Source organism: Takifugu flavidus, chromosome 18 (assembly GCF_003711565.1).
Source record: "Takifugu flavidus isolate HTHZ2018 chromosome 18, ASM371156v2, whole genome shotgun sequence".
NCBI lineage: Eukaryota > Metazoa > Chordata > Actinopteri > Tetraodontiformes > Tetraodontidae > Takifugu > Takifugu flavidus.
This window is the reverse complement of record NC_079537.1, coordinates 6,965,787-7,094,189: the sequence shown is the minus strand read 5'-3', so window position 1 is coordinate 7,094,189 and position 128,403 is coordinate 6,965,787. Positions and strand designations below refer to the sequence as shown.

The 128,403-nt window shown below is 43.5% G+C and overlaps 17 protein-coding genes, 2 long non-coding RNA genes and 1 other non-coding gene across 39 annotated transcripts; 8 read left to right on the top strand and 12 right to left on the bottom strand.

Moving 5' to 3' along the window:
* Positions 1-10,577: 10,577 nt before the first annotated feature.
* On the bottom strand, positions 10,578-13,392 carry dhps (deoxyhypusine synthase). The gene is made up of 9 exons (XM_057015939.1): positions 13,198-13,392; positions 12,951-13,109; positions 12,747-12,868; positions 12,415-12,511; positions 12,210-12,296; positions 11,985-12,090; positions 11,796-11,899; positions 11,583-11,708; positions 10,578-11,074 (listed from the first exon to the last, which is right to left on the bottom strand). Exons 1-9 carry the CDS (start codon positions 13,390-13,392, stop codon positions 10,979-10,981), a joined length of 1,092 nt encoding a protein of 363 aa, XP_056871919.1. The 3' UTR covers positions 10,578-10,978.
* A 906-nt stretch (positions 13,393-14,298) lies between these two features.
* On the top strand, positions 14,299-15,642 carry LOC130515592 (guanine nucleotide-binding protein G(I)/G(S)/G(O) subunit gamma-12-like). Its single transcript, XM_057015942.1, has 3 exons — positions 14,299-14,661; positions 14,738-14,845; positions 14,946-15,642. The coding sequence occupies exons 2-3, from the start codon at positions 14,753-14,755 to the stop codon at positions 15,069-15,071; spliced, it is 219 nt and encodes a 72-aa protein (XP_056871922.1). The 5' UTR covers positions 14,299-14,661; positions 14,738-14,752; the 3' UTR covers positions 15,072-15,642.
* fbxw9 (F-box and WD repeat domain containing 9) lies at positions 15,541-19,182 on the bottom strand. Of its 2 annotated transcripts, none has more exons than XM_057015937.1 (8): positions 19,024-19,182; positions 18,529-18,693; positions 18,310-18,442; positions 17,082-18,087; positions 16,829-16,977; positions 16,537-16,737; positions 16,380-16,445; positions 15,541-16,158 (listed from the first exon to the last, which is right to left on the bottom strand). In XM_057015937.1, the coding sequence occupies exons 2-8, from the start codon at positions 18,645-18,647 to the stop codon at positions 16,084-16,086; spliced, it is 1,749 nt and encodes a 582-aa protein (XP_056871917.1). In that variant the 5' UTR covers positions 18,648-18,693; positions 19,024-19,182; the 3' UTR covers positions 15,541-16,083. The 2 variants fall into 2 exon arrangements, with proteins under 2 accessions (XP_056871917.1, XP_056871918.1); XM_057015938.1 differs by having other exon boundaries at positions 18,983-19,121.
* Positions 19,183-19,444: 262 nt separating this feature from the next.
* On the bottom strand, positions 19,445-23,869 carry LOC130515591 (deoxyhypusine synthase-like). Its single transcript, XM_057015940.1, has 10 exons — positions 23,715-23,869; positions 22,977-23,169; positions 22,724-22,891; positions 22,138-22,259; positions 21,965-22,061; positions 21,697-21,783; positions 21,481-21,586; positions 21,315-21,418; positions 20,097-20,222; positions 19,445-19,680 (listed from the first exon to the last, which is right to left on the bottom strand). The coding sequence occupies exons 2-10, from the start codon at positions 23,163-23,165 to the stop codon at positions 19,606-19,608; spliced, it is 1,074 nt and encodes a 357-aa protein (XP_056871920.1). The 5' UTR covers positions 23,166-23,169; positions 23,715-23,869; the 3' UTR covers positions 19,445-19,605.
* A 597-nt stretch (positions 23,870-24,466) lies between these two features.
* On the bottom strand, positions 24,467-35,120 carry LOC130515588 (transportin-2-like). 2 transcript variants are annotated; one of them, XM_057015935.1, is made up of 25 exons: positions 35,009-35,120; positions 33,767-33,866; positions 33,446-33,521; positions 33,010-33,159; positions 32,708-32,814; positions 32,150-32,283; positions 31,568-31,649; positions 31,374-31,496; positions 31,090-31,208; positions 30,921-30,981; positions 30,663-30,834; positions 30,222-30,374; positions 29,849-30,074; positions 29,486-29,657; positions 29,313-29,399; positions 28,901-29,008; positions 28,658-28,816; positions 28,484-28,571; positions 28,207-28,305; positions 27,945-28,040; positions 27,781-27,856; positions 27,610-27,709; positions 27,456-27,530; positions 26,953-27,102; positions 24,467-26,540 (listed from the first exon to the last, which is right to left on the bottom strand). In XM_057015935.1, the coding sequence occupies exons 2-24, from the start codon at positions 33,863-33,865 to the stop codon at positions 26,995-26,997; spliced, it is 2,670 nt and encodes an 889-aa protein (XP_056871915.1). In that variant the 5' UTR covers position 33,866; positions 35,009-35,120; the 3' UTR covers positions 24,467-26,540; positions 26,953-26,994. The 2 variants fall into 2 exon arrangements, with proteins under 2 accessions (XP_056871915.1, XP_056871916.1); XM_057015936.1 differs by having other exon boundaries at positions 35,018-35,120.
* On the bottom strand, positions 33,956-34,026 carry LOC130515610 (small nucleolar RNA SNORD41). Its single transcript, XR_008947225.1, has one exon. It is a non-coding gene; the product is annotated as a small nucleolar RNA SNORD41 (small nucleolar RNA).
* A 228-nt stretch (positions 35,121-35,348) lies between the features above and the next one.
* On the bottom strand, positions 35,349-41,536 carry il12rb2l (interleukin 12 receptor, beta 2a, like). 2 transcript variants are annotated; one of them, XM_057014344.1, is made up of 15 exons: positions 41,392-41,536; positions 40,963-41,064; positions 40,085-40,232; positions 39,823-39,974; positions 39,546-39,691; positions 39,302-39,440; positions 38,465-38,541; positions 38,128-38,371; positions 37,808-38,002; positions 37,617-37,721; positions 37,377-37,514; positions 37,065-37,229; positions 36,907-36,967; positions 36,590-36,695; positions 35,349-36,469 (listed from the first exon to the last, which is right to left on the bottom strand). In XM_057014344.1, the coding sequence occupies exons 2-15, from the start codon at positions 41,033-41,035 to the stop codon at positions 36,134-36,136; spliced, it is 2,085 nt and encodes a 694-aa protein (XP_056870324.1). In that variant the 5' UTR covers positions 41,036-41,064; positions 41,392-41,536; the 3' UTR covers positions 35,349-36,133. The 2 variants fall into 2 exon arrangements, with proteins under 2 accessions (XP_056870324.1, XP_056870325.1); XM_057014345.1 differs by having other exon boundaries at positions 40,966-41,064; positions 41,392-41,535.
* Positions 41,537-43,240: 1,704 nt separating this feature from the next.
* rln3a (relaxin 3a) lies at positions 43,241-47,291 on the bottom strand. Of its 3 annotated transcripts, XM_057014348.1 has the most exons (4): positions 47,151-47,291; positions 45,228-45,305; positions 44,118-44,268; positions 43,241-43,772 (listed from the first exon to the last, which is right to left on the bottom strand). In XM_057014348.1, the coding sequence occupies exons 3-4, from the start codon at positions 44,221-44,223 to the stop codon at positions 43,492-43,494; spliced, it is 387 nt and encodes a 128-aa protein (XP_056870328.1). In that variant the 5' UTR covers positions 44,224-44,268; positions 45,228-45,305; positions 47,151-47,291; the 3' UTR covers positions 43,241-43,491. The 3 variants fall into 3 exon arrangements, with proteins under 3 accessions (XP_056870328.1, XP_056870327.1, XP_056870326.1); XM_057014347.1 differs by lacking the exon at positions 45,228-45,305 and having other exon boundaries at positions 47,151-47,288; XM_057014346.1 differs by lacking the exons at positions 45,228-45,305; positions 47,151-47,291 and having other exon boundaries at positions 44,118-45,221.
* On the top strand, positions 45,664-57,076 carry rfx1a (regulatory factor X, 1a (influences HLA class II expression)). Of its 5 annotated transcripts, XM_057014338.1 has the most exons (18): positions 45,664-45,906; positions 47,191-47,560; positions 47,719-47,828; positions 48,683-48,778; positions 49,367-49,464; positions 49,552-49,978; positions 50,568-50,749; positions 51,337-51,456; positions 52,218-52,351; positions 52,466-52,584; positions 52,734-52,840; positions 52,971-53,122; positions 53,456-53,553; positions 53,745-53,894; positions 54,145-54,353; positions 54,603-54,756; positions 54,835-54,880; positions 54,973-57,076. In XM_057014338.1, the coding sequence occupies exons 2-18, from the start codon at positions 47,200-47,202 to the stop codon at positions 55,131-55,133; spliced, it is 2,724 nt and encodes a 907-aa protein (XP_056870318.1). In that variant the 5' UTR covers positions 45,664-45,906; positions 47,191-47,199; the 3' UTR covers positions 55,134-57,076. The 5 variants fall into 5 exon arrangements, with proteins under 5 accessions (XP_056870318.1, XP_056870319.1, XP_056870322.1 ...); XM_057014339.1 differs by lacking the exon at positions 45,664-45,906 and having other exon boundaries at positions 47,169-47,560; positions 47,722-47,828; XM_057014342.1 differs by lacking the exon at positions 45,664-45,906 and having other exon boundaries at positions 47,169-47,560; positions 49,552-49,927; positions 50,574-50,749.
* A 991-nt stretch (positions 57,077-58,067) lies between these two features.
* atad5a (ATPase family AAA domain containing 5a) lies at positions 58,068-67,619 on the top strand. Of its 3 annotated transcripts, none has more exons than XM_057014158.1 (22): positions 58,068-58,418; positions 58,791-58,853; positions 58,937-60,576; positions 60,689-60,767; positions 60,852-61,010; positions 61,154-61,289; positions 61,374-61,634; positions 61,779-61,927; positions 62,257-62,407; positions 62,573-62,854; positions 63,072-63,168; positions 63,255-63,337; positions 63,409-63,545; positions 63,618-63,786; positions 63,872-64,039; positions 64,126-64,368; positions 64,464-64,528; positions 64,626-64,815; positions 65,130-65,272; positions 65,344-66,137; positions 66,835-66,993; positions 67,203-67,619. In XM_057014158.1, exons 2-22 carry the CDS (start codon positions 58,803-58,805, stop codon positions 67,279-67,281), a joined length of 5,235 nt encoding a protein of 1,744 aa, XP_056870138.1. In that variant the 5' UTR covers positions 58,068-58,418; positions 58,791-58,802; the 3' UTR covers positions 67,282-67,619. The 3 variants fall into 3 exon arrangements, with proteins under 3 accessions (XP_056870138.1, XP_056870137.1, XP_056870136.1); XM_057014157.1 differs by having other exon boundaries at positions 62,570-62,854; positions 65,133-65,272; XM_057014156.1 differs by having other exon boundaries at positions 62,570-62,854.
* On the bottom strand, positions 61,130-62,849 carry LOC130514530 (uncharacterized). Its single transcript, XR_008947014.1, has 2 exons — positions 62,762-62,849; positions 61,130-62,422 (listed from the first exon to the last, which is right to left on the bottom strand). It is a non-coding gene; the product is annotated as an uncharacterized LOC130514530 (long non-coding RNA).
* Positions 67,620-68,060: 441 nt separating the features above from the next.
* On the top strand, positions 68,061-71,469 carry adap2 (ArfGAP with dual PH domains 2). 2 transcript variants are annotated; one of them, XM_057014165.1, is made up of 11 exons: positions 68,061-68,310; positions 68,753-68,877; positions 68,955-69,046; positions 69,281-69,369; positions 69,477-69,589; positions 69,675-69,824; positions 69,905-69,988; positions 70,207-70,269; positions 70,469-70,546; positions 70,642-70,870; positions 71,146-71,469. In XM_057014165.1, the coding sequence occupies exons 1-11, from the start codon at positions 68,223-68,225 to the stop codon at positions 71,172-71,174; spliced, it is 1,140 nt and encodes a 379-aa protein (XP_056870145.1). In that variant the 5' UTR covers positions 68,061-68,222; the 3' UTR covers positions 71,175-71,469. The 2 variants fall into 2 exon arrangements, with proteins under 2 accessions (XP_056870145.1, XP_056870146.1); XM_057014166.1 differs by lacking the exon at positions 68,061-68,310 and having other exon boundaries at positions 68,928-69,046.
* A 290-nt stretch (positions 71,470-71,759) lies between these two features.
* Positions 71,760-79,891, top strand: rhot1a (ras homolog family member T1a). Its single transcript, XM_057014159.1, has 19 exons — positions 71,760-72,158; positions 72,839-72,897; positions 72,980-73,061; positions 73,152-73,195; positions 73,274-73,327; positions 73,484-73,536; positions 73,804-73,912; positions 74,254-74,355; positions 74,451-74,549; positions 74,639-74,747; positions 74,886-75,006; positions 75,097-75,181; positions 75,260-75,405; positions 75,481-75,581; positions 75,669-75,799; positions 75,917-76,000; positions 76,115-76,237; positions 76,329-76,531; positions 78,952-79,891. Exons 1-19 carry the CDS (start codon positions 72,122-72,124, stop codon positions 79,067-79,069), a joined length of 1,860 nt encoding a protein of 619 aa, XP_056870139.1. The 5' UTR covers positions 71,760-72,121; the 3' UTR covers positions 79,070-79,891.
* LOC130514529 (uncharacterized) lies at positions 79,829-82,477 on the top strand. Of its 2 annotated transcripts, none has more exons than XM_057014169.1 (10): positions 79,829-80,100; positions 80,188-80,265; positions 80,352-80,384; positions 80,575-80,661; positions 81,104-81,201; positions 81,292-81,455; positions 81,541-81,591; positions 81,671-81,745; positions 81,815-81,880; positions 81,958-82,477. In XM_057014169.1, exons 1-10 carry the CDS (start codon positions 80,038-80,040, stop codon positions 82,047-82,049), a joined length of 807 nt encoding a protein of 268 aa, XP_056870149.1. In that variant the 5' UTR covers positions 79,829-80,037; the 3' UTR covers positions 82,050-82,477. The 2 variants fall into 2 exon arrangements, with proteins under 2 accessions (XP_056870149.1, XP_056870148.1); XM_057014168.1 differs by having other exon boundaries at positions 81,292-81,467.
* Positions 82,118-85,966, bottom strand: c18h17orf75 (chromosome 18 C17orf75 homolog). Of its 5 annotated transcripts, none has more exons than XM_057014163.1 (10): positions 85,651-85,966; positions 85,372-85,446; positions 84,780-84,905; positions 84,575-84,703; positions 84,385-84,445; positions 84,188-84,301; positions 84,052-84,098; positions 83,836-83,975; positions 83,652-83,755; positions 82,118-83,207 (listed from the first exon to the last, which is right to left on the bottom strand). In XM_057014163.1, exons 1-10 carry the CDS (start codon positions 85,791-85,793, stop codon positions 82,992-82,994), a joined length of 1,155 nt encoding a protein of 384 aa, XP_056870143.1. In that variant the 5' UTR covers positions 85,794-85,966; the 3' UTR covers positions 82,118-82,991. The 5 variants fall into 5 exon arrangements, with proteins under 5 accessions (XP_056870143.1, XP_056870140.1, XP_056870142.1 ...); XM_057014160.1 differs by having other exon boundaries at positions 84,052-84,116; positions 84,188-84,307; positions 85,651-85,965; XM_057014162.1 differs by having other exon boundaries at positions 84,188-84,307; positions 85,651-85,965.
* A 1,378-nt stretch (positions 85,967-87,344) lies between these two features.
* Positions 87,345-89,369, bottom strand: LOC130514515 (zona pellucida sperm-binding protein 3-like). 2 transcript variants are annotated; one of them, XM_057014137.1, is made up of 8 exons: positions 88,654-89,369; positions 88,457-88,572; positions 88,302-88,390; positions 88,056-88,233; positions 87,871-87,988; positions 87,709-87,794; positions 87,551-87,636; positions 87,345-87,476 (listed from the first exon to the last, which is right to left on the bottom strand). In XM_057014137.1, the coding sequence occupies exons 1-8, from the start codon at positions 89,011-89,013 to the stop codon at positions 87,418-87,420; spliced, it is 1,092 nt and encodes a 363-aa protein (XP_056870117.1). In that variant the 5' UTR covers positions 89,014-89,369; the 3' UTR covers positions 87,345-87,417. The 2 variants fall into 2 exon arrangements, with proteins under 2 accessions (XP_056870117.1, XP_056870118.1); XM_057014138.1 differs by having other exon boundaries at positions 87,569-87,636; positions 88,654-89,366.
* Positions 89,370-89,801: 432 nt separating this feature from the next.
* Positions 89,802-92,025, bottom strand: LOC130514514 (zona pellucida sperm-binding protein 3-like). Its single transcript, XM_057014136.1, has 10 exons — positions 91,596-92,025; positions 91,416-91,531; positions 91,245-91,348; positions 91,007-91,181; positions 90,779-90,896; positions 90,627-90,709; positions 90,400-90,563; positions 90,191-90,334; positions 90,024-90,116; positions 89,802-89,967 (listed from the first exon to the last, which is right to left on the bottom strand). Exons 1-10 carry the CDS (start codon positions 91,929-91,931, stop codon positions 89,819-89,821), a joined length of 1,482 nt encoding a protein of 493 aa, XP_056870116.1. The 5' UTR covers positions 91,932-92,025; the 3' UTR covers positions 89,802-89,818.
* Positions 92,026-92,154: 129 nt separating this feature from the next.
* On the top strand, positions 92,155-94,419 carry LOC130514516 (uncharacterized). 2 transcript variants are annotated; one of them, XM_057014141.1, is made up of 5 exons: positions 92,155-92,281; positions 92,408-92,564; positions 92,636-92,983; positions 93,077-93,183; positions 93,416-94,419. In XM_057014141.1, exons 2-5 carry the CDS (start codon positions 92,516-92,518, stop codon positions 93,638-93,640), a joined length of 729 nt encoding a protein of 242 aa, XP_056870121.1. In that variant the 5' UTR covers positions 92,155-92,281; positions 92,408-92,515; the 3' UTR covers positions 93,641-94,419. The 2 variants fall into 2 exon arrangements, with proteins under 2 accessions (XP_056870121.1, XP_056870119.1); XM_057014139.1 differs by having other exon boundaries at positions 93,410-94,419.
* Positions 93,663-125,267, bottom strand: LOC130514513 (trinucleotide repeat-containing gene 6C protein-like). The gene is given in 21 exon segments (XM_057014135.1): positions 93,663-100,131; positions 100,134-100,306; positions 100,388-100,527; positions 100,623-100,693; positions 100,807-101,025; positions 101,845-101,994; positions 102,081-102,257; positions 102,452-102,616; positions 102,716-102,956; positions 103,142-103,225; positions 103,354-103,473; positions 103,624-103,761; positions 103,938-104,156; positions 104,266-104,343; positions 104,424-104,590; positions 104,817-104,978; positions 106,211-108,700; positions 120,281-120,302; positions 121,161-121,260; positions 122,798-122,883; positions 125,173-125,267. Coding segments are annotated over 20 exon segments (5,121 nt in total). The 5' UTR covers positions 122,803-122,883; positions 125,173-125,267; the 3' UTR covers positions 93,663-99,931.
* LOC130514517 (uncharacterized) lies at positions 124,405-126,199 on the top strand. Its single transcript, XR_008947013.1, has 2 exons — positions 124,405-124,552; positions 125,843-126,199. It is a non-coding gene; the product is annotated as an uncharacterized LOC130514517 (long non-coding RNA).
* The last annotated feature ends 2,204 nt before the right edge of the window (positions 126,200-128,403 follow it).

Sequence of the window (128,403 nt, the reverse complement as noted above, 5' to 3'; positions counted from 1 at the left end):
CTCCGTGACAAGATCATCTTGCAGCCTTGCAGCGAGGTATATTCTGCATTTGGTGCACAGGACGCGTGCAGCCTCTCCTGGCCTGCACAACCTCCACCGTTGTTGTGTGCTTTAACACGGCGCCTCACTTTCAAATGTAAACCGTCAACCTGGCTGCTGGTGAATGTGGGCGTGAGGGTCAGCGCTCCCAGGAGAAACTGCTGATCTGGACTGGGGAGCATTCCTCCTCTAACATGTTTGTTTAGCCACAGATAAATCTTTTGTTTGTTGCTTTTTCCAAAACCATTTTTTCCTCTTTGCTTTTGGTTCTGACTCATGGTGAAACCCAAACAGGACCCCCGCAGCCCCGATCGGAGTCGACTGACTCACAGTCTGAGACGGGTCACTCGGCCGGACGTGCTGCGTGACCGACTGACACGCACAAATCCAGTCACGTAAACACGCCCGCGCCCCCAGCTCACGCCTTTCACATGGAGAGGGCTCGGTGAACAAACACCGGTCGCTTGCTGCCTGTCTTTGATGCAGCAGTCGCAACCATTATACACAAATACAGGAATATTTACAATCGTGCCTCCGTGTCATCGCGATTTACACAGAGCTAATAATGAACCGCAAATAGTAAAGTATGTCCCGAGGAAGCAGGGGCCACAGAACGCTCTTTCAGAACCCTTTTCTTCTCCAGCAAACCGCCACCCAGCACTGATTGTAGGATTTCTCAGTATGTATCAGTTGGAAGGTGGTTAGATTATGGTCTTTTTTACAGCTCCTTGTCAGGTTTATTTGAATTAAAGTTCAGCCAGGGTGAAAAAAAGCCGTGAGAGGATTCTGTGGCTGGCACTACGGTGTGACTTCATGCATTTTTTTTCCATGTAGTTGTTTAATTTTTGTCTTTGTTTAACTCTGTCGTCAACTGTTTTAGTCTTCTTCATTAGCGTTGTTTAAACGGTTTCAGTCTGAAGGAAAAAAGGCATTTTTGTCATCTTAGTGCAGCTCGGCTAATTGTAATCGCCGTGGGGAGGTGTGCGTGACACATGCAGAGGTTTACGCCACAGATTTTTGTAGGGTGTTTCACGCAGATGACCCAGTTCATCCATCTAAGTATTCCGGGCTTTGGAGAAAGAAGGTGGAAAACCTCGTTCACCTGCAGCTGCAGTGACCTTTGCCGACTGCCACTCAATACGCTAAAGTGTCATTTAGCTTTTATTCCACACGGGCAGTTACACAAAGCTGTAAATCCCCGGCAAAAACCTAGAAACTGAGGTCTGTAAACAAAACACTGTGGGTAAATGACATGTCATGGTCATGTGTCTTCCTGTCACAGTCATTTTACAAATCTGAGTTTATGCGTTGCTAAGAGACGCACAGGCCTGTGTGTGTGTGTGTGTGCGTGTTTTGATGCGCGCGCACGTGTGTGGAATGTGTGACGACTGCTCTCACACAGGGGTGAGGCTGTCTTTGCGGGACTTTGTTGCTCACACACTCACACACCCACAGGATTAAGCGGCAGAAGGGGAAGTCATAAAGCTGCTAATAGGCCCTGAAGCTTGTGTTACTGTCTCTGTGGCGGGATGGGAGGGGGTTGGGGGGTGAGGAGGGGGACTCAGAGGGGTCGCACAACATTGGACAGGTGCAGATCAAGTTAGACTTGGACGCCAACACGTTTCCAGCCTTTCACTGACACCCGATTTGATGGAAATCAGTCGCTGAGGATGATTATCTAATCGGCGAAAATGGGTGAGGATGTCTTTTTGCTGCCATGACTACGGTTTCATGTCAATAAATAACAGTAAGCCAGAGTAACTGGAGCATAATTGGAACTTTATTGAGTTGCCTTCCTGCATGGAAACAGTGTCTGGGTTTTAAAATAAAACATTTACCACTGTCTCTGCAGTCATTTTTGGATTACAAAAGAGAGAAGTAAAATATGAATTGTCTTTCGTCGATCAAGCCTCAACAGAGATTTGAAGCAGAAATCGTTGCTTTAAATAACTACAATTACACAACGACGTATAGTTGTCCACCACAATACTACACACTTATAGTCGCCTTCCTGCCTGCAAATGGCCTCTGCTCATTTATTAGCAGCTGTGCAGTCAATTATCTCCCTGCCCCCTTTCCTGTGTTCCTGCAGCAGCCTGGGCCCTGCACAGGGAGGTGGGGGGGGCGGGGGAGGGAGGAGAGGAGACAAGTAAAAAGGGGAGGGCTCCGCTCCTCTGACATCGTCATAAAGGAATCCCCTCAGCCGGCTGGGCCCGCCCACTCTCACACTGTCGTCTGGCTCCCAGACATACTCTCGTCCACACGCACCGCTGTCTGCACCGGGGAAGGAGAAACGCACCCTTGAGAGAGATGGGGGGGTCGGAGACACAGAGGATGACACTGCCGAGGTTCCACTCTGGAGAGTTCTTGGAAACTGGCAGAGGGGGAGAAGCAGAGCCTGTTGTCTCAGGTAGGTGTGTGTCGCGTCGAAGAGCCTGACTGCTGCCTTTTTACTGTTTTATGACTTTATGGCCCAGCGCTGAACCGTTCGATTGCCTTCTAATGTCCCGAACGGCCGGATTCCTACAGGGAGGCACTTCACACTCCAGTTGCTGCAACCTGTTGATCAGGACAGGCGCTCGCGTGGGCCGAGCGAGTTCTGTCCCGCTGTTCAAATGCACTGTAACACCAGCATTTGAGTATGAGCCTGATCTCAGGTCTGCTGCCGGGGACTGCCTCTATTTCAAAGGTCAGATGTTAATGGCTCCTTTGAGTGGGACAGGCTGCTTTCTGTCCGTCCGTACGGCCGCCTGTCTGCAGCGCGTCTGTTTGAGTTAGCGATTACACCTCCACCCCGTCCGATGACTTGCTGAACAACCGCTTCGCCTCTACCTGTTTGTCTGCCTTCTGTCGAACTGTCTGCTGGTGTGTATCTTTCCATGTGAGTCATCTGTCTGCGCATCTCTCAGCCCGCGTGTCAGTGTTCCCACAGTGGAACCGGAGGTCATAAAAAGTTCCAGAAAAGCAGACGTAATGGTAGCATTGGAGCGAGGGACGGAGCCGTGCACACATTCCTCTCATTGTTCAGAGGCCCTGTAAGTCAGCAAGCGTCCAAACCTCCATGAAAGGAAGGGAATCCAGCAGCTACTGTAGATAACCCACTTTCACAACCAGCTGACTCAGGCTGCCACTTCTGCAAGTTTCGCACTGTAGCCGCTGCTTCTGATTAAGCTGTTTTATTGATGAACCCGATGACCCTGATCATAAGAATGGCTCAAGTGGTCCCAGTGATCTACTTCACACTGGGTGACTTTGCGTAAAGTTCGGAATCCCACTCTGGAAAACCCACCAGACAATGCCAAAATGGATGAAACAGAGGAGGGGAGAGTGGAAGGAGAGGCAGAGAAGATGGGGGACTTTGCTTTGGCAGGGTGGGTGCGCCTGGCAGCAATCTGTAGGAATGGGCCCGACTTCAGGAAACCGTGGCGTAGTGGAATAAAAGCGTGTGTTGAGTTTCTGTATCCAATTGTGCATGTGTGGTTCAGTGGCAGCAGGGCGGCTCTGCACTAAGTACAGGCCTTGGTGGTGGTAAGGGTGTTTGGCAAAGACTCCGGCTGAGGATAAGGTTACACACATGGAGCTACTGGAAGCAGACCATGGCTTTGGGCTGGGCTCTTCAATGCTGAGGCTAGACCTCGTCTTTCTTTTTTTTTCTGGAGCTGGAAATACGTTTTCATTCTCACACTAATGTCCCACATGTGGCAGCGGGTTCCGCTGATTCCACGCCAGCCAGCAAGCATTTGATTCACGGAAAAACCTCTAGTGCGGCAGCCCCAAGACTCTTTGAATGTCACTAAAAGTCACAGGCAATAATTACAACCTTCACACAAAACAACGTGAGGCGCTATTTCTGGCTGTGGCGGGGCTTCGTAAGGTGTGTGGGTTCAAAGTATTCCGCACTTTCAAATCATTTTTGAGCAGATTCTTGCAGATTTTGGGCTGCTTAAATAGTTGAGCCATACACAAGGTTTGGGTGTGTCCAGCTGTTGAAAATGGTCTGGTTGTTATGTACTTTCTGAAGAAGCTGGCCGCAGAGGCCTTGGCGTCCGCCATGTCACCGCCTGGATGGCGCAGTTTTCTGCAGCCCGGCACTGTGTGTCAGCAATCCTGAAAAGCAAATGTGCCGTATTTACACTGAAAGAATAGAATTCAGATGTTGCTGTAACCCTTGTATTGCGGTGTTGACTGATGTCTGCAGCCATTAAGCAGAGATGGATCGATCTCACATGAAGGAAACAAATAGCCCTCTGTGACATTCTGTGATGCAATGGAAAGATTTATTTTAAAAACGGCACATTTGTCATTTTGATAGCGCGGTCATTACAGTCGTGCAAGATGTCAGTGCGCAGTTAGCTTGTGGTTCCTGCATTGACTGCATTGATGTGCCGATGATGTCAGATACGTGTTTGCGCTACTTCCTCTGCGCGAAAAAAACTGATTGAGGTTTGTGTCGTGTTGGTCAAGCAGCTCGTTAGCGTGTATGTTTATTGACTGAGGGTATATGAGCCTGAGTAGCATGTGAGCTAACTACCACTGTGTGTGCGTGAGCACATACAAGGGCACAGGGAGACAGAAGCTATGTGTTGAAACAACAAGGTGGCGAGATCCAGCTGTCTCAACAGAGGCTTTTCCACTTAACTGTGCACCCTTGTGTAAACCACTAGGCCAATTCTGAACCCTGGCGGGAGCCGAGGCTCGTTCTGAGACAACAGCCAGTGGCCACGTCCACACTTGGACCTACCGTGTGCTGTGCCGAGGGAATATAAACGCAGTCACATGTAGTGTAAAGCGCGCCCCCCAAAAGAACATCAAAGAGGCCACACAAAAGGTCATGAGTCACCGAGGTTGCTAACAGGGATACATCTGCTAGCCGACGCCTGTCGGTGATACTGATTTTCCATCAGGATACGAGCCGCTGGCATAATTATGAGCGGCCGATGAATCGCGGCCCACATGGCAGAGCCGTATCATTAATCTTTACCATAATAAACATTCAATTTTAGGGGAGCGCAAGGACAGGCCCTGGCTCTGCCATCAAATAAAAAGGCTGAGGTCCCCACGGCGAGCATTTGAGGTGAGAGGTTGGACGGCGAGTGTCAACCAGAATGGCGTCATTGCTGGGGAAGGGAAGGAATGAGCTCATAGACATTAACGGCTGCGGCTTTGACGGGGGGAGGGCAAACGCAGGGGGAGAGGAGAAACCGATGGAAAAGATGAAAAGGCAGAGAAAATAACACACGAGATGAACTGCTGCCAGATGAAAGGATGGAGGGATAGAAGGGTTTAGCTTGATGGAGGAGTTAAATAGGAGGTAGGGCAACGCCTTTGATTGGTGCTGGGAAATTAAATTACCTCTTGTCTTGGATCAGAACTTCTTTCAGCACAGCCCACCTCAAATGAGTTACTCACCAACACAGTGAGCCATCACAGGCCCAAGAAATGAAGTCCGCAGTTCAAGTCGAGGACTAAAAATTCTTTTCTTACTGTATTACTGTAATTTGTATGAGGGGGGAAAAAAAGTTCATTCTTTCCAGAGCGGATATAATGTGATGATATTGGTTGACTGGACCACAGAGAAAGAAAACTGACCTGAAGGGAGCTAAAAAGCATCTGTGTGAGGTTCAAAGCTGGGTTTTAGCTGGAAACAAAGGCTAATTCAGTCTGTTTCAATCAAGATGTGGCACTGGGGGGGAAAAAAGTACAATTTCCAGAAGTTCTTTCTAAATTCATGGACCCATCTGCAGCTGATTTGTGACAACGCTAATGGTGTTAGCAAGTTCCCTGTGTCCCTGGGACCGCTCATGTGGTCAGACACACAGTGGCGACAGACAGCTACAACATATTTAGAGCTCTGGAGTTTCCCCAAAAGTGTCCTTGTGACTAATGCTTCATATATGGTGGAAAATAACAAGGCTAGAGGATGTAAAAGTGCTTAAACGCTTTATTTAGTAATAGGAGGAGGAGACTGAAAGAAAGAACCCTGACAAATAATAATTTAAAAAAGAGGTTTTGAATTTGGCTTAGCAGCAGAGGAAACATGCCCCACTGCTCTCTGGACTATTTTTTCCACGTGAGGGGAAAGAGATAAAGGGGTAAAAGTAGAACAGACCGAAGCCAGCGTTTTTCAAAGGGAGTGCCACTTGACAGGCCACTTCCTTCTAACCTAATTCTCCATTCTGTCATTGAAAAGCTATTTTTATAAGAGGCCACGGGAAGTCTGGGAGTTGACGAGAACCATGCACATGTAGCGCAGGGAAAAGCACGGCAAACGTGAGCCGCTGGTGGCGAGCCACTGGAATGTACAGTCCTGGAGGTCTGTTTCTGCTGGTCTTCTTCTTTTTTGGTTGTTGTTGTTGTTTGTTTGTCCACCCAGTCACCACACACGGTTGTGTCTGTTGGCCAGGGGGATTCCTGGCAGAGTGATTTTTAAGACTACAGGACTGAATCACATTGCCAGGGATTTCCAATGGCTGACATGAAGAAAGCACACCCTTTCCCACAGAGTCACGCCTCATTCACTCCCTCGGACTTGGGTGCACCCGGGCCTCTTCATTTGCATATTGTACACGCACGGTCACGTCAGCAGCAGATGGCCGCGTGTCCCGGCTGTGTGGCGGCAGGACTTAACCCACATGTGAGCAGTGAGTGTGTGCCATGTTCACAGTGGTTAAGTTCTGCCGCCACAGGGCTGCAACCTGTGGGAGGGAGGAAGGAAAGGTCAGGGAGGGACCGCCCAGCATCAGCCCGCCGCCTCCTTGTGTCAGCACTGGCCTATGTGAGACTATGAGCAACATTTTCGACAATTGTGGCACTCTTTATTGGTAATGCGAGCCCTGCTGGCGTTGTTTTCATCATTTTATCATGCAGAATTAGCAAGAGCAGCTGCCTCTGTCAGTTGATCCGCCCGCCACTCCTGCCCTTTTCCTGTCTGTAAATTTGCCTTTCCTTTTGGGCTGGATTCTCCAGAAAGATGACTCAAACTCCAACTACTAAAGCCAGTATGTTTCAACTCTCAACAACGTTTGACCTTTAAACCATTTTTCAAAGCAATGTTCCCCTTTCCAAACTGTCAAATTTAGCTCCTTTCTGAAAATTCTCATCTTCACACTCATGATACTCCCTTTCACAGTAACGGCATGCATTAACTCCGTGTAAACCCTATGTGTGACTCAGCACTTTTTTGTTTGTGCATGTGGGGAAACCGTGGTGGCAAAGTTCTGATGTCTGCTGTTTCGGGTTTAGAAAGGAATTGCTAATCTGTGGAACTAGCTGACGTCTATTAAATGTCAGTCGTCTCATTAGCACAGATGACTGTGAGCAACATGCCTTCGTGTGTCATTTCAATTGTGTGTGTCTGCGTCTATGTCTTTGTCTGTCTGTGTATCTGTGTGTATGTGTGTGTGGATTGGATGTTGGGTGTGTGTATCATTGTGCTTTATTTTTGTTTTTTCATGAACTCAATGTCTGATGTTTTTCATCTGACACCTGTGTGTGTGTGTGTGTGTGTGTGTGTGTGTGTGTGTGTGTGTGTGTGTGTGTGTGTGTGTGTGTGTGTGTGTGTGTGTGTGGTGTGTGTGTGTGTGTGTGTGTGTGTGTGTGTGTGTGTGTGTGTGTGTGTCTTTGGCCCCCACCCTTCACTCATGCTGGGTCAGTCTCCTGTGCCTGCTGTGCTGATAATCAGTGTGTGACATTGGCTGGCTCAGTTCAGCAGGAACAGGGGACTGGTCTCAATTTCACATCCACTCATATATATACACACACGCACGCACACACACTTTTTCTCCCACAAACACATAAAATTATCTAACCTCTTACACTGCCTCAATGTCTGGAAATGTCAATTTTTTAAATATTTTTTAAAATATTCCTTTTGTAATATTATAACCGAACTCATTTACACGCATTCTTGTTGTCATAAAGTCACCTTCAAATGTAACAATTTGAAACAATACAAACAAGACTAAAAGTTGCAATAAAATGCTATCAGTGTTTTTGTGCATTCTCTGTTTATTTGTGTAAGGAAAATTGTGACTGTAAGATGCTTGTAAAAGACTTGAGGTCATTGCAATAAATGAATTAATAAAAATTGATAAACGTGAAAGTGTTTTTCCATTTATCTCTTTACTTTCTTTTCTTGATTCAGGTTGAAAAAGCAGTCAAAAAAATAATTTGTGCTTAAATGTTGGTTTTGAGTTAAAATAATTTACCCATTGCATTTTACATTGGATTCAGTGAGGTCCACTGTTTAAAATATAAGGAAAGATGACACAAACAACAACACTTTTTTCTATAATAATGGGCTAAATACATGGCGTTTGGAAACCAAAACACAACTAAAGAATAGTGTCCATATTTTGTCTCCTTTACTTTTTTAATGTTTGCACAAACCATTTGTTACTTCCTCTTAACAATACATCTATAGATTATGTGACTTTACTGTAAAGAGTTTGGACCGGAGTGTTTAATCTGTAATCCACGTTGGTCCATATTTGTATAACTTCAATACATGCATGACTTAATGTTGACTAAAAAGTTTCCTTCATTTTATTAGATTATATACTAAAATGATTACACTAATTATTTGTTTTAAAAATCGCTACAACGCCCTCTTTAACTAGCCCGAAAAATGTTTTGACATGAAAATATGACAGCAGCAAACAGGATGTTTGTTCTTGATGATGACGCAGCACTCAACTGCGTCAGACGAGCCGGAAGCAGGACTGATGACTTCCTGTTCCAGCGACAGAGGGACGTGGTTAACTCCCTTGTGTCGCCGCAGCCGTGTTATAATTCTGCCTTTACTTTATCTTCGCCTTTATGGCGCTATTGTTAATCTATTGGTGTTTACCTTTACCTCCGTCCGCTGCTCTTACTTAACTACTTTTTCCACCCACTTGTCTTGCGCACTCCCTCACCTGCCGCTCACCTCCATGGCGCTTTTGAGGTCGGCGTTGCCGTGGCAACATAACATGTAAATAGAGGCGTGTTAACCCACATTCAAATGCAGAGGTTTGGTTCTTCCAGGGTTGTATCTAAATCAGCAATTGCACTCTGTGTGGTTTAGTTAAAACTTGTGATGCAATAAATAAAGATTTGTTCTAACCATTGAAACTTATATTTGAGAAAAGAACCTCAATAATAAAATATTTTTTAATCTTTTAAAAATATATATATTGTGCAGAGTCGAAACAAAGGGTTAATGTAAACAAGTAAATTATATATTACATGATGTCCATTATTACTCAAGTCAAGTCTTTTCATGGCTGACTGACTTTCAGTAAAGTGCCACAAAGTTAAACTCAAATAATAAATGGGAGTACACACAGGATGATCCGTTCACAGTAAAGATAAAAGCAGAGCTGCTCGCAAAGCTCAAAGTAGAACAAACAAATGACAGCTCTGAATGAAACTGAATCAGAGCCTCCATCTTCCTTCTGAAGAGAGCTGCCACACCCTGCAGCTGTGCGGCATGGTCGGCTCTCCCCTCCCAGTCTGGTTCTTTGGTTCCCACCATAAACCGAGCAGCCGACCCATCCCACAGAAGTCATAATTGGCATTATGACTGCTGCAGGCCTGCACTTCACACAGTGTCCTGATTGTTTTACAGAGAGGCCAAACACTGTCTGCTCTGTCCACAGACGCCATACAATATTATCATAGCGTGACTACGGCTCATCCGTTCAATCTAGGTCTTAGTCTTTAAAGCCTTTTCAGTCACGGTGTAATCATTCCAGTAAGTACAAAACAAACATAAGTTACTATGGGGCTGAAAATCCACACACTCCTGCCTTTATATAAATATCTTTTCGGAGTCAAGCCCTGGGTAAACACGTACACACATAGCCACAGCTAATAGGAAATGATATAAGGAATGAATGGAAAAGCAGTTTTCTACAAAGGCAGGAACGCCCAGGCTCTGTGTGTGTGTGTGTGTGTGTGTGTGTGTGTGTGTGTGTGTGGTGTGTGTGTGTGTGTGTGTGTGTGTGTGTGTGTGTGTGTGTGTGTGTGTGTGTGTGACACATCGCGCTGAGGTTTTTGGGTTGACCTTATCCCAGTTCCAAGTCTTGAGCCGAATTCGCCACAAAAGAAAAGGTCAGCAGTCTGTCTTCATACAGTTTCCAAAGAAAAGGAAAAAAAGACTACCACCATGTCCACTGCAGGTTTGCAGAAATCCAGCGGAACCAACAGAGGAGAAGAGCCGATGTGGGAATCTCCACTCCCATAACATTAGAGTTGGGATGGGAAAAGCTCAGTGGTGTCAGCGACAGATCTCTGAAATGACTCAGCATTCAAAGAGCTGCCACATGTAACCTGAATGAGCCATCGCGACTGTTTTTCCTCATCTTTCACCAATCGCGTTGTGTTTACAGACACAGATGACAAATCAGGGATATACATATTTATATACGGTAGACCATTTCTGCTGCCGTCCTACTCACATGCAAATACCAGAAATATCAGTGACCGCAATAATCAGACTTTCACGTGATTACCTAAAGGTCTTTGAGCAAAATAAAACCACGAGGTGCACGTAAAAGTCCTCTTAAACTCAATTTATTTAAAAGATAAATGATACATTCATCGTTTATCACAGACACAGAATGAACAGTCATCCTATTAGGATGAATGAGAAGATGAACAATGTATTTGTCTTCAGTATGAAAGATAAATATATAATAATAAGAAAAAAAATTAAAGGCTCCATAATGGTGTCTCTTGCTCTTCTTGTACCTACATTTAATGCAGACTTGTGCTGTGCTTCATCATCTACAGAGAAGGTAAAACAATACTGGTTTTCCCAAGTTTAAAACATAAAAGAGAAAAACATCTTTGAGTTTCACAAACCAGACTAAAATGAATGTTCTAAAAAGAGAGACCATAGTGTCAGCAGAATGACTAAATTGTTGTTGAGTTCATGCACAGTGTTTAAGTAAGTTATTTATTCTGTTTTAAGGCCATCAGTCATTGCGTCAGCACGACGTGCGAAGGTTTCTGCTACGATGAGAGGGAAGACTAATGATGCATCAGCATATACCTGGGAGGGAGAAGAAAACAAATAGATGTAACTTTATTTTTGTAATTTCTCCGCTGTATAATCCCGTCTTTCTTTTTTTGCACCCGCACATTAGAATTCTGTACCGACACTCCTCCCGTGTGGCCAACATGTGTACTGCAGCTCATTGTCGATGATATTGAGCAGCCCCCGATATTCAATACATACTGAGAATAACTGTAGCTATATATGCTGTGATATATTGCACTTGGTGATTGTTGTGATATTCTATGTATAATACACTACTCAGAGAACTTAACCATCACAGTGCACCTCTAATGAATTTCACTGAAAAGTACACATCTGCCTTTTTTCACAAGAACCGTAAATAAATGACATTATGTCAGAACTTAAGTCAGAAAATCGGTATGTGAAAACTACACGAAACATTTGAATAATGAGTGAAATAATTAAGGGAAGAGAAGGAAATGACTAGAAAAAAGGGTGTTTTGTCTTATCTGATTGGTCTGGTCAAGGCATATAAAAGTACCTTCACGGGTTTGGCGTCAGTTCTGATCTTTCCCCAGGACACAGCCTCATCAGGCCTTGCCCCAGAGTCAGAGCCATCAAACTCCTGGCCAGTGTTGACAAACACTGCGTAGTCGGCACCGTTCCTCTGCAGACAGAACAGAGGCAAGACATAACTGCTAACTTCACATGTAGAGGGAGCAATTCTGCATGAGACAAATGATCCTGTCCTTACCATCAGGTTTGCATTGCATATATGGTGTTTAATCAGCCCTCCTCCCAAAATAATCATTCCGGTTCTTTTGGCAAACACTGCTTGGCTGTTTAACTTGCGAATATCTGAAAAGAAATCCACATTTACGATAAGACCAACCTTGCTAAAAAGCACAACACCACCTTGTTTTTTTTAAATGTTGTGCCTCACCCTCCACTATGTCCAAAACCAAGCCTGGGTTCTTAAAAGAGTGGAAGTAAATCATGTCTCCCAGAGAGCCATCAGTCAGAGCAGGACTGAAGACTGGAATGTTATTCTGACACAAGACACAATGAAATATTAAACTGTCCCCACGATGGAAAAATAAAAACCCACAACACACTCAAAACACAGTATATGTTGTCAACTACGTGTAGGATGCTTTAAATCCCCCACCTTGTAAGCCCAGTAGTAAACAGATTCTGGATTGTTAATCTCCTTGCCAAGTCGATGTATCATTTTTGATGGGGTCCAACGAGCACCCTGGAGGAATAAAGACTGTCTTATGAGAGAACATCAGAAGACCATGGTGTTTTCATCTATGCTGGGTTAATAACATACAAATACTATATATTATATGTAAGTATATAAAGATTTCCACCTCTGTGTTCTGCTCCAACACCATCTGGTCCAGGATGGGCATCAGCCAATCCTCAAATTTACAGTAGTTGTCATTTGGCACCAACAGATTCCCAATCCTTGATTCAGCAGTGGGGTGTAGAAAATCAAAGAAAAGCCATCAACATGTTGCATTATACAGTATAGAACATTGAAATGAGACTTGAAATTTTCCTCTACTTGTGACATGCACACACAGAAGAGAGTCTTCAGTACATGTGCCACTATCACAGTTCCTGCCAACTTTTTAATTTGTCCATTCATACAAACGAACATTTTTCATGTGAACATCAGAGGTGTAGTGTATCAAAGTACCTGTTGATGCCCCTCTGGCGGAGCTCCTTGCCAGGCAGGTTGAAGTCCCCCAAGTACGTGTGAGCAAGACATTTGATAAAATCCTCCTCAATACCTCCAGCTGTAGTCACAATTACATCCACCTAACACAGATTTGGGGGAGGATTCTGGTAAACTAAGTTGTGTACATGGTATTTGGCACCAAAAGGTTAGTTAAGTGTGTACCATTTTGTGCTCTGCCAGGTAGCGGATGCTTTCTCTGACCCCAGAGCTGATGAGGTTGGAGGTGTAACCCAGGAAGATGGTGCAGCCTGGCTTGGCTCCACCAGCCTCTTGATGTGTATTTTCTTCGCCCACCTCCACTGGCTCAAGACGCTTCTCTATCTGTGAGTGTGGAGATGTTAGATGACATCACTGGATCTGTGTCAAATCTCATAAAAAAACAAAAAAAAAAAAAAAACCAGTTCATTACCATGTGGTTGATCTCCTGAATTGCCAGGCCCAAGCGGCTGGCCTGGAAGCCTGTTGTGAGATAAGACTTCAGCACCGCCTGAAAGTCAACCCCCTGGTTAAAGTCATAGCCTTTGATCTTTGGCAAATCCTCTGGGAGATCACAACTGGGTTTCAGAACAGCCTCTGTGGCGACAGAAGGGGCTTGGCCAGCCATTTCTCTGTGCAAAAATAGACAGTAAATTAATTCATAACCCGTGAGGTTTTGACCCAAAAATTGGAGTCGGATCAAGATCAAGGATTCAGCAAATGCAAATTCAACAAAGAATTTAGTTCAACCTAACAGTGAACTCACACTCAACAACCACAACAAAGAAGTAAGTTAAATCTAAACCTAACTAGATACAAAATATGACGGGGTGACGGGTGGAGTTCACTTTAGAGCCAGTAGATGGCGCTATTGCGTTTTGAACATTGTCCAAAGTTTTCTCAGGATTTTAGTGGAACTGATTCCATGGAGAATAAATATCCTTCGACCCAAGCCAGACTCGGTACTAAACCCGGACTGGCTCATGCTGGTTTTCGTCCGTTAAGACAGGGGATTGACTGTCGCAATGCACTGGCCTTAACTCTTCTTATAGCCTCTTTTCATTTCTTTTTGCCCTCTTTTCTCTCTCATTGAGCTGTAATACCCTTCTGCTTTGCAGTCTCTCTGTCTTCATGCCATCAGTTTCAAGGTAATTTCTTGTGTTTGGATCCGCATTGCGACGTTTCTGATATCTCTTCGCTCCACTCGGACTCATTGCTCTGAAACATCTTTTGCCGTAGAGCTTAGTGTCGGTGCCCGAACATGAGCTTTGGCTGAAGCTAGCGCTTATTAAACATTGTACGAAAAAATCCCTTCATGTGCGTCAGAAGCAACATGAGCTGTCAAACTGCCGCGTCTTCTTACTCTGGTTTAAACATTTTAATATAGATGTAAGCATACCTGCTGTCGCTGTCGGGTTAATACAGTTGTTTAGTAAGCAATTAACTGTAACAAGAGAAAACAAGTACTGGCAGAACCATTTTTGTCAACACGCTAGTGACACACAGGAACAGGAAGTTCGATCCCACTACGGCGAGTGTGAAGGGACAAATCTGAGCACATTTCATTTCGCGTTGTAATATTGTGTTCTGAATGGCCTGAAATGTGACACATTGTCTATTTTTTAAATAGTTTTGTTAATCAATACATTTATGTTTCATATTGTATTTTACATTACGTAAAGAGAATGCATAGAATGCATCATAATTCCCTTTTTAAATCTGTGGTGAGATGTGACGTTTATGACATTTCAAACTCTGTGATGTATGACCTTTAAAGTCACAAACCCTTTGAAATGACTCCATGGGTGAGTAAAAGAGTTGGGGGGGGTTAAAAAAGGAAAGACAGGACACTCACTGACCAGACAATCGTGCACGCCGAGGAGACACTTTGGATCAGGTAAACTATTATTTTTCTGTTTCTTCCTTTGATGCAGATACATAAGATATAAGGTCACAATGTGGTTCTTTTTCAGACTGCATGTAAGGTAATGTCAGGTAAAGCATGCAGCAGCAACAGTGTTGTTCAGGCACGGAAACTGGTGGATCAACTTCAACTGGAGGCAGGCATGGAGAGAATAAAGGCAAGTTCAACTTTGCCTGCTTGTTCCAAGTTTCTCTCATATGTTGACACTAATGTTTCTGTTTTAATAAGTATCCATTTTTAATTGCTTCAAACCTCAGATCTCGCTGACAGCTGCAGATTTGGTCCAGTACTGTCAGGAGCACAGGCGCAGCGACCCTCTGCTCATGGGCATCGCTGCATCATCCAACCCTTTTAGAGAAAAGAAGACCTGTGCACTGCTTTAAGTGTCCTCAACAGAGATGACTTGATTTGTAGAAGGTCTCAGAAGGCTACGATAAAATGTTTCGATTTTTCTGTCAGTGAAAGGGTAAACTTTTAATGTGTACTGCATTCTTACGGGCTTTAGCATTGCTCTTTAAATCAATTTAAAAAAATTCAAAGTCAATTTTTACATTTACATGACATCCAGACAGCTGTTAGTCTTTCCATTAGCTTCCATAAAACTGTTGCTTCAACGATAAATAGCTGTTTTTGCAATAGTCTGTGAAATGTTAGCAGTAGACGGCATTAGACTTTTTTGGTAGAGTCATTTTTTAAAGAACAAAAATCAATGTAAAAGAAAAAAAAAGAACTTAATACACTGTAGTTTTGTTTATTGTGTAAATCACACACAAAAGAGGGTGAAGACACACTGTATGTTTGGCTCTTTCCATGTAACAACTGTGATCTATAAAAAAAAGGGTGAAGGCATGATTGAGTTAAATATTGAGGATAACATTTAATGCGATTAAAAAGAACAAATGTCTTCGGTGTCATCTTCACTTCAGCAATAAATCACATTTCTATGTCATACAAGCTCATCTCTAATCTTTGTGGAGACCCAAGCAAAACCCAGGAATGAAATCCCATTTTTGGTGTCATAGGTAACTTTTTGATTATCTAATTCTCTGATCCGGTCGCTATGGCAACCTCTGCTGAAGCCATAATCGGCTGTTTAAGTTCTGCATTGACAGAAATATCACGAAAATGCAATCACCACAGTGCGGATTATATAAATCTAGCTGCAAAATGTGGCAGGATAATGACATTAATTCATTACAACCTGTCCAGGTTCTAATCAAGAACACAACAGTCAGCTTCTGTCTTGTGTTACATCACAAACTTTGTAGTGATACAATATGGGTCCTAATGATGAACGTTCCAGCTGCATTACTTGTGCACAGAAGGCCTGGCCTTGTTGGACCTCGTTGTGCACACACCTCCCATCTTGGCACCTTATTTGCAGGCCTTGGTCCTTCATTTTCTCGGCCTCCAGATTTCAGCATAAAATTCCCCGAATGCAACAGCGAGGACTCCAGCATTCACGCTTAGCTAAAAGGGTGTAAAAAATAAAAAGGATTATTTCACATCACAGCTGTGCATTTTAAGGAATATGATCATAATTGCAATGACATATGTGTGATAAGTTGAAAAAATAAGTGCAATGCAGTGAGGGTTCACATTTTACTTTCTTACAAAAATTAATAGTTTCATCTTCAAAGGGGATTCCTGCCTTATATTTTATCTTAAAATGTAAAGATCTGGTCCCTTACCGCATTTACTCCACCTCGGTGCTGCAATGTACACAAAGTTCTTGGAGGTGCACACGGAATATGTACCTGAAATAAAACCATAAGTCATATGTCATAATTTACATTTGTTCAGACAGCTACATTAGTAATGTCAGTCAGTAACAGTGCCCTAAGTGACCTTGACAGTGCTGTCAGAGGAACAGGTATAAAGGCTTCCAGGAGAACTGTGGATGCCAGTGATCATAGCTGTGTGTCCCACATCAAACTGCGACACGGCTTTTAAAGTCCCTGCCATGGAAAAGGAGTGGAGATATCCTCTGTTGTCTCCTGCCCACATTTCACAGCCGCTGTAGCTCACGGACATCAGGTACGAGTTCAGCTAGACGGGATGGACAGAACTCTCTTTAAATCTGAAAATATGTTTACACATTAAAAAAAAAAAACACTACAGAAGTTGTGCATGAATCTACCCTAAGTCTTTTCAAGGCTTTGCCTGCCCTGCGGTCATACATGGCCACGGTGCAGTCGGTGCTCCCAGAGACAATGTACCGGTCATCAGCAGCCAGGCAAATGATGGCATTACTGTGGAGACGAAGGCTTTTCACCAGAGGTTCAGCAACTTTGAACAAAAAAGAATAAACAAACACAAGCCCAGACACAAAACATCTACTTTATTCACTTTGCCCCTCATTTAAAATTGCTTATTTTTCAGAGCCCCCTCACCTCTGGGGTCATACATGTTGACTTTTCGGTCCACTGTCCCAGCCAACAACATATCTGGTTGATAGGAGAGGCAGTGAACAGGAGCCCCGGTCCTGATTAGCCCCATTTCTGCACCACATGCCTGCAGGTCCCACAATCTGATCGTGCTGTCGAAGGCCCCAGATGCCAAAGAATTCCCCTGGCATCCCAGGCACCAGACCCAACCCTGGTGGGTACTGAAGGTACCGCGTTCTGCAAACGTGTGCCGCAGCTTGCCGCCATCTGACTGTAAGTCCCATAGATGCACATTCCTGTCTCTGGAACCTGTGGCACAAATTGTCGCCTCTTCCCCCATAAGCAAAATTGTATCTATCCGAGCAAAGTGTTTTAAAGGTAAGGAGATGCGATCGAGTATAGGAGGCGGGCTGGGGCTTCTGGGAAACTGATGCTGCTCCATCCATTCTGCTTTTCCATTACCCAGACTCCCAGGGTCATCTGGTTGCTCTCCTTCCTGCCCAGCATCAGCGTTTACTGCCATCCTGTGGCCCTGCTCATCTTCCAGAAATGCTGCACCATCGCGTTCCAGTCTCTCTCCCAATGCCTCCCTCAGCCTTGCCAGGTGGTCTGCCCCTTCGTTGGGCTGAACTTCGCCATCTTCACCCTCCATGGCCACTTCCATCCCTTCATCAATGCCATACGCAACCTCCTGTGCAACTACCCCCACACCCTCTATCTCACCCTCTCTTTCACCCTGCTGCCCCTCTGCAGCTGGTTCCACATGCCTCCCTGGCATCGTTTGCTCTTCCACTTGTCCAATCTTTTCCTCATCCTGCTGAATCAATCTGGCCACAAAGTCTGCCTGGCCTGTCCAGCAGGTTACCAGCTGCTCCATTTCTAGGCAAGCAGAAGCCCAATCGATGTCCTCTCGTGGCCCTACGGGAAACCCGGCTCTGGATCCTACTAGCCTCCGTGCCCGGAGCTGCCAAGCAGTGTTGTCCTTACCCACATTACCTAATACATGACAGACCTAAAAATAACAATAGAGAAGATGCCTAAAAATCACACATGCATGCTCACATACAACACATTAGAAATCAGAGACATCTTTCCACCGATCAATCATGTAAGTGTATTCCTAATTGTCCTAACTGTACACTTTAATAGCAAAACTGTTTTTAATATAGACATGTGCCATAGTAGACCTAATAAATTGAATGATTTGAAGCAAGTTGAGCTGCTTATCACAAACCTTTGGAAGCACACTGATGACACACTGAGCGGGGAGGTGTGAAGCGATATGAGTTACCATCTCCCAGGGTAATGACAGCAGGCCGCTTGCTTCAGGAGAAGGTGAGTTTATGCCCGAGTGATCTGCATGAGGGCTGGAGGGAAGATGATGAACGGCAATTAACTTCTATTTATTTATTTTTTTAATAGTTCAAATGCCAAGTACATGAGAGCATCGTACCCCTGGGTGGCCGGGCTGGACGCTTCACTGCCCGGTGATGTGGTTGGATCCTCAGCTGCTCCATCCTGCTCCTCGACAGCACCTGAACCTCCTTGTTGCAGGTCTCCCGTGTCAGACATCTTCTCTTTAAAGTCTAACTGTGCTCAACACCCAACAGCTCATGCACTGTCACCAAAATAAAACCAAATGATTTCACAAAATAGCGACACCGAGGAGATTTCGTCGCAACAAATTTTAGCATTTTACTTCCCCGCTAATTCAATGTGTATTTAATTTCATTGGGCATAATTTGCAAAGGGTTTTAAATACGTACAAGCAAATACGTAAAGCTAAATAGTGGCAGCTGATAAGCAGCAGGCTAGCTTTTAGCAATGCTAACTAAAGCTAACCTATTCAGTAAACAGCCGTTTATAACTGATGGCATAGAAGCATAGCACTCCCCGTCTTGTCTCACATTAATGTTGAAAACGTCGCTGTCGGAGTAACTAAATTCACCTCCAAATTTTTTCCTATCCGATGCATTTTAGCCGCCGAGCTGCAACGTTTAAAAATGAAGCCCATATACTTTTACGTCAAGAACCAGTTTCTGGGCAACGGACCGGGGTACGTTCGTTTTGTGGTTCGCTGTCATCTCCCGTTCACATGACGTACGACCAAAGTGTCGTTAACGTGGACCAATTCATTTGGTTCCCATTCAGAAGCACAAACATATTACACAATAATATCTACAGATTGTGTTGCCCATGTTTTATGTAAGCATGTGTGTTCTTAATCAATGTGTATGACAACGCAAACCCGCCCCAACGGGAAGAACCGGAACAGAATGATTAGCACTCTTTGTTTCCTTAAAATATGCACAAACAGAAAGAAAATCCACATAGGACAATCTATAAATATACAAGATCGGCAAACATGGTCATTTTGAACAATCTTTATTAGGAAGATGTATATTTTAACATACGTGATCACACAACACTTTCCCCACAGCATTCTGGAGTTTGTTAACTATTAATAACTACTACCCAAAAAAAACAAACATGCAAAGAACCCAGAAAAGCTTAAATGTAGTGTTGTATTTTACTGCTTATCAGCATTGACTGCAAATGTTTCTGCAACCAGTAGAGGGAAAATCAAAGTAGCATCAGCAACAACCTGGAAGGACAAAAGGAAAAGTTGTGTAAAAAAGAGGAGAATGGAACACCAGGGGATCTTTTTCCATCCATTCTGCATCTGCTTTAATCCATAAAAACAAGAAGGGCTCATATCACACAGATACTTATAATGTAATTTTTTTGTTTTTGCCACAGTTTTTCTTAAAATACAGTTCTTAAGGCTATCATTTTAGAGTAATATATTTATTATGTGTTTTTAATAACTTCCATTGAAGGCATAAAAAACCATGAAGCATCTTCATACATTTAAATCTGTGTGATTGTTTTAAAAAGTATACAGGGCTGGACTGGTATCAGTCCAAGTAAACTTTAGATTGTTCATCATATTTATATATTGTAGTAACACATTGCTGATGTTGCCACTGCTACACCAAACTCAGAGATTTTCAGAAATACCTTCACAGGTTTGGCATCCATTTTGATCTTGCCCCAGGTGACGGCCTCATCAGGTTTGGCCCCTGAATCAGAGCCATCGGCCTCCTGGGCAGTGTTCACGTACACCGCAAAATCTGCCCCTTTCTTCTGCCAGGACATAAATCAGAACATTGAACTGACTAGGACTGAGTTTGATTTGATTTGATTTCATTTTCATTTTCATTTTCATTTTCATTTTCATTTTCATTTTCATTTTCATTGTCACAGCCCCAGCCCCAGCCTCAGTAATTTTCCACTCTCCCTGCCTCTGCTCCTCTCTACCTGCCAGCCACTCCCACACGTCAGCTCAACTCCACTCACCTGCAAGCACAGCTGCAGCTCATTCCCAATCAGCCCTGCTTATAAGCCTCCCCTGCACTCTCAGTCTTTGCCAGATTGTTCTTCAGCGTTTCCATGCAAGACTCTCCAGCACTTATCTGCCTGACCTCCTGTTGCCGAACCTGTTTGCCCCTGACCTGCCTGCACCGCCTTCCGTCCCTGACCACGACTTCTGCCTCAGCATTTCTGGTTCCTGTCTGCTCACCTGGTCCTGACCGCTCCGCCTGGCCTCGACTTTGCTGCTGGTCATCCCCAGTCTGCTCTGCTACATCGTCGGCCTCCTCTCCTCTAAGCCCCGTTCTGTCACTCCTGCCTGCTGTAAACGGAACTGTACGGTTCTAAGGGTTCCCGTCCACCCCCCCTCGGCTCCGCATTCTGGCTCTGCTCAAACCCACTCCCCGAGCCCGACACCCATAGACTTTGTGCGGGCCCTGAGCCTGAAGACCGGACTGTTTCCCTGTCTGCCTGTGTAATAATAAATGGTCACTACCAACGGTTCCAGCTTTCCAGAGTGCTGCTTTTGAGTCTAAATTGCACCCGTCACATTCATGGTCTTAAGCGTAGAAGGAAAGATTGTTTTTGAATTCATAACTTCTCAAAATGAAACTTTTTTTTTTTTTTTACTTTTCATGCCAATATATTCATAACAGGGAAGAAAAATAAGTAAATTGTACATTTGTAATTTAAAGCATCGATGAGCCACAGAAAATGTAAATACTCTGCAGAAAGTGCCATGTTTTCATAAAAAGGCTGAAAGTCTGCAGCTCAGCCACATCATGATTGATGCTTTTCTAGAATGTGGGTAGTGTATCAATGATTGAAGACCTTTGCAAACATCACAACTTCTCAGGAAGTACTTACCCATGTGTTAGCGTTGCATATGTGATGTTTGGCTACACCACCTCCTAAAATGATTATTCCTGAAGAATTGGCAGCCAGTGCCATGCTGTTCATCCTCGAGATATCTGAAACCAAACGCGTTTCATTGGACCAGTCAAAGGCACGCTTACAAATTTTAAAAATGTACCTTCAGTGATGTCTACTATCAAACCGGGGTTCTCAACTGAGAAGAGATACAACACGTCTCCAATAGCCCCATCTGTTAAGGCAGGACTGAACACCGGGATGTCATTCTGCAACACACAACTCCCAACTAGTCAGAATAGTCAATACAACTATTAATTTATTTCCTCTTCGTATACATTTGGGTCATTGCAATTCCAGTTGGGTGTGCAGGACTCACCTTGTAGGCCCAGTTGCAAACAGATTCAGGGTGGTTGATCTCTTTGCCAAATCGCTGGATCACCTTTGATGGAGTCCAGTGAACTCCCTAAGAGATGAAAAACAAATGTGTATTTTTCATCAGGTTTCTGTTCTAAAAATAAAACTTAAAAAAAATTGTGTCTCTTGAGCAACTGAAGAGGAAATATAACGTGACCCATACCCAGCTTTTAACACATAGAGCAGAGCAAAAGGAAAAACCAAGCAAAAACCCCAAAACCCAGCCCCACTTGAGTGTTCTGCTCCAGCAGCATCTGTTTCAAAATTGGTTCCATCCATTCCAACAGCAAACTGTAGTTTTCCTCTGGCATCAAAAGGTTGCCAATCCTGCAGCAGAAATTGAGTCACAACATGGAAATCAACAATGAGTCGTGATCAATCGCCATTGTACAGGTTTCCTCACCTGTTAATTCTTTTTACATAAAGATCCCTGCCAGACAGGTTGAATTCTCCCAAATAAACTGGGCCCAAACACTTGATAAGATCTTCCTCTATCCCTCCAGCCGTGGTAACCAGAACATCAACCTATGGAGAAAGGATCAACCCAAGAGAATACTGTTGTGGAAATGCCGCAAGTTGTGGAATTGACCAACAGGAGACTCAGATGACTAGTATGGAAATAAAGTTTACTGATCAGCCAGCACCAATTCTGGTGAGACATTCATACCGAGAGGTATGAGGAAGGTTACTGGCTTGCATCAACCATGTATGGTACCAGCCAGCCTGTCTTTCACCATCCCAAACAGAAGATGCCAACCTTGGATACAACATAATCATCTAGCTGTCCCCTCAGCATTGCTTTGTCTCTGGGAAGAATGGAAAACATGATCTGGTCGCTGAGAGCTCAGAAGCTCCTTCAGGACAATAAATGAGAGTAAAGGTCAATTCTACAGTACAAACTATTCTTTAAAGAGAAGTAATTTTTCCTACACATTGAGTTGGATTTAGCACATTCATCTAATTTAGCATTCACAAAAGGCAGGTTGTACCATTCTGTGCTGTGCGAGGTAGCGGATACTCTCCCTGACACCACTGCTGATCATGTTTGAGGTGTAGCCCAGGAAGATGGTGCAGCTGCTCAGGCAAGGGCAATGGGCTGGATGATCCTTACAGCTGCTCTCATCCATAACTTTCCACGGTTGCTTGCGTTTCTCAATCTGTGGTCAAGGGCATCGTGTATGAGGCATTTTGTTTCATTTCTAAAGAACTTTGATCCCAGTCAGCAGGTGGTTCCAACCCTACCATTCGGTTGACCTCTTGGACGGCCCGGCCAAACTGAGTAGCCTGGAAGCCCGTGTTCAGCAACGACTGCAGCAAGGCCTTATGGTCCACCCCCTGGTTGAAATCATAACCCCGGACTCTTGGTGTATCCTCAGGAAAGGGCTCACAATCTCTGTAGAAATTCCTGGGTTTGTGGAACTCGTGTGCCATTTTGCTTTAGGGTGGAGACAATATAGGTTTACTGAAACATCACAACAGTTCCCTGCTGTTGTCCCTAAATGTTAAATATAAACTGTAGTTTTCTGAGCATTGCATGGGGAAGGCATGTCGTTGTCAAATATCAGAAATATTTTGACATTTTTGTTACAACAAAAGCTTAAATGTGCACTTTGGGGTAAATTTGCATCCACCCATGTTCCCTCAACCGCACTCAATCCTTATCATGGTCACCATATCCCAGGACAGGGTAGAGTAGACCATCGTCCTGATATTTACCTTTGGGAACGCACCAAGAAACCAGTAACTGGCAGGTGCAACTAGATCAGAGTCCTAACACAGAAATGCCAATTAATTTGAACATGAAATCCAGCTGTTTTCGGGAGTTATGTCCCTGAAACAAGAAGCAAGCCCAAATCTGGAATCTGAAAATTCAAAACCCAACAGTAATAATTTAAAAAACAAAACAAAGCAAGTCAACAATTTCCCACCATCGCACAAAGACCCATTATCGTAAAACTGTTGAAAAACTCCTTAAGTTACCTGTAAAATGTGCCGATGGATGGGACTCTTCCTCAACAAAGCTTCTGGGTGTATGCAGACGTCTGAGCGGGCTTACCGTATATCTTTAACATGTCAGGATGAGGGAGAGGCTCTTAAGCCGGTGGAGCAGGCTGAGCAACAGTTTATTATAGCCTGAAGGTTAATGATACCATCAACTAAAATGGCGGGTCCATACACGTCTCTTGGTTGTCAATGAAAAGGAAATTTCTTTGTTTTCCAAAGGCAGTTTGCTTCTCTTCAGGAACAGCAATATACACAAATTATAAGGAGCAGGAAGAGTATAGTTATTAAAAATACTGCAGAAAAACTGCATAGCAAATCATAAAAAGGTGACTTACAAGGCACAAATTATGCAAAATAAGAGTTAAAGTGTCTATTTTTATGTACAAAGCAAGTCAGTCTAATGTATTAATGAACATATTGTTTGCCCTTGACTGACATTTAAAATAAAATATTTAGTAACTGTTTGATTCCAACTGGTAAAGCCTGCTCATCAGGATGAAGTACCGGTAAATGTCAAGTGTTGGGAAGGCAGTCAGACTATTGACTTACTCAGTGTGCTGTGTACTCATTCCCAAATTTGGGATTTACTCTATTGAATTTAGAGCCTAAGAACAGCGTATTTAAAATATAAGCAGAATTATAAACTGAACACAAGCCAATTTCTCATTTTCTTTAAAAAAAAAAAAAAACACAATTCAAGATTACAGAATGTTTAGATGACACAAAGCTTAATAGAAAAACTTTATTCTCCCCTCTTGACAAAAATAAAAAGGATACATCAGATAGTATCCCCACCTGCACCAGAGCCGCAAAAAATTACTACATCAAATTATTTCCTTTTACGTGAAATTGAAACGGATTTAAACTGGTTTTCAACATTTTTTCCTTTCACATGTTGCATTAAAGCACTGGCTTTCCTTCAGCTCAACCACATTAGGTGTCGTATAAATGGTCCGCTATAAAACAACGAAAACAGAATTCTTTAAATAAAAAGAATTAAAGGGGGGAAAACTTTTAAAGTCCAAAACAATTTGTGCAATGCTGCACAAAAATACTAAAAACAAATTAAATATTTTAAAAAAATAAATTAAAACAAGTGTTGTGAACCTTTAAAAATAAGTGTTTGTAATTGACACGTGTATATATCTTAGTGTAATACAACATACTGAAATTAAGAACTTTACGGAAAGCTTTTTACTGAACAGTTTTAGAGAAATGCATCCAGTTGTGGTTTGAGATGTTCAAGCAGTGGCCAATTCATCTTTTTGCCTTTGCAATGAGATCATATATATCTGAATAAATTCCTCAGAAGCTGCCAATATGATCCCATCAAACAGTATATCAAGAAAAAAACCGATTGAAAAGCATGCAAGATTGCCAAGAGGAAGCCTTCATGGCTTGGGAAGCCAGTGTTTTTTATTTAAAAAAAAAAAAAAAGCAGTGGATTGAACAATGGGCTTTGACACGGATCCAAAATACTGTTGAGCTCTCTCCTCTTAAAATCTTATTTGTCTTAAAGATAAATTGCAAAACTATGTAAAGAGACCTGGAACTATGTAGAGGCTTTACCCTTGTCATTTCATCATTAACATTGTGCTTACTTTAGTAAGCCATAAACACTTCTAAAAAACACTTAGGACAAAAAAAATCCATAAGGTCATTATAGCATTACTGTACTGTTTTACATTTGAAAGTCTAAATTTATTACAAAAAAGTGCATTTATTATCAGTAAGAATAAATTCATTCGCCACGGGCGTTTTGGAAAATATCCTAAAAACGATGCAGCAGCAAAAGGGTTCTTGTCCTTGCCTACAGTATTTTAACTGTCATCTTCAGAGGTTCTCTTGAGCCAACAGATGTGGGGATTTTGAGATTGAACTACTTACAGGCGATGTTCTGATGGCCCTCTATTGAACTATGGGTAAATTGATTAGACAGAAGGTATGAATGTTAAGACAAATGAACTGAGCACTGAAATATTCAAATTATAGCAGCCTCCCTATAATGGTAATATGTGCTAAATAATGGATGCAACAAGACAGACATTCAAACATGCGTCACTTAAAGAGGTGATCATATGCCATGCATTAGCGCACCGGGAAAAAACCTAAGGAGGAAGGACCTGCTGTGTATTTTTTCTCCGTGACAGGTGGGGAGAAAATGGAACCCAGTGTCAGAAAAGACTCTAGCAACCACGGAAAAAGGGAAATGAAATTCATGTACATTTGAAGAAGAGAAAATTCAGCCTATGCACATCGAATGACTTTTTGCAAACTCAGCTCTGAAAGTGCAAAAAAAAAGTCTGCACATTTACGGTGGTTGCACACTAAAGCATCTTTGTTTCACCTATGGCGCAGGTGTGTTTGAACACAGCCATGCGTGAGACAATGGGTTAGGTGTGATGTAGTTGGGACTGTGGTGCCCTGTGCTGGTTCAGATTATTCATTGCATGTACCTACTACACCCCACCCCTCCCCTCCCAGTCAGCACTTCACAGAACAATCAAAACATGGGGGACAGATCAGAAACAGACCCTATGTTTTGTCTGCCTACTCAAGGATCCCTGCAGTTGGTGAAAGCCACGTTTGATGAGGCGTATAATCCGAGAGGTATGCGAATATTCCCAGTCTACCCTCCCTTACCCACCACCCTCCTCCCACCCTCCCTTAGAGAGACAGCGCGCAGGGGTAAAGTGGGCCGTCTGCCGTGTGGAGTATCAAAGCTAGTCACGTCTCAGCTCTTCCTCCCTCCAACATCTGGGCAGTGCGGTGATGACCCCAGGAACCCTCCCCTACAATAACCTGGTGGGGAAAAACAGAGAAAGAGGCGCGTTCCGTTTACAATATGGACAGAGACAATCAAAATGAAGCATTTGGTGGAAGATAAGCACGATTCTGGATCAGACAACTGATTGGGAACAAAGTGTATCATTGCTTATCAATGAGCTGGGTGTGTCATCATTTCCAGAAGAGGACACAGTGTGGGTTCTGTGTTCAGATTTAAAGCCTAATTGTGTAATTTTAAAGCTGTTCTCTACTAAGCACAAGGATATAGACATATTACAAAACAATAACTTAATCCAGAAGTAATCCAAACACAAATTACACGTATCAAGACATGAAATCTCCACATCAAAAGAGTTAAAGACAGCAAAACTGTCAGCAAAACAACCTCAGCAGAATGGTTCAGTTATGTGAACATTCCTGAACATACCTAACAGGTCAGAGTCCTCCTGTGGAGCAGGAGAATGTTGAGTTACACGCCGTAACAGGCCGACAGTCGTTCCTTCAACAGAGGGGGGAATTGTTCAGAGAACTGCTGCCAGTTCTCCTCCCCCACCTGGTCCTTGAAACCATGCAAGATCTAAACCAGAAAAACAGCATTACATTTGGCGTGGGTCAAATATTTGCATCTCATCTATTTATTAGAATGCAGCCTTAGGTGATGAAATGATTTAGTTAAAGTTTGCACAACATAATGAGTGCAGAACACGTTTTACATGTTCACCCCAACGTCATATGTCCCAGACTTGTTAGGCAAACTGCTGTATAGGGGATTTCCACACTCCTCAGTCACAAATCATCCACATTATGACATCAGATTTCGAATGTCTGATAGGTGATCATCACAGTGCGGTGGCACAGCAGTAAATTCTAGGAACATCAGATTCGCCCATGAGACTGGGCACTCAGAAAGCACAAGTTCAGTTAACTAACCTTATAAAACATGTCTCTCAAGTCATCCTTGGGGTTGACCCATGACGCCACGGCATCACAGAAAAAAATAAAGTCCTGAAAAGGGGAGACAGATGGCACGTTGTGTCAGAAATCTCTAAATCCAGCAGCTCAACTCTTACAAATGTCACCTCACCTGCACCACCCCTGCAGGGTTAACACCAATCATTACACAGATTCCACGAAAGGCAGAGTCCTTCTCTTCGTTATCTCTTATGTTCCTCAGTGACGAGCACCTGAACAGAAGCATGAAAATATTGAGCGGATGAATTTGATTAGCGACACTTTAAAAGTCATCGTGACATACCAGGGTCTGATGAACTGCTGCAACTGTGGTGCAACTTCCTGCGGGCAGACGTAGCCCAGTCTGCCAATCGTGATGGCTGCACACAGGGACGAGAGAGAATTTGTATCAACTTGACTTCAAGCCAGTAAAAACACTTGTATACAGTGACATATGCGTATGTATACCTGTGTTTTCTAGCAAGGTTTTGGGCGTGCTGGGTCTATTGATGATCTCCACCAGATGTGGCAGCACTAAACCCACATATGGTTGCATTTCTGCCCCTACAACAGCAAACAATAGGGAAAAACACCAACATTAGACTGGATGCATCACCAGCTCAGTCAAGACAATAACCAAAGACAAAAGTTAAAAAGCAACCCTTTATTACCCTTCTGTGTCATGTGCCAGAATGATGACATAAACATAATGAATAAATATAACACTCACCCATCTGCATGGAAATCTCACCGATGGCCCAGGTGGCATTGTTACACACAGAAATAAACTCAGGGTTCAGGTTGAGTCCCAGGATGGGCATGAACTCAGCTGAGGGTAATGAATACACACCATTTACAATACAGTTACAAAGTGCCATATACATTCTATAACAAACCAAGATCTACATCTTCAGCTACAACAGATACAAGTCATGTTTTTCAGGCACTTCCCTATAACCTTAAGTGAATGACAGATCAGACTTTCAATAATCTACATGCACACTCACATATGCAGGGTTTAACATGAGGGAAGCACGCCTTGGTCAGATCACCCAGCAACGCAAAGGAGCTTTGCCTCACCTCAGGCATAGTGTCCTAAAACACAGACCATAAAGGTAAACATAATACACTAAAGTGGGAACAAACAAACAAAAACAAATGATAATAAAATTCCATCATACCTGCATGCACTGGAAAAGCAGGGTCATGATGTTAGAACGGGCAACTAACTGCTCCACATGTCCCCCCAAACCCTCGGCCAGACCACTCAGAAGATCCAAAGCAACGATCATGAAGTCTTTGTCGGGAGCCTCGTACTGGTCTGGATGCTGATTGTACATCTATTTCAACACAGCAGGAAAGTGTTAACCTTTCTCATCCTCTGGAAAGCAAAGCATGTGCTATTACTAGGGGGGTGTTCTCACCATCGCCTGAGCAAGCGTCTTCTGGACAAGCGTGACACAGCGCTGATAGACAGGCTCACAGTAAGGCAGGAAGCCACTCTGTAGAGCTGTAGCTACTGAAGAGAGACACTGGAGGAAACAGACAGAACACAAAAATACCCATCACTGGGAGAAAAAGTACAGACAAGTTATTTTTTTCAGGCACTGGTGTGGTTTTTAAAATTTAAGCTATATTCAGATTTAGGGATGGTCCACTAAACAATTCCAACTTCAACAGTCCGAATGGTTTTTTTATCTGGATCAGAAAAAAATAAGGGAACAAAATGTATCATTTTGTATCAATGAGCTGGGTGTTTCATCATATCCAGACATGTTTTGACATGTATAAGTATATAATGTACTTTTAAAAATACCAAAATTGTCTTCATCTCACCTCTAGCAGTGGAAAGAGATCCTTATCTTCATCCTTCAGCTCATTCCACTTCGCAATTAAAGGGGGCATTAACTTCTGAATATAGTCCTGTAAAAGAGGAAAAAAACCTTTTGATTATGATCTTTCATGAGGAAAAAAACCCAAAAGCATGCATAAATGCAATAGAGGCTTACAAGCTGATTGAGATGATGACCCACTGAGTCTGCTAGGGTTCCTATTGCATCATAAAGGATAAGGAGATTCTTGTGTTGGTATTTTCCAAAAGCAAACACGAGTGTATCGAGAATAAAACTCAGGTAGGGAACCAGCTCTGTGCATGCCTCTTCCTCCAAGGTCGCAAATGCACTAGGGAAAGGATGGTGGACATGAGATAACAGGGAAAGATCTGTGCATATGTATAGTCACATATTCTACAGATCAAGCAGAATGTGGATCAGAGAATATTATGGGAACAAAGTGTATCATTGTTAATCAATGAGCTGGGTTTTTCATCATTTCCACATACCAATAAATAAATAGAATACAAAGCTGCATACCTGCAGGCAGCTTCCTGCACCCTCTTGTTGCTATCCAGGATCCTTTTGAGAAGCTCTGTCATTAATGGTTTGAGGTAGGAGTCAGGGGGCTGGGAAACCACCCAATGTGCATAGCGACTTAGGGTCCAGCAGGCAATTGAACGGACCAGGGCTTTTTTGTCACATAGACACTGGATGAGGTGGGGAATCAGCTCTGGGAGGTAAGGAACCATTCCCTGCATGCAGCCTGACAAAAGTGACAGAGTGCATCTGTAAATCCAGGAGCAAGAAAATGTCCTGGCTATCAAGCTTTTTTTAATCAAGCTATAAGAAAAAAAATGTAGGCCTGTCCCAATACAGTCAATTTTTTCAACCTAGGCTTTTTAACTCTTACCTTCAGCTATAGCTCCCAGCACAAGAATACCAGACTCTTTAACTACCCAGTCGGGGTGGAAGAGCAGGTCCTTCAAGACTGGAAGGAGGTGGGGCAAGAGGTCATCTCGGAACACATTGGCCAAAACGTCCAGAGCTGCAGCCGAACACTTCCCTGTTAAAGGGGGAAAATAATCAAAATATCTTTAAATTGGGGGTGTTGGTAGCTCGGTCTGTAGAAGAATGGCCTAGAAGAGGAGGGTTCTTAGATCAAGTAGAGAAAATGTGAAAGGTGTTCAGGTAGCAGAAGTGTCAGGACGCCAAAAATATTTAAATTATCTTTTAGATCTTTCATGATGATCGTGCTTCAGGTGACAGTTGAACCCTGTGTCAACTAGAGTGGTTTCTAGCACATTTGCATAAATATGCACAACCTCTTCAGCTCATTTTCCAAGCCACTTACGCAGATTCCAGTCGGACAATGTGTCATCGTCGTCGTCATCGTCGTCGTCTATGTCCTCGTCCTCCTCATCCCCTCCACCTTCGTGCTGTAAGGTGACGGTGCGTGACTTGTGGAAACGAGGTTTGATGTCCTGATCGCTGTCTGGAACTGCTTCATCCTCTTCTACATCACCCTGGACACATTTTACATGAGCACTAAGTACGGTTTTACAGATTGACAATGCAGGACTTGTAAAAGTATAAAAATCAAAAGGTTCACCTTTAGTAGTATGATATCTATTTCTGAATATTTCATCCCATTTACCAAAATAGGTACAAGTCTGCAAGAAGAAAAGGAAAATATGAATGGGTTGGTGCTAATTATCAACAAAAAAACCTTAATATTTAAATATAAGTAAATACAACAAATAAAATAATAAACCACTCACTGCATCAGATGACCTGACAGCATTTCTTTACAGATGGGCTGCTCTGCCAATGTCAACCAAAACTCACAGGCCTCCAAGGCCACATTCTCATCTGGGTCCTGAGTTCTCTGCAGCATGTACTGCAGGAGAAAAAAAACATGAAATAAAAAGTGGCTCTATAGATTTAAAAAAAAAATAAATAAAATGGTTTGAAGATACAAGAGGCATGACTGAAAATTCCCTGAGCGGTGTGTCCTCAATATTTTACACATTCTTGCACAAGAGAATTGATTAAGAATGACTACCTGGATGATGCTGTGCATATGGGGAATGAGACGGTCGATGCGGACCTCCAGTAACATGACCAGAGCTCTGCACACATTCTTACGAACTTCAGAGTCTTCATCTGCCGCCAGTGCAAACAGACTCTGATGAAAAACATAAGAAAATATAACCATGACGTCATGAAAATCACATACGATTTGCTATAGAAACACACCTCTATAAAAGTGTCAATGTTGTCCATTAGAGCCTGGGCTCTGCAAATGATGAACTGGTTCACGCAGGCTATGGCATGGGACCTGAAAGGGGAAGGATTCATGTTAATAACTTGAAGTTAAACATACAGATGCATAAACAAATAAATAAGGGGGGAAACAACCAACATTAATCACGTTGCAAATTGAGATGTGAAAACAACAGGTCTCACCGAGTTAAAAATCAATGAAGAAAACAGCTGCTTTATAAAATAAATTAATAGTGCATAAAAGTAATCATAGAGTGACCTCTAGTGGGCATAATATAGAACAACCATGCTCTCATGGCAGTGGGCAGTGATGGCACAGGATAAAAATACAATAGAACAAGAAGGGTTTGAAAAATCAACTGCATAGTATTTGCAGGGAAAATTGAGAAGGAATTTAAAATGTCTTTAATAGCACTGTCAAACTTCCTTCTCTCTATATATTTTTTATTTTTGGTATAAAAAATTAAATAAACTTAGTGGGCATAATATAGAAGTGAATATATATAGCTTAAATGTCTATTAGAAGACTATAAGCAGCTTCTTTATATCCAGTACCTAATCTTTGGGCTACGGTGCTTGAAGAACTGAAGAAATTTAGGAATCATAATGTTGAGTGGTTGGTTCAGAGCATCACTGTCCAGCAGCTCCGACGAGTCCTCGCAGATCTTCTGCAGTGCTCCAAACGAGCCCTGAGACACGGACATACACAGAGAGGCTGTCAAATCAAAACGCAAACATACACAGACAAAGAGGAGAGAATAAGATGGCATCAGAAGATATGCCACAGGCAGACTGCATTCACAATGTGCCCACTTTTTGTTGAATATTTGACAAGTTGTGGGCCAAAAAATGAACAAAAAAAACCTTCTGAAGCAGACTTCTGTCATTTACTATGAGGTTGTGCAATTCTTTGTAAAGGATTAAGTAATAATACATGACTTTGACTTTTATCTAAGATATACCACTAAAACTAGAATTAATGCAATGACATGTACAACTAAGCAGACATTAACCTGTCATTAAAAATGTTTCAGACTTTTTGTTTGGGATGGGGGGGGGTCAATAGATCTACAGAAAGAAGAAAAGGGCACAGACAGCAGATGATGTGCAGACCTCACAAGTGTTGTAGTCCTCCGAGTCAAGCAAGCTACAGAGCTGGGGCAACAGCTCAGGCCATGTTTGAAGCTCCCCCTTTGAGGCAATTGTAGTGATCAATATACCTGAAGAAAGAAGAAACAGATTTCAGAGACTGGTTTCAACTCAACACAAGCAGGTTTTGTACTGGTGCTGGATCAGACAGTACGAATACAAATATCTGCATTAGTTGTCAGGTTATTTTATTTGTGCATCATTTCCAGAGAGAGAGTAAGATTCAAAGAGAGATGGTAGCAAAAAAAGGATAAATAAAAACTCACCAATGGTGGCACGAATGAGCAGCGAGGCATCCCCAATGTTATTGAGGCATTCATGTTTGATAAAATCGGAAACCCCGGATGGAAAGTTTTGGTAGTGGGCCTTGACGTTATTCTTCAATATCAGGCCACTCAAAGAGCGAGTTGGCTCATCTGCAAACATGAAAGGGAAAAAATGAACCCTTTAAGAGATAAAAGCAGCCCCAACCGCCATCATTATCACAGGTGCTAAAAATAAAGAGTCAAATCTAATAGATAAATAAATGGTTACGTTTTGTGACTGCCACGTATGCTGCTGGCACTCAACATGTTGCTTTTAAGACTACACACTTTCTTTAAGCTTTCTTCCAATGCAGCACTTCCCACACCCACACATATATATACAGATCTAGATCTAGATCTAGATATATATATATATCTCTCTACAACAGTTACTCACCTTCAGATTTAAGGCGCGTGAGGACAAAGATAAGATAATTGTTGAAGTCGGGGAACTGATTGAGTTGTTCAAGTTTCTAGTAAGACGGTTAAGGCTTTAAAAGAAACCAAGCCAGGCAATAAATGGACACTTTTTCCATTCTGGCAACGCTAAAGAAAATGTCTGACACGAGGATGTGAAGCAGCGGTGAACAACATGGTACTGGTTGAGCTTCCTTTAGACTTTGCCCCATCATTAATTGTGGAAAGTGAGAAACCTCTAAGATATAATACACTATCATTACAATGCACACCCTCCCACTCAACAGCCCAGTAAGGATACTTGTTGGACAGCTCTCTGTGTGACTGTGTTGGGCGACTGCGAGTCTTTAAGGAGCTGGAGGACCTGCATAAGTCCCTGCTCATCGGGCTGCCACTCCATCCTGGGGAAAAACAAATCCATTTAGACAAGCCTGAATCCCTAATATTTATAATATGTGCATATACACTACAGATGAGACGCACATGGGCTTCAGATCAGACAGTACGAATACAACCAACATCAGCAAAGCTCAGGTGTTGCTCATTTTGCATCATTTCTCAAGCCCATGTGCACATGAGCAGATAAACTAATTACAATACAGTTGATGTGAAACGATAAAATTACTAAATACTTTAATATACCAACAGATCTATTTGATATATGTAAAACATTAGCAAAATCTAACTAAAAGTGCAATATTGAAGGCAAAAATCTATTTGGAGGGAAGAAAATTCGGAACATTAGACAACACGTGTGGCTGAAAACGTCCATGACCCGGCTTAACCGTCCTAACTTAATCCTCTCCCCACGTCACCCGAACTGCTGCTCTAATTTACTGAAAAGGCTCGGATCTTAACATTTCCCCTCCCCCCCAAATGTACTTCGAAACCGACCCGTAGCACACTTCACCATACTGATAAATTTTATCCCTGCAACCATGTTAAGCTTAAAATGAACAAGAAGTGAGAAAAGTTCACGTTAGCCACATTAGCCAGTTCGATTCGTGTGCCATTTGTGTTTGATTTCAATCCAACAAATTTGTCTGGTGCACTTGCAAATATTAGCCATTTTACAGAGATTTAAAATAAGTAATCAAACAAAATCATTTGTTTGAAAGAGGATTGTAACAAACACCGTGTGAAAGAGTTGCGCGGCTCCCTCGGGCCTAGTCGACAGGGCAATTTCAGCCCGAGTAATCCCAATGTGACCGGTATTAAAATGTAATTCTTCGGTCTTTCTGCCAGAGATACAAATTTAGACACAATCCTCTCTTACACAAATAAAACCTCCCACCTGTACACGGGTAACAATTGCCCTGGTTGACACTATATCAGCAGCCTATATGTAGCACAAAGCTGAACACGTTTTTATAAGGCTGCGTTAGCTGCTAAAACCACACTGGTATACGTAAGATGCTAAAGCTAATGCTATATAACAGATTTTTTTTGCTATATAAGTATAGACTCAGTATAGACTGAGGCGCACTGGCCGATGTAACCCATATTTTATGGGACAGGACTGCAGATTAAAAAACATACATACAATATTGACCTAAAAGTTGACTTAGTGGTGGTAGGCCTTGTTCCCGTGCTTCTTGGTGATTCTTCTCTTTCAAATGAGCACGCCGCCTAAAATTGAACCAACGCGGCTTCCGTTGAGGACACATTTCGCAAACTGCCCGAGACAGTGATATAATCGGTATTTATGTTTCCAAAGGTATTTTCAAGTAGGTTGGATTTATTTTACAAAAGTTTAGAATGTAAATTACAAGATGTAAATCTAAATATTCAAACGGTATAAATGACTTATATTCATGTGTTGTAATAGTGTGATGCAAGTTCTCGTTATACATTATAGGAACAAAAAAGGGCAATACTGTATATGATTTTATAGATTTAATATATGGTTGAATTAAAAATTTGAATATGTTACTATATACTGTATTTACCTAACAATCTATACTTCATCAAACTATGCATCATTTTTTCCAAAAAAATATAAATACAGAAAAAACTTATAACACTGATATTTATCCAGTTCAAAGTCAAATAAATACAGAGATTTTGGCCTAGTTTGTCAAATTTACAATGACCAACTTATTTGACTGATAAAACATTCATATACAACACAAATTCCTACACTGGTTACCTTCACAGTCTTATTTTTAATTAGTTAATAAAAGTTACAATTATCTGAATTTCTCTCTTTACATTCATTTTATTATACTTAATAAACACAAACACATCTTTGTAGAAACGGGAAAAACTAAAACAGGAGTATCCCGTAAGCAGAAACGGGGAAGGTGGGGGGGGGGGCTGCACGGAGAAGCTTATACTGTAAAAAAAAAAAAAAGTCTGCTGATCCTGAAACAAGAAGTACCTTGAATTCCTTCATTTTACAGACACACATTAAATAGTCTTTTCCCTAGAATGAGGCAGACATACTGTATATGGTCAAAACACATGATGCCTAATGGATATGAGGTTTCCAATGTCATTGAATGAAAACCTTGCTCTGATACAGTTTCAAGTATTTATTGTCCTGTTGAGGTCATTATCTCTCAGAGACACATCTCGCCTGATATGATTCAGTTGCCATGGCTCATGAACACTATCCAGTGAGTGGGAATTATATCACTTAAACTCTCCATGAGTTAACCTGAAGAAATCAAGAATGTCCTAATATGTCCACTGCAGTGGGCATGAAGTGTTTCTCATACCCTGATGTGCATGGCTCTTCCTCTGATGAGCTCCAGCTCCTCTCCTCATCAGAATCAACCATTTTCTTGTACTCTGTCCTCTGATGCTTCTCTGTTACAGCATTCTCTCTGCGATCCTCCTCACACTCCATTGATGAGCTCCATTCTCCAGCTATTGGTGTATTCAGTTGCTCAGCGCTCTTGGTTTTCGCAAGGCTGGGCTGGATTAACACGACTTCCAACATGATGATTTTTGGAAGTGACTCCCTGGAAGGACTGCAGATCCATGTCATAGGGTCACGACTCTGCAGGTTGTTAAAACAAAATCCAAGGATGAAACTACATAATGGAGCATGTAGTGGAATTTACTGGAACAGCATGTTCATGGCATTGATCATGTTTATTTGCATGAGAAAGATGCTTACCTGGCACTTCGCCTCTCTAAAAATGAGGCTATTTTTAGGATCTGGAATTTTCTTACAGTAACACCCAGACAAAAGTTGCGATATTTTCTTCGTTCTGGTCAACACGCTGGCAGATACAAAAATGTCATATTCAGTATTACCGGCACTGATCATTATCTGTGCATTTTAGTGCTTCAGTACTGAAAGTAATAGTAATCTTTCTGCTTACAAGGTTGGCTTTTTGTAAATTTAATTCAATCATCAGTGATCTAATGATGTTTTAAGGATTAAATTTAGGAAAACAGATAATAGAAGCCAAGTATTAATGTATTACTTACCATATTACAACAAACAAACAAATAAAGCAAGAACAAACAATTCCCAAAACTCTCCGAAAGTCTGAAAGAGAATGAAAATGTAGCCAGTGATCAATATTCGTCACCTATTCAGTTGCAAAATAATAAAATTACACAGGAACAGAAATAAAAGGTACTACCAAAATTTTCATGGTGGTTTGTTTTGAACCTTAGGGTGGTCTTATTTCCAGGGCCAACAGCTGTCACTGCCCTGATCCACACCTCATAATCTTGTCCTGGGCGAAGATGTTGCAACTCCATCTCAGCCTTACTTTCATTCAGAGCCATTCCACTCACATTGTACACTACAAAAGAATATTCAATAGTCAGGCAAAAAAGTCAGAAAATGGCTGCCACAGATATAACAGAACTAGAGTGTCACTGGGTGATATCTGTAACTGCTGTGATATACAGTATGTAACTGTTTAGACTCTTTTTACTATATCAATTACCTTTTTCTTTTTGATTTACTCCAATTTGGTAGTAGAGGACCAATCCTTTCTGACTGGAGAGGGAAGAAGGCTCCCAACCCAGGATAACATCAGTAGTAGAAATGGACAAAACCTTAAATGATAGGACTTCCAGGGGAGCTGAAGGTGTTTGAGAAGTGACATCAGTTATTTTTCTTATAAAGCAATCAGATGTCAAATAATTATGATTAACATTCATTTTTAAAGTCACAAAAAACATACCTCCTTGTTGAGAGTATCCGATGGCTGATGAAAGGTGATGGACTACATTTCCATGTGATATAGCGAACAGTGAAATGCGGTAGGCTGTGTATTTTTTAAACTGTCCTATAGATGGAGACACTGGTCAGGATAATGCAGGTAACAACTGCCAATGCAAACAAAATTAAATGTCAATTATAGACGAAACACACCTCTAATAAATGCTGTTGTTTGGCTTTTGTTCAACTTGACCCAACTGAATCCCTGGCCCGGGAGAGATGCTGCTTGTTTGTATTGAACCACATATTTTTTCAGGCTGTCAGAGAGCACAGGGGGCACATCCCAGGACACCGTAAGGTTCTCGTCATTCATCTCGAAGTAAAAAACTTGCCGAGTTTCTCCTTTACCTGAACAAAGAGAAATATATGTTAAGACAGGAACACTGTTGGAAAATTTACAACAAAAATATATAATTATTAAGCTATAATCTTTCAATGATAAAAGTTAGTTTTAGATGCTGGGTAACTGATACCTGTTACGAGTTTGGGAAGATATGATGGTGCATTGGCACCATGAACATTGTAGGCTGATAAACTGACTGATGTGGCATTCTTTATTGAGGGCTTTATTGAGTCAAAATGGCACTGCATCTCATCACACTTCAGCTGATTGTTTGGAAAAGTTGTGGACAAGTTGAACAGCTCTTCTTTGTCACCGTGAGAAATTCTGAGTTCATATCCCAGAATGACACCACACATCTGAGAAATGGGAAGCTCCTGATTTAAGAGAAAGAGAACTGTTAATGTAGAAAGACATATAGATTTGTTTTCTTCTCCTTGTCTTCCTGTGGCTTGACTGAGTTTACATACCTTCCAGGTGAGAAAGCAGTCGGAGGCTTTCGTTGATATCCCACAGTCCATCCATATATCAAGCTTTCCTATGGGGGCTAAAAAATCAGATAAAACAGTTAAATGAAAGAAAACATGGCTGTTACCAGCAAAATCAGAACCCTTATACATAAGTGTTATTTTATTCAGCCTGATTGATGCCAGTACAGTAACTGATCTGGGATATGGAATGCTTTATTTTGGGAATCTCTAAGTCACTTTCCTCTAAAGTGAAACAAATTGGCAAGGTCACAAAGATCATACTGCAGTGTCTGCCCTAGATGTGTCCACTGCATCTGTATAATTTAACCTGCTTTTATTTTTAGTTTAAGGAATTGTTCACTCAATTGTCATAAAGTGAAACTGTACAGTTACTGTAAAGTTACAACAAAGGCGTATCACAGACAGTCACTTTGAGGTTGATTGCAACACCAGAAAACACACTGGAAGCAAACGATGACCTTACATCTTTTCATCCTTTGCAAGTAACTCAAATAAGGTGAGAGCCACAAAAACTTTACGTTTCAGACAAAACCAAGCTGGAGTTTCTAAACCTATATTTGATTAACAAACATTCACAATAAGGGACAGTTTAGATAACCCCTGTCTTTATTAGTCCACATTTGCTTCCTTTCATGGGAAAAGATTGATCATTAGATTTTATATATGTATATATTTTTTAGTCAAACACAAAAAAGTTCTATAAATAGATCAGGACTAGACTTGAGTCAATATATAGCTATTTATTTGCTTTGATATTGAAAAATCTATAAGCATGTATCAACACTTTCCAAGGTATTTTCAGTGCTGAGATCTCACCCATCTCTACGCCCGGTATCCTGCGGCTGGTGGTCCAGTTGCTGGCCAAGCTTGTTTTACAGGCACAACGAACTTGTAGTTCATAAGCTGTGCAGTTCTCAGGATTTTCAAACGTGTAAGTGCTATAAAATCCTTTTTTCTGTGTTAACAAAAAGAAAATCTAATGTTTTAAAAAGTTCCAGTACTTTCAGGACATTAGTTTACTCATCAGGACTGACTCATACTACATTAGAATTAAAGTTACCTCAATCCAGGTTTGGTCAGCATCAGTCCGATATCGGACATCGCAGAGACCCACAAATTTCTTCAGCTGATCACAGATGGAATCCCAGTGTATTTCAAATGCCTCATCATCACTAAGGTCACTGAATGTAGGTGGAGGTGGTTTGACTAGAAATAGAATGTCACTTATTTTTCCATTTAAAAAGACCATATTAAGTCTTTCTTTCATTTCAAATCTTTTGTCAAAATTGCCTGAAAGAAATGGCATTATATTACCACTATAACAGATTCTTACTTACTGATGTCTGTTGTATTAAAGATGAGCATGTTAGATTTGGCAGAACCGTATTGGTTCTTAGCTTGGACCCAAACAAAAAGCTCAGCAGGATCAGAAAAATGGTCACGGTGAATCAAACCACTAAAACTGGTTCTGGTGATTCCTTGCTCTTCACTGAAAGACAATGCAAGATGAGTTGAGAGAAAAAAGTGTTCAGACAGCTTCCCCACTTCCCTAAATTTAGTGGATAAGTACTTTCAAAACAGTATAGGCAAATTGCTTACTTGTTATGTGTTGACCGCCAATGAAGACTGTAGTTTGTGGGTATCTGGGAGTTCTGCATGTGTTCCCATGAACAGTACACGTCACCAAAACAATCGTTCACATCACATGGAATGTAACAGTGTGGAGTTGAGGGAGGAGCAGGGCGACCTGGGGGAACATCACAGGAGAAAGGCCAAACATAAAGAGGAAGAAAAAAGCCCCTGTAAAGGTTTAACCTACTGTATATTAAAAAAAACAATTTATTACATTGTTAAGAACAGCTAATTAAATCTAAACTAAATTGGGTAAAATTAACCATCAAAACCATTGAGTCATTTGTTATTTGTTTCTATAAAAGAACAAAATAAAATAAATAAATAAAATTGAGAGTTGCATCCTCTCAAACCCTCATTTTTTATTTTTATGAGAAGCGTATTCCCTCCCATTTCCTGAAGATTGTGCATAAAAAAAGCTGTTTTCAATATGATTCTGCACACACCACAGTGCTGAGAAGTCTTTTACTGGTTACATTAACAGGAAATGAAAGCACAGTGAATGATTGAGCTGAAAGTGCCCTCTTCCCTCCTACATACTAGATACCCTTTAAGACAGAGTACACAATGAACAATGGAAGAGACATACATTCAAAACAACACTGTTTAATTCTATTGAGAACATTATCTTGAATGTTCATCCTGTTTATCACAATAAATGATTCAATACAATAACATAGTAAGTATTATTTTATTTTTCAACAAACACTTTGTAGAGCTATATCATTAGATGTGTTGAATGTAACATGTGTATGCAGAACTAAAGCAGAGGGACCACGGAAGAGTATAAATATTTATACAGTACAGTATTTGACACATCAGTTTGGTTGTACTAGCAGACTTACGACCTAGAGTAAAGCACTTTGGCAGGTTCAGCAAGAGCATGGGCAGGAGCCACCTTGTCCTGAATGTGACCATGATATGTGAAGCCCCCGGGTCTCTTCGATCTATGGAGAATATAACTATCATAAATGGAAGCTCGCCATTGACAACAAAACTACATGTACCTGACATTAAAGCACGCGTAGTGTCACCTGAAGACGTCTAAAAACAGTTTACTGTACACGTGATACAAGCAACCGTAATACCAAAATTATTCGCTGGTAGCCAGGAAGAGTTAAGAGGACAGTTAAAAGTTTAATGTTACAAAATGTATCAAGCGTTATCTACCAATAACACAACGCAATTTACGCTCAGATAAATATTTTAATAACGCAGGGCAATTGATCCTTAATGAAAATGTGTTCATTATAAGGTTTTTAGTCGGACTGTACCTCATTGTGAGATGAACGACGGTCAGTGAAGCGGCGGCGGCTCAGAAGTGAGGAAGTTGCGCTGTAAAGTTGAAGCCGTCAACGCCCGTTTGGGAACTACGTCTGACGTCATCTTGCGTCATCACATCGCTTCAGACTTTCTCTTTGGTCTCTTTAAAAGTTATATCGCTGCTTCAATGCTTTACTACTGAAGAAAGTGTCTCCCCTCAATTCTGTCAAAATTGACTTAACTATTCTCACTCTAAATCTGGACCCTTTTGGTTTAAATGTGACCAATAAATAGTAACTGGATATTTAATGGGTACATGTGTGTCTGTTGTATGTCTCGCCTGCATTCCCCCGTTTGTTTTTTAATTGCCAAGGTGCCCCCGGCAGGTGTGTGGTATGCCTGTGATGATACCTGGTGCAGCTGATTTGTGGCCCCTGATAAGGGCCTTGTTGGACACCCTCTTTTTCCTCTGGCAAAGCTGCAGTGTCCCTGTCTGGTAGTTGCTCCAGTTCAGTGTGGTGTGTGTGGCCTCCTTCTGAGGGGCTGCCATCAGCTACAGTAAACTGATCCATGTAGGCTACAGTAAACTTTAGTTGTGTTTAGCCAGCTCATGATTCTGGCTACACCAAGAGTTAGTGTGATGGCTGGAATGGACTGACTGTTTCTTTTAACTATATGAAATCATTTTATCAATTGTTAAAGGTTAATGCATTGTGCATTGTGCCTGTATTTATTTATGCATTTATCTGTGCATGGGTGGTCTTCGGGACACCCTCAAGAAGGTAAAGGTTGAATCTTTAGGTAAAAGGTGGAATTGTGGCCATTATTTAGTTCTGTTCGGTCTGCCACGCGCAGTTCAATGCAAACTCTGCCGCATCAGAAAATGCTAATAATTTAAATGCCTTAAGTATTAATATAGTACTAGGATATGAGATCTGTGTTGCCAGTTTCTAATTACATGGTTTTTGCTAGGTCCTCGGGTAATACTTCTGACATCTCAGGAGATTACCATTGCCTGTACATGCATTTACAGCTGCAAACTTCTAAAGTCTACATACAGAAAGCAAGTTTGCAATTGATTTAGTAATTTAGTAGTGGGAAAAATGTGATGTCCATTTTGTGAATATAAATGCTCAGATTGAGAAACATTCCTTCAAAAGAGAGTCTTCATCCAAATGTTTAATTTGAACATCTTACAGGTGGAGTTCTATTGGTCAATCATCTTGGCCTGGAAGGAGAACTAGAACTGATTCAAATAGCAAGACTTTTTGTATATAATTTACATATTCATTTTCATATTTCAATGTAGAGGTTTCACATTTCTACCAATAATTTTAACAAATGGAGAGGGGGGGATCCCAGGCACCTGGCACAGCTTATCTCCTCAACCCCCACTATCTATACGGTACATACATGTGTGTATTGTGTCTAATTTTAACTCCTAACTCCTTTCTAAAGACCAAAACAATTTTTCAATTTATTGTTTGCTATGACACAAACTCAAAATATATATTTACTACATTGAATAATATGATTAATCTCTTAGTAAATGAACAGACAACATACACCAACCAGAGGAGACATCATTGACTAAAGTTTTGGTATTAATGCCTCCTTATGTGCCTCTATCTTTTGACATTAGCTCTACAACTAAAATAAGTTTTAAGAGATTGGATCATCTCATTGTTTTAAAAAAAAAATCTCATCTGGATATCATCATATTAGAGTCACTTATTTAACTTATTTCACACAAAAAATCATACAGTGACTTATTTATTTGATCTTATTATTTAAAAATTATAAATATATATCACACCAATTTAACAAAAAGGTTTTGTTTAAAAGCATTTTAACAAACTACACCACCAGATAAAACATTTATTAGGACAGAAAAGTAAAGCTCAAGATCAAAGAATCCAGGCTGTGCATTACAAATATCTTTCAACAGAAAACATTTAAATACTGTCACAACCCTTTCATTTCAAATAGAAAATACAAATAACATGTTACTGAAGGACACCCACTCAGAAAATTACCCCAGATCAGTTAAGGTGTGCAGGAGAAGTGAGTGTGCATGTTTCTGCATCTGTGTAGGTAAGCATGAAGGTTCCTCAACAAAGGGAGCTGATCTCACTCTTGCTACATCCCCACTTACAGCAGGCGTTGGACAAGCCCACCACAACGTCCCGGCCTTTCCGATCAGCTTTGCGCAGGGCTTCCAAGATTTCCTCTGTGATGAAGGAGCGCGCTGACCTGCTGAACACTTCCTCCTGGTTGTTTTTGGGTGGAAAACTCAGTTCTCTGCTCCTTTGCAGGATGCTCTGAATGCCGTTGTGACTGGGGCCTTCTGGGGATTCCTCCTGATGGGAGCTGAATGGATCTTCAAAGACCTCTGATGCAACAAAAGAGCAAATCTATCATTCAGAACCTTCTCGCTATTCTCATACAACCACTGTTGCTGTTTCATGGTGTCATTCATGTATGTTTGGGATGAATATATAAATAATTAATTTAATTTTGTAAGTTCCAGGAACATTCTTGGAATAATTAAATGTGGTTCCAATGAGGGCAGTATTCACAGGACAAAGATTCAGACAAAAACAACGTTATTTGTAAAGCTGTTCCACATATTCAGTTTTGCATTTGATGAACTGTTATTCATAAGATAAAACTCTACAAATCTATTTACTCTTAAGCAAGGGCAGTGATATGGAGGGTTTAAATTCAAACCCCTTACCTGCGCTCATGAGTGATCTTTTCCATCGCGAACCTCCGCAGGTAAAAATGACCGCCCTGATGAACTCACGGCCACATAGCTTCACCCCATAGATCGGGTCATCCATGGGCTGAACCCCAGCAGCCAGGAGACATACAGCCAACACCACAGCCTTCAACATAATACCCCAAGGAAGCAGAAGTGCGTTGAATAACAGATGATTTGCCCTGATGAGCACCAGGCTTTCTGTCTCCTCTGTCTTTGCAAGAGCCACGTCTCTCTGTGAGCTGGACTCTGTTTATATAGCGTTTGAAGACATGGGACAGAGGCTACGCAAAATCAGATTCCGAAGCGCGATATAGGTAGAGACCTTTACGGAGACAAAAAGCGGATCAAAGGTGGCATCATTATCCAATGAGCAATGAAAGAATTATTCTCCCTTTCATGTGATGTATCAGATGCAGCTTACTGGTTAAATATTGTACACGAGTCTAGGAGGAAAAAAACACGTTTTATTACAACATGAATCCTTGATGAGTTGAAGCCACAAAGACCACACAACTAAAAGTGTGTTAGCATGAAAAAACACAGCACCTTTTGAAAGCAGTTCCTTGAAATGCAGAATTACCTAATTGTAATCTGACACATATAATTAACCTTTCAGGCATAATTGTGCTCTTTGCCATGAATCACTAGGGATGAACTGAAGCCTTTGCAACCAGCTGTAATCAACCATATGATTTTTATTCACATATATTCCCGTTTCTCTATATCATGTGTCCTTTCTCTTGAAAGTCATTTAATCTGCCACCTCTTTGCCAAAAGGTGAACTGAGACAGGCCCGGTGACATTTTCAAAGTGTGATAACAAAAAAGAATTATGTGGCAGACAAAAATAAAATGCCTTTTCACCTGGATCACAGCCAAAGGTCATGCTTTTTGAGAATTACAATGGAGGTGGTGAATTTATAATTAACATATTAAAAACAAGCAAACAAAATGGCATTTTAGGTTGTGCGTCCACTCTGACATTAACACAGAGTCACAGAACTGAGCTTTGAAAGCCATTAGCATTTAAAAAAGAAGCTTTTTATCATTAAAAAAGTTTCCCCTCATTTATTCTGTTGCTTACTTTCTTGTTCTTACACTGCCTCAAAATGCTTCCCCTCCTCTTGTTTCATGGGGCATCACTAAAGGTAGCCTATATAATCTATTAAAGGGAAAAGAGATGAAAAAATTAACCATTGTTATTGTTACCATTGTGTGTATCGGACTTATACTTCATAACAGGCAATTGGTATTAAAGACCAACATGTGTATGTCTGTGTTTGTGTGCATGTGTGCATACTATGGCCTTATATTTTAGGTATGGATAACATGGGAACCAATTCTAAAATAGGGTAAAATGAGGATGTTGAGACAATTTTAAAAAAAATCATATTTTTATGTCAAGTTAAACACAGAAGTACAGTGTGTTATGTTACAGGATGTCGTTTTCTTTCGCTTTCAAGAAGATGATGTCTATGACAGAAAGGGATGTTGGGCGTGGATCGCTTTGTAGTCGAGATCTGATGTGCTTGGCACTTTAAGAAAATTTGGCAGAATTCAGAGCAGCGATCTCCAATCAGAGTAAGGGGAGGGGAGGGAAGCGAGCGGGTGGGTAGCAACAGTTGCCCTGGTGAGGACGAAGCGCCATAGCCACGGTAGCCCTGGCGACAAGAGCCCAGCAACGAGAATCAACAACAACAACTAATTCCACCATAAAAATTAACGAAGATATACACCGGTGAATTACACGCCTGGATTTAAAGGTGAACCATTTTAAATTCAGGAAATATGCAATGGCCAATTGGGTTTAATTGTGTGATTGCTGTTTTCCCTTGTTGTTTCAGTAGCCATAACAGGCAATTGCTTTCCCGTGTTAGCTGAGCTTAGCCTGTAAGCTAGCCTTTGAACTGATTGCCAAGTAGGTGTTTTGAATGGGAACGTTAGTGCTCGCCACTCATTGTACTGACAGTGAATTGTGCTTGCCATGACTACGCAGCCCTGGACGCATACTCAACCAGGCCGTTGTTATGGCGATGTCAAATGCATAAGGTACAAAATGGCGGTTGTTGTAGAGACCAGCTAGCTTGCTGCCTGTATTCCCTTTATAAGCAGCTAGCGTCACTGCTGTCACGACAGGCGCCTGCTGGTTCCTCCTTTAATTCACGTAAAAACGAATCATATATTTGTAACTGTCATTAGTCTCGTAATGGACATTTGCGTATGACTCGTGGCTATTTAGCACGTTTTTCCACGCACCGGGGAACACCGATTCCGGAAGATGTAGCGAGAAGTCGCCAATGGCAAATCAAATTATTGTAGCGGGATCATCTACAAATATTCCGAAAAGATCTGTTTTTTTTTTTGCCATTTAGTAGCAGTTGTAACGGAGCAGTTGTACAGCTTGAAAATAAGGTTTATTTAATTTTTGAAAGTTAAAGATCGCGAACCAGGTGGCAGACATTAACGTGTAATGGGAGTGGCGAAGCGGGGTGTTTGCAGGTGTTTTGTGGCTTTGAGTTCCACGAAACGTTTGTCTTGAGGATTCTCTTTTCCCTTCTGAAATCCTTATGCATTACTGAATGACTGTGAACGCCTCGATTAAAAACCAATAATGGTTCCTTCAACATTTGCATATTGCACACACAAAAAATAAAAGAAACCATGAAAAATGCAAAAGCTGTGTCTGGTATATTGTGCTTTACAAAATGACATATGTAAAAAGGTGGTAATGTTATGTTAATGTTTGTGACCGCAACACGCAGCATTTAGCTGGTGCTGGTGAAGGTTTTGTGCCTATGTTGTTACAGGCCAGTGCCCACAGCTCATATTACTATAGTTTGTGAATACAACATTGTTACAAATATAACAGTGAATTTTAGCACCAAAAGAAATCTATAACAATGTTTATTAACACATGACAATGTGCTGAAAGTGTGATCAGTCAATTTAAAATGGAAGTGCTGTAATGAAGTCAAATTTGCTTTATATCGCTCATGCATACACTCACCCAGATCAAGTCATAACATTGACATGTTATATTCTTTCAGGCGCTTGGAATGGCCACTTCAGGCTATGTGGGTGAGATCCAGCCAGCAGTTCAACCCCAGGGGACTGGCGTTACTATCACACCAGGGCAAACCGATGCCAGCTCCACACCCTCTAGCCCGCCCCAGTTCCTGGCAGAAATTCAAACCACTGTGGTTACCCCTACTGTTGTAACACCAACGGGCCAGGCTACTCCTCCAGACCAAGCCCCGTCTATCACTAATCCAAAACCTTCAGCTGCTAATCAGCCTCAGCCTGCAGCACAGACTCAACCAGCTCAGACGCAGTATGTGACTGCAGAGATCCAGAGCTCTCCCACCCAGTCTGGGAATCCTCAAACTGCTCCTCAGTACATTGTTGTCACAGTTACAGGTAAAAACTGAGTATCAGAAAACATACAGTAGGAAATTGTTGCTGAAGGTGAATTGCATTTATCAGAATAATTGTCAAAATCCTATTGGAAAAACACTCAGCACTACGCAATTAAAAGTCGGTGACGTTACGTAATGAACTGCCTCTTTTCTCCTCAGAAGGCTCTCTTCATTCCAGTGAAAGTGTACCAGACTCTAATCCCCCTCCAGCTGTGGTGCAGACAGGAGTCCCTACCCAGGTGGTTCAGCAGGTACAGACAGCTCAGCAGGTAATATATGAACACACAGTGGCAGGAACAGATAGCTTGAAAATCAATCAATCATTTATATAGTGCCACAATCATAACTGTCTTTAGGCGCTTTACAGAATCCCAGGTTCTGACCCCCAACAAGCAACAGTGGCAAGGAAAAAGTCCCCTTTAAGAGGAAGGAACTTGAGCAGGACCAGGCTCATGTAGGGGGACCCTCCTGCTGATGGCCGGCTGGGTAGAGAGAGAGGAGAGGGGGGAGGACAGGTAGAGCAGAGCATAGGCAAAGATCATGGAAATACATTCATTATAACAAGCTGCTCTTATAATAGTGGAGTGGTTCAGCACACTTCTGTAGATACCTGTAGATGGATACAGAGAGACGGGGAGGAGGGCAAAAGAAGCAGAAAAACTACCCAAGAAAATGTGTTCATGACATCATCACTGATCTACTAGGTTCTCACCTAGTGGATCAGTGATGATCTAGAGAGGAAGCCTTGAATGGATGACAGAGGCCAGTCAGATGATCATGTTTCTGGACCCAGCAGCCTCGGCCTATAGCAGCATAACTAAGATGTAGCCTAACGATTAGACAACCCCCAAAATCTGATAATTAGTCTGACTAGAATAATAACTGGAACTACAGAATTACTGTACTATAAGCTCTGTCAAAGAAGAAAGGAAAAATTATTGTATTAAATCATGTCAAATTCTAACAGAAATAAGTAATTTATACTTAGAAAGTAAGCTGGAAAGATTAAGTGGCTCCCTGTTGGTTATGTATTAAACACCCATTTATCTTTATCAGTGTGTAATTAGTTAGTTTTTTGTTAGCATTTAAATTTTAACTCTTAACAGTATCGTTCTCTCCATAGAGGTCTGTGGTGCAGGCCACTTCTCAGATAACCAAGACTGAGCCAGGCACCCAGCTCAGTGTTACCAGCTTACAACCTGTGCATATCACCCCTGAGGTAAGTCAAACTCTGGTATGGACATAATTAATCCTACTGGTAAAATATGGATAGAAATACATGGTTGCTGTGAAGCTGAAGGATGATTTTAGACATTCTTGGTCTGTTTGCACAGCATCAGTCAATTAATTACATGTTTGATTTAAGCTGCATTTGTTGATTTTCAGCTTCACAATGTACAAAATTGACCTCAGCAGACAAGTAATCAGAAATCTGTTGAAAGCCCTCCTACACTCTTCTGTCTTCCTTAGTTGGCACTTTGTCTACTTCCTGTGCAAATGTGGCAAGAGACAGACATGTACCTTGTGGCCACAAGTTTCTCTACTGCTAGAAAGACAATCAACAGTTAGGCTATAACATCCTCTTTGTATATTCCAAATTCGATTTGATTCGATTTTATCTTATTTTTCTCTGTGTGCTCTTGCTGTTGTTGCACTGTAAATTTCCCCGTGTGGGACAATAAAGGACCTGAATCGGAATCTGAAACTATACTGTCAGGTCGCTAAAAGATAAAATACACAGATAAGGGGTTCGCTTTTGATTCTGTCCCAAGAGTTAATTTTATTTGAATGTTTGCCTACTCCACAGGTCCAACAGCAGCTCTCCTCAGTTCCAGTTCAACATGTGTACACCAATCAAGTGCAATATGTGGAAGGAACAGACACCAACTACACCACCAGCACCATGTTAGCATAAGCCCAAATTTATTATTTTATACACATGGCTCACAGCATATTTTCCCTCTTCAAACTGCTTTAATGTTTCTCATCTAGACGTTCCAGTACCTTTCCTTACTCTGAGACACCTCTGTACACCCAGACCACAGCTACCCAGTATTATGAGGGTCAGCAGACCCCAGGCTCACAGGCCTCCACACCTGGCACACCTCTGACTGTCTCTGTGACCGCTGGAACAACAGGTGGTGTGTCCATGTTTGTGGCCCAGCCTACCAGCGCGACAGCAGGAGGGGCCACAGTGGTGACTACATGTGGCACCACCAATGGGGCAGGGGAAGGGGCAGGCACCAATGGTGGCACAGCGGGGAGCTATGTGATCCAAGGGGGTTACATGCTAAGCAGCAGCAGCAGTGGAGGGGCAGCTAGCAACACTCAGAACTACTCACACACCGCCCGCGCCTCTCCAGCCACCGTGAGTATTACAGAGGGCGAAGAGAGTAGCGTGCCGTCGGCAGACAAGAAGGTATGCAGAGGCGCCAAGCGCAGGAATCTCTTCTCATTTTTGTTTGCATCTACAGTCAACACCAATGTGGCACACGCTGATGATGTCATAGTTTTGTCCAGTGGAATGCACAATTGGAAATATTCCGATTTCTACAAAAACCCCTATTTTAAGTCAAGAGTAAATATGAAACTAATTCGCTGTTAATCTTCAAAATAAAACAAAACCATGACCACATCATTTCCATATCATTGCAGTGCATGTGACGATGGGGCGTTTTAATTTGCCTGAAATGCCTTGCACTATCATCTTAAAGTCATCATTTTAGGCTGTACATGATAATGATGATCAGCCTAACTCTGGCAAACATAGTCCATATTCCAGGCCATTTAACCATCGCATACCAAAGTTGTATGCCACGGCACGCAAAGTGTTTTCATTCCAAAAGGATCAACAAACTGTTTAAATGTGTCTGCATGTGCTGCATATTGTGCCAAAAGATCTGGAAGATGCATTTTTTAAAAAGGCCAAATGTGTTGGAAATGAGTTACATCTTCTTGTTTACAACTGATCTAGCTATTGTCTTTTTTTCCCATTGCCTGTGTGTCAGGTACAGTGGTTACTGGATAACTATGAGACAGCTGAAGGAGTGAGTCTTCCACGGTCGACACTCTACTGCCACTATTTGCTGCACTGCCAAGAACAGAAACTAGAGCCTGTTAACGCTGCCTCGTTTGGGAAACTCATTAGATCTGTGTTCATGGGCCTACGCACACGACGCTTGGGCACAAGGTAAGATAAGCCATCAAACCCACAAACCGAGAAGGTATCTGTTTCCCAGTACAGTGATGCACAGTAGCAACACACACTCACTCGCAATTAATGGAAATCTATACAAAACATCCCACGCAAGATCTATAATCTGTAAATCTCAGTGGAGTTGTGCAAAATATTTCCAAATGTAGCAAGATGTGGGTAGATAAGAAGATGGACAGAGTGCGTGTGTGGGTGAGTGAGTCTGACAAATCAGGGCATGTCGAGCAGGAGAATATGCATGTTTGAATATCAGTCTACTATGTCTTTGAGAATCTATTTTATTTATTTTTTGAGAAGATGCCATCTGTTCATTTCCTGGCTTGTTTCCTGGAACAAATTTGACGTCTCCCAGGGTCACTCAGAGACACTTTAACTCCACCCCAGATAGATCGTGGTGATTCTCACGGACAGTATTGTTTTTCTTTTAGTTACTGTTCTGCTACTACTACTACTGCTAATAATAATAATCATCACCATTATCATCATTGACATAATGATTATATTAATTTTACATTAATTAGTTAAATGTAATGTTGCCAAACATATTCTTTCTAATCCTGCAGGGGAAATTCTAAATACCACTACTATGGCCTAAGGATTAAGGCAGGCTCTTCGCTTCTTCGTCTGATGGAGGACCAGCAACATTTGGCCATGAGGCAGCAGCCCTTCTCCCAGAAACAGAGGTATGCATGTGAACAACCACACATCTCTGTCTTACCATCACCTGGCACCTCTCAAGTTAGCTTCTTGCACACTTGGTGGTTTACATTTGTGACTACATGCACTCTGACGGCCCTCTGAAATGACATACATGCGCACCAGCCTCCTTTTAGCTCTGATCATTTGTATAAACCACAAGAGAAAATCTTGTAATACCACTCTGAAGCTGGAGAGTTTACTTTTTCCCACATTCACCCAATTACCGAGCTATGTATCCGAACACTACCTCATTGTGGTGAGTTTGCTGCCCATTTGGTCTCACGATCTTGCTACTGGCTGGTGTCATTTCTTCCAATCTGCTGGTGCATGTCAGTTAAGGAAATGCTCACCACATATGTACAAAGAAAAGGCAGATGAGCTTTATTTTCACTCATTTCTCAGATGTGCAGTGTTTACAGTTTAGAATCCCAAAAGTGAGTCAAATCCGATGTAATTTCTGTGACCTGAAGTCTGTGTAATTTCTGTGAAGATAAATTAGACATAAAAGTGGTCAATGCAATAAATAAAATATGGGTCAGTTTGTCCTAACAGTGTGACTGTAGTCACAGAGTCGAGGCTGATTTGGGATTTTTCTCCACTCAAAAGCCGCTGTAATCAATTCTTCATCTTTCCATTGCAGTAACTTCACTTCCACATCAGTGTGTTGCTGTTCAGGGATGGGAAAATGTGTCAGGGTCCTGGACTGGGCGTGGATCAGAAGTTAATGACACTGCATTCTTTTCAGGTTGAAGCCAGTACACAAAGTTGAAGGGATGACCAATGGCACATCAGCAGGGGCGGGCCAGCAGCAACAACAGCAGCAAGGGTCGGGACAGGTAGACATCAGCACACAGGTTCAGCAGTACCAGCAATTCCTGGGTGAGTTCAGCAATGAAGAGGCTTCTTTTTTATTGTTGCTAATATCTTGTATGCACACATTACTTTCTGTAAAATTGTAAAGTCATATGAGTATCTTGTGTGCTCACATCCCAGATGCATCCAGAGCACTCCCAGAGTTCCCAGACATTGACCTCCAGGGAAAACCTCTGCCTGATGGTGTTGAGCTGGAGCACATAAAGAGTTTTCAAGTGCTGTACAGAGAACATTGTGAGGTAAACTACTATGAATTGTTTTTCTTTGTGGTCACTGAAGAGTTTTGTGAAGAGCCCAATATGGAGGCTTGAAAGTATTTACCTAAATGTTATTAGCCTGCACGTGCCTTGTCATTCATCAGCGCTTTGTTTCCTCTGTGCCCAATTAGGCTATACTGGACGTGATGGTCAATCTGCAGTTTACTTTGGTGGAAACTCTTTGGAAGACCTTCTGGAGGTTCAGCCAGAGTCAGGCTGGAGATGCAACATTAGCTGTGTTAGTGCTAATATTTCAGATTTCAGCTGTTTTAAAATCAAAGAAACGTCTGAGTTTGCAGACACATGACGATCTGATGTGAAATGCCCATTCTGAAATCTCTCCGTGTGTGTGTGTGTATGTGGATTAGTCACGATGAGTCAGAGAAACGTCTCCCAAAGTCCTGCCTGGTTTTGCTGTGCAAGTACGAGCCAGTGCTGCGTTGGAGCCGCGACTGCGATAACAGTCTGTACCAGGGTCTGGTAGAGATCCTCATCCCTGATGTCCTCCGACCCATTCCCAGTAAGGATGTGTAGGACATACAGGATAATATGAGACAACACAATATATTATCAACTGTTTGTGTCTGGTTGTCAGCTGTAGAAATGTTTCTTTATTACGGTAGTTCCAGAACCCTTAGGAAGGGATGGATATTTACTTTTACCCTGCTATTTGCTTTACTCTTCTTGGCCCAAGTTTTTGCAGTCCAAGTAAAGAGGAATCATATGGGGAATTTATATTTAATTGCAGAGTCTCAGGTTCTACTTCAGATCATCTTTGATTCTGAATGTTATCAAGGAGTGAATGATACACTTGTCTGCAATGGTAATGTCTCGTGACTCTTACTGCTCATAGGTGCCTTAACTCAAGCCATCCGTAACTTTGCCAAAAGCCTGGAGAGCTGGCTGACCAATGCCATGATGAACATCCCAGAGGAAATGGTCCGCATTAAGGTGCACACCCTTGTGTTGCTGTAGCATTCCGTAGACTTGATTATTCTTTACAATAACTTATCTTTTTTTTTTTTTACAAAACTGCCACATTAAATACAAGTGGACCAAAATATAATTTCTAAGCATTTAAGCATGCACTGACCTTTAATCTCAGGCTGATTTCATCTCCCTTTCTATTTGCTGTCTCTCAGGTGACATCAGCCAATGCTTTTGCCCAGACCCTGCGTCGCTACACAAGTCTGAACCACCTCGCCCAAGCAGCCCGCGCTGTCCTCCAGAACACAGCTCAGATCAACCAAATGCTCTCTGACCTTAACCGTGTGGACTTTGCTAATGTCCAGGTTCGTCACTTTAGAATGTGTCACTTCAAATGAATTTAAATTTAAAGGTCCAAATCCTTCTACCAGTGTTCCCCTTTGTTTCTGAAGATTATGGTTTTGTGAGTTTGGTGCCCAGTTGTTAATCGGTCATTTCTTTAATTTTCTATTCATGTTATGTGCAGCAAGTCACTTTTCAACTAAGGATTTTTTTGGCATCCTCCATTGGTAGTTACTGTCATCACATGACTTGTTCCTTCCTGTATATCTACAGGAACAGGCCTCGTGGGTGTGTCGATGTGAAGACCGTGTTGTCCAGAGGCTGGAGCAGGATTTCAAATTGACCCTGCAGCAGCAGAACTCTCTGGAGCAGTGGGCTGCGTGGCTGGATGGTGTGGTCTCTCAGGTCCTAAAGCCCTATCAACACAGCCCTGCCTTCCCAAAAGCCGCAAAGCTTTTCCTGCTCAAGTGGTCCTTTTACAGGTTGGATGACAAAAACAATTCATGTTTACCATTTAGTGTGTGTGTAATGGGAATGCAGATTTATGCTTTATTGTAGGACACAAAAGGAAATCACAAAAACAATTTGAGGATGTAGGAGAAGTGCATGAATAAAATGAATGTTCCTTACCTAATTTATCATAAACTCCTTCTAAATATTGGTCATGTGTTTTTGTATTGTTCAGACTAAGGATGTCTGCTGAGGTCATTTCTGTTTTCTCTACTCCACAGTTCCATGGTGATCAGAGACCTGACCCTGAGGAGCGCAGCCAGTTTTGGTTCTTTTCATCTTATCCGCCTGTTGTATGACGAGTACATGTACTATTTGATAGAGCACAGAGTGGCACAGGCGAAAGGAGAGACCCCCATTGCTGTCATGGGAGAGGTACCAATGCACTCATAAACACATAAACACCAATGTGACATATGAACTGTAATAACAGATGACTTCTTTTGGCTTCAGTTTGCAAGTTTAGGTCGAGGTCTGAGGCAGCTGGATCCTGACAAAGGTACTTACTCTGTTTTTACGGCATTTAAGTCTGAGTGAAGCCAGATCTCAAGCATTGTAGTTCACCAAGTTTTCACCTTTGTCTCATTCCAGAGGAGGAAGAGGAAGAGGAGGAGGAGAGCGACGAGGAAGGACAGGAGCTGTCCCTTCCATCAGACGGTGCGGTGCTTGGAGAGGAGTCTCTGGAGCCACCTGCTAAGCTGGCCAGAACAGACCAGGGGGTCCTCTTCACAAGCGGATCAGCTAACAACTAATCATAGTAACAGTTAAAAATGATAATACATAAATGTACAAAGAGCATTCATGACACACTGAGACATGTATATAGATCTGTTAACTGTGCAAACACACTCTGCATACTACTGTACTGTACACATACGTGGACCACTTTTGCTACACAACCACTCAGTGAGTCAGTCCATAATCATAGGCAACAGGATGTGGCTTCATAAGGTAAATGCACTCAGTGCAAAGAGAAACGGCATTTAACCCTCCATAGTGTTCATCTCTTAAAAGACTAGATAGGCTCCTGTTTGTACCACTGAAGCACAACTTGTAGCCTCGCCACGTCTGCCATGCAACGTCTCACTTTAGATCCTCCTGAACTCTCACTGCCATTATTCAAGTGGGCTTGAAAAATACTGTGATGTGTGAGTGTGTGCGCTTAAAGGTACCAGTAGAGAAGCTGTCCCTCACAAGGACGCACATAGAGTGTGAACGACAGCCAACAGTTTGGATCTTTGGGTGGGTCTGTCACATTTAGACATACAGCATATATGCATTTTCCTGTATGAACACTGAAGTCACACCACCCTGCTTTTACTCCTAAAGTCTGAATGAACATGCCTCTCCACATGTATATATGTGCTTGTCTGGTTTTGTGGTTTTGTGTTACACCAAGTGTGGACTTATTCTTATGTAGATACTTTGCAAGGCATTCGGGTGTTGATTTTGTGTAGAATTCCTGTGTGATTTTTCTTTGCCTGTATAGAAAAAAAAGACAAACCTTGTGTACTTGGAGTGCCTGCCTGTGCAGCTGCTAGACACACTTTGTAAAGTTAAAGCTTAGGCTGTGAAATTGGGGCTCCCATTAGTTGCTGCAAAAAACCCCTCTGGTTGGACATTTGGTTCGACAGAAAGAGGGACTGTAACATAATTTCTCTGTTAAAAGTGCTTCATTCCTGTCCATCTAATATGTTCCTCTGTGGCCTCGTTTTTCCTTTTACTGGGATTTTTCCATGTTTGTTTGCCTTATTTTTCCACTTTAATTTTTCCTTTGTGCCATCCTTTTTGGTCTAATCCTGAACTTCATCTCAGTCATGTTTTAAGGAGGACTGTGCCTGATTATGAACTTATAGTACTGTATATTTATACACTATTTTGAATTTTGTTGTCACCAAGTGAATCTCTTGTGCAGTGCATGGTGCTGTGTCGTCACACATTCTATACAACCTTTGTGTGCATTGATGATTTGTGATTGTAATTTGAGTTATCAGTCCTTTATCATATTTTCTGGCTTTCGCCACGATGAGGTGAAGGTCCTGCCACTTTGCACATATTTGACTATTGTCATTAAAACTCTGACAGATCTGGTTCTCGTACACCTTTGATGCTTTTTTGTGGCTGTATGCGTCAGCGTATCGTGTACTTGGGTGGGTTTTAGAAAATCTGATGAGATGTCAGAGAACTTTCTGCACAGTCCTCCACCATCACTTATTCCCTTTCCGCTGTGCCCTCATCTCGCTGCATTTCCACCTCCTGCCAATGGCTTTGTTTTGCTTAAAACATCCATGTTCTTCAACATTCTGTCACTGTTGCAGACATTTTTAGGATTTTTAAAAATGCATTGTTGGAAAACTGCAATGCACCTTTTCAAACAGGCGTTGATGGCATCAAACCAGCACATTGTTATATCAAGTCTAACGTTACCACTTATGGGTACATATCACTCACAACTGTCAGTGATCCACACGTAAACAGCATATAGGAAGGCCATTGTTTACCCAGTGACAAGTGTTTAGTCATTTTTATATTACATTGTTTCTTATGTACAAAAGAAAATGAGATGAAAATGTTCAGTGGCAGTGTTTTATGAACTTGGTCTGCTGTAAGTATGACTGTGCCTTTGGAGGTGGTAGAATGCAATTCAGATGTTTTTAATTTTAAAGATATAAATTAAAGAGTTTTTAAAAATGCACTTGTCTTTGCCCTTTCTCAACTCCATCCTCTTGGGTTTGTTTTCTCGACAGGAAGTTGACTCACGTCAGCACACCGTTCTCGCTCATCGTTGTGGTTAACACGTGTTGCAGACTGGCAAAGCAGACTTTCTGAACCTCATTTAAATTTCTTTTAACAAACACGTAACATAATCCGGGTTGTGTTCAGCACGGGACCGACTACATGGCGGTTTAGCAATAATAACGTTCAGAAGATGTGTTTTCCAAGATTTGGACTACGTCTTTGTTAGCACCAAACATTAATTTGTACTTTAACATGAGGTTATGACAAGGTTAAAGGCAAAATATGCCCATACAAATAGGTATAATAACCTCTTCCTATGATAGAAGACCACTGCCATCTAGTGGTTATTTATCAGTAGGTTTTCATAATAGTGTGATTATGCATTTTAAAGCATATTTCATGATTATTCGACTTAATCTAGCGTTTCAAGCATGGTTTTCAGCCTTTGATATAATTAAAATGTCCATCATGGTGAAGAATGCTAATACAAAATTGTGAATAATAATGGAATAGAAAACAAATCTCAGTCTGTCCATTATTTCACCCTCTGTCCCTCCCTCAGTGGACAAAGGCAACTACTTGGGCTGTAATTAATAACAGGTTTTTACATTTTGTTCAATGTATTTTAATATGTTTCTTGGGTTTGAGTTTGTGTGTTTTTAACGGCAACCTCAAATACACAAATAATTCACTAGCAAACGATTAAGTATTTCCGAAAAACTTCGCATCAACGTTTCTCATTCTTATTACTCTACTTTTCAATAACTTTGAGTAAGGAAAACGTTTTTCAAAATTGTCTGTGGATTATATACATGCAACTTGTTATGCACTTTTCAGCCCCTACCGATAGGAGGCGCTGTAGCTATTGGAGCGGCCTGAAATGCGACGCCAGACGCTGACGTCACATGTTTTCGCTCACATGATTGGTTGGAGGCCGGTTTCGCCAGAGGTCGCGTGAATTTGGCGCTCTTCGTTCATATCCAGAATGGCGCGCAATTGAAAGCGCAGTCCGTGTCAAGAAACATGAAATTGGAATTTCCTCTCGAGCCATTTTGGATATTTACGCGAAGACTTTCTGCTTTCGTTCGTGTTTCTGCGGCTGACATGAGCGAAACCCCTGTTTACGCTGGAGCTGCTCGCCTCTAACATACGTCTGCTAGCTTGTTGTTTTCCAGCAATAAAGCAACAAATAGCTGCCTGTCGCACAATGAGCTTTATGTCACTCGTTCCCTCACGAACACACGAAAGGGTGAACGGGAAACAGCACGAAGACGGTCATTAAAGTAAAAGTATTTTTGGTAAGTGAGGATTTAAGCTTCTTTGTTTTTCTAGTTGCTTCTCCACTATAGTTTGAACTGGAAGAGCAACTGGGCGCCATGTCAGACAAAGTTAACCGTTTGTAATCCCTTAATTATACCAACAAAACAGGAATTTTATCTTATCTTGCCTTCTTAATGTGTTATTAACGGCTTGACAGAAAATCTACACTTTCTAACGTTGCAGCTACTTTCTATCCTTTCTCATTCATGATCAGGCAGTCAAACTAATACCGTCATCTTTAAATATTGTTGTTATGCTGTATGATCAGGAAATACATCATCAATAGTTGCTTCCATGCTTTATTTCAAGTTGAGGACAGTTATTTCTTCATGTGTTGTCCTTTGGACCAGGTCTTTTCTAAAATGGCTGGTGTTGTTGCTATGGCATCTGTCATCGAGGACTTTGACATTCAGGTACGTCTAAGACACTGAGGTGGACAGTTTAGATCGTGCACTTGTTGCTTGTCAGCATTTTAATGCATTTCTTGGTTCTTCAGCCATGCAAGAAATCTCAAAGTGATGGAGGAAGTCCTGTTGTCAAGACAATCCCAAACAATTTCTGCCCTGTGCCCAAGCCTTTGCAAAAGCCATTTTCTCCTCCTCGTCCCAGCAATATTATGGACTATTTTACCCGGAAGGCCCCGACTAAGACCAGCTCACCAGAACCACTGGAAGGTGACTGTCAGAAATCTCGGCCCTGTGAAAAACAACATAGTTTAGAGACGCAAGTAAAAAAGCCACTTCAGAAACGAAGTAGAAAGTCTGGCAAAGCAGCGATGAAACTCAATAAAACGGATCGTTCACAGTCCACGGAGAAGGACTGTATGATTGTAGAAGAACAGTGCCATAAAGAAAGGTTGTCGGTACAAACAGATGGAAAGCTTTTTAGTGGTGGTGAAGGCATTAATCTTATTGAAGAGGCTTGCTTCACAGGGGAAAAATTAGAGATCACGGCCACTGAGATCGTCAGTGACATAAAGAAACATCATGATGAAAAATCCAATATTCAATCACAACTAGAAATTATAGAGTTGTCCCCAATTGTTCCTTCAAAGGATAAAGCAAAAAAAGTCAAAAGTAATGTACCGCTTGTTAGGAGAAAGCAGCAACAAGAGGAGACAGAAACTGAGAGCACACTGTGTGATGTTAGTATGGAGGTTAATGTAGATGAAACCTCACAGTTAAACAACAGCACAGTGACAATCTCCTTTGAGGAGTTTGTGCGCAGTCAGAGCGAGGACATCGATGAGAAGAAGATAGTGGAAAATGTCCCAACTGCTACTGAAAAAATGGACACTAACCTCGATGAAAATATACGTTCTGAGGAGGCAGTACTCCAAGGCTCACCGCAGACGGTCACCATTCATGCTGAAGTGCATGCAGTCTCACCTAAGCAGGATGCTGTGGCAACTAAAAAGGTAGCTTCTATCTTCAATAGGAGAAAGGGGACAACGAGCCCCTTAGAACTGATATCACCTGCTCAGATGGAGGACAGACACAAGCTCCCATCTTCTGGACCTCTTGTCAAATGGAAGTCAAATGTAGTTCTGGAGGAGGAAGACCTGGAGCTGGCCATTCTTGAGAGTGAATCCACACCCAAATGCACTGATGTTGAGAGAAAGCAGTTCATGGCTGCCTTCAAACAGCCCGCTGTGGATGGCTCTAAAACCAAGCCTGGTAAGAGCCAGGGCAAGACCAAGCAACCAATAGAGAAAGTTGAAGATATTACAGAGACAGAGGAGCAGCCCACAGTTCCACCAACTGCTGAAGAAACCTCTTCGATTTCTAAAAAAGCTGCTAAAAATAAGCTGGCAAGAAAAAGCCAAAAGAAAGGAGAAAATAGGACAGTCAGAACTTTACCTGCTCCTGTGAAAGAATTGGTAAACACTGATGATGGTGGTGGGACACAGGAGATTCCTGTCACCTCAACCCCCTCCACCCCAGCGGTGAGAAGGTCTACAAGGGGGACTGTCGTCAGTCAATGTTCCAACCCAGAAACTCCTGTCAGAAGACCAAGACAACCCAGTGAATCAAAGAGGGCTGCTGTACATCCACCTGCAAAGACACACAGGTCCAAACACGGAGTCTTCAGAGCAGAAATGGTGTGCCCTCCTGATGTCAAGCAGAGTCCAATCAGGTGATCTATATGGCCGGCCTTTTCTTTTTTTAATCCTTTTATTATCATCAAACTTTGTAATCCTACTCTTATTCCATATATGCTGTGACTTACTTTTGTGTTATCTTTTCAGGATTAAGTTTGTTCGAGTCCAGAAAGATGTTCCTACTTCCAAGACAGAAAGTGGCTGTGGCACTGCAGGTGCTTCCAATGTAAGTTCTTGTTATTACTGTTAATGCTGTTGTTCTTACACTGCTAATAATTTATATGTTTGCTTCAATTCATATTTTTTTCAGATTACAAATAATGCCAAAAAAAGGAAGCAGGCAAGAAAGCTGGTGGAGAAAGCCCGGGTGATTCAGCAGAGTAAAAAAGTCAGTGTGGAGGAGAAGACAAATCTCAGGCGTTCCTCACGTACCGAGGCCACTGCCAAGAGGAGCTACTGTGAACATGAGGTATTATTAACAAACTGCTTTCTGACGCGTTCACAATAGTGGTTCCCAGTGTTGCGTATTATCAACTAATGACGTTTTTAATGTTCCCTTAACTGGAATGTTGCTTTAAGAGTCATGAGAATTTTTTAAAATTTTATTGTCAGGATTCTGTTATATGCCTGGATGAAGATGTGATGACCACTCCTAAGGTGGCAGAAAAGAGTAAGAAGTCTTTACGCAGTCTAAATGATGTTCTGGGAAAGGCCTCATCTCTTTGCAAAGATGCCAAACCTTTAGCAGGTATTATGTCTCCATTAACATCACATCAGATTTCACCATTTCGTTGACATCTCCTCTAACGTTGCTGGAATTCCTTGCTGTCAGGGTCCAAAGCTTCCTCTCTTGGTCAAGAAAAAACTGCTCGGAAGGCATCGGCGGTGATTTCTATCTTTGACGACAGCAGCCATGAAAGCTCCACAAATTCTCCAGACAACGATCAGTCCAGGGCACGCAGAGAGTTCCTAAAGAGTGGTTTGCCTGAGTCCCTTAGGAAACAGATAGCCAAGACCACTGCCACAAAGGAGGCGTATTCTCTTTCCTGTTCTTCCTTTCAACCGGTGACACACACGAAACAAACATTAAAAGGTAGACCGCTCCACCAGAAATACATGTTGATTTGTTTTCCACATCCAGGCAAAAAATAAAAAACGTCTCTAAACTGACTTAATGTTCAAATTGATCGACTCTGCAAATGTATTGTGTGATCAACATTGAACTGTGTTTTGACAGATTGCCCTCTCTGGAGTTTGCCTTGGCCTCAGTCCTCTTTACTGTCTCATCTGCAAGAGTTTTGGTACCAAACGTGCAGCCCACTGCCACCTGTTTGCAGCTCCCATCTTATGAAGACAAAACCAGCGTGTAGAGTGTTACATAAGCTGGTATGTTATGACTGTAGGTCCTCCCTTCTGTCCTGTCTCTCCTTCTTTTCCTGCTTCATGCTGCGTGCAGTCAGCAGAGGACTGGTCCTGCCAAAGGTTTTCTCCTGTTATGCTAGTATTCATTTATTATGTATAGATAAATGGAATTGAATATTTTAGGTTAAATCCAGCACTGAAAGCCCTTAGTTACACTTTTTTGACATGGATTTTTTTGTGTGAGAGGCACATGAAAAGCCTATTTATGATTACTCACTGACAGCATTTGCACATCAGGCATATAACACTGACAGTTAAGGATCAAATGTTTCATGTTAATTTCTCATTCAAAGGGTTCAACACAGAGGCCCGAGATCTCTGAAAGCGTTCGTCATCGTCTCACAGAGGAGGTGGGCACATCCAATCCTTTATTCCCTGTTCAGATGTTCATGAGTCGCCTCCTGAAGAGACGCGCTGATCACAAGCAGCAGTGCACGGCAGCAGGTCAGTGGGACAGCACTGAAACATAAAGAGTTGTAGCTTATTGGTTTGATTGTTTTGGGTTTTTTTCCCTCACATTTGCATTTGATGCAGTACATTAATAGCTAATATATTAACACACAGCTACTAAACTTGTAATATGTTGCCTTTTTATTTTATTGCTAGAAGCAGACCCTATCACCAGGGTCAAAACCAGCGCACTCTCTGCTAAATCAGTGGGAGGGAAGAGGAAGAGGAAAAGTGAGGAAGAGGAAATTGCTGTAAAGGTGGCTAAAAAGCAACGTAGAGGAGAGGAGGAGATTGTTTCACAGCGAAGCGTGAAGGGAAGCCGCATGAGACGAAGTCAGCGGTCCAAACCTGAGCAGGAGAAGAATGACGACGCCAATCCTGCAGCTAAATCTGAAGATGACGCTCTCATTACGATTTTGGATGAGGACACTGAAAAAAAAGGTATAAATCAGTTTTCCCTTCAGTCATTTGTTTGTCCTGATCAATCTATTTCATGCCCAAATGTTCTTAATTATAGTCCAATAACATCAGCATAATTGTTTTTGTTTACTGGTAAGCTTGATAAATACGGACGTGTTTGCACCTCCGTGATCACTCGTTGACAGTGGTTCAGTTCTTGTGATTGAGATTCATCACTGGCTGGTTCTTTATTTTACAGATGATGTAAAGGAGGATGTGTTATGGACAGATAAATATCATCCTCAGCACTCTAGTGACATTGTAGGCAATGCCAGAGCAGTGAGGAGGCTGCACAGGTGAAGAGTCAAAAGTGCTTTACTTTACCAAGGCTTGGTTGACATGTGGCACAGGTCAATGACATGATGATCTTTCTGTTTCACAGCTGGTTAAGGGAGTGGAAACTCAGAGCAGACCGAGAAGAAAGAAGAAAACAGACAGAGAAGAAGCAAGGGGAAGACAAGACTGGTGAGTGGCAGAAATACTGCTCGTCTATTTGTTTGTCTGTTTGGTTTAATTCATCTGATCTTTATTTCCAGATTCAGACTGGGACTGTGGAGAAGAGGAGTTTCAGGATGGAGAGGACATGTTATGCAATACGTTGCTCATCACAGGACCCACTGGGGTTGGGAAGACTGCGGCAGTCTATGCGTGTGCTCAGGAACTGGGCTTCAAGGTACAAACTCTAGCAGGCACTTTTGTTGAAATTGTCACTTTAATTTTATAACCTGCCGTCTGGCTTCTCCAGGTATTTGAGGTCAACGCTTCCTCTCAGCGCAGTGGCCGTCTGATTCTGTCGCAGCTAAAAGAGGCTACGCAGTCACACCAGGTGGATGGTCAGGGCGTTAACACATGCAAGCCCTCCTACTTTAATAGTTACAGCAGCAGCAGCTCTGTAAGGCCAGGAACTTCTCCAAGTATGGAAACTGACAATTAACATACTATATCAGTATAAGACAGAACTATCTAAGATAACTGCTGACTGTTTCTTTACTTGTCCAGAAAAGGTCAATTCTTCTCGAACAGTGGTTTCCTCTCCTAGAAAACACCCTCATTCACCTAAAGGGGTTAAAAAAGGAGACCTGGCTCCAACATCACTGGCTAACTTCTTCAAAATGGGTCGGCCCCCCAACAGGGAAGCACCAAACACTAAAAATAATGAAAAACCATGTAAATAGACTTTCCTTTTTTGTATTTGTTAGTTATAAAATGATGACAGAACTTTGGGGATTCATTGAGTTTTTCCTCTCATACAGCTTCATGCAAGAACACTACAAAAGCAAATGTGTTTGGCAGTAGAGACAAAGTCCCTGCTGCAAACCCACCAGTAGCTTCCGTGTCTAAAGAGAGCATCAGTGAAGAGCAGAGCAAGAAGTTGGCCACTTCGTTGATCCTGTTTGAAGAGGTGGATGTAATTTTTGACGATGACTCCGGCTTTCTTTCTGCCATTAAGACATTTATGACTACTACCAAGAGGCCCGTCATTCTCACTACCAGTGGTGAGTAGGAGGAATTGGGGAATTCAGAGAAATAGGCCCAATTTGGCCTGTTTTTGATCATATTGAGTCTAAATCAAACCTTGTCTGCAACGTAGATCCTGCATTCAGCAGCATGTTTGACGGTAATTTTGAAGAGATCCATTTCAAAGCGCCTTCTGTGGTGAGTTGTGAACATCTCACTGATTCTAAACACAGATTTGTGGCTTCTGTTACAATGCTAAAGAAACAGGACGCATCGTTCTTATTGTTTCTTCCAGTTGGACTCGAGCAGCTTCATGCAACTCTTGTGTCTGGCAGAGGATATCAGGACGGACCAATGGGACGTCAGCGCTCTGCTGCGACACAATGGATGTGACATGAGGCAGAGTTTACTACAGCTGCAGTTCTGGGCCCGCAGTGGTGGGGGTCACTGCACAGACAGGCCTGTGACAGACACTGCTAAAAAAGGTAATGGGCGTTTCAAACTCTTTCCTGGATTCTCACAACTGAATTTTAGATTTCTCTGCAATTCAGAGTGAAGAAACTACAGTCACCCATAATTAATGCCTTTTGAACATGTTAAAAGGGTACTTGGGGAACTGGCAGTGTTCCTCTGGTCTGAAGGTTCAGGGTTCACGCCCAACAGAACTCTCCTTACAGTTACAGCGACCTTTTTCTTTGTGAACTGAACAGTATTTATTTTATCCCTGCAAGTTTTGCAGTGTGGTTTATTCATAAAACAAGCATGAGTCAATCTTTTTTTCTTTCTCTCCCTTTTTAAGCAGCCAAACTCGAGCCACTTGAGCCTGAAGCTGCATCAGATTCTGTCACATCTGCCGTCCCTCCTCGTGATGCCTGCTGCACCGAGAGCATGCTGGGTCTGCTGAATATTGCACCTGAGCGAGACATTTGGCAGATTCTCAGGGTGAGCTCTGTGTTTACTTTGATTTAAATAATAAATCATTTGAGATATTAATGGGAGGGTGTTATCAACAGACCTGTAGACCTGATGAGGCATCGTGGTGGGACCTGCTGACCAACTGCAAGCGACGAGGAGTGGACCTTCTGTATTCAAATATGGAGATACTCTTACCTCTGCCAAGCACCCAGCTGACTACCTCACCCAGTGAACCAAAACAGACACTTTCTCAATCACAAGACCATCCTGTGTTGCCACCCACAGCGGAATGGATGGAGTGCTCAGACGATGGCAGTCCAATTAAATTTTCCAGCAGGATGAGGAAGATGAAGAAGCAACACTGTGTGCCAGGTCAGGATGGACTGGACTCTGACTCTGAGGATGACTTTGTGTCTCTTCACAAACCCCAGATTGTCTCGCAGTCAAAAGAGGACGTCGGAGCGAGTGTGGTTTGCCCGCAGGTAAGGAGGAAACCGCTGACTCCTGAAGAGAAGCTCAAAAGCCTCCCGGTCTCTCAGGGTCTACAATCATTAGGTGAATTTTTTGACAACCTGTCCTGCATGGACTCGATGCTGGGTGCTCCTCCAACGGCTCTCGGAGCTGGTGCACTGGTAAAAGACGGGATGAGAGACGAGGCGAGAGTTGAGACGGACAGGGGAAGCTGGATGGGCAGAGAGCGGTCCTTAGAGATCACAGCTGCTGTTGAGGCACTGAGCTTCCAGAAGTGTTGCATCTCAGCAGCAGAGGCCTGGGATAAAGCCAAACAGTTTGAGGGGAGGCTGAGGGAGGAGGCAGAAGCAGAACTGACTCTTCCTGTGGCAGCTCATCGCGACAGTTGCAGCTACACCCAGGACGGCCCCTGCCAACCACAGTGAGTCCTGACAGGCCTTGCACAATTTTTTCATCTTTCTGCAGCAGTCGCCATGATACTGTTACTTTAGAGAAGTGTGTTCTAACCGCATTGTATGTTTCACCAGCAACCCAAGCGTCACAATGAAACCAGACGTTTTAATGATACTTTGCTGTGAGATAACTTCTGTTGAGTTGATGGTACTCAAAGAGTTTGATATACAGTGATCCCTCGTTTATCGCGGGAGTTGCGTTCCAAAAGTAACACGCGAAAAGTGAAATCCGCGAAGTAGCAACTTTATTTTTTTAAATTATTTTACAATGCAATACTGAACAGTAGAATGAAACAAAACATCAAAACCTGTTTTAAAGACCAAACTTTGTTTAAAACAATAATTTTAATATAGTAATACAAGGTTGGAAACATTGTCACTCGCGTATTTCAGTCCCAGCTGTGCCTCTGCGTCCTGACTCCGCTCCGCTGGAGCGTCTGTTTCTACTGAAGGCGCAGGAGTCTTTCTCCGAGAGAAGAACATTGTTATAGGCAGTTGTTGGCGCTCTTTCTTTTTCTGAGCAAGAAGATTTTTATAAACGGATATGCCACCTTCGATTATATTTGAGAACTGCAATGAACGACTCGCAAAAAAAATCTGCGAAGCCGCGAAAGATGAACCGCGATATAGCGAGGGATCACTGTAATGATTTTTTCCCCCCCCCAGGTTAATACAAAAGAGGACAGAATTAATGGAGAGCCTGAGGTTTAAAGGAGTGTGTGGTACGCTATGCAACAGACCAGCAGCTGCCGTGGAATACCTGCCAGCTCTGCGCACCATCTGCAGATCAGAACAGCTGAGAGAGCAGGAAAAGGCGAAACGAAGGTGAGCAAAGCAGTCATGTGCACTCATTATTAACATCCGGTTTGACCTTTGGGCAGGAAGCGGTGATCAAAATGTCTCAGAATAGACATGATCAAAGCTAACCGCTGATTGCCAAATAGCTGGCATTCATCGCAACTTTACTTTATAAGTCACAGTTAAGAGCGCGGTGTTCAAGGACAAAATGTTGATTTTGCCTTTTCCTTTTTCAGGTTCCTTCACTACCTGGACGTGATCCACCTGGGTCTTGACAAGAGCACTCTACGATATCTTGCAGGAGATTTCCCTTAAACTGTAGCGCGTGGAGATGAGTTCCATACTTGTCTGGGATCATTGCGATCAGAATTCAGATGTGCTCTAAATTTGGGGCCTGTTTGGGTGCCTTCAAGGACTGCACTAATAATAATTTACACTCTTTGTATCATTTTTAAATTGTGCTGGAACATTTCTTGTACGTCAGCCTTTCATACCTTAAAACCTCATTTAGAAATATAGTTTTTTTTGCAAAGCAAGTGTAATTAATGCTGTACAGGTGCTCAATATTTTATGTTTGCTTATTTGTAAAGGGTTTTTGTAAATCACAGAATCACATTGTTTCTCTTTATAAAAGTGAGATATTTTTGACAGAATTTTACTTTTTCCACTTCAGCTTCTTCACATTAAAACACTTATTTTTCAGCGGCAACATTCACAGTGCGATTTGAAATAAAGGTTTATCAAAACCAAATGTATGCCTTTGTAAACTAACGCTGTCATATGATCAACAGGAAGTTTTGCAACCTAAATAGCACCCAGGTCTTGAGATGTTTCCGTGACACTCAAGTGTTTTAATCTTAATTTTAGAAGCGGTTTTAAATTAAATGGGGGGGGGGGGGGGGGGGAGGGAGTCAGAGCTTGCAGAGTTAAGTCAGAACGCGCATATTGGCACAGGTGACTATCGTTTTAAAAAAGTTTAAAATAAAGAATAAAAGTTAGTGATGACTTGAGCAGTTAATGCCGACAGATTTGGGACTCATCAGGAAACTGGTCTCAGCAGACTGCGCGCTCTGCTCCTCGGCGCGCGCATCTGTGCGTAAAGTTGGGCGGACACCCGTTTCTGAAGCCGCGGAGGAAGGTTCCCCTTTTCACTCGGGCCAGTCTTGTCTCGCCCCCGGTTGAGTCGATTACAGCACCATGCCCAGTGTTGACGACGGCGTCCATCGTGTGATAGGGGACGTCGATTTTTCGTGGAAATGACAAACCACGAGCGGAACAAAAAGATCTTGCTGGAACTTGTGAAACAACCGCACAACAATCGGTGCGCTGACTGTGGTGCGGCTGGTAAGTCCAATTTAGAACAACGTGGTAACTTTGCACCCAATGCTCTTTTTAAAACAAGCATTTTTAAACAAAAGAGGCCAGGTCCTAAAGCAAGGCAGAGTCTCCTTACCTTCTTGATCGGGTTTTAGAGTTACTGAGCTGGTTGTTCCTCTTCACCCTGTCAAACAACCAAATTATTGCCTAGGCAGAATAGTATGGATGGGCTGAGTGAGTGATTGACTAAACTATAATTAGTAGGCTACATTTGTTTTTCTACTTGCCTGAGTGTTTTAGCTTTACTCTAATCTCGATTTAGGGGCAGAGACACCCGAGAGAAAGACTTTACTCTTTCTCTGGTACATTGATATTTTTGGAGAGTGGTGAACAGGATGTAGTGAAACCTAGCTACAGAGAGGCTCCCCCAGATCATGAGCTGCTTGTTTCCACTCGCCATCGTCTGCAGATCCAGAGTGGGCTTCCTACAAACTGGGGGTATTCCTGTGTCTGAACTGCTCCGGCATCCACCGCAGCCTGTCCAGCCGGGTCAAATCAATAAAACTGGACTTCTGGGAGGATGAGCTGGTTGAGGTAGGGCTCACTTTACTTTAATTTTTATCATGCCGCACAATATAATTAAGTTGTCTTAATTTGCATCACCTGAGAAGTTCATGAAAGCCAGCGGCAACGCCAGCAATCGGGCTGTTTTTGAGAAAGCTGTTCCAGTCTTCTACTATAGACCTCGAGAGAACGACTGCAGGTGAGTGCTTTTCAGCCTGGTTATGTTGTCATGGTGGAATCTTCAGTTATGACACGCACAGACTGCTGACACTGCAGAAAAACAGACAAAAACAGAAGTGCAATTTAGGGCCAGACAAATTCAATACAGATTCTTCTAAATCAAAGCAAATGAAGCCTGTTTCTGTAGCAGTGATGCAGATAGTAATGAACAGACTGTGACACTGTATTATTGACATTCGCGTCTGAATCACAGCACCTTACGTGAGCAGTGGATTCGGGCTAAATACGAGAGGATGGAATTCACAGGGGAAACCAAGTATCCGCCTCTTCCGTACAACACAGGTGAGGCTTGCAGATCACAGGTAGATAAACTAATTAAAGTGAGGCCCACAGCACAAAGGAGAATGGCCTGATCCTGTGACTGAGCTGTTGTTTTGACTTGAGTCCAGGTTTCTATGAAGGGATGCTGTGGAAGAAAGGGAAAGAGAAAATGCAGTTTTTGAAGAGGAAGTTTGTGCTGGTAGAGAGAGAATTTACTCTGTCTTACTACAACAAGGAAAATGTGAGTCGTGAATGCTTAAGTAGTTGCTTTAGTTTTTTCTAACCATTGTACTGACTCTAAAGTGCCCTAATGTCGCATCATCAAGGAATCCAAAGGCCCTAAAGCTGTAATCTCCATAAAAGACCTAAATGCCACATTCCAGCCAGAAAAGATTGATCATCCTCATGGCCTGCAAATCACCTATCAAGAAGACGATCACACTAGGAGCCTCTACGTTTATCATGAGAGCGCTCAGGTGGGACCGCGTCACCATCAATGTCGCATGCTGGGTTGCCCTGATTTTGACGAAGCTCAGTGTCTCTTCTTCTACTTTAGGAAATAGTCACATGGTATAACGCCATCCGTGCTGCGCGCTACGCCTACCTGAAGACTGCATATCCAACGGGAACTGATGAAGAAGTAGGCAATGCAGCATAATCTGGACGCAATATGTGGTTACACCTACTCTTACTTTAGTTGATGTGGCTTTATTAGATAGATAGTGGAGAACACAGGCCACTGACAAAGGAAGCATGTGATTAGATATATTCTACAAATATGATAGAATGTAAAAATGTGCAGAATGAAAAGACACAGGAGGTTCATTTAATCCTTAATCATACTTTTGTCTGTGTCAGCTGATACCAAAGATAACAACGAACTACCTCAAAGAAGGATACATGGAAAAAACAGGACCTTTGGTAAGGTTTTAAACTCATACAGGCCTGTTCTTCCTCACGTTTGTCTTATTCTCAGTGCTTATGCTCATTATTCTCAGTGTAATTCTAATTATTCAGCGTTCCTGTTCTTTTTAACATATGAAAAAGGGTAGTTAAAGTTATGAAATTGTGGAGTTTCTGTATGTGATGTTCCATTTTATATGTGTTCTCTCTTTGACAGCATAAGGAAGCATTCAAAAGACGGTGGTTTGTTTTAGACTCTGGGAACCGGAAGTTGCTATATTTCAAGCATCACTTGGTGAGGGGGGGTCAAACGCTTTGTGTGTGTGTCACTATCTCGCCTGGTCCATCTCTGGCTTTTCAATTTCATCTTTTCAATATGACTGAATGTAGGATGCAGAGGAGTTAGGGGTCATTTTCATTGGCACGGAGGAGAAAGGGTACTCGGTGAAGGAGTGTGAACCCAAGAATGCTCGAAGAAACAAGTGGAAATATGGCATCACAGTGGAGACCCCATGGCGTCAGTTTGTCTTCATGTGCGAGCAGGAGAAAGAGCAGAAAGAGTGGATTCAGGCCATTGCACAAGTCCTTCAAAGACCCATGACACCACAGGATTATACCAGTAAGCAAGGAACCACCACAGACATTAAATGTGCAATGAAAGTTCTTTGATATAATCACAAAACCACAAAAAGGACGATGAATAAAACAGTCAAAGAATATCTAAACATTCATTGACTTTTAGCATGAAATTAGCATACGTATATACACATAAGGCAAACCAAAGTTGTTAAATGCGACATATGCATGTTCTAATTTCATTCAACATCCCCAAAATGAACTTTCCAGGTTTGATGTTTGACCACACTTTATCCTTTTCCTTTGTTTCTGTTTCAGTCGAAGCTAATATCAAGTGTAAGCGTTGACAGAGACGTACCACAACTGGACCTCAATACCACAACATTTGTTGCCTTTTAACTGATTTCATCAAGGGATAATGTGGCAAATCACCTCTTAGTACCAACCATTCCCCGGTGTCACTCAGATATCACTATTATGAAGAAGAATGACAATAAGTGTGCAACACCAAGTGATTTACAGGAATGTTTCTTAAGTGGCAAAAATGTTTGTTTTTACATGACAGTATTGTTGAACATAAAAAGTGATCTTATTTAATACATGAGAGAAATGGCTTTTGTTTAAAAAAAAGTTTGAATCATACAGTTCATGTGAAGTTTTCTTTAAAAAGAGGACCTGATGATGATTTTTTTTCTGTTTTAAATCATGGAACAGCAAGACTAACTCTTTCGATTTTATTGTAAACACAATAACTCACAATATCACCACACAAATGATAACGTAATAGATATTTTCCCACATGTTTATACCTAACTAATGCTACATAGAAATTCATATAATTCAGTTGTTAATTCATGTCAATTTAAACGTGAAATTTAATAAACATAGACGGGGGGCTAAACGCGTTGGCGCTGTAATAAAGTTTGTCCTGCACGGCCACCCGTAGTTGCCGGGTGTTGGAGGTCGGGCATGCTCATGAAATATCCGCGTCGGAACACCGGGGAGCTGCAGAAACCACCAATTAACATGGGATTGTAGGCATTATGTATCACAAACTATTTTTCAAATTATATCCTTGCCGAGAGTAGAACTCCCAAGCAGGGAAAAGCGGAGTAGGAAAGCCGAGGGTCCTTCCAAAACTGTGCGTCCGTTTTGTCCTACAAAGGCGCCGAGAGTTTGACAGCGCAGGACCTGACTGCGCAGGCCTGGGGTTGGTAAGCTGCAAGAGGACGGCGTCCCCGGGACTATATGAGACAATAAAGCCTCCTTTTTGCCGTGAAAAGCACGCTCAAACATGAGGAAAGACGTGAGGATACTGCTTGTAGGGGAACGTAAGTATGATTAGCTCCTGGTTTTCTAAAAAGGCTATAAAGCTAGTGAAGAAGCTAAAAGCCAGAGCTATCGCCAGGCAAATCAAAAAGCGTGCTTGTGAAATGGGAAGGTTTGTTGCTCATTAATGGAGTTTGAGAATCGTACACCAACATTGTACAGCAGCAAGTGTAAAAATAGTACACTTACCTACCCTGTGTCTTAGGTTGCTATGGTTTTGAACGCCAACCCTCGAAAATTTCATGATGAATGATGTGTATTTCAATATTTTTATATAAGTCCTCAGGATAAACGCATCAGATTAAATCACCAGACGGACTTTAACTACGAAGGTGTCCCAGTCTTATGTTCCGAAAAAGCATGAAATTATTCCCCCTTTGGTAACACATACAGTGTCATCAGACCTTGTCCAGTTTGGAAAATTGTTATTTTATCAGTCTAGTATGATGATATTAAATTAAGACTAGTCTAGATGGATAGATAGATATGGATACAAGCTTATATTTTCCTTAATTTTGCAATAGAAGAATTCTTTTACTGTAGCTACAATTCCACTATCTTAAAGATGTGCCCACCCACATAAATAAACTCGCTTCTGCTCCCAATTTCGTCCTTTCACTGTTTTAATTATGTTTTTTGCTTGTGATGTAATGTAAGAATAACATGTTGTGTGCCCCTGCAGCTAAGGTGGGGAAGACATCCCTAATAATGTCACTGGTCAGTGAGGAGTTCCCTGATGAGGTATGTACCAACAGCCAGTCAGGGCTCAAATTGTGGTCACAGTCCATTATTTTCAGTGTGTTTGATTCTGCCCATGTTCCAGGTTCCGCTCCGCGCCGAGGAGATCACCATCCCAGCTGATGTCACCCCAGAGAGGGTCCCCACACACATTGTGGATTACTCGGGTGAACTACACATAAATATGGAATAACCGCTTCATGAACAACATGTTGTCTTTAACTTACACACAGACATGTCTTTGGTGTCCCCTTCAGAAGCCGAACAGTCAGAGGAGCAGCTCTACCAAGAGATATCCAAGGTAGGATCTTGCACATTTTTACGACCTGCACTTTTCCCACGTGCATGAAAAATTCTCATTGCTTCTTTTTTCCTGCAGGCAAATGTCATCTGTATAGTTTACTCAGTCAACAACAAGAAATCAATAGAAAAGGTGAGCATGAGTTCTCTCTGCATCCACTGCAGTTCATTGAACCCGTGGCTGCAGTAAAATGATGCTGTTGATTTTGGGGCAGCTAATAAGCTTAAATTCTGGCTTTAATGGATTTTGGCTCAGCAGGGTTTTTGATCATTATCATTACTGTCCTAGGTGACCAGCCACTGGATCCCCCTCATTAATGACAGGACAGACAAGGACAGCAGGTTTGTTGACGTATTGGCATGTTTGTTAATGGCTTACAAATCAAATTTGATCAGTAGGTTTGATCTTGAACAAGAACACAAATTATTACAATTACTTCAATATTAGAGCTTATTGAAACTATAATAGATCATTTGTAGTGTTGCAGAAAAGCTGTGTAGTATATAAAATGTCTAATTTTGTCTAATTAACTAGTCCAACATGTGTCGGAGAAATCTTTTCATCAACCCGGCACAGATATAATTTGCTAATAAAAGATTTTGTTGCAGGGTACCATTAATCCTTGTGGGGAATAAATCGGACCTGGTGGAACACAGCAGCATGGAGACCATTCTGCCCATTATGAATCAATACCAAGACATAGAGACCTGTGTAGAAGTAAGCTATCAACTCCTGTTAGCACACATTTATTCATGTTTTGGTGCTTTTGAAGCAAGGATATTTAGTTGTTCGGAATAGCAAAGCAATTGGAACAGAGTTCTGAATATAAAGGTAGCTAAACCCTTGAACTGCAGCTAATGTGTGCAGCCTGACAAACTGTGTTGAAGCTTGGAGAAAGCACATGACGGTGATAAGAGTCAGCTCGGTCATGCCCCCACTTGGCATGTGCTCTCTTGGTTACAAGGTTAAAGTGGTGGACGTGAGGACCCATGCAGATTCAGTTGGAGAGAGAGTTCTTTTTCAAAAATACATTCCAACGTGCCTCGTTTTTTCCTCAGTGCTCTGCCAAAAACCTGAAGAACATCTCGGAACTTTTCTACTATGCCCAGAAAGCAGTTCTTCACCCAACAGGACCCTTGTATTGCCCAGAGGAGAAGGAGGTGAGATTTGGGCTTTAGACACTGATTTAAGTCTATGAATATAAATCCGAATCTAGTTCTAAGCACCAGGATCATTGTGTGTTTGCTGTCCCCAGTTGAAACCATCTTGTATCAAGGCTTTAACTAGAATCTTCAAAGTATCAGACTTGGACAACGACGGCATCCTCAATGACAATGAGCTCAACTTTTTCCAGGTAAAGCCTCACGCTCTGCAACATCAGTGTCTCCTGGAGACAAAAATGTCTCAGGACATGTGTATCATGTGCGTCTTTTTATTTTGAAGAGAACATGCTTCAATACACCGCTGGCACCTCAGGCCTTAGAGGATGTAAAGAACGTTGTCAGGAGGAACATGGCAGATGGTGTTAAGGATAATGGGCTCACACTCAAAGGTTAGATTATTTCTTCTTAATATTTGATCGTAAACTCGCCATGATTTAACTTTCCTGATATCCCTTTATTCTCTCCCATCTTTTTGGAATCATGACTGAACCTTTGCGTTCTTCCATCATTGACCCTCATCATTGCAGGCTTCCTGTTCCTGCACACCCTCTTTATCCAGCGAGGTCGACATGAGACCACCTGGACTGTTCTGAGGAGGTTTGGCTATGATGACGACCTGGAACTCACGCAGGAATATCTGTTTCCCCTGTAAGTACTGTCAGCTGACCGTTTAAAAAAACAAAAACAGGAAGAATGCGTGAGAGTCTTGTAAGTTCATGTTTTTCACGTCAACTGCAGGATCAAAATTCCTCCTGACTGCACCACCGAGCTCAACCACAATGCTTACCTCTTCCTTCAGAGTATTTTTGACAAACACGACAAAGTGAGTGTTTCCCGTTGGAGCTTATGTTCAAGTGGTCCTGAGCTGCTTCTGAACGTGTGGGGTTTTGACTTGCTCTAGGATAGAGATTGTGCACTCTCTCCAGAGGAGTTGAAAGACCTGTTCAAAGTGTTTCCCTACATGCCCTGGGGTCCAGATGTCAACAACACCGTTTGCACTAATGATCAGGGATGGATCACCTACCAGGGATATCTCTCACAGTGGACGTGAGTGTTAAACTTGTGGATCTTGTCAAATTACACCAACTTTCTGCTCACTGTGGCGCGTGTTTGTTGGGGCAGACTGACCACGTATCTAGACGTACAACGCAGCTTGGAGTACCTGGGTTACCTTGGTTACTCTATCATCTATGAACATGAGTCCCAAGCAGCTGCAATCACAGGTGAGTCAATCGTTCCTTTATGCACATTTGTGTTTGCATCATTTCTATATTTTTATACGTGAGATGATGTGCGTTTCCTGTTTTTAGTAACGCGAAACAAGCGCATCGATCTGCAGAAGAAGCAGACGCAGCGCAGCGTCTTCCGCTGCAATGTCTTGGGGGCCCAGGGCAGCGGGAAGAGTGGATTCCTGCAAGCTTTTTTGGGGAAGAACCTTCAGGTAAAATAACCAGTCAGCACTCTTCAGCGAAGCCTCCGTGTGCTTATGAACTGATGCGTCACTGACACCAAATTCCCGTTTACACCTCTTTTGATCCCTGTTTTTCATCCACTCCAGAGGCAACAGCGAATTCGAGAAGACCACAAGTCTTTGTATGCCATTAACACAACTTATGTTTATGGTCAGGAGAAGTATCTGCTGGTAAGGACCGACAGCTGCTACACAGTAGAGTGACAATGCTGCTACAATGTGATGATCCACCCACCCATCTTCCCTCCCTCCATCTTCCCTCTCTCCCCCTTCTCTGTACACCAGCTCCATGAGGTGATGCCAGATTTCGACTTCCTGTCAGAGGCCGACCTCGCCTGTGACGTGGTGTGCCTGGTGTATGACGTCAACGATCCGCGCTCTTTCGAATACTGTGCCAAAACCTATAAGGTACGTTTCAGAGGCCGGGACTGGGGGGCAAACTGCCGCATCTCTTTGTAATCAAACGGGTTTAATCTGGATGACTGGATGTGTTTGGCAGCAATACTTCATGGACAGCAAAATCCCGTGTGTGGTGATTGCAGCCAAGTCGGACCTGCACGAAGTACGGCAGCACTACAGCCTTCCTCCGCTGGAATTCTGTCGCAAACACAAGCTCCATCCTCCTCAACCGTTCACGTGCAACACCAGCGACCCACTCGGCAAAGAACTCTACACCAGACTCACCACCATGGCCATGTATCCGTGAGTGTTACACCTCTCATAGGCCCATCTTTGCTCTCTGCTCTTGAGTTTTTAATTGACTAAATACATTTTTTAAAGTCTGTTGTTGAAGGACACAAATGAACTGTCTGTTGTATTCGGGCTGTAGCCTTCTCGTCTCGTGTGTTATCTCTGCGTAGTGGTGAATGCACACGTCTCTTGTCTCTCTGCAGCCATGTCCGTCGCCGCTGCTTGTGCGGCTGCAACAGGTGCACTTATTGCCTGTGTCAGAACCTCCTCAGGTTGGAGCTGCTGCGCAGTATAAAGGCCCAACTCCGCAGGGTCGTTTTCAACAGGTTGATACGTAGAAACAAACGTAGCATTTTCTTAATCTAGTAGTGACGTCTACCTCTGTGCTTCCCACCCTCGGGATAAACCTCCTGATTAGGTCACGTAGAGGCTCCTTCTCCCCTGAAGTTGTCAGGTTTACATTGCATATCCACTGCTCGAAATAGATTACAGATGAGAGTGGCAATATCTTCTTTTTCTAGACTAAATGACATAATGTTTGATACTATGTTAGATACTCTGCTAATCTTGTCATCAGAGCCTTGTAAGTTACTTCTGGGCTGTGTCTTCTGTCCTCTGTCCGTTCAGTTTGGTTTGCACTTCTTTTCTGTCCTTTGTCCTCCAGTTTATTGCGTTGTCCCACATAACAATTGCAGTAGTCTGTAATCTAAAGGGGCGGGGCTAAAACATGGATTGACTGACAGAAATGTCCGGTCTGTACAACAATAACTTACTGTTGCTGTTATTTTTAATATTCAGATTTTTATTCTCAAAAAGGTTTTGAGGGGGGGGTTGAACCATTTAAAGGGTTCAAAAAACTTCAAAATATATTCTCGGGTTGGGACAGTTATATTTCATTCAGCGCTGATCAATAATAGAAGAAACTTTGCTACGTTTTCCATCACCCTCCAATCAAAGTTGAGTTCTCCTGGTCTCTGCTGCAGCTCCAGCCAGACCCCCTCCTCTCTGATCACTGCTAACAAGCTGCTGATCAAGCTGCTAACCAGGCAGGTGACCGTGTCTGCAAACGGGAAACAGCTGCACGCTATTGGCATGCTTGGTGCAGACTTTACTAAACACATTTACACACTTATAAAATAACAAATTGGTGATTTAAAGAGTGTTTGCTACGTTCTCTCCTGCTGTGGATATGCAAGGTGTAAATCTTCACTAACAGCCACGTAATCTCTACAATTAATGAGTAAAACACAAACATTGGTTTGGTTTGTGCTTCAAACTGAAAACCTCATGGAAGTCTACGCAGAACAATTTGAAGGCTTGTTATGCAACAATGACCCATTTACTTCTTTAAGGAAATGGCATCAACTTTTCAAAAAGTATTTGAAGTTTTCAGTTTTGATTCCTTTTTTGGATTCTGGACCCAGGAAGGACATTTGAATCTGTCCTCTGTGGGTTGAGGATTCAGACATTTAGAAATTTAGAATAAATATTTATTCATGTTTAGACTTAATTCACGGCTCCGCCAGTCGTCCTGTCAGTTCACCCTCTTTTTCTTGTCTGTCTTTCTCCTCTTCCATTCCATAGGTGTTCTCATATATGTTTTTGGCTGCCCTTCCTCTTCTTGTTGCATGTCGTGACCCTCTGACACGCTGCTCCTGATTTGTTCCCTCGCTTTGCTTCCTCACTCCGTCACCAGTTTGTGTTCCTCCTTTTACGGCAACTAAAATTGGGCCGTTGTATTGGACTATGATGAGAATCTGCTGATTTGGAATCACTAATGTAGACATAATTGAGTTACATATTAAGCTGCATCCACTGAGCTGTATACTGTTAAAAGGGCATGTTTAGGAATCATTTCCACAGTAATTTGCTGTGTACGTATTTGTTGCCTGAAGTGTGCAGTGTCGTTTGAACGCACATACGTTCGTGTTTGAGTCTGATGTTTGGGCTGGTTAGAGTTGGCTGATGTGGAATTAATCCCAGCTGCAGTCTCACTTCATATGAAGTGTCTCCCAGCGCCGCCTGATGGTGTGCTGGCTGGGCTGGAGGAGGCTCAAACACAGAGGGGTCCATCTTTATGAAGACCTACTCTGATCAACTAATTATGTTAAGAAGGTAAAATCAGAACCCGCCTGTAGAGTGGCAACCTCACCAAACCTAAAGCAAAGGAATAAACATTTGGATAGTTCCTGTGGGATTGATGGACTATATGATGGTGTTTATATGGCAGGTCTTTGTCCAAATTTAAGAGGAAATCGCAGCATCTCCTTCTCCTTCCTCTCATCCCGATGTGATTAAACAAATTTAATCAATGTGTTTGACATTAGACGTGAGAACCTGATTTTGCCAGACGGCTGAAAGCTCCTCCCTTTTGCCCCTCGGTGAACGCCATCTCCCCTCACCTGTTCTCCGCCTTCTGCTGTCTTTCACAGGCACATGGCTCAGGCGGACCTGAAGAACTCCACCTTCTGGCTGCGAGCGAGCCTCGGTGCCACTGTGTGCGCCGTGCTGGGCTTCGCTATGTACAGAGCACTTCTCAAACAGCGGTGATGGGACGGCCGCGTCGGCTCCCTCTGGTGACGCTGCCCCTTCCATTCTTACCCGAAAGACTAAAAACCTGGTTGACCCCTCCTGGCCACGTCCTTTATTCCCTTACAACACAAAGAAAATGCTGAGGAAAACCATTTTATATGCATTGAAGCAACAGTGTTTTGGTTATTTTATGCGGACAGAGGTTGATTTTAATGTTTCACAGTCGTGATGTCGTCAGCTGATGAAATTCTTTTTCTCAGGTCAGTCATTATTCATTTAGATGAGTGGAGAGGACAGAGGCAGCCATGCAAAGGGACTTGAATCTGTTTTATAGTTGATGTATATGCAGTATATTACATCTGTAAACCTCCCCAGAGAGTGCAGCAACCAGAAGTAACAGACGTCAGTGTTACAGTTAACACTATAAAGGTCATGAACTTGTTTATTTATTAACCTCTTTGTTTTTTGTCTGTTGTGAGTGCACTGCATGAAACAGAGGGAATTCCATTTTCCATGCATTTTTATATTTAGTATTATGGGATGCGTCCCGGTGTATCATGACTGGTTTCATTTTTCCCTGTAGAGCTTTTTGTTCTTCGTTATATTTTTATGAAACGGGAGACACCTCACGGTAAGAAGATGTGCTATGAAACCCGCCACCATGTCTCACCATAAAAACATGTTTGTTTGTTTTCTCATTCTGGTTTTCCAGCATTTACAGTAAAGTATAGAACAAAATCATCGCGCAGTTATTAACACGTTAGTAGATGAGATGTAAAGCAATCTTAAAAATGAGGCAAATGTTTTTAAACATCTGGAATAAACAACATTTACAGCAAATACGTGGCTGTGGTTCAGTGAATTTCAATACAAGATCAACCTTTTATATGACTTCTGTGAATACAGAAGTGAGTAAATGATGTGTGTTTGCAGGAAGTCACGCACACAAACAGGTAGAGATCAAACGGTGAACACCAGGGACCAACATGGCTGTAAACGAGACCAAGATATTTCTTGAGAGCTTTTTACAAAAAAGAAAAGATACGATGGTATGTAGCTTTATTTGTTTGAAGTGATTTTCCAGTAATTCCGGGGCAGCGATGTAACGTGCTGCTCGGCTGTGTCCAACATGACAGAGGGTCAGGTGGGCGACGTATTGGTTCAGGCTTCAAAACGCAACCTTGTTCTTCTATACAAAAATGAATGGCAATGCTGTAAGTGAACCTTTGCGTGAGTATAGTCTCATTTTTAAATAGATGAAAACAAAAATCTTTGATTAATAAGTGCTGTCTCCCCACAGCTGAACCTGAGAGGAAATTATTACATTTGCACAGTAAGTCTATCTATTGAAGCATTTGTTACATGTTAGCCTTAAATGTGTCTGTCCATAGAGGGGGTGTACAGTATGTTAAACTGGTCAGGTTCATAGATCCAGGTCCATACAGTATCTAAAATACCAGCAATAGCATGTCTCTTTGGAAAATGCCACTTCCTCTGTTGCAAATGTGCGCTGCTGGTTTCAGGTGCAGTCGGTGCGAGAGGTCCACAAGGCCGGCAGTAAACGCTTCATGTTCGAGATCAACATGAAAAACGGAAAGAGAAAACTGCTCGTGAGTCACCGTCACTGTGGCCTCCTGTTTTTGAGGATTTCACCCACTCCATGCTGTCCGAGTTTCATTTAAAGTTACCGCATGGATTTAGTGATTTAGAATTTCAGTTTAAGGTGGAAACTGGTAAAGATTCAGGTTTGGCTGCACGAGTGGCAAAACCCAGTCCTCAGGGCCACAATGCAGCCGTGTTATTTGTCCCCCAGGGCAGAAAAACCAAGACAAGTGGGAACCCAGGTGAGGAGTATTTTGCCCGGGAGGACAGAAACTGTGGCTGGATTACAGCCCATAACCCACATGGGCCGTAAGACAATGAAAACGGCCCCACAAGCCGTGTGTATTCTTGTACTTGCTCTATAGCAAGGACCAAATTATTGAACAGATCGCGCTACCAGGTCAGCTTTTCATGAGTACAAGTACAATGGGTGTGTGTGTGTGTGTGTAGGCTGCAGAATCTGCAGAACTGAGACAGCGGTGGGTAGGACACCTTTGGCAGGCCATGCATCTCTCTGCATCGTGGGCCTCAACCTTCAGAAGCACACAGTCAGCGCCACTCTGATCGAGAACTTGAGCTACGCTAATCCAGGTGTGACCTGTAGAATCTGAGTCGACGTGTCTTCTCCTCCTCCTCAGTCAGGAAGTTTATCAGCAGCAAACGGAGGAGAGCAATGGGACGGAGAGCCTGCCTTCTCGGCCCCTCTCTGCCCCTGCAGACAACACTCCCTATGAGATCAGAAGCCTCCCCTCCCCCACCAGTCTGCCACAGGCCCACATTTGCAGGACCATACCGCCAGCCTGTGATTACCATGGTGATAAACATCAAATATTTAACCCATGAGCTTCTTGATCTGAGTTAAATCCCCATTGTCGTTCTTTTTTCAGCTGCTACTGTCAGTGCAGAGGATCACTATGATGTCCTGCCTATTAGGAAAGGTATGATTGTGACTGTACGTTGGCATCTGACAGGGATTATGAGATGGTGACAAACTGTTCCCACTGTTTTAATTACAAGGTCGTGAACTCAGAGCAGAGATGGAAAGCCTGTACGACGTTCCTTCCTCAAACATGAGTGCTCCAGCACACCCAGGTGACTTTAGAAATGTCATTTAAGTGTAACGAATAATATAATTATTGTGTCTGTTTTCTAAACCTGCAGGTGATACGGAGAATATCTATGACGTTCCGAGTGCCCTGTTAAGGAAGATACCTGATTACACTTCAGGTAAATAGTTAGTGTCCTAGTGAGTGTCCTTTTTCCAGCTTTGCATCGATGCATTTTTGCATGTTTGAAACTTTCAGCTCAGAGGACGGTACCGAGGAAGCCTAGTGGAGGATACGAGGCCTGGAAGGACGGAGGGTTACCTGAAGCAAAGCTCCACCCAATGCCATAAAACCCACCTGTGCTCAGTGTTGAGAGGCCGGAATGTTGGTTTCACACCTGAGAAATGCAACAAGGGGGTTCGCGCGTGGTTTTTAATCTCAGTTCCAGCACAAGACACAGACATTTGGAAGCACCTTACAATTTCAACTGAAACGACTCTTTAGCTCGTTAGTGTTCGACCCAGTCCTGTGAGACCTGCAATCCATCAGGGTTCTCAGCTCAACACCTACTCTCACCCGGGATCCCAGTTTCCTTTGGAAAAACTGGGCAGGACAGAAAACCTAGTGGCCCTTCTAGGACTGGGTTGATGACACCAACTTATGGGTTCACATTTACGACATTTAGTGTGAGCATTTTTAATCATGATCTACAGTTTATCTGCTTGCTGTTTCTGCAAGAGTTCATGTAAAAATAAACAGGATAAATAATGTTTTTGAATCGAATGGTACAGCCTTCATTTTCAGTCAAGAGGGAAAGAAAATTCTACCGGCAAGATTAATCCGATATCACCAAACAGACCAAACACTAGATTACACAGCATTGCAGAGAAAAACAACATCGAGGTAACAAGGAATGGATAAAAGTCATGTAGGTCGGTATTGGTACAAAAGAAAAAGGACAATTACGTGAAATGCAAAACTCTCAAAAACAATAAAGGAGCACAAGGCTGTGCTGCCAGGCAGTCAACAAAACAGCCACAATATTTGGTTTCTAGTGTCACTCAAAACTTGGTCTGGGCTGTGAACCAGTTTCAACATTTCATAGTATTTTTACTCCCCATAATTAATGTTGGACACGTGTGTTCCTGCTGATCCTGGAGCAACACCAGCACCAGCGAAGCAAATGATTGAAATGATAACTTATTTAAATCAGTAGTGCTGGGTTTAGTGGTTAATTACATGCTTTACGGCTGGCACAGCAGATGCAGGAAGTGGAGAATGCAGAGGGAGAATCAGGCCTGCGCCTGAGCCTGTTCCTTGAGGAACTCCTCAAGGACGCTGATGATGCTGCAGGCCTCGGGCAGGTCACAGTGTTCTGCTCGGGCGTTCTGCAGCAACACGTCGCCATTTCCGCAGCCCTGAAGGAACTGGCAGCAGCGGAACAGGGCATAATGACTCGTCTCTGCCTGACGTACGAAACGCTTCAGGCTGTTCATGTCCTGAATGGCCTGCGGAGGGAGAGCGGTGGAGGGTGAAAAACTAGATTCAAGGGGGCAATAGATCAAGAGGAAGGAAAGGGTGAGCGAGAGTGGAACTGAAAACCACTGGATTACAGATGCTTACACAGGCTAAAGGGACGTTTACGGCTCGCTTTGCAAGTTTTTAACCAAAGCAAATAAACTACAAATTAATTCTCAGGTTGCAACATTTTAAAGCCACGATCTTTTATGCATCTTGGGTGACGCATTAGCCAAAGTGCTGGCAGAATCCCCGACTAACATAAATACATACAACATTTTAAGCTAGGAGACTGTTTTGCCCTGGGAACTTTTTATACATCAAGATTTGAGAGGGCCAACATGCTGTTATCATCTTCCATCTCGGTCGCCACCTGATCAAACGCCTATTTGTGCACGTGTGATGGTAACTCATTATCTGTGTGCACGGCTCACCTTGAGTTTGAAGTTCTCCAGAATCTGCCTGAGCAGGAACGGATTACAGCGCTCTGCAGCATTTAGAAAGGCCTGAATCCAGTCATCACAGAAACGATTGCTGACTGCAGAGAAGGTGCATCTGTTACTGTGCATTGGTACCAAAGTCTCTTTCTCCATTGCGTATAAATTAAGCCTCGGTTACCAGCATTTAGTAGTGTGGGCGGACTGGTGGAGCAGTCTATAATCAGGTCAGTGTGCGTCTCCTCAGACATGGCCGTACACAGCGACGCTGCGCTCGTGTCCTGTTGCGAGAGACCCTGCAAACTTGCTGCTTTGATGAACCTGGTGGGGAACAGGCAGGTAAAAAAAACCCTACAATTTAAAAGAGGAACTTCAAATCGTACAGAATAAGGCTCACCTGGACACGTCGACCTTTGTTTTCTCATCTGAGTTCCTGACCTCCACCTGCGTGTGACTCAGAGCCTAGCATATTAAGAAATTACCTTTATAACATTCTGCATTGGGACAAACTGCAGAGGTCTGACAGGACTCACAGCATGAAGTAGGAAACTGATGTTGCTCTGAGCCAGCTGCACAACACGGTGAATGTGCATCACAGACTCCTCATACCATCTGCTCAGGTAGGGACGGACCTCTGAGTCGAGGTTCTGTAGCTGACATGCACAGAAATGTAACTAATTACGGAACGAAGACACAAAAGTACCACTGCGACGTCGTCTTGCTCTCATACTTCGTCGGTTTGCAGGCTGTTGCGCAGGCCTTGGACGTATTTATCGAGCTCTAATCTAAATGTGTTTTAGTTGAGGAATAAAGCTCTGAGCATTTCTGTGTAAAAGGTTGCACAAAAAAATATTAGATCAAAGCGGTGGCTGACATATATGAGCCTATTTACTGTAAACGACAACAAGGATGAAGGATATAAGTTCAATCCTTTCTCAGATCCACCCAAAAAGCAGATGACATGACCATTCCCATCAGCATCAGGCTGTTCCGGAGACCTTTCCTGCTCCAGCAGGCAGCAGTAACAACCAACCGCCTGCTCTGGAATACTGTAAAGAGTAAATAATGAGCATATCTGAATATCACTGGCATTCAGCTTTGTAGTACGGTTTGTAGAACTAATACCTGAGTTCTACAGTGGCAATATTACCCATGCCCCCCAGGAGGGCTCCTTTGCTCAGCCTCCTTGATATATAGGTTCGCAGCTCTGGTTCCGCCTCTGTTGGCAGGCTGCTGTCAATAAGCGTCAGGCTGTGGGAGAGGTGAAATATCAGGACAAATCAAACAGCAAGAAGGACACTTGAGGGATTTGGAAGCCAGCTGAGTGAATGGAACACAGATGGAGAAAGCAGGTGACTCCATTGCCACAGCCAATAAAACACACACCTCTGAGTCACATAGATGCAAGCATGCTGTATTGATGGGTGTCGAACACATGATGGCTGACTGAGCATTTTTTTCAACTCTGTATTCAGACAGAAGATTTACATTGTTCCCAACATGACTGGTGGAGGCCCCTTTAAAGTAACCAAAGCCAAATGGTCATCACGTCACTCAACAATGCAGCAATGACCAATCAGAAAAAAAGATGAATAAAGCACTGGTTCCATGAAGACTGGGTTTCCAGGAATAGCCTGTCGTTACACCAAAGCACAATTGGAAAGGCCAACGACCGGTGAAAGTGAAAGCGAAAGTAGATGAACGGCTCCTTTGTTACCTAAAATCATCCTGAGTGGCTGTGGAGTCTGCGCGTCTCTGGTTCCACGCCACATTTTCCCCAGAAGCCTCAGATCTAAGATAGTTGACAGTTCACTCATCACCTGGTTCTCAAAGTTTAATTCTAGTTGTACCTGCACGAGTGTCACTGTCAACAGGTTTATATGTATATATATATGCACACATACCTATCTGCTACTATTATTATTATCATCATCATCAAGTCATTCGTTTATGTTAAATGTAACAACACTGTCTTTAAAACCAAAATAAACGGTACCTTGTTCCCTGATAAAGGTAAATGGTGTAGTAGCAATTCAGCTGTGTCTTCTGGCTGTATCCAGTAATTTCCTCACTGTCATAGTCATCGCGGTCTTCCACGTCAATTGAGTCTTGGAACGACGAGGTTTGCGAGGTAAACATCTCACTGCTGCAGGCCAAATACAAACGGTATGTGCGGATTTGTTTATTTTAAGATTTACTGTTCGAAGATTTGGCTGGATCAAATTAATACACTAGATAGTCCGCTAAAACAGCTGCAGCACCCCCAGCTCCTGTTGACATGTCCTGCTCGCATACGCAATAATTGTTTGCGTACGTCGTCGATTATGTCCGACTACAAAATTATGCCGTTTGATATTAGTTCCTAGCATTTACATTACTGATCAGAAATATGACGTCAATTTTAAACGCCTCTGTGCAATTATTCTGTCCGTGTGGAATTGTAATATGCAATGTGATTTTTGAAATGTAAAAAATAAAGTTGCTGAAATCCTTTTCTAAGTTTTTATTCGCTGTAAAAATAAACAGAATTGTCTTGCTAATTATCGCAATGAACGACACTTTTAATCAAATAAAAAATTACCAAAAAAATTCTCCTTGTGGACGGAGCGCTTGACCATATTTCATGATGGCTTTTAATGACACTATTTACAATCCTTCAGCACTGTTGATCAACAGACCGCAAACTCTTCATTTAGGCCTGTGATCCGTTTTGTCTTCTTGATCTCCGTTTTGTATTTCCAACCAATCTTCAACCAATCTTAATCTTCAGCATCAACATACTACACACTGATTTAAAAAGAATTTTGTTTACAACACAGCACATTAAACAACATGTTTGATTAGGAAAGTTACGTTAGTTAATAAAGTATAAATAATAGTATACGTCACGTCTTTTCTGTACCAATGCTGCCATCCTGTGGCCAAAACATGCAACTAGTTGAAAATAAGTCCGACTCTTTACTCAGTAATCAGTTCCCCGCGTGGCAACACGAGGGCGCACAGCGTCAATTTATGAGTCAACAGTCTCAATTGTTGTAACATATTTTGATGCTTTTTCGGACACATCACCAGTGATAGCACCCGTCGTCCTATGAGTTTTTAGGTCTTTCAACTTCATACCTCACTCACCCAGGCAGCCCACCAGTGTGTCCACGGAGCGTTTGCCCACCGTTTGTCCCTCCTGATGGTAACTCGTTTCTATGTTAATGCTCCCACCCGGTGGCCAAATTGTGTAACTGCAGTTGAAAATATTTCCGACTCGAGACTCAGTTCCCCTTGTGACCACACGAGGGCGCACGGTGTCAATTTACGAGTAAGCAACGTAGTCAAACGTGTAATCGCAAGAGCAGATTAAAGATATACCAAGTTACAATAAAGTTGAGAACGTGCGCTAAACAGTAGTGCGACAAGTAATATTTTGAAAATTACACTGGAGATAGTATCCAGTTACAAACTTAAACACTTGACATATGTGGCAAGGAGAATTTTGGGCCACATATTTAAGATATTCATTATTATTGATGCTGCAAAACTACGCATGTGACGTGTCCCTGTTTAGATTCAGTGATTTTAATGCTGCCATCAGAATTAAAATAAAGTTTCATTTTGACACAGGTAATTTGTTCCTTCCACACTACACAGGACATTTGAAATTAAACATGAAATAAATGTGTTATTCATGAACACTCATGCCTCAGGGAAACATTTTATTGTCTTGGATAACACCAATAGAAATGCTTAGTTCCAGACTGTGGTTCCTTGTTTACTTGCGGGGGTAAACCGTTAAAGGGCCAACAGATACAGATCCACAGGTCAGGCTCTCTGGAATGTTAAAGCAACAGTAATTATTTGCAGATAGATTAATTATTATCAGGAGCTACACAGCACATCTTTACCAGAAAGGTGTCTCTGACCTGAGACCTGAGAACAGGTACCGTCACAGCATTGACAAACATCATCGTTCCCATCCAAGTTTTTCCACCTAATGACCAGAAAAACAGATGTTCTGTCTTAGAGACACTCAAACCATTGCAACAGCGAAACAATGACTCACCTGGAACATTCATAATTACAGGCCTTGTTGATGAGGCCGCTCCCCCACGTTTTAGAGGTCGCCTTCAGCTGGCAAGTGATGAAGATCTAGCAGAGGAATATGCCACAGAGATTTCACTCTAGAGTCTTCTCACACATTTCACTTTCATTTTTGGAAGCTCACCGAGTTCCTGGAGTCCCCGTTGAACAGGAAAACCTCAAGCTTCAGCCGGAGTGCATGATCCATCTGTCTCGGCCGGAACTGAGAGTTCAGTCCTCCCTGTTTAGTATCAACGAGGCACCTGTGAAGGGGAACAAAACACCAATAATCAGCAGGTAGGTAGCAACATGTCTAATCTTCACACTCACCCATGGTTTTCAATGAAGTAGTATCTTGGAACTGATCCTGGGTCAGGAGACAGAGTAGCAACGCAGCTGTCGATAAAGACTCGTCTTTGTCCTGAATCTGGAGCCGCGTAATAAGCCTGGAGGTGCAGGGTTTCTCCAAGATGGAAGACCTTGGAGGCTCGCTCACGAAGCCAGTCGTCTGCTCAGAGAAGTGAAGCATCAGCTTACGAACGCTCGACCATAAACGCCATCGGAGCCCCAACCTACCAGTCATCAGCTGCAGAGCGAATGTGTGGTGCTGGGTCGGAGCAGAGGAGGTCAGGCCCTGCTGGGCGTTTCTGCTCACGGGGGGTGTCCTGACCCGGAGGGTTAACACGTGAGGCACCGCAGTCAAAATGGGGAAAACAACCAGAGCTTCTCACCTTTTGTAGCGACAGGAAACGGAATTAACGCCGCGGGTGATCCTTCTAAGGCCATTTGACCCGTAGGTGGGTGAGAAGACCAACTTGTTTGAGTAGATCATGGAGTCCTTGGATGCCTAAATATGACCTAAACATTAGAATAAGACCTAAAAGCCCAGGAAATAAGCCAATATCTGCCAATAAAAACATCAGCTCACAGTTAACGTGGAGCCACAGTCCTGTAATTCAGCCACGATCACATACTCGCCATTGGTGGCGGCGGCAGCTTGGCAGCGAGGATCAAGGGCCTCGCCCAAGAAAAGCTCTCCAGGGGAGCTGAGGCGTCCGGTTTTAAACAGGTTTGCCTTCACCACAACCATCACGGACGTGTCCGTGCAGTGTACACGAACGGCCGCGGAGGTGGCAGGTTCTCCAAGTCCCTTTTCCTCAACTCTGAGCGGGGGCGACTTATATTGCCGCCCCTCGGCGTCGACCACAGGCCCTTCCTTAAGATATCGAATGGCCCGAGCGACACCGAAGGTCAGCAGCAGAGCGGTGGCCACCATAGCGAGCTTCATGACAATGCCTGAGCTCAAGATATAAACCCTGAAGCTCCCTGTGGCAGAAACACTTCCCAGTCCAGAGGCACGCACGACACAGCTGGGAACAATTACTCGTCCCAGTTAAGCCAGCCTACCAACAAGGCTCACCTGAAACTCACACCTGAGGGGAAATTGCCTTGGAGTCGTCTTCAATCCTAAATTTTCTTTGCATTCATCCATGATGGGGCAGAATAACCTGCAATCTAATAAAGTTCTGATTGGTTACAAAGCTGCCATGAGATTTAGTGTAGCCTAATTTGGCTGAATCTCCATTTTAATGTGGTTGATTTTTGAGGGTCTGAGGTGAAGAAATTTCCATCTACTGGACTCAACTCCACCTTTATGGATCATGACCTAGGTTAGAGGACCGATCTGGAGCTGTTGGTGCTCAGCCTTTAAATATTGGGATGCAAGATATCAGCCAATCATGAGGTCAACCCAGTCCTTCTGCCCCCTTCATTAAAGCAAGTGGGAACTCATGTGAAAGTCATCCACCTGGTTGCCTCAGAAACCCAACCGATTGCAGCCCACAAGACCTCAGTTACCTCCTTGTTCTAAGGTTCTGGCATCAACTAAGCCATCTCCATGGATGGCTAATGTCACTCCCAGCTAATACATCATTTATGGGCCCTGGGCATCAGCATGAAGGTTTTGCAGTCAGTTTGAACTCATTCTCCAGGAAGACGGCATCAAAGTTAGAGAGAAGCCAGGCTGAGGTGTCAGAACACCTGCAGCAGATACTACAGACAGCACAACACAACAGATGGATTCATTTGGTTCTTTATTGCGTCAGCTCATGAATGTCTGAATGTTCTGGCATCGTTTCGTTGGACGGCGTCATGGCCGATGGCATCTGAACGACGTCGCTGAGGTCTGCTGCACCACCCATAGGTGCCGACTCTGTCTCAGGAGCTCCTTTGGTTCCTCCATCTGGAAGATGGCACATTAGTAGGACATCAAGCCAATGCTTAATCATCTCACTTTACTTTTTATTCCGTCGCCACTTGACTCTTCCTCAGAGGTTTGGTCCTCGTCCTGGTCTGGTGAGGGTGGATCAGGAAGCAGGGCCTTCGGCTGATCTAGATGATGGACGCATGTTAGCATCAGCATGGACATTAGCACCAGGAGGAAGATGCCATCGAATGGTTCTTACCAACTCTGATTCCGCTCCTCCACTGGCTGCCATACGGCTTGATGATGTTACTGAGGACAGGAGGAAGGACTTCTGCAGGGAGGGGACCGCTTCTAACGGCGGGCAGGACCACCAGTGGACCCGCTTGTGCTTCCTGCTCCCACGCTGAGGGAGACAGCGTCAGTGCAGGTGTCCTCATGCAGCAGTGGCCCGGGCGTCATTGAACTTACGCATTTTTGTCTTGGCGATGCTCTTCCACCGTTTTTCTGGCTTCCCGAAGCCACGAGGGCCAAACTTGGCTGGAGTGCTGGGTTTCATGTGACCGGTGTGACCGGCGCCGCCGTGGGTCTGACAGTTGGCACACGAGTAATCGTTGCCGTCGGCCGAACGCCACCTGGAAATAGATCGTTTTACTCCGAGTCCGTTTTAAAAGTGATGTCTCCAACGCGCCACTTGCCTTCCGTTCATAAATGTGCAGGCCTTATGCGGTGCCTCTGGGTCATTGGTTGGTACAGCGGTCAGGTGACATGTGATGTAGAGCTGCGGGAGAGACGGGTCGTGCATTTATGAGGGACACAGCTGGGAGAGATTTACCAAACCGAGTCAAACCTCGCCGCTGTCCTGGTTATGGAACCTGAAGGCGTCGATGACCATGTGGAGCTTCTCATCCTGAATCCTCGGGAAGAACTGAGACTTTGAATCTGGAAGCTGAGAGTCAGTGAAGCACCTACGACAAGAGCCAGAAATGGGTCAAGAACCTCAAACCCGACAGTTCAGTCCTCACAAGCTCCTCCCCCAGATTCAGACCACAACACTGGAAGCCAAGCTGACGTTTACCCATTTTCGATGAAGACGTGTCTGGGATGGGAGAGGGCGTCCGGGGAAAGCGTGGCCGTGCAGCTGCTCACAAACACCCGGAGGCCCAGGTGGTGCCCAACTCTGACCGAGGCCTCCACGGGGATGAGGTCACCCAGGTGAAACACGTTGGAGCCTCTTTCGTAGTTCCAGTCATCTGAAACAGGAGTAGTTGGCGTGTACAGTTTGAGCAAGTGTTTAAGGCCAACCAAAAACTCACCCGACACAAGCTTCATGTCAAAGGACAGGTTTTCCACCGCAGCTTGGGTGGACATGAAGGGGATCCAGGTGGGCTTGAGGGAGCCGCTGGACAGGCTGTACTTCCTGAGGAGACATGGTACACGTGAGCGGCAGCAGAGGCGTCTTTGAATTTAATAGACAGGAGAAGCACCTTTCATACTGGCACTCGATCGGAATGACGGCTTCGTCCATTCGAATGAGCCCGTCCTGAGTCACCCGAGGTGAGAATATGAGGAGGTTTGTGTAGACCAGAGACTCTTCAGTTACCTGAGGAACAGGAGCGTTTAGATGACATCACCGTGTCCTGAGGAGCAGCTCATTCCACAGTTACCCAGTGTTTGGTGCCGCACTCCCCCAGTCCGACCAGGATGGTGTACTCGTCTCCCGGAGAGGCTTGGGCTTGACAGTTGTAATCCTGCTGATCCACTCCCAGGCGCAGCTCGTCGCTGTAAACTGGGGCGCCGACCTCGAACATGTCCGCCTTCACAGTGATCTCCAGAGAGTTGGGGTGGCAGCTCACTTCCACAGTCTTCACCCGCTCCGGCTCCACCTCCGGGGTCTTCCAGCCTTTGTGCACGTCACGGCCCCCCGCCTTCCCACCAAAAAGGTTGGGAGGGACAGCAGAACACCATCCAACAGACAACAGGAGCCAAACCAGGGGGGTCATCCTGAGACACAAAGGCGCCGTTAATGCAACACTAAGCAGCAACTTTGTCCCGAAACACCGACACACCAGTCTGTGTCAGCAGCACTACTGAGGAACCTGGGGGGGGGGGGGCAACTTTATGCAGCGGACAATCAACACAGCCGAGGCCGACGAGCTCGTCAACCGGAAACTCGGCGCAGGTTTGAGTGATTGTGACTCAAAGCTGTGAATGGGTCCTCAGAACAGATCTGCATTTTAGGTTTTGATGAGGTAGATGTCTGAGACACATGAGAGTGGTTCTTTTCCCCTCTTTGTAGGGGCGGATTCCTTCAGCTTCCATCATGAGGTGCTGTAGAAACAGCAGTTTTCAGGTTGGAGGGGGTTCTTGGACCTTGTGCTTGTGCTCATTCCGAGAACGTTTTGGGCTGATCTGCTCTGCAGCAGCGGTTTAACACTTCTCTTTCTCTTTGAACCGCTCTTCCTGCCCCGATGTGCAGCGGGGTGAAAAGAGCGAAGCATCCTGCAGAGTCTCACAACGCTGGAGGAAATGGGAGGGGTGACTCCGCGTTGGTTCGTCTCCGTGCTTCTCTGATCAAACCGAGGCCATGAGGACGACGCTGACGAGCCTTCTCGTTTCCATCCAGCTCTTTGAAGGTGAGAGGAGTTGGCGTCCTCGCGCTGTCGCTCACAGGTGGCTGGACTAACTGGCGTTTACCCTCCTCCAGCGTGTGCAGAGTTGATCTTCAGGCAGCTGGCAGAGGGACAGGCCCTGCAGCTCTCTTGTCCACTCCGGGAGCAGCAGGGTCCACCCACAGGTCTGCACCTTTACCACCGCGGCGGCCAGACGCAGACCACCCTGCTGTCTATGGCGGAAGGGGCGGAGCCAAAGGTCAATCCGCAGCACAGGGGGCGTCTGCAGCTCCACGGTGGGTTGCGCTCCCCGCAGGTCAACGTGAGCGTGTCGGACCTGCAGCGCGGGGATACGGGCCTCTACGTGTGGGAGCTGAGCTCCAGGGAGAACAGCTCTGAGGAGGTCAGCGTCAGCGCTGCAAAGGTGCTGCTGCTGGTTGAAGGTCTGTGGTTCTCTGTCCAGTTTCCCCTTGAGCCAAAGCTGCTGTGCCTCTGATGTGATCTGCTGTGTGTGTGTGTGTGTGTGTGTGGTGCAGGGAGGTGGTGCCCGTGCTCTCCCAGTTACCCTCCGCTCCTGCTGACTCTGTTCGTGGCCGCAGGGCTGCTACTGCTGGCGCTCTGCTGCCTTGCTCTGGACAACCGAGTGAGTAAGGACGCCGAGGACGTTTGTCTCACGGCGGATGTGTTTTTGAGAAGTTGGCGATTGGTGCCATTTCCTCTTTGTGTACATTTTGTCACATTATTTAACACTTTAATCATCAGAGTGCTATTAATTTGACTTCTCTTTATACTGTTTTCCTCATTTGTTTCAATGTAAAATTTTTGCTTCACTAAAAGCTGAAGAACGTTGACTGTTTGTGTCCTGTAAGCTGAAGGTGAGGAAATACCACCAACCGCAGCCTCCTGTCGCAATTTACGAGGAAATGACCAGCAAGAAGCAGCAGCAGCAGGCCGGCGAGATCCCCCCAAACCACCCTGAGGCCCCTCGGCACCTGGAGGAAGTCAACTTCCCTGTGTACGCCAACCCCAACATCCGGCCGCCGCAGGACAACCACTACGCCTGTCCCAGAAGGCTGGCGTCCAACGCACACGGAAAATGAAAAAACAGACGGTACAATCTCATCAGCCGAGGAAAAAAAACGCTATTTTATTAATATTTGAAAGAAGCTCCATAGTTCATGAAAACATTTGTTTCGGTGCATGTCATGTAACAATCACATTCTATGAGGAGAAAGATATATAGAGAAAAAAGAAAACATCACAAGCCACTGACTTCAATAAATCTCAGTAAAGACATTTTTAACTTAATATTAAAAAAAGGAAAGAAAAAAAAAAGCAGCCCGAATCCCAACACCCCCCCTCCCCACAGAAAAATAAGAACTGAGAAAACAGAACCCTTCAGGGTGACAGGCTCGAATCCCACAGTGCTAAAGAGTGAGACGCTCATTGGTTTGTAGGAAAACACAGCATGGTGATGTAGCGCAACCTCCGTCTAGATCGGGGGGAGGAAGCTGGAGGAGATCCACCTCTACGCCTCCTGTTAAAGGAAAAAATCCAAATCCCAGAAACCCCTGCAAGAGATCAGCTGCCTCCCCCATCTTCCACCCCGCCCCCCCTCAAATCCTTGTGCATAGTTTCATGATCCTTTACAACCAGCTCGGGTTTTTACACAAACATCCTCTGAATGTGAAAAAGATTCCACAAAAGTCTGATTTTTTTTGTGTGTTATTGATACCCGCTGTGGGAGGATGAAAGAGAGAGAGAGAGAGAGAGAGAGAGAGAGATACAGAGAGACAGTGAGAGAGTAATGCACAACATTCCTGATTCAGTCAGGACGGGACCTCATTAGAAACACAATAAAGATTCAAAACATACAGCATTTTGCATGTTATTCACGGTCTCTTTTTCAACAATCAAAATGATTTTTTTTAATTTTTAAATGTAAAGCAATTTTAATATATAGATTTATATATAAAGCACTCATTTTTCATTTAAAGTCCATTATTTGGTTATTATGTAACTGCTACGGATTTAGAAACAAAAGGTATTTTCTCTTCTTCCGAAATCCATAACTTTCAGTGCTTAGAATGGTTTCCTTTACATTTTTATTCATTTTTTAATCATCATAAAAATGTACATTAAAATGGCGTGGAGTTGGTACTCTGGAACCCTGGCCTTCCTGAGACGAGATCCACTTTTTCGTGTGTGTGCAACATAGTGAGCTTTTTTCTTTTCTTTTTTTTAATATAAAGGAAAAAAAAAATTCTATTTAATCAACAAAACTTCAGATAGTCCATGAAATCAACATTGACACGGAACAAAGAAGGTCAAACGACAACAAGACAACACTGTTCGATCCCAGAGTTCGTGAGAGTAGCACGATAAATCTTCATTCTGTGAAGTCAGTTGTTGCACTTAGAGATTGGAAGCATTTGTCCTTTTTTTTTTTTTTTTTTTTTAAACATTCCCATGGTTTAACTCGTTTGTGTTGCTGATTTTTCTTCTGAACTCCAGAAAACAAAAGAAAAGGAAATGTTGTAAACTGTCAGTGGCCTTGCAGAACATAAAACCGACATGAGTGAAGTGAAGGTAAATGATAAAGAACAGAAAGCTAACAAACCAAAAGAGTAGGCACCTCTGAAGCGAGCCCTACGAGCTGAGGCTCAGTCCCACGTCTCGCCTTCGCACTCTCCGCTGCTCAGATTTGGGAGAGTTGAAGCCTTCTACCCCCAACCTATGGCCACAGGTCTGCAAAATACTTTTTTTTTTTTTTGCTGTAATTTTTATGTAACCATTTGTGTTTTTTTTTTGTCTTTTCTACTTTTTTAAGGTTTACAGTCTGAAAAATGGTGCAATACTCATTTATGATCCATACTTTCTTGGATTATTCCACAATGAAAGCCACTAAGGTAGATAAACATTATATTAGAAAAACAAAAACACTTATTTTAGTCCTTGAGTAAACATATACACATGAACTGCCCCCCCCTCCCCTCAATACTTGTCATGTTGTTCGTTTAGCTGGATGAGGGGTGAGGCGACACTCAGTGCAACGCTAGAGGCTAGTAACAATGAACATCAGGATATAATTCAGACCCCCCCCCACCCAAAACAAAAAAACAAACAGTATACTGAATTGAAAAGAATCACTGGGCGGAGTTTCCTCCGCTGTAATCACAAACTCTCAGATGCAAACGTGCTCAAATCAGTCGTACGACATACAGTACAAGCAACCTTGAGCGACACTCAAACACGACTGATGCAAATTCGTCTTAATGTCAAACTTTGTCTTCAACTACGAGTGAATTTCAAATTTTACTCGCTCCCGTCCTATCAAAATAGCTCTGAAGTGTATGAATGAGACAAAAAAAAAAAGACTACAAAAAGTGTTCACATTACATTATTGGCGCTTTTTTTTTTGGATTCAAGTATTTGTTTTTTGTTATTTTGTTTTACTATGATATGTTAATCATCTCATCTTTTGGGGGGGGGGGGCGTCAGGGAGTGGAAAACCGAGATCCAGTCATATACGACTGTATATGAACTAGCATGTGCATATTCAACTCAGGGCTTTGCTTTCGTTAAAGAGACGTTTGCTAAGTCAACTCTTTTCGGGGACCCCGTCCCACGCTTGGTCGAATCGGTCGCGATTCTGCTTTAGCTCCAGTTGCATTAGGGAAAAAAAAAACACGAGACAAACTCTAGCGATGGAGAGCATGTCAGTTTCCCCACACCAGACAGGTAGATTAGAGTGCAGGTGAGAGGTGTGGGAGGGGGCTTCCTTCGTTTGCCTTCTGACACCTCGTTTTGATTCAAGTCGGGGACTGAAGGGTGGACAGACGCCACAGGCAATAGTGATTGTCCGCGCGTCTGAAGCGACTCTGGAAGAGAGCGAGTCCCCGGGGGTTTAAGACGTGGTACCGAATATGAGACGAGCCCCCGATTTGTGCCGCTTAAGCTGATGGGTTGCCTTCAAAAGTGTTTTATCCCCCCCCCACACACATGCACACACACACTCCGGCTGACCAGGTTAGACTTCCAGAAAGAACCGCCAGAAATGGTGGCGTCTGACAGCTGGGGCGAGGCGGAGAGGGCAGCGTACACAGACAGAGCGCATGCACCTTTTTCCCGGAGTGAACCGACAAAACACTTTCCCCCCATTTTTGCAAAAAAACCCCAAACAAACAAACAAAAAAACCCCATTGATGATAAAAGCAAGAGAAAAACAACAAACATGTTTTTGGTTTTTGAGATGTACCCAATGTAAGTTCAGACACACACCACCAGCCAAACCACCCCCTCCCTCCCTCCCTGCGCCTCCTTGTGAAATTTCCCATGGGTTGGTGGAACACCAGCACCATTCATCTCTCCTGCCCTTCTGTTCCCCGGAGCTCCCCAGGCAGCCAAAAGAAGGACTCATCACGCTAAAGATCAATTAGGATATGTTGGCACGAGACCGAAGGACCGACTGTTTGGCCGACCGCCCGTCTGCAGCGGGTCGTGTAGTGTTTCTGAGAGAAGCTGCCAGCTAGTAAAGGTCTAAATATAAGATCTGGTGGGCGGCTGCGAACGAAGACCTCCTGTCTTTGCATAGAAATGGAAGGCTGCTGTCAGTTGAGGTGGCTCTAAGTGTAACTGAGTGCTCCCAGAGTTAAACATAAAGCACCAGTGTGAATGAGGCCTGTCAAACACAAGAAGGTCTGGAATGAGGGGGGGGGGGGGGCACAACCTCCACAAAACCCCACGTGAAAACATGCCAGTTACTAAGATCAGACAGGTTTGGTGTGTGTTGCCAGGCCAAGTATCTCCTGGGGGGGGGGGGGGGGGCTCTGCTGCTGCCTCGGAGTCAGAGGGGGGCAGGAGAGAAGCTCAACACTGCATAAAGACCGAGAATTAAAAAGTCATTCAAAAAAAGAAAAAAAAAAAAAAATCATTATTATCAGGAACACAATCATCATCTGCATCACCAACGACAACAACAACAACAGCGCGCGTCGCCGCCACAAAAACAAACAATGTAAAAACTAATGCACGATGGCAAATCCATAAGTGCGACCGAGAAAAACAAAAGAACGTGGAACCGTCTCCGTCTCTGGATAAAGTGATCCTTGCAGGAGAGAGACGGAGGAGGCTGCTGAGGACAGACGCTGGCGCAGCAGTAGTAGTAAACTGAATACAGGTGGGCCAGTTCTGAAAGAGCTGCTCTTGGCTGGGGGGGGGGGGAGCGAGTCTGTAGGTGTCCGCAGGGAGGCGTCGAGCGAGCGGTAGGCTGGGGGGGGGGTGATGACGAGGGCTGCTGCAGAGCCTTGCTCTCTGCTGCAGGCAGGCACTCAGTGGCCACACTATCACACAGGTTGGCAGGGCCTCCGAAGATGTGGGGGGGGGGGGGGGGAAGGACCACAAAAGAACATGGCGGTCCTCCCTGCTGGACCGAGTAGAACGCAGAACATTTCCAGACACAAAGGCTATAGATTTCAAAGTATGCAATATAACAGTGATATTTACCTGGATGATGAACGCGGCCGCTTGGGCAGGGAGGGGGGGGGGGGGGGGGGGGTCCCTGCCGCGCGCGTCATCAGCCCAGTTAGTTTGTTCTTTTGTACTTTCCCTTCAGTTTGCTACCAGCGTGACATCTTCTCTGGTCCCACTCTTGTGAAGGAAGGAGTATTCAAAAAAAAAAAGGAAACTTCACATCCGTGTTCAAAAATAAGTATATGGAGAAGCCACTATGCAGATTGCTTTGTCCTTTCTTCAGTTTTAATTTGCCAGTGTTGCCTCTCTTTCTCCTATTTGTTGGTTTTCTGGGTATAAAAGAGCGGCGCTGCTCTTGATAAGTGCTATGACAGACCGACTATTCACAAATCTTTGCATCTTAGTTTTTTTTTGTTATTTTTTTTTTTTACATATGCAAATTTGGAAAACAAAAACAAACAAAAGTTCATCTGGTATATTGGGTAAAAAGGAAATCAGGCTACCCTTATTTTGGTTTAATGCCTTCAGTCCAAACACGCACGCACACACGCACACACACACACACACACACACACACACACACACACACACACACACACACACACACACACAATCATTCCTCTCCTAACCCTCAGTCACTGGGATCAGTCAGGAGAGCAGGCTGGCTGAAGAAGTGCTTCGTGTGTGCATCCTTGTATCCAAGACAGAGGGTGGTGAAAGACCAGCATGCTACTCTCCTAAACTCACACACTTTTGTGTGTGTGTGTGTGGGATCTGAAAGGGCATTAGTGGCAGTTTTGGAGTGAACGAGTGAGTGGGAGATGCACTTCAGTCATTAGTTTCAGCTCTCTTTGTGAGAGGCCACGGCGGGGGGGGGGGGGGACTTGGACGGTAGAGTCTGTGGCTAATATTGCACATCAGTTGAAATGGTGTTTTTTTTCTTCCAAATGAAGAAAAAAAAAAACAAATCGCCGACTACACCGGTGATCGTATTTCCGACTTGAGGTTTTCCAAACCGCCAGTGAGAGGGTCCGACCTGCAAGCTGCCTCGCAGGTGAATTGAGGTGCATCAATGTATCTCATTTACAGTTCCAAAATAATAGCAGTGGTTCATTTCATCATCCATCATGTCTGTAACTGTACACCCCCCTGAAATGCACCCACAGTTAGGTACGATTGACAGACACATCAGTTCTTTGCAATGATTTAGGGGGGAAAAAAGAGAAGAGACGAACCACTACAAAAATAAATGGCTTGAAATCAGCGAACAGAGTTGCATCATTCCCTTTGAGCGTTGTTTGGGGAACTTGGTCGGCTTGCAAAAATGCACTGAAAATGGGAGCTGTGGTTGCTTATGTATAGCCGCAGCAGCATGTATACTCCACTCAGGTTTCACTGGCTCAGAAATAAGGGTGTGCAAGTGTCTATATGCTTCTTCACCAAGTTCAGTGAGTGAGGATAGCAGGGCAGGAAAAAAGAGGTTAAGGCTAATATTAGTGCTGAGAGAAACAAAACGTTATGTGTGGATCAGCTGACTTTGACTTTGGGAATGATGCCTTGTCATGGATCTCTGAGGTGCAGTGTGACTGCCTCAAAAAGGCAGAGTTGGCAGCCCCTCACTGTGTCAGTCTGAGTAAAGTAAATTTCACATGGCATGTATTCAGAGGTTCGATTCTGTAAAAGTTGCTGAGTAAAAGATTTCCTGTGTCTCTAGACGCAAGAGCGGAACACTGATCGTAATCTCTCCCAGATGAAATGTTAGCAAAAACAAAGAGTTGGAGGTTGGCAAGGGCGCGTGGTGAGGATGTAGCCTTGTCCTCCTCCTCGTCTCTGTTTCTCTGACACACCCACAATGATTATCTCCACAATGATTTCAAAGGTTTTTGCTTTTCCACGTCGGCGGATGTCGAGTTTCCATCCTACATTGATTCTCCGCTCAGCAGGTCCCCGGGCAGCAGCGTATTGATTGGGGTGGGACTGCCCATGACCCGTCCCTCCTCTGAACTCGGGGGCCTCCACAGGCTGGAATACTGCTGCACGCCACCCCACAGCAGCTCCCCGCCCGACTTCGCTCCAGCGCTGCTGCTGCTGCCGTTGTTGTTGTTGTTCCAGTGGGATGAGTGACCGATCGGGTGGGATGCTCCAGAGCGGCGCCGCCCATCCTGGTCTGATTGGTGCCTGGAGTGGCCTGCCAGCTGGTCGTGCCACCGAGCAACTGGCCTTGTGCAAAGAAGCGATTTACTTCCTCCTCCCCGGCAAACTCTGCCAGGATGGTCGTGTTCCCGAGCACGCACCTGGATGAAGACGACGGAAAAACAAGCGGATGAAGATCGTCACAAAAACAACTCGGACCTTCAGACAGTTCTAAGACATACATGTGCAGGGACTTCTGAGCCTTGGCAGCCTCATCCTTGGAGCTGTAGCGCACCACAGCGCTGCCCTGTGTCAGGTTGAGGTGGAACGTGATAAGGGGGCCGTGCTGCATGCACAGTGTACGCAGAGTGGAACCGTCGATCTGGGACACAAACATGCACAAATGAGTTCAAATGTCATCATTTCAAAAGGCTACAAATCTGTGGAAACCAAGACAGACATGCTGCATACTGGTACCTGCGGAGTGAGATTTCTCAGCACCAGCCAGCTGCTGGTCCTGGTCGAGCTGTCGGTACTCCATGTGGTACCTGCTAAGGTGATGGCACCACAAGGAAGAAAAGGACAAGGATAAGAAATAACTATAAAATGGGTCTTTTAATAATATTTAATGCATCAGACAAATAATACACAAAAGCACCACCTGTGGTGTAAGAGCTGCTCCAGCCTTGAGCTAATCCCAGGGAACTGCCCCCCCACGTGGAGGCAGGCTTGGTGTTAGTGAGGCCAGGTGGTGGGCGGGAAGGGGCTGTGTTGGAGGTTCTTGGGGCCTGGGGGACCTTCCATAGGTCATGTGAAAGTGAGGCCTGGCTGTGCGAAATGGGGCCTGGAGACCAAGTAGATTTCATTTCTGACAGTTTACCTGGATAGAAAAGAAATGATGGAACTTTAAACCTAAATCACAGAAAGAAGGCGTGCCACGGGGGACAAAGATTTCACCAAATACAACCTCTCATGCCACAGACAAGGAGAGCAAAGACACACTAACAACACAGGGGAAATACACTGCATGACAGCAGAGCTGATGGGGAGGAAGGGGGGTCGTATCATAGAGGCACAGGGACTTGATTTAACAGGAGGTATGTGGTTCTTCACTGAGCGGTTCACGTTCTGGGTAACAGCAGAGAGGGGGAAAGGTCGGTCTGCAGGAATTCAGTCACCGCAATGGGGAGTGAGAGTGCTACAGATCATCCATGTACCTGCATCGTCCGTCTCCGGGGACGACATACTGAACGAGCTAGAGTAGGCACTGACTGGCCAATCAGTGGATGGAGGCTGAGCCTCACTCTGAGATGGAGTGGGAGAGGAGCCTGAGGCGATGCCAGCAACAAACAGACAAACACAAACAAATAAGAAAAAAATAGGAGAGAAAAAAAATGGGGCAAAGGAAAATGCACAACCAGCAAAGGCAGCGAGCCCATTAAAAAGAAAACAGAACTGAGTGATAATGAGCGTAAAGGCAGAAAGTAGGAAAATTAACAAAGAAATGAAAGAGAAGCAGACGCCTGGTGGCAGCAGCTCAGACAACTTCAGTGGGCTTCCACGGACAGAAATATGTTATTCACAACCCTCTAAGGCTGCTGGGTTTGCATGACCTATAACATGGCGCAAACAAATCTCTAAAAAAAATAAAAATAAAAAAAACAACCACAAAATAGATTGTGAATCCCTCCACTCTCACCTCCACTTCTGTCCCGCAGCAGGTAGCGGTTAACATCCTGTATGGTGGTGTTGATGGTGGGCCCACTGGGCACACTACCAGGGGTCACATTAGGGTCTGTCTCAGGGTCGATATTCTGGAGACCTTTCCAGGGCACCCCGGGGCAGAACTCTAAAAAAAATAAAAAAAGAGTATTATTTTTATCTGAACACAATAGCACAACATTAAGCAACACATCTTGAATGGCCAGTCCATACCTGGTGGCCAGTTGATATTGGTCCCATTGGCCATCTTGTCGCTGCTGCTCTTGCCCTGCCCCCAGCTGTCGGGAGGGACCAGGGTGCTGCTGGGGGAGTCCGAGCTGGTCATCAGGTTGTAGGGGCTGTAGGAGTCCTCCAGCTGATGAGGCTTACCGGGTGGACAAAGGTTGGCACCTGAGAAATTGTGACAACGCTTTTAGAAGGCAGTGATGAAATGTAGAGACGTTGTGACTACATTTTAAGGAATTTTTAATGGGAACAAATGCGATTTTTAATCAAGGAAAAACACCATTTAATCTGATAAAGAATCAGGAATATCACCAATTTTGGTGCTGTTCATTTAGCCAGGATTCTGCTCGTTTCCGTACCGTGCTTGCCCAGGTTGGGCTCTAGAGGAGAGGAATTTCCTGAAAGGCTTTCCATGGAGTGAGGATGAGTCCACTGTGACAGGCGGGACTGAGGCTGGGGGGGTTCCTTCATTGCCAGACCTCCCACCTCCATACAGCTTACATTCATGTTTGGATTCATTCCAGCTGCACACAGCGACACAATACCACAAAAGGCAGTGTAACCATACACATATACTAATATACTGCATAATTCACTCAAAAGAGAAGTTAAATAGTCCTCACCGAGAGAGTAGGGGCTGTAGGTGTTGGGAGACGACTGTGGCTCTTTGGTCTGCATGTCAGGGAAGCCTGGAGCCTGGGGGTGACCTGGAAATGAATCCATGGTGGATTTAGCCCCACTCGGATGCAGGCCTGAGTGAGAAGGGGGCGGCTGCTGTTGCTGCTGCTTCATCAGCAGAGCCTGGGCCAGCTGTCGCTGGTGCTGCTGGATCTGCTGCTGCATGTTACTGATTGTACGTGCAACCTGTGACACCAGCACAACGTAGACAAGGTTTTGAAAATCTTTCTCTGCAAGAGTTATGCAAAACTAGCAACATTAATATGAAAATAACCACGCACAAAAGGACACTCGAAATAATCATGCGCAGAGCCTGAATGACAAAGAACTGGAAAGATTGGAAAACTTAAGTGTCCCGAGTGCAACCTTACCTGCTGCTCTTGTTGTCGAATGGGGCCGGAAACATTGCGCTGCGCCTGCAACATCTGTTGCTGAATTTGTAAACGCTGGTAAGCCTGCATATCAGGTAAAAACACAGTTTAGATATAAGTACCATATTTTGTACTTTCACTCATTTTAACTCACACGGAGTAACATCAGAGGCATCGAATAAACCAGGAGAGCAGAAGAGGCAAAGACTCACCAGTTGCAGCTGGTAAAGTTGATTCAGAAGAGTCATATGTTGAGGGTTTATTGGTGTGGTTAAAAGTGCAGGATTCAGACCAATGTTTTTTGCTGCAAACTGTAAGAGCTGTGCTTGAACCTGAAAGACGGGGTTTGGAACTCAGTGAACAAGCCATCAAGTGCAACTTCCAAGGAGTGGATAAATAACAGATGAAGAACACATTTTTAATCATATTTGATGGCACTGGAGTGCAGCGAGGGAAATACGGGCACGTTTGTGTGTTTGCACCTGAGGGGAGAGAAACTGAGGCACTTGAGCACGTAGACTAGGCTGAGAGGAATTGAGAGGCGGCACAGGCGGTTGAGGAGGCTGCGGCTGCTGCACCGCTCTGGCTTGTGATGCTCCACCAAACATTCCACTCTGCATCTGCCAGACGGAAAAGGACGACATAATCAAAAATTAAAGAAAAATAAATAACTTGCAAAATAACGTAATCAACATTTTTTCCCCTCAGAATGAGATTTAATATGTAAAGCAAATGAGAATAAACATTTTGAATGTTGTGCTGCATAGCAGTTCTTCAGATGAATGAGGCATTTAACCTTGTCCATGAAGGGCAAGCGTGGGTCTGCAGAAGGGTCTTTGGAGAGGAGTGGAGGCCGAGGGCAGCTCATGGGCTTATTGATTAGTCCATTGTTGTAGTCATGGCCGCTTATCGCCATTCCTCGCTTATCCAGTTCTGTTTTCTTCTCCAACAGGGCACTCATGGCCTGATCCAGGTTCATGTTGTTGCTCTTTAGAGCCTCTTCTGCTGGATCCCTCTGCAGAAGAAACCAGGAGGCATCAGTAATGCAGACACAAGCAAAAAACAATGATAGATGAGCCTGTAATATCGCCATTTAGAAGGCAGGAAAGCTAAAAAGGACTCACGGGGAAGCCCATATCTGTCAGCTGTTTGATAAGACGATTCATGATCCAGGTATCTTCTTGCTTCCCTGGGACTTTACCCTGAGTGTGGAGTTTGGAGAAAATGATATTTTACCCAGAAATGTGAGAAAATCAAATCAAATATTGTTTATCAGACTTACCTTCTGTGCAATTTTTTTAGATGCATTACCCCAAGAGTTACAGGAGGAGTTGCTCTCTTGGGAAGCAGCACTGTTCCACATGTCTCCGTCCTCAGCATCCCACTGACCCCCTGACAAGTTCAGCTCTTCTCCTCCCCCTCCCCATCCGTCTTGCATAGGTTTGGGAGCTGCATAATCAAAAGCATTGTGAGAAACTCATCAAAAGAGAAATTATATATGAAACATTTATTAGCCTGCAAAAATTAGGGTATTTTAATCGTGCATCTGACATGAAGAGCGACGGCCACTAGGGGTCAGTATTTATTCAAGGTAACAGTGCAGACATGATTAAGAATGCGGTACTTATTAGCAGGTGTTCACAGTATGTAAAAGCATACAAAAAGACCTGTTTACCAGGTTTGCAAGATGTGGATGTGATCCCTGGGTTGCCATCACCCCAGCTCCCAGTAGGCTTTCCCCAGGCAGACGTTCCATTATCCACAGAGACGGGAGCGGGTGCAGGTTCCCCCCACGAGCTCTCTGATTTTGCGTGGGAGCTGGGTATCTCTCCCCAACCTTAAAGATTCACAAACGAAAAAAGCCCCGTCAATGATCATATTTTCTACATGCAATGCTTTTTATGTATACAGAGTATAAACATAATTTTGCATCACTGAGGTTATCGTGAAATTTAAGGAGCCTTTTTTGGTGCAGTCGTTAGAATTTGTCTTTCTAACAACAACAAAATTAATTATCCTGTTTTCTATATTAATACTTCACCGTGGAAACTTTCTCCCTGACAACAAAGAGACAAGAAATGATAAATATACATCTGATGAAACCCAACTTTAAACATAAATCAGTCTTTGGCAAATACCATAGCCGTGTTTATCCTTGTGTTTATGAGTGGGAAATGCAGATTGTGCAGGAGGGCAACAATCTGGACTTGGCTTATCAGGAGAAAATGCCCATTTAAGATTTGGCATGGCCAAAACCCCCTTGGCATGACAGGCACAGCGCTGTCCATGGACCTGTGGCAGTGCCAGGATCAGCTTAGCTCTCTCTCCAGGAACAGGTCAAGTCTTAAAAGCTGCTCCAAACTTATAGCTAATGCTCAATCTTTTAGCATGAACAGCATGTGGAAGAAGGCTTTATATAGAGTGAAAGAAAGCATATTGAGCCCAAACCAAATGTAACTGACTCAAACAAAATTAATCTATACTCTTATTTTATTAGTTTTAATCAGCTAGTGATAGGGACAATCTGTCTATGACTGACGTATAATGATGTATAGTTGTCTGGTATATGCTTTACGTGTTCTTATGCGGAGGTTTTGTCGAGGCACAAATGTCGACCATCGTGTTGACATGCTATCTCAAGGGCACTGTACATGCCACCTGCTGTTGGTTTTACTGAGAAGCGGAAGGATTTAACACTCCTTCAAAAAAACAGTGGTTTGCTGTACCTACAATCAGCTACCACCTGACAGACGGTAACTCCCATTTAATCACAAACTTCTAACTCTCTGCAACACTTTTCCTACACAACACTTTGTAAAGAACATTGTAGCTCTTCCTTTTGAGTTGGCTGTGCCTTTGTGGAATGTGACATAGGGCCGCACTGGTTAACTCGTTGGGATAAGGAGAGCAAAGTAGGTCAAGATTTTACCTTTAAGAAGGATCAACAGATTGGAGCTTAACGGAACTGTGCTGACACATGAGAGCCGGCGCTCTGTTTTGGCATCATTATTGTAAACCATGAAAACAAATACATAATTAGATATTTATGCACACTAAAAACTGGGTTACCTTGCGCTGCAAGGGGACCCCTGTTGTGAGATGGCCCGGACTGATGCTGTACGACAGAATCCATGGTCCCACCTGTAGGCCCTGTGTTCTGGGGTGTTTGGGTATGGTTCTGTAAAGGTGCAGGTGGCCCATGAAAGGGGTGATTGTGAGGAGGAGGGTGGTGGTTGTTGTTCAAGCCTTGGGGGTTATTGCCTCCAGTGTTGACTTTTGTCTGTGACATTCCAGAATTGTTTCTATCCCACAGGTTGACTGTTTTGTTGTAGGTACCTGGGTCACCCCAAGCAGAGGTCCCATCATCTATCTCCATCTTGCGTCGGATTGAAGTTGGAGAGGGCTCTTCCCAGCCTGTTGGGTCAGATGAGGAGTCCTGCTTACTGCCACTCCAGCCTGCACTCTGTTTTACTGTGACAGACCCACTCCAAGATCCCATACCCTCTCCTACACTACTGCTATTTGGCCCATCCTGGGATTTACCAGCCCAGCCTTGGCTAGGTCCACTGGGACGCTGGCCTGTTGGTTCTCCCCATCCAGCATTACCTCCAGCCCCAGACACACCGGGTGCTGCTGAAGACATTCCCCAGCCTCTTGGTATTTCCTTCCAGCCTCCTGCCTCTCCCTCCCAGCTAGGGTTATTGGGGCTCTTTTTGCTCTCTTCTGGCTCTCTCCAGTCCCGGACATTATTGCCACCTCCACTCGTGCTCCAACTGTGAGATGCTTTTGGTTGCTCTCCCCAGCCCTGGGATGTTGTCTTAATATGAGACTCATCCCAACCAGCTGATTTCTCTCCCCAGCCTTGACCCCCATTTTTGGGTATACTGCTCGCAGGTCCTCCTGTTGGAGGTGTTGACCAGCCTCCAGTGCCACCTGGGGGTTTCATATTGGTGGGGGATTCACCCCAACCAGAACCAGACTGGTTGGTAGCAGCTATGCTTCCACCCCAACCTGAAGCTCCCTGAGATCCAGCCAAATCATTTTTGCTCCCAGGTTCAGTTCTTTGAGAAGGACCCATATTAGTATTTGAAGGCCCGTGAGCATCGTTAGGGGCAGTTGATCCTGAGCCCCATGATTCAGTGTCTACATCTTTCTTGCTTTTAGCATCATCCATGTCCCAGGATGTGTGTTGGCGAACAGGGGTCTGTCCCCAGCCAGTGTTACACAATACCCTTGGATCCAAATCCTGTGCTGGTATTAGAGGAACTGGATTATCTCTGGATGTGTGATCTCTATGCCTGGGATGCGATTCCATGCTGTCGCTGCTTCCTTCACTGGCACCAGCTGCGCTCACAGCTCTGCTCCAAGGACTAGGCTGTAGATCCTGGGGAGGAGAACTTGGAGTATCCCAGCCTCCCTGTGGCTCTTCATGGTGCTGCTTTCCCCAACCACCCCCTGACTGTTCGCTCCAGTTTCCAGAGTTTCCTCCTCCATTTCCTCCATGGCTCCAGCCAGAATCCCAGGCAGGTGTCTCCTTGGATGTGGGTGCTTTTGAATCACCACTTAAACCCCACACAGGGCTACCATCTTCACCATTGACCTGTGGAGCTCCTGGTGAAGGCTGGGATACAGATAACCCTACAGGTGTATTTCCCCAGCTGGATAAGTGGTGAATGGGGCTATGAGGTTCTTGCTTGGTATGATTTGGTCCATCAGTTTTAAGGTTCTGGGGTTCTGAACTGAAAGACACATTTGTGGATGGGGAAGGATGTGACTCTAATGTGTCAGAGGCCATTATGTTACCCCAGGCACTGCCAATCCCCGAGGAAATGCTGCTAGTGTTGCCTCCAGTTGAGGTGCTGGTCTGGGCTGGTGGAGGGCCTGGTTGATTACAAGAGTTGGATGTAGATTGAGGAGGTGAGATGGTGTTAGCTCCCCCTGAGCTGCCTCCCCCTGCACTACCCCCTTCATGTCCTAACACAGGCCATGCAGAAGGGTTAGCGTTTGGGTTTAGGTTCAAGTTAAAGTTGGCAGCAGATGATGATGAAGACGATCCCCAGCCCCTACTGCTTCCTGCCCCTACTGGGCTGTCACTCTTCATTTCAGTGCCTACTGAAGACTGAGAGGGACAATGAGAAGGTCCTGGCCCAGAGCCCCAGCTGCGATTGGCTGCAACCGGGTTAGATAGCATGCTGGTTCCAGTATGACTGGTGTGGTTGAGTCCACTATTGGCTTTGTTGCTAAGGTGGTTGGCAGGTAAGTGGCCAGTCTGGCTATTGGCCCCTGTGGCCATATTCACCACACTACAGCTATTACTGGTACTGCCACTGCTGGTCAGGTGACCAGGGTCAGTGTCCACAGGACATCCTCCAGGAGAGGCCTGGCTGTGTCTCAGCTTAATCAAAGGCCAAGCCTCTGTGTCCCTCTGGTCAATGATCAGTGGATCCCAGTCACCAAGAATGATGGAAGATGCAGCACTTGTGGCACTCCTGTTGGATGGCGAGACTCCCCAGAGGGGATTATCATACTGGGCTCCTTGGCCACTCAGCGGGGACAGATCTGTATGGGAGTAAAGAAATAATGCATTAGTTGGGTGGGAGGAAAGATCTTTAATGTATATATGTCCTCACACCCACATCAGCTTAAGTCTGGTAGAAATACCATGGAAACTTCTGAGACGCATGCTTAGGTGCACGATGCTTTGTTAATAAAAATAAATAACAAGCACCCACACAGAATGCACAAACATATAAAGAAGGATTATGGCAGCAGGGAGCCTTATTTAGAAAATAAAAGGCTAAAAGTCTTTACAGCCACAAATTTTCTTACATTTATTTCCCATTATGCAATTACCCAAGATGAGACCAATGTCTTCCATCAGTAACAAAAATCTAGATTTTAAGAACGAAGATGTTGCTGAACTGGGAAACATAAACATACATGTCTATTATGGAAGAGTTTTCTTTAAAATATATATATTTGTATTTAATATGTATTATTTTGTTATTCGTGAATATTGAAATAGTAAAAGCAATAAAAACTAAAATAAGTTTTAATTTGTGATAATGCCAATATTGACAGCAAAGCACATTATGAGCTGCTAACTGTGACTTTAACCACTCTGTTTTTACAGGTAATGTATAAAAGCAAATATGGCATCAGGTCACACTGGGACCTTAAATATGCAGCATTGCTGTGAAACGTTCACATTTGGTTTTATTTATTTGTAGAGCATCTACTTATGTTTTATTGTATGTTTTCCGTCTCTCAATTTTCTTTATTTTATGTGAAGCACTTTGGGCTCTGAAGACGTTTTTGTAAAGTGCTATAGGAATAACGATAGAGTACTACTGACAATTAAGCGAAAATAATTATTCACTTTTATTTTTACATTCAGAAACAATGTTATTTACAAAGATCAACAGCTAATTACAATTCAATCAGAAAAACTGCACTCAACGTTAATCAAAGGCAGCCTTTATCCTCACTAGTCTCCATCTGCAATGACAACACAAAGATTGAAAATCTTGTAAAAACCCAGTGTAATTATGTTATAATGTGGTGTATATTAGGTCTATTTGCAGATTGCTTTTGTTGCACTCATCAACTTCCTGTAATCTCAGTAGCTCTGCAGCAGCTCGGTGTTTACACATGTATTTAGATGCATGCCGTGTACGTGCAGACAGTGTCACAGCTGTATCACGGAAGTGACAGCATTTGTATCCCACTTTCTAATTTCGCATGCACTCCAACATTTGCGACCCAAGAGGGGAGCAGAAACTGAGAGGAAAAAAGAGGGCAGTGTGTTTCTGATACACAGGGTGCTGTCGTTTTGTGGCGTCGCTCTACCGAGAAGTGCAGGACCGCCATTTTCTCAGTCCTGAACTAAAGCCAAAAAGGCTCTAAGCTACTGTCTCTATTTCCAGCACTGCTCCTTGCTGGCGCACATTTCATGCACAAAAATGCAGTGCAGAAATGCTCAACAGCGTCTACATGCTGTGCACCACCGCTGCAGCTCTAGTCTGAAAAAGGGCTCTTTTAGAAGCAACTGAAACAACACAGAATACGCAGGAAAGCAATCAATAGAGGGAGACTGAAGAGGCAAAAAGACACATGAACAGTAGTAAAATACCTGTGGAGAGGTGCTTCCCAACCATCCTGCACTGAGCTAGGTTTTGTACGCCACCGAGTCCATCCTTGCCTCAATATGTCTGCTCAGTTCACCAAGCTTCTACAGCTTGTTTCTGAAATCCTGCCAAGAAGTTGCACAGCTCTTACGTGGTATGAGACAACCCCCTCCCTTCCTTCCTCACCCCTCATGCTCAGTCCCTCCCACCAACAGTGCTGTGGCTGGGTCTCTCCTCTCCTATCTATTGCTTTGCTCAGGCTTTATTTATATCATGCTCTATTCCTATCCTGACGGAGGATATTCTTTCTGGCTCTCCCCCTCCCTGGAATAGTGCTGCTGTTTGGGGGAAGGGAAAATTGGGCAACACTAGCGCAAGGGGCACAAGAAGAGTGAATAATTTCAGAAAAACGATATAAGGTAAAACAAAAAAGGTCCCTACAACTTAAATACACTCTTACGCCTTATGAAAAGTCTATAAACATTTAGTCAAGACCATTCCATCTGCAATTAAAGCTGCTGTCTCCCTCTTGAATACCAGTGACAGGCAAGAGGGAGAAAAGGAAGCCCAACAAAGGCTTGCTACACCCCCAAATGTATGAACTGCAACTTGCCATGCATGTCATTCTATTAGACATGGTGACAAATGTGTTTTTGTCTAAATTTTCTGGGTGCTGTGACTATAAATACCAAGTTTTATGTAGAAAACAAGTTTAAACATAGCCCAGGCCCACAATGTCAGACAAGGTGCAACTGCAAAGGAGATGTACATTATACAACAACAGGGACCGACATGCATGAGATTTTATATGGAGGGCAGAGACAGGTGGATAGCAGAAGGCTGGGAACTCCTCGAAAGAATGAAATAAAGAGGAGCCTCCTTTTGTGCCATGACTGGTATTGTTGATCCAAGCACCTGAGTAACAATACAATGAGTAAATGTTTGAAGGAGATGAGTCCCTTTATGGGGAAAAGCTCTCCCACTGCACCTCTTCAGGGTGAAGATATAATAGGTGCTGTGTGACTTCCCCCTGGCTTCTTTGTATGCCACACATGCACAACACACAAGGAATTCCGTGCATCTACTGTGCAGAGAAAAGAGGATAGACAACATTAACACTTTCAGAGGTGCCTAATTTCATTTTTAACCTAATACAAATACAAATTACATGCGGAAATGGCTTGGATCAGTCCTCAAGGGCCACAATCCATGAGGATTTTTCTGCTTTCGCCATTCACCATTCAGGGGGGAACCCAGATAAAAGAGTTGTCTAACCTGGTAGGTCACAAAACCTGGTTCGATTGTGGCACTCAAGTCTGGGGCTCAACACTCCTGACTTAGATGGATACTGAGAGATGGGAGGAGGAAGTAATATGGGAGGACAGTATGGGCCTCAGCTGGACTGATCGCAACTTAATGAAGTCCCTGAAGGGCAGATGCAAGGAATAGTACAGAGACGACAATGCTAGCTGCCAGCATGATGAACACCAGCATAGAGCAGCAGAATGAAAAGCAATGCCCATATCAAATATGTAAAATTTGGTTTCATTACCCTCAGAAACACTGATTGAATCACTGAATTAGTCATCACATTTGTTGTAAACTTTAGATGTGTATGTTATTTTTCCAATTGATTTAGCAACATACTGTACATGCATAGTATAAATGACTGCTGCCTTTCTTAAAGTACCATGGCAAAGTGAGAAGACAGACGACAAAATAAATGTTTGAGAGTGCATGCAGACGAATCGAAGACATTTGGTCATCATGTTTGCTCAGGATTATCCCCTAGCTCCTCCTTTTGTAAAGGCTAAATCAGGTCAAGGGCTTTCTCCACCATGCCAGTCTTAAAATAGCCCACTATCATATGCCCCCTCTACATGAAAGAGCTCTTGTGATACGGTTTATTAGTTAACGTCAACAGTGGGAACGGGCCACGATAATTGGAAGATCGACTGGCAGCCGCACAGCGGTACATACAGCCTGACTAATTTCGTAGCCGTAGGGGCAAATGAGGGTGATGTTCTTGTGGAGGTGGAGGATGCGAAGACATGCGTCAGAGCACAACAAGCTATGGCAGTGAGAACGGCAGGAGCGGCAGCACAGAGCAGCAGATGGAAGTGAAGGCTCAACATTTGTGGTTAACAGAGAGCTGAGGTTTAATCACGTCGCAAGATGTCCCAAACCTCTCTGAAGGGAATCCCAAGGCTGCTTCAGAGCATCATCAGCAGACTTGACGCACATGTCAAACCTAGCCTGTTTTTGAACCAGACAAGCAAGCTATTTGTTCAGAACCAAGTTGTTCTTTCACTTGACAAGGCCTGTTTACATTAAGATGCTGCAACATTGTGCTTAATGAGTACAATGCCTAAGGGCGAATAAACCCTAAAGAGTTCTGTTACAGCTTTTGACATGGAAACAAGATTGAACTTAATTGCTTGCAATGTAAATTACTAAACACAACTGTTAGCTTTTTGAATGAGAGACTGAGGAACATAGAATATGTGTCTGGGGTCAAAAGCTCATATTAACTTAACTTTCAACAACCCCATTTTTATCCACCAGCAGATGCTGCTATTCCTCTGAACAGGGGAAATGCCAAACAGTCAATGCTTGCTCAGAATCTTGAAACACCCTGTCTTCAGAAGTTCTCTGTGTACCAGCTTTGCATGAGCTTCTGTCAATCTCTTAGCAGGAAAAGCCTTACGTTATTGGGCTACCCTTGAGCCATCCTTCAAAGGTGCACGGAACAAAGGCAGAACTGACCAGATCTTTACAGAGGGGCGTAGAAAAGCAACAGCTTTTACTGTAAGCCATGAGTCACTTCAGCCCACAGCACTGGACTGTTGCCACGCTCAAAACCTCCTCATTTTCATCCTCTATTTCCTCCCCGCTTGGTCTTTCTAGGCCCCAATGAGTTATCCGATCAGCACACGTATTCTATAAGGCTCCTTTAAAAAGAGGAAATGCTCTCAGATTAGCTATCAAATTCCCAAAATATGATGACAAAAGAGAGGAGGAGAAAGAGGAGATAAGCCTCTTGTCTCAATGGAGAACTAAAGTCAAATAGTGTCAACATTGTTGTACAGTGCTCAGACTTTGTTTGTTAGAATTATTACAAACTATATGTATCCCTTAATATTTCTTTATGTGCGACACACAAATAAATAAGGTAACTTTCTCTTCTGTGACTGCTGTAGTAAATAAGACAACTCCACTTTGCTGTGGAGCCTCAGTAAATAAAACACACACAGCTGTGTTTACCCCATCCCCTTCTCCCGTATTCCACTATCCCCATACCTAATTCCCAGCCAGGTGGAGGAAGAATGAAAATAAACAATCTCCAGCACCTGGGATGAAAAGTGGCCTTACACGGCCTCTATAGTGCTGCGATTAGCACGCGCCAAATGAGAAAATATGTCATCAAATAACACCCATGCTGTTTCTCAGTCATTTCTGCTCATATTTAATACAATAATAAAGATAAATGCATGAGAAAATATAAAAGTTGGAGATGGCCGATGCTGGCAAGGTGGGTAGGATACAAAACAGGAGAACTGCAGGGATCGAGGACAGCAGGCAGCTTTAGGAAAAGCAGAGCTGTTCAAGTACATTTACAGATTTAACTGTATGTGTTATTAAATTTGACATTTATAAAAAAAAAATAGGGGAAAAAGGGCAGATGTAGATATTTTAGGAAGGCTGCTGTGGCTGCCCCGACTTTTGGATGAAGTGCCAGATCGCTAAAAATGCACGAGATTTGCCTTTTTTTTCTCCTGCTCCTTGTAGTTTCGTTCAAGAGAGCGGTCAGATTAAACACACAGCTGCTCTTTGAAAAAACCAGAGGACAGAAATAACTTGTCAATGTAGTAAACATCTGCCAAAATACGCGATGACTAAAAAAAAACAAAAAAAACGCTGGATTTGGCGCAACCTTAAATCTACATCACATTAAAAGACATATCTGAACTGAAAACAATGTAACAGCCCGCCCCTCACTGGTGTTAAGGCATGAAAAGAAGCCGCGAGTTAAAGTCTTAGCGGGCTCCTCAACTGTAGGTAAATGTAGAAATGCAGGTTAGGGGTCATCGTTAAACAGGATAAATAAGAAGGATTCACAGTCGGGCTTCCGAGCAAGATGCTTTGCAGCGCACAAAGCAAGCGAGATAATCGCTTCAGAACATTTCCTTACATAATAGAATAAGCTGGTAAACTAGAATGTTAAAAAGGATGCAGAGAATGTGTTTAAGACCTGCAGTTTACATGGTGTATTAGAATAAATGCAAAAATAAGCTGATCACTCAGACATAATGGACGAGACGTAACCCGTATTTGAATTCTTGCGTGTATTAAAATATGGTGGCTGGGGGTGAATGAAGAGTGTAAATGCAAAAAGAAATTCTTTATGGGCCTTAAATGAGTTATAAAGAGCACTGCTTCGCCATTGGCCGACATCCCGAGTGTGTGCAGGGAATCAATGAATAACGTGCACATGCAGGCAGCTCAACACACAAAAACAGTTATGTAATGCTGAGGCCCACACTGAGGGGAGAGGACGGGTTGTGTTTGGAGCATTGACTCAACTCTTAATCATTTTCCTCTGTATGGACATGTGCAGGGTTTGATCTAGTTTGATATCCTAACGTATGCAACGCCTTGCCATACTGCAGGGGGGTAAACAGGAGGGCTGTGAAACTCGAGCTCACATCGCATCGCATTTCTCTACATCTGATGCGTTTTCCTCTCAGGTCTTGCTCTGTATCCTTCCCCACCTTGTACATTCTTGTCCCCGGCGTTCCCCACGACATTATTCAAGCCTTCAGAGATGGCAGACGGAGAGAATTGTTTAGTTTCGCTTGAGGAAGTGATTTCCTCTTTAAACCCGCAACGCTCCACGCCTGTGCCACAACGTACGATAACGTGTATGAAGGCGATGATTATGCAGTTGGGACTCTCTGGCGTGTGACGTAGATTCTTCTGGAAGCTGGGGGATGGGGGAAGTTGGCTTTGCTGCTTCGTCAGCCAATCAGAGGAAAGACACGGGGAGAGGAGAGGGAGGGCAGGGGACAGAGAAATAAAGAGCGCTAACATACACTGTAGGAGCGAGGGAAGGAGGGTGGTGGGGAGAATGGTCCGTGTGAGAGTCTCCTCCCCCTGTGCACGCTCCAATGTGAGTGCAAGTCGGCTTGAAAACAGCTTTGCTTCAATCCGCTTACAGTTACAACGCCGTTTGTCTTGCAGCAGGCCACACTGTGATGGATTATTTTATTTAAAACTGACCACAAACACTGCAGAATAGGCGTCAGCGCCAATTTGCCAGAGTTGTAATCATCTAGATTACCGGAATTGAATTAAAAACTCGGTTCTGCTTATTAAGCGCAACTCTCACGACATCGAGCCGAAAAACTGAAATAGGAAGATCAGAGCCAAAGCCTTTTTGGGAAAAGCCGTGTGGGTGAACAAGAGAATTCCCAGTTCATTAAAGATGCACATGAAACTGAGGCCTTGGGGCTGAGCGCACTTAACTCACGGAATGAAAGCCCATGTTGTACTTTAGAAGGAGGTCTTAATTTTCAGAGGAGAAAGGGAAATGATGAGTGAACTTGTCTGAGTTGTTTAATCCCAAAGGTTGAATTGAGGGTGTCTGAGAGGAGAGAGAGAGCTACAGACAAGTGGGATTTTTTTATTTGTCTCAGTTAAAAACAGCAAAAACTGGCCACACGACCTTGAAATCAAAGAATCATTTTGATGTGTACGGTTAATGAGCCTTTTACTTCCATAAACTGCCATTTACAGTATTGAGTAACGCGCAAAAATTCCAAGTGTTGTGCAGATACACTGGTCAGAAAGAGTTGGTTACATGACACGGAGACAACCAGGAATTAAAGTACGTTCTTGTGTGTGTTAGAAGGGGAATAAGGCAGTGGATCGTTAATAAAGCAGGAAGCCTTGTCTTCAGGGTTCTTCATCTCTTTTCTCCTGTGGGCTTTCAAATGTAAGTAGAAAGCCTCACAGGAGAGCTGATTGAAGGGTTTTAATTAGACGTGAATAAAAATGACACGAACTGGAAAGTCTTCCCTTTTTGCATCGCATTCAGATTCATAAATCACGCAATGTGTGACTGCAAAGAGGTGCACGGGTGATCTGCAACACTCCACGTAGTTCCTCTGGTCAGTTTTAACCAGTTCTGCATGTGCAGACGGTCGGAGCTACTGCCGGTTAACCTGCTGCTTGTGTGTCCACTCCAGGCAGGGGACAGGTGGAAGACAGACGCTGCTGTATTTGGTGTACCACTAGCTGCAGGCGCCCCAGACTCCTCTGTTATGATTAACAGGAAGTGGTGTGTGAAAAAGAGCGGAACGTCCCGTACTCTTGACCCAGGCAGGCAGCTAACCACAAGTCCGAGAAAAACCTGACCTGACTGCATTAGCCTCATACAACAAGTGACAGGAGCATAAATGTTAGGATTCTATACTGATACTAACGACAGGACACAAATAAAAGTCAATACCAGTCAGTAATATGAATAAACAGAGCCCAAAAAGAGATAGATGCAACATTTTTATCGCATAAAGTCTATCAGTTCTCCTCCAATTGCAACTGAACGTACACATAATGCAGGCACTTTGATGAATACTCCATGTGCAGGTTTTAATGGGTGAACTGGTCACAGACCGGAGAAGTGCTGTGTGACTGAAGATGAGCCGTGTGAAACTTAAATTAAAACTGCTGAGAGGTTTTCACACTTAGTGTGTGTTTGTTTTATTATATATCTATTTATCGATCGAAGTGTCACACTGTGTGTGTCTATATATATATCTATAAAACTCTGTAGGATTAGGTCATGACACGTGCCAAAATGACACCCATGTGAATACCAGGCGCCACATTAAAGATGAGAAAAAGTCTTTATAATTTACTGCTGAGGGTTTATAATGTGGCTCAGCGGTGACTTTTTCAACAATGGTGACACCACAAAACAGCTCTCCTACACATTACTCCCCAACATATCTTTTAAAAGCCAATATCATAAACTCTTACAACGGCGTTCAATTACAACACACACCCGTGACCTAATGGTTGTCGATTTGAACGTAATTCAGAGATTTACTACACATCCGGATCCTAAAGCTTTTTTTCTCCAATTACTATATAACCACATCAACTCAAAAGCTGCTTCTTGATGTAAATAACAAAAATTGCATGTGTATTACAATTACACACAAACACACACAAATCTATTAAAACTGTGCTTAATTGTGGAAGACATATTGAAGACATGGGACTAATGGGAAAAAAAGACATAAATCCCTGTGATCACACTGCAATTTATGACTCTTGCACACAAAGTGCTGAGAATAATTACACAAATGTGAAATGGCAAATTAATCTATTCTACAATTACTGCCATGGCACTACTTTATAATAATGCCATCTTTTACTGCACCATGACAATGCGGCACATGGCATGTCCCATCTTTAATCTGGAAACCAACATAGGCAACAGCTTATTAACTCTTACAAATGAATTTACAAGTGCCGACAGCCACCGAGGGGCCAATACTGATTACAATTCAGTCATGACAAATGGCACCTTTGCTACAGATGAGCCGCCATCAAACAACACATCTGTGAAAGAGCGATGCTCAAACACTGATATCTGAGAGCTGTGCTATTCTTAGACTAAGAAGCAGGCCCAGAATCATTCCATGAGGTCCCTGGCTGTAGCGAAACCCAAAAGATGATATCCTGAAGGGTACTTGAAAACTTTTGCCGATTTAACCACACAACTGAAGGGAGAGCTCTGCTATTTGTGAGAAGCAGCAAAAAATCTGAATACATCTGTACTCTACCAGTGCTTTGCTGCTGAGGGAGGCCTTGCACAGTGAGGTAGAGCAGAGAGTCAGTAGTGGGATCCTATAAAGGGCCCCCTCAGCTGTGCCAGCAAACAGGAAACTGCTGTGCATTCTCACAGTTTCACGTGGCTCTGTCTGCTTTTTTCACCTTTTCCTATTTCGACTCAGTTGCTCTGTTACCTACCAGAGGCACTGCGTTTCAGCAGCATTCTCCCAACACTCTCCGCACATTAATTCCTGTGAAGCGATTCCCAGAAGACCACTGTATTCTTTTCCATTTTCCCTCCTGCTGCTCCCAGGTTGGGCCTCTCTATTAGACCATGTACAAGGAGGTGCAGGGTTTCTATGGTGCTCGGGGTCTTTCGGGGGGATCGCCAGTGTAAGGAAGGCTGTTGATTCAGCCTCTCTGCCGTCATTGTTCTCCTAATTAGTTCCCAATGCACTACTCTTACTATCAAAGATGATCTGCTTTTACTTTAGCCCCTCGGGTCTAATTGTTGCTTGGAGGGGAATGATAACTTATCAATGCCTTTAAGTTTTTTTTTGTCAATTCTGAAATTATTATATAGCTTATAGGTATAATGACTGTTAATCAGAAAAGAATGATACAGCACATTTAAGTTCACAACGCTTGGAAAACATAAAACATGGTATATTACTATTATGAGCAGAAGGATACAAATGAGTATACTGCTGGATAGTGTAAAGGCTTAGAGGAAAGCATTCTATATAGGTCAAAGTGTGCATGCCGCCAAGCTAGGAAGGAGACAGCCCAGCGAGCTTGGGTCACAGTCATTAACACAGCTGAGGCTGGTTCGGACACTGGAAGGAATAATGGCTGAGAAGGAGCACCTCTATGACATTAGAGTCTCATTAACTCATCCTTCAGGGAGACCATGTGGGGTCAAAGCAGTGACCTCTGCTGATGGGGAGTTTGCATGTCAACTCACTCTTTTTAACAGAGCGCAACTAAAAATAAAGAGCTTCTGAACTCACAAGAGCACATGTGGCTGAGTTCAGCTATATGAGCACAAACTCTTATAGATCTCACGTGTGTATAGATTTAACTGAATGTATATATTCCTTGCCAATAAATTCATACGCTTAAAACTCAATCTGAGTGAGTTCTATGTGATATATAATTAGCTGACATGGGTATTCAGACTCTTTGGGATCTGGGTGCCTTCTGGTTCTCTTCAGTATCTTTTAAACGTTTTGAAATTGGTCACCATATGTGGTAAATCCAACTCATTTACCATGATTTGTATAGACACACAGCTGTCAATATAAGGTCTCACAGTAGACGATGCACATAATTGTAAAAACCAGGCCGTGGGGTCAAGAGAACTCCCTGCAAGAGCTCAAGGACAGGATTGATTCAAGGCACAGATATAAGAAAAGCTACAACAGATTTCCTGTTGCATCGAACATTCTTAGGAGCACACTGGCCTCTATCCATGTCCCGAGCCTCATGTTTGGGCCATGGTGCTTAGGACAATAACCCCTGACACACAGCCAAGACAAGCAACACTGGATTAGGAACAACTGGTGTCCTTGAACTTAATCAAAGCCTGTGGACAGAGATGAAAATGGCTCTTTAACAATTATCCCAAACCAGTCTGACAGAGGATCAGCAGAGAAAAATGGAAGAACAGCCCCAAATCCAGGTAGGTAAAACCATTATAACCAAGAAAAGTGGAGGGTGTATTACTGGAAACATTATCTTTTTTGTTTTGAATAAATTTGCATAACGAAATACAAAATTATTTTTTCCAAAAGTGAAAGGATCCAAAAAGCTGTCCAAAAGCACTCTTCAATGAATCCTAAATTGATATTTTGACCCATACTTCCAGGTATGTGCATAGATAAACAAATCACTTCGTATGGTAGCATTCATTTGGCTGTGTTTGTTTCCTTCCCCTGATATAGCCTCTCTTGACTATGACGATGTGCCTCAGGAAAGCCAAAGAGAGACCTGCACCATCCCCCTGCTGGTTATTAGCATTAAACGTGAACTCAACACCATTTTCATACTCATTTTGTGACCTTAATACCTCCTGTTGGCTCCTTGAGGGTTTTTGTGTTGTAACACAACTTAGCAAAGCATCATGCAAAAGAGCACAGTTAACTACCTATTTAAAACGTTAACAACTCACCTTTGGTTTCCTGTTCTGTGACCTGAAATAGGAGGGAAACAGCAATATCAGAGAAAATTGTCAGCTGCCCAAAAGCGCTGAATAATTACAGGTATCGCCGCCATCGGAGCTGCATGATGACCTCCGGCCCCGCTGACCCACTGTATAAATAGTGTATTTTTGTATGTGTTTCTCTCCTCTCCTCTCCTCTCCCTCTCCCTTCTATCCTCCACCTGTCCTCCGCCCTTCTACTCTCTCTCTACCCAGCTGGCCATCAGCAGGATGGTCCCCCTACATGAGCTTGGTCCTGCTCAAGGTTTCTTCCTGTTAAAGGGGAGTTTTTCCTTGCCACTGTTGCTTGTCTGGGGTCAGGCCCTGGGATTCTGGAAAGCACCTTGAAACAATTTTGATTGTAAAAGACGCTATATAAATATAGATTGATTTGATTTGATAATGAACCCGATCTATCAAATAAACTTTTACGTTATCAAACTATGAAAATAAATAATACATTCACATCAATTTAACTGCTTGATGAGGCAACAAGTTTGAAAGAATAAAAGGGAGTGTAAGCATTCTCACGGTTAGATAAGAGCGGTCAAACATATTACTAAAAACAGTTCGACCACGGAAAGAAAAACCGTCCTCAAGAAAAGAAGCAGAAATTTTGGCTGCAGTGCAAAGGCAGAAACGCAATGACATTCCGGGTTGCTACTTCAGGGGAAACACACACAACAAAGTGCATGTGCACGGTACCCATGTGATGATTTTATGTAACTGCCGCAGAACCAGCTGAGTATACTGGTCTCTGACTGGGCTCTTTATTTGATAAGGTTGAACAGAATCTCCCCATTATAGCTCTGATTAACTGGCAGGCAGAGAGGCGCAAACATGAGCTTACCTTTTTCTCAGCAACGTCTCTCTTCTTCTCTTCTTGCTTTATCTTTTTCTTATCATCCATCAAATGGTTTTCCTCTTGGTATACTGGATTCTTCTCATGGCTTGAAAAAGAGAAAGTTGCAGAATTTATTTCAATTAAGTTCAAAAGATATTTTATTAAGTGCAAAAGGATCTAGAGTGCAATGCCAATAGAACCATTTTTTAACAGAAGTACAACCAGACCGTAAACTTGTACGCAGGGTAACAAAAGACAGGTAAGGATGTCAAAGGGATCAGCTTGAACAGCTACATATACTGGATCTGAATTGCTTTAAGCATCATGACAGCAGTGTGTTCTCCTGCCATGTCTTTGCTGCTGAAGGTGCATGGAAATGTGTGCCATTGCCTGGCAACAAGCTCTCCTACAAGTCCAGGTGGAGACAGACAGTGCCTTAAAACAGCATGGCGGTATCGCTTGGTTGCAGAGGCTCAATGAGAGAATAGAAAAGTAGATTACAGAAAACACAGATCCTGCAAGTATTTAAGTACATCAGCAGTGGAAACAGCCAGCTCCAGCTTCAACGTGATGGCAATTTTAACGGTAAACGTCTTCATCTCAGCACATGCCTTTAATATCTGTGGGAGGCAAAGAGCTGAATTCAGTCAGACTTCTGGCAGAGGTCATACTACAAGCTTAAGAGTTTTGTTGCAATTTGCTTTGGAACGGGGGAAAAAAAGAAATCTTGCATCTATCTGGAATGTTTTACCATTAAGGTGCCGGATATGGAAGCTACTGATTCAGCTAAAAAGCTAAATAAAGCTGGATCTGTTCCTTTCAATGGCATCAGTGAGGCTTGCAGGGCTCATGCAGGATCAAAGGATAAGAGAGATGCTCCAGTTAAAGCCCAGACAGATGTGATAACTGATGCTTCCTCGTGTCCATTTGCATTAAGTACAGTAATTTAGTAAAAACATACCTCTGGACAAATCACGCGTATTGACAGTAGATTTTCTTATATGAATGGATGCTTTTCAATATACGCATGGTTTGTCCGCATGCGTGTTTTGACTAAATTACTGCACTTAATACAAATGGACACGAGGAAGTATCAGTTATCACATGTGTCTTGGCTCAATTTAATTTACCGATATGAAACTTTGGCCAATATATTTAGATTTATTGACGAAAACAGCAGTGTCATATTTAGCACTGCTGCGTGAGAAGTGGTCTCTATGGTATCCAGTGCTCATCCTGAGCCTGTGGCGGTCCCCCCACGTTAGCTGACATCCTTCCAAACTCCAAAGACCTCCCCCCAAGAAACATTTCCTCTTGTGCAACGCTACTACATGCGTAATGACGCATAACTCAGGACTCGAACATGCAAAGGCATAGATTGCGCGTGTCATCGTGATAGGAAAAAAAGATATGGCTACTGCGCAGGGAATGCTTTAAGCAACCTCATCTCAAACATACGCATCTGTGCTCACTTTTTTGTTCAGTTTGTGGAGAATAACACAAAAATGAATCATCTCGGGATATACAGATGCTACTGTAAATACAGATAAATGTGCTATTAAATACCGACACGGTACAGTCCATTATATAATAAAAATAAGCACAACCGGGAGGTGTGTTTACTTGCAGCAGTGCGAACCTACAGCATGAGCAGACGTCTGTGCCGGGGCTGGTGTTGATATGAAGAACGGAGGGCAGTAAGCTCAGCCCTGATGCAGAATTACATCCCCTGTCAGAACAACAGGATTAGAGCTCGGTGGCCCTCTTTCAAAAAAGACTAACCCTACCGACAAAGGGGAGCAAAAATGAATAACAAAAATAACAGATCAGGTGGAGGGGGGCAAGGTCGCTCTAATAAACAGGCGGAAACAGAATGAAACAGAGAGGAAGAGGAGGGTGAGGAGAGTCCGTTTCTACAAGGTGAACTGTGGATATGCAAATGCCTCACTGCCCCACATTGGCGAAATGAAGATGAGGGAGCTACGATTGATGGGGCTGGTTTGTGTGTGAGAGAGATGGGGGAAGGGGTGCTAGACGGCAGTCGCTGGGCACAGAGCCAGGAATGCCATCGCTTGAAGCCAAACAAGAGCACGGCGAGCCCTCAAGAGAACAGTCGCAACTACAACGGCAGCCGCCATTGCTCGCGGAATGCGCCGTCCCGTTTTTGCTCCTCTGCGCAGTCGCGCCACTTCTTTTTGGCTTGTTTACAGCCCATGTAGACACGCTTGGAGGGTTTCCAAACCTCAGATGCAACATGCAAAAAAACTAATACAACAGTGCGCATACGAAGAAAATTGTCTGCACCATATTTAAAGTCATGCGAGGGCCAGAAATTGCTGGGTGAGCACTGACAAAGTCCTTCTACTCTGCAAAGAGGATTGCACTGAGTAAAGTACATGAGGCTATTCTCAGTGTGTTCATGCTAATGCTTTCTGACCCAGCCTGATGACAAGGAACAAACTTATGCTGCCACCACTACCACTCTGAACCAGCCCCTTAAAATATCTCGTTCGAAGTGAACCCGCTGCCTTCACTGTCCACTTGTGAAACATATGTCATTTTATTAAACATTCTCCATTAATCAACGCAAATCTTGCTAAATTCTAGCAAGTAGGTGTTGTTTGAGTTACAAGATGCCTTTAAGCGGCACACATAAAAGAAACTTTTGGACATTTTCTACTCTAAAATTCTGCTTAGAAAAACATATCCTGTAGATTGCAACCTCCCAGGGAGGGAGGCAGTCGGTTAACCCTTGTATTATAGGAATACAGGCAAATCGTTTTCCTCAGAACTCCAGTTAAGCTTTTGATCACCAACAGAAAAAAAAAAGGTTCCAGTAAAACAAATTACACAATATGATGGCAAAATGCCTTTTGGGCCACTTGTCCGGCACTAAGCACAGAACCATCAGGGGTGGTTTGAACTGAATGGTGGGGCCATGACCCCTGTTTTCAGAAATAGCAATATTTAGTTGCATACTTTTGTTTTCAAGCCCCCTTTGGTGCCTCTGTGTGAATACACACTGCCTCCTTCAGAGAGTGCTGACTGGGGCCCCTGACCTGGCAGCAACAGACCCCCCCCCCCCCCACACACACACGCACCACGTTCATTTTATCCCTCACCAGATGCAGGTCCAAATTAGGGGTTCTGACACACGGGTTACACCTGCGGGCCTCAAACCTTACGTCAGCCTGCCCTCTACATGCATGCAAGTGCTAACATTCCCAGTTTGTTCACACTCCCTTCTCCAGTGGGCCGATCTGTCGCTGCAGGATATTGGGTTGCAGCAGGAACCGGGCACTGACGATGGTCTCTATGGTGAGGGACATACAGGAAGCAATCACCGGGGAAGCCTCTCAGGTTTGGTACAGGAAGGTAAAGTCGACCTGCTACAACAGGTACGTCTTCTTGCATTTAAGCAGTCCGGCAACACTTTCAATTCAGGATCTCTGTACAACAATTATTTGCTTAAAAGTAGCAACTCGGTGCATTTTGTAAAGCTAAAATAAATAGCGATCAGCGAATGAGTATACCGCGATTAAACTCGACTTGTTAATGCGTTTACTGCTCATCAGGTGATGCATAGATGCATAAATCCACTTAACTCTGCAGCATCTGATAGCGATAACAGATAACAAGCAAGCACACCAAGGCAACAAGCCGTGTCTCTAAAGCGTCAACATTCGCGGCAAGTCACCAAGTAATAACACAGGGCGCCCTTGAATCATCTGCATTAGGAAGCCACCGCGGAGGCCAGGGCCAACCACAAGTTACACATATGACCTTATATGAATAAATAAACAGGGTTAACAACCCTTGCACGCAGACTGTGCAACCAAAAAAAGCCATTAAAAAGGACCCAAAGCGACGAAAACATTCGCGTCAAAGTGGAGCTCAGCCGAAAATATTTTTCCCTCGCATCTCAGCTGCCATATCCAGCTTGTAATTTCTGCCGAAGAGGGGCGTAGGGCCGCGGATAGCGTCGCGACGTGCCCTCATATGAATTAATAAATCTTACCACGAAACGTTCAGGGCTTTCTCGTCGGCGGCGGAGATTGTGCAGCCATTTTGTAGTAACTGACCGGAGCAGCAGCTCGACACGGTTGAATCGGTGGTAACGGGAGGGGGGAGGGGCGCCGTCCTGCCACGTGATCTTCAATAACAAAACAAACTGGTCCCACTTCGTGAAGCTCCACCTTCCGCCGTTTCCATGACAACTGCAGCACTTCCATCCGCTCTCGGTCTGCTCCGTCTCTCCGCTGCTGTGTGGTCCAGTTCTCCCGTCTGCTTTACTCTTTTATGGCTGAATAACAAAGCAAACAAATAAATGACTTGACACGCCACACGTGAGAAGAGACGCCGTCTCCATATTAATCAGTCTTATGACATGAAGCGCGCCGTTTCTATGACGTTGCTACGTATTAACACCAATAGATGGCGCTGTTTGGCATTAAGCCACTAGACGCCACACCACGCTGCTGTTGTTATGGCATCTGGTGTCCTTTATTTAAATATCGCCAGCCTCCTCTATAATCGGAGTGCAAGTGTGTTTTAATACTGTCTGTTGTGTAAAATGTAGAAAGATACTTGCATGAGGTTGTTGACAGAAATGGTAACGTTTTTTTTTTAAAAAAAATCACTTTCTTTAATCATTACTAATGTTGTGTCTGTTGTGTTTTTTTCCACAGAAACAAAAATGAAAATTATGGGTGCAAACCTCAACTGCGTTCTGAAACTTTAGATGGGGATTTCCATGTGACGGATGAGGCGAGAGGATTTTCCTTGTTTGTGCTGAGGTTTGATGGCAACAGGAAGTCACCAGTTTTCTGACAAAACATGCAGGTTGTTTTTTTTATGCATCCTGAAATGAGGAACATTTTTCACATGGTGCACTTTTCTGTACTAATTTCAGTTAGATTTTAATACCCGATTGCCACATAGATCTAGTTATCATTACTTAATTCAGAAGTAATCTAAAGAAAACTATTTTTGCCATTCAAGCCATCCCCACTGTTCAACAATCAATAAAATATCTCTAAATTTGAGTAATGACATTAATGTGTCATTGTATCAAAAAGGGGCACATTTTTTTAACCAATGACTGTTGACTTATGCTGTATCAATAATCATTTTCAAAGGAGCGATGGCCTTGTATTCAAATTTCTGCTGCAGCAGTAGAAAAAACTACAGGTTTATGCATGATTTGACACATCAAACACTGTTAGATATAATTGCAATAGAATGGGGCAGCTAATTCATGTCCATGAGCTAATACTGCTATCTTTAAGGTGACAAAACAACCCTCCGCAGAAATATTTTCTCCACCATTGAACTGTGGAGACAGAAATAGGAATGTCGCATTCGCCAGGCCAACATGTCACCACTCGATGAGCCATATCTGGAGCTGACTAAATACCCCCGCTCTGTATCTCATTATCAGATACTTAAGTCCACTCCAAATGAGACTTCTCTGGTATCTGATGGGAAATGAATATGGAAACATCAAACATTGACGGCCCACAAAGAAATAATGAATCTGATTACAAAGCGAGGCGATGGCCACCATGTGCTCGCCGCACACGGCCATCTGTTGTGTCAATATGGATTGTGGTGTCAGCTACATCTGGATAATTGCAGATATGCATTACGGTGGCCAAATGCAATTATTTGGACTGCAAGATGATGGAGTGCAAATCGGGAATTATGTTGGGAGGACAGGAGGGGAAGCACTAATCAAACACCCCGGTGATAAATGTTCCTGATAAAAAGGAGCGCGTGTCTGACTACATGTAGTGTGTGTGTGTTGTCCAGAGGTTGATATCATCAGCTCCTTTTCATGAACATTTAAATTATGATTCTTCCCTCTTTTTGGGGCTCATCTCATGCTCATCTAATGGAATATTCAGAAAAGATGCGATGCAAATTGACATCTGGCTGATGCTGCTGATGATCTAATTTAGGCAGTGCTGAAGATTCTGAAAGGGAAGAATCGCTATAGTTAATTTTTCCACCCAGCTGTTTAAGTTGAAACGGTATCCTTTGGATGTGTGTGTGTGTGTCCTGTGATGGACAGATGACGTGACGCTGGTGTTTGGTTAACAGATAAAATGATAGATGGATGTAAAATAAAAGGCAGATGCCATTAAGATGCCCGACACACACACGCACGCACGCACGCACGCCCGAACGCACGCACACACACACACACACACACACACACACACACACACACACACACACACATATATCTTGTACCTATTTGTGAGGACTTTCATTGACAAAAGACGTACCGAGCTCCCTATCCTGCCCCTAACCATCCCAACTAACCCCTAACCACAACCATAACCCCCAATTCTGGCCTCATCCTTAAAAACATCTCTTCACCCTCTAGAAGTCCTTTGAAGTTATGCGGACCAGCCAAAATGTCCCCACTTCCAGAATGAGGATTTTGGTCCTCAATATGTAGCACACATCAACAGGGCAATTTAACAATTCTGTCGATTGAAATTCCGCTCTAAGATTTGCGCTTTGATGCTTCACCTTGAGGTTCTCTTGGTAACACAAACGAGGTGGGCGATTGTGATTTGCAACCGATCCCACGTGTGCAGCGTGAGAGAATGTCAACACCACTGAGTGACTCTGTGGATTGAATAGAACAATCAACTGAGGTCTGATATGATTCATCTGTCCTTTGAACGTCCCCTCTCTTTTTAATGTCCGCTCATTTTTTTTAATCTGCTGCCCAAAACATATCCACCCCCCCCCACACACACACACACACACACCACTACCACCACCCCAGAGGCCCTGTGAGGAAGTAATGACACAGTGATATGTTACAAAAACCTCACTTCATCACGCTCCAAAGTCACCTGGCTGCACCTGCCAAGGTCACTCCGATGCTGCGGTGTGGCACGGAGGGTGTTGCCGCTAAAACGGTCCCCCTCATCACCAACAGCTATGATTGCTTCTATTTTGAGTTGAGATGAGATTAAAGTCCTCGGGGCCAGAGATATCAATCTGCTGTAACATAATGAGTCTTTTCTAGCGACCAAATAGACACTTGGGCCGACAATGACTATGGTCGATATCTGTCTGCCACTCATGATTATGCGCCTAGCATGGGGGGGGGGCACACATGCGATGCAGACCAAAACAGCTGCACTGGACAAAATACACAGTTTCTATAAGCTGTGCATTTTAATAGAGTGAGAAAAGTGGTGAAGCAACCCCAGTTGTGGAGTTTGGA

Bases quoted from the DNA above. Each gene is read 5' to 3' on its own strand.
- dhps (XM_057015939.1), bottom strand. From the start codon at position 13,392: ATGGCTGGCCAAGCCCCTTCTGTCGCCACAGAGGCTGTTCTGAAACCC. The intron at 12,091-12,209 runs GTGGGGGATTTA...GTCTTGTGTCAG, and splicing joins TTTACTACTGGGCTTACAAG to AATAACATTCCAGTCTTCAG. The intron at 11,709-11,795 runs GTAAGGACAGGA...TTCTGTCTGCAG, and splicing joins TATGCAATGCAAACCTGATG to AGGAACGGTGCCGACTACGC.
- c18h17orf75 (XM_057014160.1), bottom strand. From the start codon at position 85,793: ATGTTTACCTCGCAAACCTCGTCGTTCCAAGACTCAATTGACGTGGAA. The intron at 84,117-84,187 runs GTGAGTCCTGTC...TTAATATGCTAG, and splicing joins TCAGTTTCCTACTTCATGCT to GCTCTGAGTCACACGCAGGT. The intron at 83,976-84,051 runs GTGAGCCTTATT...GTTCCCCACCAG, and splicing joins ACAAAGGTCGACGTGTCCAG to GTTCATCAAAGCAGCAAGTT.
- LOC130514516 (XM_057014139.1), top strand. From the start codon at position 92,516: ATGAGGACGACGCTGACGAGCCTTCTCGTTTCCATCCAGCTCTTTGAA. The intron at 92,984-93,076 runs GTCTGTGGTTCT...TGTGTGGTGCAG, and splicing joins GGTGCTGCTGCTGGTTGAAG to GGAGGTGGTGCCCGTGCTCT. The intron at 93,184-93,409 runs GTGAGTAAGGAC...GTGTCCTGTAAG, and splicing joins GCCTTGCTCTGGACAACCGA to CTGAAGGTGAGGAAATACCA.
- LOC130514514 (XM_057014136.1), bottom strand. From the start codon at position 91,931: ATGACCCCCCTGGTTTGGCTCCTGTTGTCTGTTGGATGGTGTTCTGCT. The intron at 90,564-90,626 runs GCAAGTGGCGCG...ATCTATTTCCAG, and splicing joins TGCACATTTATGAACGGAAG to GTGGCGTTCGGCCGACGGCA. The intron at 89,968-90,023 runs GTAAAGTGAGAT...GCCATCTTCCAG, and splicing joins AAGTGGCGACGGAATAAAAA to ATGGAGGAACCAAAGGAGCT.
- rfx1a (XM_057014338.1), top strand. From the start codon at position 47,200: ATGGCCACTTCAGGCTATGTGGGTGAGATCCAGCCAGCAGTTCAACCC. The intron at 48,779-49,366 runs GTAAGTCAAACT...CCTACTCCACAG, and splicing joins CTGTGCATATCACCCCTGAG to GTCCAACAGCAGCTCTCCTC. The intron at 51,457-52,217 runs GTATGCATGTGA...CATTCTTTTCAG, and splicing joins CCCTTCTCCCAGAAACAGAG to GTTGAAGCCAGTACACAAAG.
- adap2 (XM_057014165.1), top strand. From the start codon at position 68,223: ATGACAAACCACGAGCGGAACAAAAAGATCTTGCTGGAACTTGTGAAA. The intron at 70,270-70,468 runs GTAAGGTTTTAA...TCTCTTTGACAG, and splicing joins TGGAAAAAACAGGACCTTTG to CATAAGGAAGCATTCAAAAG. The intron at 70,871-71,145 runs GTAAGCAAGGAA...TTTCTGTTTCAG, and splicing joins GACACCACAGGATTATACCA to TCGAAGCTAATATCAAGTGT.
- LOC130514529 (XM_057014168.1), top strand. From the start codon at position 80,038: ATGGCTGTAAACGAGACCAAGATATTTCTTGAGAGCTTTTTACAAAAA. The intron at 80,385-80,574 runs GTAAGTCTATCT...TGCTGGTTTCAG, and splicing joins GAAATTATTACATTTGCACA to GTGCAGTCGGTGCGAGAGGT. The intron at 81,746-81,814 runs GTGACTTTAGAA...CTAAACCTGCAG, and splicing joins GAGTGCTCCAGCACACCCAG to GTGATACGGAGAATATCTAT.
- LOC130515591 (XM_057015940.1), bottom strand. From the start codon at position 23,165: ATGGCACACGAGTTCCACAAACCCAGGAATTTCTACAGAGATTGTGAG. The intron at 22,260-22,723 runs GTACAACCTGCC...CTTTCTCCATAG, and splicing joins ACCTCGCACAGCACAGAATG to GTTGATGTTCTGGTTACCAC. The intron at 19,681-20,096 runs GTATTTCTGAAA...TTGTCCTTCCAG, and splicing joins TGGATGCCAAACCTGTGAAG to GTTGTTGCTGATGCTACTTT.
- LOC130515592 (XM_057015942.1), top strand. From the start codon at position 14,753: ATGTCAGGTAAAGCATGCAGCAGCAACAGTGTTGTTCAGGCACGGAAA. The intron at 14,846-14,945 runs GCAAGTTCAACT...TTCAAACCTCAG, and splicing joins CAGGCATGGAGAGAATAAAG to ATCTCGCTGACAGCTGCAGA.
- rhot1a (XM_057014159.1), top strand. From the start codon at position 72,122: ATGAGGAAAGACGTGAGGATACTGCTTGTAGGGGAAC. The intron at 72,898-72,979 runs GTATGTACCAAC...CCCATGTTCCAG, and splicing joins GTGAGGAGTTCCCTGATGAG to GTTCCGCTCCGCGCCGAGGA. The intron at 75,182-75,259 runs GTGAGTGTTTCC...GACTTGCTCTAG, and splicing joins TTTTTGACAAACACGACAAA to GATAGAGATTGTGCACTCTC.
- atad5a (XM_057014156.1), top strand. From the start codon at position 58,803: ATGGCTGGTGTTGTTGCTATGGCATCTGTCATCGAGGACTTTGACATT. The intron at 60,768-60,851 runs GTAAGTTCTTGT...TATTTTTTTCAG, and splicing joins GCACTGCAGGTGCTTCCAAT to ATTACAAATAATGCCAAAAA. The intron at 61,928-62,256 runs GTATGTTATGAC...TCTCATTCAAAG, and splicing joins GTAGAGTGTTACATAAGCTG to GGTTCAACACAGAGGCCCGA.
- LOC130514515 (XM_057014137.1), bottom strand. From the start codon at position 89,013: ATGAAGCTCGCTATGGTGGCCACCGCTCTGCTGCTGACCTTCGGTGTC. The intron at 88,391-88,456 runs GTGAGAAGCTCT...CCTCCGGGTCAG, and splicing joins GTTTCCTGTCGCTACAAAAG to GACACCCCCCGTGAGCAGAA. The intron at 88,234-88,301 runs GTAGGTTGGGGC...TTCTCTGAGCAG, and splicing joins CGCTCTGCAGCTGATGACTG to ACGACTGGCTTCGTGAGCGA.
- il12rb2l (XM_057014344.1), bottom strand. From the start codon at position 41,035: ATGGTCACATTCAGGACAAGGTGGCTCCTGCCCATGCTCTTGCTGAAC. The intron at 39,975-40,084 runs GTAAGCAATTTG...ATTGTCTTTCAG, and splicing joins TGGCGGTCAACACATAACAA to TGAAGAGCAAGGAATCACCA. The intron at 36,696-36,906 runs GTAAGTAATACA...TGTATCTGCCAG, and splicing joins TGTTTGTTTGTTGTAATATG to CGTGTTGACCAGAACGAAGA.
- rln3a (XM_057014346.1), bottom strand. From the start codon at position 44,277: ATGTTGAAGGCTGTGGTGTTGGCTGTATGTCTCCTGGCTGCTGGGGTT. The intron at 43,773-44,117 runs GTAAGGGGTTTG...TTGTTGCATCAG, and splicing joins AAGATCACTCATGAGCGCAG to AGGTCTTTGAAGATCCATTC.
- LOC130515588 (XM_057015935.1), bottom strand. From the start codon at position 33,865: ATGGAGTGGCAGCCCGATGAGCAGGGACTTATGCAGGTCCTCCAGCTC. The intron at 32,284-32,707 runs GTCTGCACATCA...TCCGTGTCTCAG, and splicing joins AGGACTACAACACTTGTGAG to GGCTCGTTTGGAGCACTGCA. The intron at 31,650-32,149 runs GTACTGGATATA...TTCCCCTTTCAG, and splicing joins CACCGTAGCCCAAAGATTAG to GTCCCATGCCATAGCCTGCG.
- fbxw9 (XM_057015937.1), bottom strand. From the start codon at position 18,647: ATGTCTGACACGGGAGACCTGCAACAAGGAGGTTCAGGTGCTGTCGAG. The intron at 16,738-16,828 runs GTAGATTCATGC...CATCCCGTCTAG, and splicing joins AAGCCTTGAAAAGACTTAGG to CTGAACTCGTACCTGATGTC. The intron at 16,159-16,379 runs GTAAGGGACCAG...ACACCCTTTTAG, and splicing joins ACCGAGGTGGAGTAAATGCG to CTAAGCGTGAATGCTGGAGT.